This window comes from Acipenser ruthenus, chromosome 7, assembly GCF_902713425.1.
Source record: "Acipenser ruthenus chromosome 7, fAciRut3.2 maternal haplotype, whole genome shotgun sequence".
Taxonomy (NCBI): Eukaryota; Metazoa; Chordata; class Actinopteri; order Acipenseriformes; family Acipenseridae; genus Acipenser; species Acipenser ruthenus.
Genome location: NC_081195.1, coordinates 48,257,421 through 48,385,596, shown reverse-complemented (window position 1 = coordinate 48,385,596; position 128,176 = coordinate 48,257,421). Strand labels below are relative to the sequence as shown.

At 37.1% G+C, this 128,176-nt stretch overlaps 2 protein-coding genes across 7 annotated transcripts in view; one reads left to right on the top strand and one right to left on the bottom strand.

The window, feature by feature from the left end:
- The first annotated feature begins 7,342 nt into the window (after positions 1 to 7,342).
- gramd4a (GRAM domain containing 4a) lies at positions 7,343 to 60,271 on the top strand. Of its 5 annotated transcripts, none has more exons than XM_034026727.3 (20): positions 7,343 to 7,710; positions 14,575 to 14,782; positions 26,069 to 26,189; positions 41,573 to 41,693; positions 42,987 to 43,033; positions 43,756 to 43,888; positions 44,782 to 44,807; positions 45,048 to 45,139; positions 45,640 to 45,731; positions 45,935 to 45,983; positions 46,553 to 46,624; positions 47,275 to 47,318; positions 47,438 to 47,547; positions 47,872 to 48,026; positions 48,914 to 48,931; positions 55,885 to 56,035; positions 56,760 to 56,853; positions 58,451 to 58,535; positions 59,107 to 59,175; positions 59,712 to 60,271. In XM_034026727.3, exons 1-20 carry the CDS (start codon positions 7,682 to 7,684, stop codon positions 59,811 to 59,813), a joined length of 1,818 nt encoding a protein of 605 aa, XP_033882618.1. In that variant the 5' UTR covers positions 7,343 to 7,681; the 3' UTR covers positions 59,814 to 60,271. The 5 variants fall into 5 exon arrangements, with proteins under 5 accessions (XP_033882618.1, XP_033882619.1, XP_058883161.1 ...); XM_059027178.1 differs by lacking the exon at positions 7,343 to 7,710 and adding an exon at positions 8,137 to 8,255; XM_034922171.2 differs by lacking the exon at positions 7,343 to 7,710 and adding an exon at positions 9,167 to 9,186.
- Positions 60,272 to 111,834: 51,563 nt separating this feature from the next.
- cerk (ceramide kinase) overlaps positions 111,835 to 128,176 on the bottom strand; it is a 44,498-nt gene continuing 28,156 nt past the window's right edge. The window contains exons 6-13 of one of the 2 annotated variants that reach the window (XM_034024443.3): positions 126,768 to 126,913; positions 124,083 to 124,157; positions 123,490 to 123,642; positions 121,760 to 121,865; positions 121,299 to 121,375; positions 119,725 to 119,930; positions 117,784 to 117,992; positions 111,835 to 115,124 (exon numbers count right to left, since the gene is read on the bottom strand). In XM_034024443.3, the coding sequence (XP_033880334.3) occupies positions 115,037 to 115,124; positions 117,784 to 117,992; positions 119,725 to 119,930; positions 121,299 to 121,375; positions 121,760 to 121,865; positions 123,490 to 123,642; positions 124,083 to 124,157; positions 126,768 to 126,913 (1,060 nt within the window). In that variant the 3' untranslated portion in view covers positions 111,835 to 115,036. The remainder of the gene's footprint in view (positions 115,125 to 117,783; positions 117,993 to 119,724; positions 119,931 to 121,298; positions 121,376 to 121,759; positions 121,866 to 123,489; positions 123,643 to 124,082; positions 124,158 to 126,767; positions 126,914 to 128,176) is intronic. The other variant, XM_034024444.3, reaches the window with a different exon arrangement.

Below are 128,176 nucleotides of genomic sequence, written 5' to 3'. Positions count from 1 at the left end.
AAATTGGCAAATAACTTTCAGTTGACCTATTTCTCTGGATGTCACGAGTTAGCAACCTACAAAAATACATTTATTAATGCTCTATCTTCCATGAACATATTTATTTTGTTCTAAAATGCGTTCTAATCCATGTTTCTATCTGCCACTGGGACTCTTGCAAGCCATTTGAAATCAGGCTTGTTCATTTCCATCAGCAGGATTTGAGATCAAATCTGTTTCAATTGGGTCAGCCCGGTTGCAAGCTGGCAGAACTCGTGGTCTCCAGCTGCCGCAAATGGTAAAAGTTACCTAATGAGTGTCCAGTGCAAAGGATGTGAGATGCAGGTTTTTAATCTGTGACTGCAACTCTATTGCAATTGTAGGCTGCAGATGGAACCAAGTGCAGAGCCATTTTCATTTGGAACAATATATACTGTACACATAGTATCCATGGGACAGTTATGGGTTCGTCCACAAGAGGGCCCATACTCCAATTACTATAGTAGCTGAAAACCAATCAGAATCTACTTACATCTTTGAAATGCAGGTACTGTATTTGCTTTTTGCCATGGAAGCTGGATGTTGTTTTCTTTGCTTTAGGTCTAGGTCCATATTGTATTATTGTGGTTGTACAGTTTTATTATCTCTGTAAGAAATATCCTGACAACAGCTGTAGTATACTGGAGATGTAAAATATGCATTTCTCCAATTGTGTTGAAACTTGGTATGGACATAATTTATGGAATCAGATATTGCACGATTTTGGTCTCTGATTGGGATAGTATTTTTAGCAGATCTTGCCCAGACTTTGCACAGATGACCAGTTGTGCCACATGCTGGAAATGTAGCTCACAGTCAGTGACTTTTATTATATTTGCAGACGTTTGCATGAATTACAAAATACTGGGAGTGATTTATTCCACCCAGAAATAGAGTAATAAAGTTGATAATTGATAGCGTTTTATATGTAATGTAATACGTATAGACCTGGCATGATCACATTTAGGCACAATATACATATACTTTATTTTTTAAACTATACAAAATATAACTAAATTGAATGTAGAGAGAGTTCTACTAATGTTTTTTTTAAATCGAAAATATTTATATTTTTTAACTTGGTCGCTTTCAGTAACAGTGTTGCATCACAAAGGAACAACAGTAAAGCATTATGATTGCATTATGCAATGACTGCAGAGCCATTATACACGTTTTTTTTATAGGTAACAGTTGGTATCACAGTTGCCATAGTTAATGGCTATTTTTTGTGTTCCAAGGTTATTTTTTATTTTGTATATAATATATCGTTTATTGTACTTAAACAGTTGTCAGCCTGAGCTACCAGATAAAAACAGAGTCATTGTCAAATGCTTTACTAAAGAAGACATTAAATTGTGTTTAGATTATTTGAAGGGCACACGGCAATTGAGATTCTTGTAATTCCAAAGCACCTATTCAGTTTATTGTACAGCATGTCATATTAATTAGTATTTTAATTACGGTAGTATAAATGGGTTCAAGTTTTAATGCTTTTAAATGTTTAGGCAAAGCCTATATTTAACTTTTTTAAAACTGCAATGTACCTATTTTCAGAATATAAATTATGCACAGTTCTTAATTAATATACTGAAATTATTGTAGAATTAAAACCTTAACTGCAATTCAACCTAAGATTGTAATATAGTATGGTGAAGGAACAAAATAATAATAATAATAATAATAATAATAATAATAATAATAATAATAATAATAATGTAGTCAAGGTCAAAACTTGTGAGAAATGAGTGTGTGCGAGGTGGTCATGTGATTTTATATGTCCTTGGTTGAAAGGGACAAAATGAGGATGGAACAGTCATGCAATTTTCTAACAGTACAAGAGCAGGGTCACATTTTTATTCATAGCAGCATTATTGCAGCATTGGTCTCTGATCATAAAATGTTTTTTTTTTTTTTTTTTTTTTTTTAGTGGATGGTTGGCTGTATATCAAAAGGTGAGACATAAATGTAGAAATGTATAATTGTCAAAAGAACAAATGATAATTGAATGATACAGCCTATCTGTCTATATGAGGCATTTGCTGTGAGGTAAATTCTGGACAGAAATGTTCCTCACACCTGATGTCTTCCATTTTGTTTTTTAAATCAATTGTTTTACTGGTTATTACGGAAAATAAAGTTTTTTTGTCTAGTTTTACATGTACTGTACAGTTATTATTTGTTTGAGTATACTGGTAACATCTCATCTTAAGTATAAGAGGAAACATGAACTCTTCAATTTCATATTTGGAATTTGGTAGGAACCGCCTTTTTCAGATTTTCAGATTATATATATATTTTTTCTTATATGCATATGTAAATTATTTGTGTGTAAAATTTCTGCAATTATTAGCTGTAAAATGGGTTCTTAAATTAATAGACTATCACTTTTTACTGTATTTTGCATCATTATACAGTTTCAACAAGACAGTGTCTTCTAGAATTTTGGCCAGACCAAAGACACAATCTTTGTTTTAATTGTATTACTCATTCTGAAAGTGGCTAAAGGCCAGCAAAATTCATTTTTGGTTAACATTTAGAATCTGTAGATGACTCCTCCAAGGATACAATTTCAATTGTGGTGCCGCTCTCTTTAGAGCTGTATGTATTTGAGAAAAATACGATATGTTAATGGACTGCTCTAAAAACACTACTATCTATTTTTAAGAGACCAGTAATAGTTCAATACTGCTTTCAGTTCAGTATGAAACGTATGCCTCTGTACCACTGACACAGGCAGTAGCAGTGCTTATTTGATTGACTAGACTTAACACAGAGGTGTCATGGACAATCCAACCATCTGTGGTGATTTCAGTGGTAGTGTATTGAACTGGCTGATGGATATATGTTGCCCTGCCTGTGTCAATGCATTCCAATTTTTTTTTTTTTACTGCAAGATACTTGTACAGTATTTTGAATATAGTGGTTGCATATATATGAGTTTTGAGTTTCTCAGTTGGGATTACCAGATAGTTCTCACTAACTGACCAGTCCGAGGACTTGTGCACTGATTTTAAGGTTTAACCTCTTATAGCCCAAATTACTTGAATGGTTACATTTCTATTTCAGGGAACCAGGGTTATGGTAATTTTTGTCATTTACTGTACTTGTATCCTATGTGGTATTTACTAAAAGCAGACAACCACTTATTTTAGCTAAACCTACAGACAGGTCTTAGTGTATTTTGATTAACAAACAGTAAACTATACCATGAATTAGAATTCTAGACTAGACTATCTAGTTTAGATTAATTAAATCCCATTAGGTAATGGTTACATTTCATACTTGAAAGGGAAATACCTTGAATAAGCAGACAACTATCCTAAGCTGTGACCAGTTAATGTAATTCAATTTTGCTCAGTAAATCCAGAAAAAATTAACTAAAAATGTAAAGCATATGTAAAAATATAAAAATATGTAGACCACTGGCTACTATCAAGAATAGTTCTATAGAAACCAGTGAGGTCCCTGAAGACTGGAAGCTTGGAAATGTTGTGCCATTATTTAAAAAGGGGGATAAGGCAGACTGAAGTAATTATATACCCATTAGTTTAGCTTCTGTAACATGCAAAATGATGGAAGCAATATTAAGAGTTAATCTTGAAGACTATTTATACAGCAACACTATTATAGGGGATAGCCAGCATAGGTTAAGAAGAGGGATGTCATGTTTAACTAACCTACTTGACTTTTTTGAGGATGTTACAGCTAATGTAGAGGATGGCAATGCTTATGATAGAATGTATCTAGATTTACAAACGCCTTTGACAAAATGCCACATGTATGTAAATTAAAATCACCAGGAATACAGGGGAGGACATGTAATGAGAACAGAACTGGTTAAAAAACAGAAAGCAGAGAGTAATTGAGAGGTACTGTATAAAATCGGATTGGAGGGATGTAGTTAGTGGGGTACCATAAAGGTCTGTACTTGAAGCCTTACTGTTTCTCATTTATATAAATGACTTGGACCAAGATACACACTACAAGACTGTTACATTTACAGATGATATCAAACTTGGGGGAGAAGTGGACTCTGAATCTGCAGCCCAGCTAATTCAAAGGCATTTGGACCTTCTCTGTAACTGGGCAAACTTGTGGCAAAATATTTTTAGCATTAAGAAATGTAAATTATTTAATATTGGGCATAATAATCCAGGTTCTAGGTATAAAATTAACGGGGTGGAAATAGAGGACGAGGACTTTCAAAATGATCTCGGGTTATAGTGAAGTCATCATTAAAAGTATGTTGCCAATGTCGTGAGGCAATTAAAAAGGCAAATGCAATGTTAGGCTATATTTCAAAAAGCATGGAATACAAGTCTAGAGAGGTTACGGTAAGATTATACAATGCCCTAGTTAGATCCCACCTAGAATACGGTGGGCAGTTTTGGTCAACTTACTACAAACAAAAGACATCACTGCACTTGATAAAGTACAGAGAAGGGAAACCAGGCTGATCCCAGGACCTAATGACATGAGCTATGAAGACAGGTTAAAATAATTCAATCTCTTCAGCCTAGCAAAAAGAAGGGAGCGAGGAGACTTGATTGAAGTCTTAAAAATTATAAATGGTATAGATAACGTTAACCCAAAACACAACATTGAATTTAGCACAAAGAGACTAACAAGATGGCATAAATGGAAGTAAAAGTAAGTTTAGAACAGAAGGTAGGAAGCACTTTTTTACACAGAGAGTTATAAATCCATGGAATAGCCTACCAGGTGAAGTAGTAGGATCTAAAACACTGGGAACATTTAAAAAAGTCTCATTCCCAAACTTTTCTTTTGTTTTTATGTTCTTATTTTGTGGAATCGTTTGTTTGTATGAAATGTTGCAACATTTCACATTTTATTTTGATAAATGAATACAGTATAATAAATTAAAATTGAACTGCTACAACTGCATCAGGACATGCCCACCATTTGCTATATAGACAGTGGTCCAGTATGTATGTATGTATGTATTGGTATGACATTTGGATTCATGGCCTTTTGTTTGGTTCTTTCTTAGATCTCTGGGTTGGCAGTTGAAAAGACTGTGAATTTGGTAACAAATTTTATCAAATGTTTTAATTTTTACTTAATAAAATGGAATTTCATTATTAAGAGCTACCGAATTGATTTTAAGGTTGCTGTAACAACTTATAAGATCCTTCATGGATTAGGGCCATGTTATCTACACTAATTCTGTATATTCCCTACTCGTTCTTTGAGATCACAAAATGCAGAACGTTTAGTTGTTCCAAAAAGTCATCTAAAATCAATTGGAGCCAGAGCATTTTGCTGTTGTGTGCCTCGGTTGTGGAACTCTATTCTGGTTACCATTAGGCAGGTTGGAACACTGCCTAATCTAAACTGAAAACATACTTTTTTAATGTGTTTTTATATAATTGGTTGTAACTGGAGTGTATTATATATTGAGTGATTTTGTTTTGTTTTTAACTTTGTACAGCTATATAAAAATAAATTTGTATTGTATTGTATTTTTATTATGTTACCAGGATAAATAGTCAAGGAACCATTCAAGTGCCAAAGCTTATTTATTTATTTATTTATTTTAATTTTTTTATTGTGAAGACCCAAAGCTTCCAAATAGTAGAAGTACACAGAGGGAGTACACAGGATGAGAGTTGAAACCACATTAACCAAACCAAATACAGCTTTATAAAGAACTGGAAACTGTGTTGTATACTAGGATTGTACTATATGCAGACATTGTGGCTGGAAACAGAGACATCTATACACATGCAATGCATCCCCACTGTTTTCCATTCATCTGATATCCTTGGGGCTGGCTTACTACAATAGGGTTCTGATATGATCATTGATCATCTGTTAGATCATCTGTTAAGGTAAAAGGTTAAAATACACACACACACACATAATTATATATGGATGCATAGGGAGGCAGAGTTTTAACCCCTGGACTTTGCATCCCTGTGAATTACCTTAGGCTTAGTTTCTGAGCTTTCAGTCTAAGATAGAAGTTTAAACACTAACTAAATAATTTCCTACTGACATAAATTATTACCATCAGTCACATATAGTAAGAAAATACCTAAAAGGATAATAAGTGCATATTAATAAAATAATATATTTAGCATCTGTACATCCCTCTTACACAGAAAATAGTATTCAGAAGTGTTTTGCTCAGTCTGACTGCAAATATACTGTTTTTAACATGTCTTTTGAGATGTACTAAATAATGTTTCAAACACAAAGGCACAATACCATCATTACACTTCCACAGCACTTTTCACTGCACGTCTGTCCCTGGCTCTTTACAGGCAATAATACAATATCATACACAAAAAAAGATCCAACTATTACAACTTAAAGAAAACAACCCCTAATAAGTGGTTATTTTAGATACTGTATCAGTACCCCTCACGGAGCATTGGAAAGTCCAGGGGTTAAAACCCTGCCTCCCTATGCACCCTAGGTTTTGTCACACAACTCCAGGTCAGAAGACTAAGAGAATTGGTCAAAAGCAGAATCTTAATGGGTGAAATGTGCTGAAGAGGTGGAGTTTTAGTATGTATTTCAGCTGCCATATTCTGAAACAACTGTGAAGGGAATACTTAGGAAGGCTAGCAAATCTAGAGATGACTTCAGCATGGACCAGTTTCTCTACCATGGTTTATAAATACATTAAGAACTCACCCACTGGTTTGACCATGCATATCTAAATGATGGAGACTATTATTATATTATCAAAAATATATCTTATCTTATATTAATATTTTTCTTAAAAACTTTGAATCCACACTGTCCTTGCCCTTACTAGAATTTAGAAAATATCCACTGGGTGAAGAACATCAGAACAAGCATGACATCACCGGAACAGTCTTGTGCAGGCAGTAGATACTCAGGATACACGAGGAATCACCCGACGAGTACAGGTTTTCAGTTTACTGTATTTTCCCAAAATCCAATTTCAGTGCCTTGGATTTAAGGGGTGTACTGGAGCGTTTTGAGCTGAGTGGTTATGTATTGCCTTTGTCCACGCATTTTGGAGAGGAATGTTGATCAGTTGCTTTGCTGAAAAATTACGGGCTGATTAAAATATATTAAAATAACATATAAAATAACATTGTTCTACAGCGATTTGATATTGATAAAGCCTTAGGATTAAAATAAACAATGAGGGCACCGGCTGCTGATGTCTATTTTCTAATAAATTCACACGAATGAAAAATAGCGGTTTACTTTCACTTGTTTTGAAATAGCGGTCACGTAAATGTATTTTACTTACTATATTATTATTATATTTACATGTTTGTAGGCTATTGTTCCTCCTCAGCCTCCGAGACAATCGGTCATTTGTGGTGTTATGGAATCATCACGAACGGACGGCCCCTTTAAGAGTGTAGTCGCTGACACTGACGAAATTTCCTGGTCAGGTCCTCCTGTTGTGTGCTTCACTGAAAATCAACAAGAGAAATTGAGGCAGCCTGTTTTAATGTATATGTACAGCGGGGGCTGGCATTGACACAAAATAACCTGTATCGAAAACTAAGACACCGATTTTCAAGCGGCGATTCAGTAAACGAAAGCAGAAATATATTTCATCATTTTGTTCATCTGGAGGTTTTAAAGATATTCAGTGGGTTCAGCAGGTGTAGAGAAATACACCCCAGAATCACAAGGATCCTCAGTGTTAATGAAACTTTGCTCTGATTTCCGCGCTGGGTAAGTAACTTTGCTTTATTTATTTAATAATACAAAAATAAATAAATCAAAAAATACGAGCAACAGGTTTTGCGCTGTTTGAATGTATAAACCGTGTTGCTTTGTTTGATCAACGCAAATTACAGTTTTGTATATCTGTGAATAAACCGTGTTGTATAATATCAGCACTGACAGTGCCACATAACACAGATCGTGCAATGTAGTTTTGATTATATATGAGTATTAATCGTCAATTGTTTTTTGGTTGCATTTTATAAAATGTGGTAGTTAAATAAATCATTAGGCTGCAGTGTTACAGCCGTAATGCACTCCTTTGATACTTTTGTTGCCACTGTAGACACATTGTATGCTTTCCATCACACCCACCGTTTTGTTAAAATAATCGCCTTTATTCATTCAATATAGATTGTTAGTTCTGACTATAGTTTAGTAAATCGTGTTGCATTCTGAAAATAATGGTACAGGCGACTGTTCCCTGTTAACCTGTTTAATTGCCTGCTGATTATGAAGAAGGAGGAATCGGTTCAGCAGTGAGAAGACATTAGGTAAAGAGCATTAGGCGGATTGACTGTAGTTGTTGTTTTAATCTTGTGCTAGGAAGAAGCGGGTATTTTTTACGCGTCTCGGAAGCTAATCTTAAATGCAATGACTGGCGATTGTGTAAAAAATATGAATCCCCAGTCCTTGAGTATAACGTAGAATAGACGTTTTTCACAAAACTGTAACTACCGAAAAGTATTTGGACAATCTATATTTGGTAAATGTGTACTTGGTGCAATCCCGTTAAATACATGTGTTGTTACATAGGCCTTTTAAGAAAAACGTGTATGTTATTAAAATGGCAATGTTGCTGCACTCAAGTCGCAAGTTTGGTACACTTGCAACGTCCTTCTGAACTTTAACAATGTGCCTTTATAAGTTAATTGATCATCTCCGTATCAGGCAACCTACTGTACACATTTTAGTTTTAATATAATGACATTTATAGCTGGTTATCAAATTGTGGATGATTTTGTCATATCATGCTTATTGGGGTGGAAGGAAGTTGCATTTTATCAAGGCCTACCATTCTGCCAAATTTAATTACGACGAAACATACATTTGTACAGTACGTTTTTGTTTCAATTAATCTAATGGTTAAGTTTGTAGGATCTTGTTTCTTTTTTGACGTGCATGGGCGTTATTTAACAGGGGTTTTAAATACCCTGTCTTCTACTTTTTTTTTTTCCCCGAAGACTTGGCAAACGTCCCAACCTACTCTTTTATAAGGATGTTGAATACATTTAAAATCGGGTAAAAACAACCTCGATAGTGTACGTGAAATATAAGAGCTGTAATGATGTTAATTAAATCCCTACTGTCATTTGCAAATAGTGAGACAATACTTTTTGTAGATAAGTAAACAAAGGCCAAATTAACAGATTGATGTTTCTTTCAGTGCTGCACAACCGATTATTTGGATTGAGCTCTTCACAGGTGAGGGTCATTGGTGTTGCCTGGGCTAATTTACCATTGAAAGTGAAACACAAGTAGAAACATCTGCTTGGATTTGTGATGATCGCTGACGTTCTCAGACTCTGTGGTGAACAGCAATTCACACAAACCAAAGCAGCTGATTTCTATGATTTGAGTTAAATTACAATCATAATAGGTGCAGGACTAGGTTATTTGATATAGGAAAAACTTTTTTGGCTTCATGTACTACTTCAAAAGTAGAATAGGGTGCGATAGATATGGTTTAAGAGGCTTCCCAATATAGTTAACATGGTCAATTGCAGTTTTGTGTGAATAAATACTGCACATTTTAGGGAACTATATTAAATCCTTCTAGTCATATTTTAAGTGTTAATTAGCGTCCTTGAGGTCACAGACAGACAGACAATATAGAAACCTCATATTTTGCATGTGATCCTCCCTATTAACCCCTGAAGGTACACAAGGAATTGAGCAGTTGTTCAAACGGTTTCTTCTTAAAATACATTTGAGAGTGACTCAAGTATCACAAGGAAACGGACAATTTGGATGATGAGATCCAACCTGTCAGTAAATTTGAAGCTCTGTTTCATGCACCTCATTGCAAAAATAAGAATGTTAGCATAATTTTATTTGTGGCAGACGTGTCCCTTGTACCTTAAAGGGTTGGGCTAGGTCCAGCCAGGCAATAAAATGCTTTCCAGCAAATGTTTGTAATCAAGATACTGAAAGAAAATAGCATATGCCAACAGAATAAATTGTACGCTGTACATGGTGCATTACTTTTTCTGGTACATTTCTGAAAGAACCATATTACTGTATGGTTCAGTATGACCTCTGGTACCCTGTACAGGCATACCATCTGACTCATTAGCTGATGTTTCACCACTGCTGTCAGATTGGTCAGTAAAAGACAAATATGTATGCTGTAGGTGAACAGTGAGTTTTGTTGAAGTAGCAATAGAGGCCAAAATGTGCAGTGTTGTTTGTTAAACTTTCAGACACAGGGGAAGATAGACTGTTTGTTTGTTGTTTTATGTGATATTGTTTGTTTTTGCTTTTTTTAATGCATCAATGTAAAGCTAATTATTGTACTAACAACAACACAGTTAATCAAGACTGAGAAACTAGGTTAAAAATAGTACCAGTTCCCTGGTCTGGCAACAGCAAAAGCTTTACAGTATTTGATCTCTTACTAAAGCAGAATATATCAATTTTCTCAAGTGTTGATCGTCATTTGTATTTACAGAACAACAAGAATGTTGTTTTTTTTGTTTAGTTTTTTTTTCCAGCCTGCTATTTGTAAAAGGACTGTTGTGGAGATATTTTTTCTTATTTCTGAGAGAGAGAGAAAAAAGGGTCTCTTGACAGCAGCAGTGGTGTTGTGCTACATATAGTACCCAAAGTGCTCAAACAAGTACAAACATAGATCTTCAAACCACTGAACAATCAGTTTGATATACTAATGTCAATAGAAATGTATCATTTAATAGTCCTGGGCTGGGTCCCTGTAAAATCGAGAAATGTAAAGCCAGTGACTCAGTAGCACTTCTATTTATTTCTGTTTTCCATCTCTCTTTGTACTTCCACAAAGTATCCCTCCTCAGTCCTGTTCAAGTACCAGTATTACAGCCCTGGCTTTGTCACACCACATTCTCCATCTTTAGTGCATTTACTACTTATGTTTATTACTCCTAACACATAATTGGAATTACTGATACATCTTGTAGGTTTGTATTTTTATTTATTTTTTAGTTTTGTTTTTTGGGAAGTATTCTGAGGATAATTGTTTGTTTAGGATTTTAACTGATGATATTAAAAGGGAATCGGTCACACTGATTATGACTACAACATGACTGTTGCCTACCATCAACTGTGCAAGAGCATGCATTTATTAATGTACAGTATAATGCAGTGTAGTTTTCCTTGTTTTTGTAAATATAAAAACATAAACTTAACTAGCATAACTAAATAGTTACCAAAGCCATTCTATATGATAGGCTGAGTGTCCTTTTATTTATTTTATGGTGATATTCCTTGATTTACAGTTAATATTTAACCTTAAAGTAATATTTAACAGTAGTCCTTATTGATACTGAAATGTAACTTGTATGATTTAATAATACACCAGTTTAGTGATTTGTATGTGATTGACAGGTTTTGGATTCGGTGCTTGTTAGACATGATGAGTCACTTTATGAAGGGTAAATAAATCGTGCCTGTTCAGAAAAATACCCTGCAGTGTACTGAGACTCTATGCTGATGAACCGCAGAGCACAGCAAGAGGTGACAGACTTAAGATAACATTGCAGCTATTTTCTAACTGTAGGATAACATAGTTGAAATACAGCTGTGATGCTCCAAATCCTGCCTTTGAGAGTCATAGTGAGTATGTCCTTTATACAAAAACCTACCAAATACTTGGCTAGCAACCTTTTGGCTAGCAGCAACATCCATATTCTGACAAGCAATACAGTTTGTAAGTGAGGACAAACTTTGATGATGCTGTTGTTTAAGAATATATATTTTATATATAAAGTATTTGTTTCTATTGATCAAAGCCAGATCCCTGTATTGTAGTAAACAGATACATGGCACAAACTGGCAGATGTAGTAGGCTTCTCATTTCAGTGATAGTAGATGACTGTGGTTTTAGTGCTTCTTGTAAATGACTTTGGGCTAACATTTCCATTTGTAAAGAGAATTGACTTTACCCCTTTCACACACAAATGCAGCTACTGAGCTGTCTGAAAGACGTTAAAAAAAATTTAAAATACCCTTTCACACAGCATGAAATTGCGCAGTCTATGCCGGTGTAATACCGTCATAACCCTTTCACACAGACAAAGGGATCATGTGAGAAACTTTCAAACCTGTTGGTCAACAAATCGTTTTCATGGCAATGGCAATTTGCCCATAAATTACATCTGTCACCTTCTATTTGTGAATTCACCTCCTTGGCAGCCTGGAAAGTGAACAATTCCTTAACTTCTTCCAGACTCCAGTAACTACTTTGTTCTTTATCTGCCATTGTATTTGAAAAAAAATGAAAGCGTGTAACACCAACAACAAAAAGACCCAACACATCCGGTATAGAGTCACGTGGGATGTTGACTTTCAATCCACGCCCACTATAGTGCTTCAGTGCCAGCATAGCATTTCACACAGGCAGTTAAGACAGTTCAGTGCCATCTCTGAACCACCTCGCGAGGTGGTTCAGAGATGGCATAAAATATGACGGCTCTGTGACGGTATAGGCAATTCACACTGACCAAAATGCCACATCAGTGCCGGTTCTGAGCTGTCATAACTCGTCTGTGTGAAAGGAGGATTGAATGCCAGCTTCAGTTTTAATGTTTGTGCACCTGCTAGAGAGCAGCAGTTAAATCTGAAGCATAACGTACCTCTTCTCCAAGAACAGTGTAAAGTACTTTGGCCCAAAAAAACAAGCACAATGCAGAACCCCCTGAACGTGTGTGTGTGTCCCTTGGATAATGTTTGTCCAAATATTGTCTGTGGGGACATTTGAAGCAAATTAGGCACATTTTCAAAAAGGAATTGCTGTTTTTTCTGTTGATAAATTGTTTCTTTGCCTTTTGAACATGTTTTAAAGTATATTCTGTCGAAACTGGACTAGCGTTATAATTTAAGCATACACAATACTTGTATTTATTTTAACAAGAAGTATTAAGTGTATATTAAATGGATGGCAACTGTCATAACAGGGTCTGAACAGATAGACCTCACACTGCTCAGAAGCTAGCTTACTTGGCGCAATATCTTTTAAAGGCAAGTTTAGTTAAAATTGAACTAAAAATAAGTCTTTTAACATAACTTTTTTTTTTCTTGAGAAAAACTCCAAGGGGATAAATTCCTCTGCCCCTTCGAGTAACATTCATTTGTAATAAACCGCTTATCCCAGAACAGTCAAAGACCATGCGAGTTCCATTTGACCTAGATACAAAACAGGTTCACACTCTGCCCATGGCTTTTTAAGTTCATATTACTCTCTTAATGCGGTATACAAAATAACAATAGTCATTCTAGACTAATGTATTAGTAAAGAGGATACATTTGGTCCGTATCTAAATTATTTAAACTTTACATTCAGGATAAGGCCTATCAGCTGTTTTGGAAAGTGATTTAATAGGTAGCCTGTTTACTTGTTACTGCAATAAAGGCAACTTTCACACTGGCCAGGAATGCCTTGGCTCTGTGTATGGAGCAGAACTGAGACTGTGTTTGAGTTAACTGGGTTTGCAAAATTGTTAGACTGAATGTGGGCTGAAAGAAATGTGTATTAAATGCTGGTCTTTTGGTATACCCAGTATTTCTTCCACATCCATATTCATATTGGTTTTCATAAAAGAAAAAAAAAAGTGATACAGTACAGTCCATGTAGTTTTCTGTCATGTTGCTGTGAAAAAATATAAATGTAATACCTGAAATGTAATAGGTTATTGCTGCTGTTTGTATTAACTGTGATGGGTTTTTAGTGGCTATATCTGGGTTTAAAAAAAAAAAAAAAAAAAATTAAATACTTTTGTCTAGGATAGTGTAGGTAGTTAGAACTTGTGAACAGTATCCTCTGCTCACTCCCTCACCACCACCCACTGCATCCCCTACTATTCTACTATTCCTCCACCTCCGGCAGACTAGCTGTACCCCCCTCCTCTCCCCAGCTTCCGCTACTTCTCCACCCTTGCCACTCAGTGGTGGAATGACCTACCCATGGATATCAGGACTGCTCTGTCCCTGACTGCTTTCCAGCACCTCCTCAAGACACACCTGTTCAGACAGCATCCGTAAACACTACAACTGTGCATTCTATAATTATTTAGTTTTATTTCAGTATGCCACAAAAATTGCAATATTCAGCTGTGTAGTTTCTTCAATAGTTGAATAATGACCTAAGACAGAGGTGGCCAAACCCTGGTCCTGGAGAGCCACAATCCTGTAGGTTTTCTGGGTATATTTAAATCATCAGTGGCTAAAGACCTGGAAAAAAGTGTTAGTGTTGACCAATTTAAGAAAATTAATTGTTTCTATTAAGTAATTGATAACTCAGGTGGAATGAAAACCACAAGATCCTGCGGCTCTCCAGGACCAGAGTTGGCCAACCCTGACCTAAAGTATATGGATTAAAAATAAGTTGTGGGTCCTGCAGAATCTTTTTGATTTGGCCTTAAAGATTGGGCCTTATTCACAAATCTTTTAAAGTTTTGTTATTCATCAAACTGTTCAAAACTCTTCAATAGCAGCTCCTAAAAGAATAATGCATAATCATGTACTCTAAAAATATTGGCTATATCATGGTACCTTGTTTAAAGTGTGAGATGAATACTGCTGTAGTCAGATCCTATTGTTATGTTCATTTTTTTCCCCCTCTAGGGACACCATTCATCATGTTAAGGTAAAGCAGAAGAGCTCTGTGTTGAACATGCTAAAGCGGTTGGACAAAATAAGGTTCAGAGGCCACAAGCGAGATGAGTTCCTTGATTTAGCTGAATCTCCCAACACATCAGACAATGAATGTAGTGATGACATCCCAGTGAAACCCCGTCCATCATTAAAAGAAGCTGAAGACTACAGAGACCCTGTAAGTGCAGTTAAAACCTTCCATGCTTTTAAAAAAATATAATTTATGGGACCTTTCTGAAAATTAGCAAACTTTCTAAACATTTCTGAACCACTGTAATTTGGCTTTGTAGAGTTCATTTTGTCCTTTTGATATCTACTGTTCTTAATTGTCCATAAAGTCCTTATTGGCTTACAGTGTTCTGATGTGTTGCAATCTGTCCTGTTTATCAGAGTTCGGTATATATTTGGAAGGAAAGCTTGCCAACAGTGTACATAGTTTGGGTCAGCAAAGTGGCCTGAATTCCAATGGTGTTTTCATTTGTAAAATAAACATAACAAGGTTTATGCCTATGTTGCATGCCACAAAAACCAAAGCAGCAAAAAGATATAAATGTTATAGAGTGCATATTATACAAAAGCATGTGTTGTGGCTTTAGAATTTACCATTTAAATAGATGGGAAACTAAAACTAAACAACATTGAAGAAAAACTAGTCCAACGTGTGTATTATTCAAATCGACCATAAAACCCTGTGCTTTTGTCTGTCCTGACTAATGATAGTTATCTGTGTATCAATGGGGAGTACAGCGTCAAGGAGATGATTGTATCCTGCTTCTTAGGGTTGTTTAATGTTTGTTGAACCGATCCACTGAGCGCACAGTAATAGCTTGGCATTGGTACATTGATGTGTGCTTAGTCTTGAAAGGCGAGGCTGCTTTCTCAAGTGTCAATCGTGACTTTGGGTTGCTCCTGTATCTTTCCAGTCTGAGCAATTCACTTTAGAATTTCTTTAAAACTGATCTTGCGACAAGATACAAACTACTATGCTAGTCGGTATGTACAATATATTAGAGAATTGAAATACATTCCCCAATCAGAACTGTCATCTCACATGTCTAAAATAGAGCAACTTTGATGATTTCCTTCAAATATAGATATTCTTGTGTAAACCTTTGTCTGGAAGGGATTGGTTGTATAAAGTCTGAACTACTGCATGTGTGGACAGGTGAGGATAAAACACCTGATAATACCTATGTGATGTACAAGACTGAGTCAGACTTTGTGAAGGTGCATGCAGTACGTGTCATTTTAAATGCATTTTCCTATAAGCAAGACTACACAGAAGCACAGTACAGCAGTATACTCCTGTTCACTGATACTGTGCACACTGGTGTTGCAAACTCACACGTCACAAGGGAATTAGGATATGCATTGCTGTGGCTTGAAACATTTCTTGCTTTGTGATTGAGAGGGTGTACTTTTCTTTACCCTGCTGAACTACAGTAATACCTAACAATGATGGACATCGACTTGGGGTAAATTTGTTACTTGGTGACATTTGTTCTCGAAGACTCCTGTAATACAGAAGGAAGTGATCATTACGGTGTTTGGGTATTCTAACAGATTGTATTTGTGTGCTGCTCCTTTTAAATGTAATGCCACTAACCTCGGAGGGTAATGATTTCCATTACATGAGAGTAGATGTTAAAACTTCATGTTGATTTGAACTCGTTTCTCGCCAAGATAAGCACCAACTAAGACGTAGCTTTACAGTAAACTAATGTGATCCATTTGCGTTTCCTTCCATCTGATGATGTAAATATCATTCTGCTTGGTGTAATGCTGGCTCCAGGGATCAGCTTATTTTGCCTCCCCAGCGTATCGCCACAGTGTGGTCTCCCCAGCGCATCAGCATGACAACCGTCTGGACTGAGCTCAGTAGGGTACATCTCTAGGGTCTTCAAGTGGGCACCTCCTATCCTTGGTGTTTCGTCGACTAGCCCACCTCACCACAAGATGGCTCGACGGTGATTCTGGCGTCCCAGCATCACTCCCCTCCGTCCCCCACTCAACTCAACCCAGCTTACTTACACATACATCAGCATTTCTTTATTTTCTATTGTGCTTGAGATCCCCAACCAGAATCTTTCCATCTCAACCACAGGCAGTTGCTGCTCCTCTCTGCTGCTTCAGATAAGTTCTTCACTGTGCGATGCAACTCTTGGCCACTGAATCCGACGTCTCTGAGAAACCGGGTTGTAGAGTGTGCCACATATCCTCGACAACCTACCTCCACTGGGTAAACCCGGACTCTCCATCCTTGCTGTTCCGCTTCAGCAGCTAGTTCAGCATACCTCAGTTTCTTCCTCTCATACGCCTCATATACAGCATCCTCCCATGTCACTGTTAACTCTACCAGGTGAACAAGGCATGTTGATCTAGACCACACGACAATATCTGGTCGAAGTTTAGTGGTGGCAATCTCGGGTGGAAAAATAAGCCATTGACCAACATCTGCCAGCATTTTCTAGTCTCTAGCAGCTTCCAGTTGTTCTGGGCGAGGCTTGGTTTTAACACCTTTTCTTGGCAGTTGCTCTCCTGGATGGAGGAATGGTGCATCCTGACATTATTCCAACTTCTAGGCATTGCCATGTAGTGCTGAATTCTGAAGCTGAAAAACTAAATTGCAGATCTCCAAAGTAGGCTTTCACTAAATTTGTTATTGTCATCGGTACACTGAAAAAATCAAATGCTGCCCAAAGAAGTTCATGTAGCACCGAACCATATGCATTAGTCAAATCCAGGAATGTCACATGGAGCTCCTTCCTCTCCTTTTTGTTGCCAGATCACACTGATGTGTTCTAAGCATCCTGGGAAACCTGGATGCCTGCCTTTTATACTAAAGTGTCAATGAAGCAATTCTTTAATAGGTAAGTTAACAATCTCTGAGCAATAATGCTGAAGAAAATCTTGCCTTCTACGTTTAATAGGGAAATAGGGTGAAACTGACTGATGCTTGCAGAATCTTTTTCTTTTGGTATAAAGACTCCACCTGCTCGACACCATGCTCTTGGTACAGCCTGTTTTTTCCACTTTCATCAGTTTCCACAGGATTCGTAGAACGCCTGCAACACTCTTGTGTACTCTGTATGGAACTCCATTAGGCCCTGGAGATTATGACACCCTTGCTTTTTTCACAGCTTGCTCTACTTTTTTCCACGTAGGTGCATAGTCCTCCATTTGGTATTCTGGTAGATTGATAGGTGGGGTGTCTGAAGGAATTGACATAGGCTCCTGCCTTTTTGAATCTGTATGCGTTTCCTCCAAATATCTCTCCAGCTCAACCTTGGATGCTTTGTGTGCCATTTTTCTCACTGGTGAATAACTTCTTTACAAATTTGAATGGGTCTTTATAAAGGTTAGTTCTTGCATGCTTTTTATAGTGTTTCAGTAGGCACTCAGCTCTACGTAATGTTGCAAGCTTATCTTTTATGACCCTTTGTAACAGATTGAGTCCCTCCTTCTGACTTTGTTCTGCTCTCCTCCATTGCTTCCTCAGCTGTCTCCTTTCTCTAACTAATCTCCTGCTGCCATCTAGACTTTCCAGGAATAGTTTGTACTTTTTCCTTCCTTTTTTCAACTCCAAACCTCTCACTTCCATATGCGTAGATGATGTCCCCAAATTTATCCAGCTTCTTTTCAACTGTTCCACTTAACCTTTCCCATGCAGTTTTCTCACACGCTCTTGGCCATTTAACTCCAGGCTTGTGCCCGTTGAGGTTCTTTTCTCTCTTATGCTGGTTTGTCTGACCGGGTTTACAAGGATCATTAGGTTCATCACTAGCTGTATCCATGGAAGTCCTTCTCACGTCTATGACAGGAGTGCTGATATCTTGTGACCTGTGGTTTGCTTCCTGTCGCTGGATTTCATTTGACTGACTCCGTAAGAAGTACTGATCAATGTGAGGCCCTTGTCTCTTCTCCCTCAAGCATTTCATTCTCCCTTGATGAATCTTCAAACCCCTGACCGTTGTCACCTTGCTCCAGCCGCAGACACAAACCTGGAGTTCCATGTCTTTGCTAACTGCAGATCTTGAACTAGTCTTTTGTGAAGTACTCTCCATTCTCATATCTGTTTCCGTTCCTAAGTCGTCAACCGTGTTGTCCGACGTTGAGTCATCTTCCGCCCCTAAAAGCTGAAGAAGTTCACAGGTCAAGACCACAGGTGGAGCAAAAAGTCTTGTTTGAAAGAAAAAAACTTTAACATCAAGGGTAGCAATAATGACTTATTGGTGTCTTTTATATAATGTTCTATAATTATTGAATACAATACAGTGACTTCTTTGGCAATGTTTTGTGAGCTAAATGAAACTGATCATTTTTATTTTCGTAAACTCAGTATTTGTTTTCAGGTTGTTGGATTCTCCTATGTATTGCATTTTATTGGATTGTTTTTGTGCTATAAAAATTGTATGTGTTGTAAATGGTGTCGCCAGCTGTCAGCCCATTTTTATTCATATGTGTTTTCCTTGTCTCTCTCTCTCTTCTGAATTATTTAATATTTAAAGCCTTTCACCAGCCATTGTGAATGTTGTCTACTTTTCAGTTAGGTACTGTGCCATAGTGGTAACACATTTCATGATAATATGAAAGCCTTAGCAGAATAAAATATATTGAATATTTGTTTGAGAGGTGCACATCACACGTACAATAAGGCAAACTATGTTTTTACTGTGCCTGCATTGTCCAAATCTTTTGATTTCAGAATACATTTTTACAAGATGGGATGTGCGGGAACTGTACACATTCAGATTAGTCCTTCTTTTTCAAAACACTAACATTACACAAGAAACATCCTTTAATCCTCCTTTAATCCAGTTTGAACACAAGACATTGAAAAAGACTCGTAGTCAAAACGTTTGCCATTAAATTTAAGTTTATTTTCGTGTTCTAAATTCAGCACATTGAGTGTTTTTAATATTTATGGATGATGGAAGACAAGACACAAGTTTTTAGTTTTAGTTTTTGTTTGTTTTTGAACCACATCACATTTTTGGAGTACTGCTGCTTTGACTAAATGAAATCTGCTTTAGCGGAGGCACATGTACAGTAGAGCCTTGCTACCCGCCCTGAGCCCGACGGGACACGTCAAAAAGTGAGTATTTTTTCTTCCGCTGTGTGCAAGTGCTTCCTAAAACTCACATCCTGCTTCACGATTTTTGAAAAACCACTCTCCATGCACCATAAGTTATTTTGAGAAATTACCTCTCTTAATATCATCTCACCCGCTTCTTCATTTTGTTCAGCCTGTCAAATGCTGTGTGGCCGGGCTTTACTAAGTAACCACAGGTTATAATTAAATTCCAATGCAACTAACAACCAATATTCATCTTGGCTGATAAACTGACATTTTGTGCAGCCTGTCAAATGCTGCATGGGCGGTCTTAACGGGATAGACTTCAGTTACAAAACATCAACGTCACCAAATTAACAGTCAGCGCCTAATTAGGGGGGTCCTAAATGCCCTTGCACTGTCCAGTATATCCTTGCGCAAAGCTGCCTCGGGTCCCATTCGCCACACTGAATATCTAGCTCATCTCCTTTGACCAAACTTCTGAATGAAGCAGCACTCTGACTTGCTGAATGATATTTTGTCCCAATGTCTTGTTCAGATTCCCAGTGCATCGACACTTACTCAATTGAATACTCTTCATGAGGTGATCATTGGCGAAATCACATGATATTATGTAATGTTGAATGCATGCTGGGTATCGTAGTCCGAACAGTATATATAGTAAAAATATAAACGGATTAAAATCATATACACTTGGGAAATGCAACTTTCAAAAACCTCTCTATGCACTAAAAAGTGCCAGTATGCAAGTCTTTGGAATATGGAAGGACCAGCCCATTTCAAGCACTGACCCAGTGTGCTGTTCAATAAAAAGCATCCTACATAAGGCCTTTAGTTCTACCACCCCTAGTTCAGTACGATAAAATGGGTGGGGTGGGGTGGGGGTGGGGGTGGGGGGGTGGGTGGAGGAGGAGGAGGAGGAGGAGGAGGAGGAGGAGTAACCCACTTTTCACAGCATGATGTTAGAAAATACTAAGAATGTGGTTCATGTACCCAATGAGAGTTCCATTAAAGGTGAAATAACTTCCACAGTAAATACAAAACAAAGAAATACAGTGACTCCTGTCATCGGCATTAAAGGGTTAACCTGAGTCTTAGTGTTCCATATAGTAATGCATTGGCTTTGGCACACAGGTGGGTCCTCAGATTTGAACCTCATCTGAATTTTCCCTAGCAGTTTGAACAAAGTGCAGGTAATCAGTGGATCACCAGAGTTACGTGGGGTATCAAAACATCTGTGTGCTGTTCTTATAGGAGCTGTCTCCTGAAGTATTTGTGTGATCGCTGATACTGATCAGTGGGGACTTCATTTTTTTCTGTTTTAACACGGTTACATTTCCCAAAGTAGTTCTGCACAGTTATTGTGTTTTTAACAAAAGTAGTTAGCAGCTGTGTAGTTTAAGTATATACAGTACATACACACCCAAACCCACACAGTTTCTGTAAACAAAACCATACTGTTCTTCGAATCCAATAAATGTGTTTAATGCAGAATGTTTTGGCTTTTTTGACCTGCACATGTTCTATTAGTGGCTAAGAAGTTATGTTAGCATTAGGAACACACTGTAATCTTAGGTCAAATCTACTGACCTGGTTCAAACAGATTGCTTAGCTGGTCTCTATTGGAATATTTGATCAGAAATGGCACCAGTGCATGGTGGGTAAATTGTTGAATTTACTTTAGAATACTGCAGTTTTATTGCAAAGACTGAAATGTACAAAATTAATAGATTTCATGATGTTAATCAAGAACTTGTCAGCTCAAACACATGTGTTCCTCTAAAGGGTCATTTTATTGTGATATTTCAGACAAAAGAAATAAAAGCCAAAAAGTTCCAGCTGTAGTTAGATAATAAAAATCCTTAATCTAATCTTGAAGAAACATGTGTAACGGACAGTGTTGTCTGATACACTGTCCTTCCTGATTCTGTCCAGTCCCCTGTCAGTGAGTTTAAAAGCTCTGAAATGACAAATGCAGACAAGTCTGGCTGTTTTGTACTGTGGTTTAGAGCTTTTAACCTCCTCTCATCTTGCCGACGGGACTGGACAGAATCCGAAATGGCAGTTTGTCACACAATACTGCCCGTTACACATGGAACGGGCATTCCTTTGCAATTCCACTTTTTCTTGATGATCTCAGGATTGGTGACCCAATTCTGCAAGAGTTCTGGTTCGGTCTTGTGCATTCCAATGATATAGCCTTGTCTGAATTTGATGAAGGTTAGAAGATATTATCGGTACTCGTTCTGTGATAAGGCTTTTTTGAATTACTGACACCAGATTTACATTTTGATAAAACATTGCATCAGAATATTCTTTTGAGAAGTTGACAATTTATTTTTTCACTGCTGAGTGGGTTTGTTCTAACCTTGCCAGTGGTTTATATTAATTGCATGCCTCTATCTTGTTTTACAGAAAAAAAAGATGCTCACTTGAATGCTGGTTAAATTGGTGGTGGCCCTAGAGGTTTTATGTTTTAATAATAATAAAAAAATGCATTTAGATGCATTTTAATTGAAATTGAACTAGGCTATGTGTCCATTTCGTGGGTGCTACAGTGTTCTGAATTTTCATTTAAAAGCAAAGACAAATTGCAAGAAAAATCATGTTCTAAAAACTAATCACACAGCTTTTTTGATAACTGTTTTTGCAGTGCAGACTTTAAAAACAAACAAAGTTCACTTACAATAGTATTTTCAAGTGTATTAAAAACTGTGTTATTCCGTGAGTAAAATAAAAGGGCTAAAATTAGTTTTCCCTGCCACATTATAAGACACACAAACAATACTATTGTGTAACAGTTAACACAGGAAGTATTTATTGTTCTTGTTGTGTCTCTATGTTGTATTTTAGTTTATAACTTTAATTATTCTTGAACTGTAACCTTGTATTACAGTGTAACATGTGTAAGTTGCTTTGGATAAATGCGTCTGCTAAATAAATAAATAAAATAAAAATGGTTACACTTTCAAATTCTAAGCAAGTTACAAGCTTACCAGTGCCATTAATCAGTAAAACACTTTTTTTTTTTTTTTTTTTTAACTTCAAATATTACAAATAGTTCCCTGTTGTAAAATAAATAAATAAAATAAAATATTCATGTTCGTTCAACTCCAAATTAGTCTTCATCATCCGGACGGCTATTGTTAAAATAGAGCTGCAGCATTCCAGCTACAATTGGTCTGACTTTTGGAATGGCAACACCTCCCATGTGCTTGCTGAAAAAATCTCGAACTGCCAGTTGATCCACTTTGTACAGAGGAATGTCGGCTTTTATACAAATTTTAACAAAATCTGAAACAAGAGTTTCACGCTGTTCTTTGGCAGCTGTAAGATGCTGAAATGATCCAAACACAGTGGTCTGTTTCAGTGTTTTCGATGGCCCTGCTGTTTCAGCCTCATCTTGTTTACGTTTCCTTGCGTTGGCGCTTCCCATGTGTTCTACAATGGCCTACCTACGAGTGTAACAGCACATTACCATCTACGTGAAATTCGTCCTTGCCAAACTCGTTGACCTGATCTTTAGGGGTGATTTTTATTGTTTTCGGCATCTTTGAACAGCTCTGAATACTGAAATAAACTGAACTTGAATACCGGAAGCAGTTTTATTAGACAGGTATGTTTTTTGCCCCTCCCCAAGTGTAAAACTAAAAAATCTCCAAAAACATAGAAAATCCTCATTTTCCTGTGTTATTCAGCAGCAAACAGATTACTAGGATCTCTGCTGATAAACATTGAAATTCATATTAATGAGAGTTGACTGTTTATAAATAAATACATGAAATGAAATAAAATGGAAAAGGCTGTTCATAAAGTAATTTGTCCATTTAATATACTGTATAACACAATTTCCTTGCAGACTGTGTCAAATGTTTATTAACAACTTTTATATCAAGATTTAAAAAAAATAATTGTGGTTAATTATATCTGCTGTGAACTAGCTATTGTGAAATGCATGCTGTGGTATTGCTGCATACCGTGTAGAGGATAACTTTGGTGAGGAAATTAATTTTGCTGTTTATATCAAATATACTGTAATAATAAAATGTATGGAAAACCTAAAGCCCCTTTCACACTGGCACTCCTACCCAGGTCTGGACCTGGGTTCTGGCTACCCGGGTCACAATTGCGCAGACTCTGAAACCACGTACCTGGATCGTACCCAGCAACCCATCTCAGATTGCAGCAGGGATGAAGAAACATTTGCTGTAGTCAACATTTGGGCTGACTGTTCAATCCAGAGAAGCTTGGATGGAAGCGTCAGTAACAAGCTGCTTCCGGGGCATTGATACTCGCATTGTGTATTTGCTTCTGTCACCCAGGTCGACCCTGCTTTAGCAAAAGCAGTGTGAAATCACGTACCTGACCCGCATGACACCGGGTCCTGACCCGGGTAGAGCATACCAGTGTGAAAGTTAGTTAAGTGTGCTTTCTCTGATTTGATAAGCTTTCTTCTTACCTCGGACTCGGGACTAACTAACTAACTAACTAACTAACTAGAAAGACTGACTGCAAGAATGGTAGAAGATAAACAGATAGATTGACTTCTGTACTGTAAAGCTAGACTAACAACTGTAAATCGTTGGCCTACTATATCTGGTAATACGGCACCAGAAAAGGCATCGGCAGCTCATATTGTAATGCATTTTTTTTAAAACAAGGCAAACATTTGTGGTGTCAGGTGGCAGGTAAAAGTGCTTTGCAAACAGAACCTACAAGATATAACGATATAGATATTTGCTAGGCTTCTTATACACCATGTTTACAGTAGAAATGAAAAAAACTGGAGTGATGTCACCATTGAAAAAATAAAAACTGAAAGCCTCCACTATAATAATTCCCCAAAACTTGGGAAACCGACAAAAAAAAAAAAACACTGTCACAATATGGCACACATAAATGATACTCATTTACAGAGCATTGGAAAATTGAGGTACAGAACAGAAAGTTTTAATATGATGGGTTTATTGTTGCTCAATTTTAAACTATGATATTACACTCAGAGACAACTGTGAGGGCCCCTAATGACTTCAAGTTACAGTACAGGACAAATCTAAACACAGGGGCGTTAACATACAAATGCCAGTAATTTAATATGTGTGTGTGTGTGTGTGTGTGTGTGTGTGTGTGTGTGTGTGTGTGTATATAATCATATGTGTATATTAGTTTCTCTGCTTCCTGGAAGGCAATTATTTATTAGTGTGCAGTGATAATATGGTACAAAAAATAATTAAAAAAATATTTACTAAAACCATGTGGCAAAACGGAACAAGCTAAGACAACTCAAACAAGATTAATTTCTATATTAAATTGCTGACAAGACATTTTCTTAAGTATGTAATTCATGTCTAATTGCATTACAATATAATTTAGGGTATGTGGTTCAAAATGTCTGAATTTATTTTCATAATATGTAGAGAATAATAACTTTTTATATCGTAGTCCAACAACAAACATTCAGTATAAGCAGTACCTTAATATGGCATGTTTAGAATAAGTCATTCAAAACGCACACAATGTTCAATTCAATCTGATAGGCGTGGATTGCACTGCGTTGGTTCCTTGCTAAAGGATTTGAGAGAATGCAGCTCCCTGCTGGAAGAAACCATGTGATTGGTGCCTAAATTTAAGATGCTATTCCTTCCAACTGCTGTGAAGTGCACCTCCCATTCATTTTACAACAAACCAATTGTAATACAGTAGACCAAACTTGCATTACAGGTTTCAATTAAAGGAAGAAAAATCCTGCCTGGTGAGGTTATTTGTGCTAGAAAGTACCATGTGGTCTATGGTGTGGCCCTACAGTATTTCTATTGGGTTTTTCCCCTGCCTGTCATACAGTATATCCACGGTGCGTTGCATTGCTGTTTCATTCTGAAGCAGCAAGGAGGCATAAAGGGCTGTGCATTATACTGAGAAGTAGCTGGGAGACGCAACAATGGATTCAGTGGTACAACAGTCTTATTAAATGCTACTGGTTTAAAATGATATGCTAAATGTGTTAAAGTGGGGTCTTTTTTGAAGGGGGAATGCATCCTCTCTGATTTCAGAATATTTATAATTCACGCCCTGCCGTCTTTCAAAGGTAACAGTGTGGGATGCAGAGTTTCTTTGTCCTGCAGTCAGCACTTTCCTCAAAGTGTACTGTACATGCGTTGGTTAGTGTACAGTGCTGTCAAGAGAATTTGAATCATGCTTGCTTCTGCACCAACGATTCATTTTATTTGCGATAAGCAGATTACAAAGGTTTTAATTTTTTTGGCCCCCCTGAGGATTTGGGGATGTTTTATCTGGGATGTCTGGAAATCTACGTTCATCTTAAAGTTCAGTTCAAGCATTTGTTTTCCTCATTCTTCCTCCCTGATTTGTAATGTTTTTGTTTGTGTTTAGGCTGGTCCAGGGAATCTGGTGATGGCATCAGCATTACAGGACTTCCAAAGAATGGAATCTGATAGACTAAACGAGATCAAAGGTCATCTGGAAATTGCCTTATTGGAGAAACACTTTTTGCGTAAGTAGTTGATTAATCGCTATTTAAACCATCTTAATGTTTATGAAGCGTGCGTATCCTGCCATACCAGCAAAGTATCAGCAGATCCTGCAGCCTACTGCTAATTCACTTAATCAGCTTAACAAAATGGACTTATCCTTGTTTTTGTTTTCTGTTTTGTTTGTTACTTCCGTTAATGATTCAAAACATCTGATTTGAGCCTTGAAAGCTGCACAGAGACCTATCTAGTTTTAAGTACTGGCAAAATATGAATGCTCTTGCAAAGCACCTAAACTGGTGCAACAATTTTAATGAATAGTTTGTATTAATTGGAATGAGTTTACCAGAGACAGGATAAACTTTTATAGTGCAGTGATTCCCAACCTTTTGCAATGTAGGGACCACCTTGGTGTTTGGATTTTTCCCACAGACTACTTGCCATGCATTTCTTATGTGTATATGTATAAGTACATGTAGAAAGTAAAGTATTTATATAAAGTACCTAACTTAATGAGATTCATGGGCTGGAATCTTCACTACCCGGTCAGCAAGGAATGTTGTCATTTTGCACATTGAAAGTTGCTGATGGAAAAGCTCCTGTTTTCTTTTGTTTAAAGTGGTTTGTTTTATTTTTTCACATTCTGAATGCATTGTAGATTAATGACATCTCAATTTGGCAGGTTTAAGAGTTTTGTTTGACAAAACCTCCGCCTGACAAATAATGCACTGGGGCTTGGGTCATCCTCGGATCCAGTAAATGTAAATATTGGTGCTGGTCCCCTCCACCGTTACCCCGTGTAGCAAATTAATCTATCCAGTGTTGTGTGTTTTTTTATTTTTTTATTTATTTTTTTAAAATTTAGAATGACCCAATTATTATTTTTATTCCCTGAGGATGTGTGAGCATCCTCCGATCTCACAAGCCTAAAGCCAGAATCGCTTTTATACCAAGCAATCCAGAGCAACGGTGGGCGGGCTACCGATCCCGGAGAACAGAGACCAGCCCTGCCTCTTATCCACTCTGAATGTGCTTGGTGTCTGGCCAGGAGGGTACGCTGTTGCACAATGAGGAGAAGCAATCCCTGCCGGTTTCCCATCCCGTCAGAGCCAATGTGACGCCCCCCTCAGGGTCCCCAGCAAAGTTCGGCCTCTTTGCACAGCCTGGATGCGAACTGGTGTCGTCCAAGCTGTGTGACTCATCCTGCGCTGCCCGCACCAGCACTTTAACTGGATGAGCCACTCAGGGACCCTCTAAGCTATCCATTTCTAATGCAATTTATTGCAGTCACTGATCGCCAACTTCACTCGATGTACATATAAAAAAAAACGGAATAAGAAAACGAGGTGGGTGGAAAGCAATTTGAAAAATAAAAAATGATTGGAGAGTGTACAGGATGTTACTTACCACTTCTGGTGGTCTGTAACGGGATTGGTGGCACACAGTTGATAGGCTTTATAGAATTTTGGTTAAACATGACAGCGTCAAGAACAGACTGTACACATTATTTCCAGGAGTAGCGTTAATAGAATTTTCTTTTGGCATGTAGTCTTGTAAGATATTAAACCTAGCTGAATAAACCCATATAATAACATGGAGCTGAAATCAATCATTCACACTACGGTACAGTTCACAAGTCAAGCTACAAATATAGCCTCTTTTTGTTTCACATTAACTTCTGTTACTAAATGCAGCTAACCTATCCAAAAACATATTGAAATAATGGCATATTCCTATATCTCTGGCAACACTAGCACATGCAGTGTGGAGTAGTGGTTAGGGCTCTGGACTCTTGACCGGAGGTTTGAGGGTTCAGTCCCAGGTGGGAGACACTGCTGTTTGTACCCTTGAGCAAGGTACTTTACCTAGATTGCTCCAGTAAAAACCCAACTGTATAATGGGTATGTAAAAAATAATGTGATATCTTGTAACAATTGTAAGTTGCCCTGGATAAGGGCGTCTGCTAAGAAATGAATAAGAAGAAGAAGAATAATAATATATTGTTTAAAATGAAAAGTTAAAACTGTGTTTTTCATGTGTGTGTGTGTTGGTTTTTTTTTTTTTTTTTTTTTATTTTTTTTTATTTAGTTATTCATACCGAGTTAGGAGTATTCACTGCAGTACGCTACTTTTATGCGAGCGAATAGGCTGGGACAGCCAGATTACATTTTTTAGTTCAGTGAACACAAGCAGTAAAATGAGCACAGATTAGAACGCAGTGCATTTACATGAATGCTAGATGTAGATTTGTTGGGGAATGGCATCCTCATATGAGATCATGCATGATTTTTTTTTTTTGATCCGTCCCAATATGTGGTCACTATGCATGAAAGGGTTAAGCAGGCACAAATATCTAGTCACGGTACATGTAGGACCATTTGTGTATATATAATAACCCGTTTTTACAGTCAGTTCTTGATAACGACTTTTAAATAATAATCTCTCTAAATGCATCCACAGAGTTTTATTTTCGCATGTCGTCTTGGGCTCTGTTTTGGAACCGTGGGAACGTTGGCTTTTGGAAGCCTTCTCTTGTTGTTAAACGCCTTGCCCTCTGTTAATTATACACAGGCATATAAATCAGTGTCAGATGTTTTTCAGCTTGAACAAGAGTTTGACAGGAAAAGGAAGCCTCTGGCAACTGGGTTAAGAGCTCAATTGTTCACCAAAGGGCAGGGCAGTGTGCCACACATGGTCTTATATTGTAGGAATAATTACATTCTGAACTGTTTTAATTAAAACAAATAAAACTAATCAATTGTCATTAAGATTGGGTCAAGTACTATAACTGGACTGGGATTTGCTTGAGAAGTCGTCGTTTTTGCTGTCCATGGCAAACCTGGTGTATGGAATTATTCCTCTAACAATGGCCCTCAGGGGCACTGTCCCTATCTAATGAACTGTTTGGAGTAGAATGTTGGTTAATGCCATTTATGGTCAATTTTGATGACATTGGCGGTCACAGTACACATTTTTTGTTTAAGCAAACCCCTGTTGGAAAGCCACAGTTCTATTAAAAAAAAGTATACCGCTTCACATTGCATGATCCATACCCTCTTATAAATGATATAACATTTATGTTCATAGGGAAACAATCGTATTCATAGTGAAACAATACAGCTTTCATCCAGATTCTGCTTAATACATAACACAAAACCACCACAGTTTGCCACTGTTAGAATTAGCCATCATTGCAGGTCTCAAAAAGAGAAGTTATGGATTGGATGGGCCAGGCAGGACATGAATCAAGCCTATGATCTTGCTCTGTAAAAGGGTAGATGTTGGTTAAGCACAGTGGTTAATGTTTCTCATATTTGTTCTTAAAACGTATGTTTTTTCTTGGCCATTACTAATACTGACACCCCTGAAAATAGCTTGACAAGTTATTTAATTTACTCTAATTGGTTTCATTAGCGTAGTGTCCTTAAACACTGGTTTAGGTAAACTGTTCCTCAAAGCAATGTGTTTAAATAATTGTATTTGCTAGTTATTCACTAGTAATACTTTAAACATGATGATCTCTAATTTGAAGCGCAAAGACAGAAGCTAATTTTGTCTTTTCAATGTCTGTTTTACTCACAATGTATAACTAAATTTATGAATTGTTATAGGTGAGTGTTCTTATGTGTGACAAAACTTGCATACCCATTAATTGTTTTTCAAATGAGTGCATGATGCATTGAATGATGATATCTGTACTGCGTGTACGGGCAAGTCCTTTTTGATTTATTTTTTGTAAACTTTTCATTGGTATAGATTCTAGTAAAGAGGCGAGGCAGGAAATGCATGTAGCATTTCATGCTGCTATTTGAGCGCTTGGTGCTAAAAAAGGAACATACAGGATTACATAGATTTTGAGAGAACAATAAAAATGCCCTATATTTTGTACTATTATATGCAGTTTCCTATAAACATCCCTTATATTTTGTTAAGTGGTTAGTTGACTGTCTAATATTAGGTTCATATCCAGTTAATACTGTATTATCAGAACTGTTTTACCAACCTCACAACACTGAATCTGAAACTGCTGTCCTGTTATCAGTGCCATGTCAGGTCAATTTTTATTTATTTTTCTTTCTTCCATATTTGCTAATTTACAATAGTATTACAACATACTTCCCTGTCTGGTATTAAATGTGACATTTTTTTACATCTGGACTTTCACAGCAATATGACCTTCCAAGCTGACCCCCCTGGTTTTTACCTTGATGGAGAACCGAATCCATATCCTTGCAGAGATGCTGCTTTTTAACCCATTGTTTAAAAAAACAACTTCTAAATAGTGCAGGCAAAAAACATTTTGCCATGATTATGTACCGCCAGCATTTTTTTATGGGTCAGAATCTGTATGGTTAAATTAAATTCTCTTTTTGACAGCTTCGCTATAGAAAAGGACAGTTACATAATATACTTATTGCTCTTAAGAAGAAGCCTGGCCTAACATTGTTCCAAAAAGTAACTGCTTTATAATGTCCGATACCTCAGTCGCAGCTATTTCATTTTTCACTTTAACAAATGTGCAATAGGATATTATTTTTCATCCCATTTATAGTAGTGCATTTCTTCCAGCTCCCAGTTGAATGTCAGAAACATGAGCTGTTCTAGCACATAGCAAAAGGCTTTTTTTCAGATGTCATCGTAGATGACTTAACATCACTGCATGCCAAGATGAAAGACATAAGAAGGTTCAAGAAGAAATGTCTTGCAGTAATCTCTGACTTGCACATACTTTATACTCCTGGATAATGATCTCTGGTTAAATTCATAAAAAGGTTAATAAGCCATCGAGACAGAAGCTGACATGCATAGATGTACAAAAATGGTTTTGCTTTAGTTAAGGATTTTTTTTTTAACACATAGTGCTTCCTATAGTCTTTGGAAATGCACACTCTTTCCAATTATAAAGTACACATAATGAAGGATAATCTCCCTGTCTTTCATTCTGGCATGTTATCTCTGTAGTCACCAGTTTGATGCAGCTTAGACAAGCTTGGTTAACCATTCACATAATGTGCAAATGTGTTGTGGCATTATAAAGTAATATGTTAATTGTTTTGATCCATAACTAACAAAATTGATAGAAATTGAGTTTAGAGAAGAAATTACTTTTGTTTGCCTTATCTTTTATAAGCCCAATAGTGTTCAGTTTGGGAGTTGGAAGAGTTTCAGCACAGCCTGTTTATTGTGCTTTCATTGAAGGCACAGAGATATTTTTCCTGAATGGACAGCCTGTTCACAATCCTTTAATGCCGGCTTAAGTATTAGTTTTTCCAAGTATTTTCATCCTACTTTTTACTAGCTTACTGTGTGTGTGTGTGTGTGTGTGTGTGTGTGTGTGTGTCTGTGTGTGTCTGTGTGTCTGTGTGTGTGTATTTATGAATGACCGTGAATGGTAAATTAAGACCCAGCTGGTTTTTAGGCCTAAGAATCACATTTTATTTGTTTTGTACTTGCTGTATGAATGATTTAAAATGCAGGATGTGGTAAACCACACCAGAGATGGGTTGAGATACTGCTACTGATATGCAGAGCAGTGTAATAATTTCACATGCATGCAAAATAATTTGAATACTGAATTAATTTGCTTTAATTGTGCACCACCATCATTTTATATCTTCAACAAAACTGTTCATCTAGTGGTATTACAGGTCTTAGCTGTTGTATTATAAAAAAGTAGAATTTCACAAAAAACCTTTATGTAATCCGCAGGATAGGCAGTATACAAAATCTGCCAATCCTGTAATATTTATTTCATTATTTTATTAGGTATATTTTGTAGACATGTTTCTTTAGGCTGCCAAAAAAAAAAAAGAATGTGTTCATTAAAACAAGGAAAGGAACGTTTTGTATGCCTGCTTGTTACAGCCTGCAGACACACCCTTTTATAAACTAAAGCCAGCGCTCTGTGACATATTGCTGCTCAGGTAACATGCGTAATATATTTTCTTTTAACTGAAGAAATGCTTCTGAGAAGCAACTTGCTTATGCCTTTTTACAGGAAGTGCAGAATGGAAGAGTGCAAAAGGCATTCACCATTTTTTTTTTCTTTTTATAAATGTTGTAAAAAAAAAAATAGTTCAAATGTCAAATACTGTATTGCTTTGAATTGCCTCCGCCCTTGAATAAGCGCCGCACTCAGATATCGGATTAGTAAAAGACGCCGCCCTTGAATAAACAGCACTCTCAATAATGAAACATGTACATTTTTTTCCCTTTCTGATCTGCAAGCTCAACAACTTTCAGTTTAAAAGCTGTTGTAGGACTTCTTTGCCATCCTGATCAAGTTGTATCCGCAGAAATAAACTTCAATATACGCCTCCCTCAAATACTGTAAAAAAGCAATAAAAAATGGCAGTACTTCTAATTACTGCTACCCTTGAATAAGTACCGCAGCTGTTTTTAGCAATTTAAATAAATGCCCATTATTAATTCAAAGTAATACTGTGCTTGTTTAACGTAGTGTGTGTATCTTTCATAGTACAATTTAGTAAAATGTGATATTTATGGGAACTATTTTGTTAGCTCCTTGAGCCCCGCGGCAGTCATTTTGGCAGTTTTTTTGTTTTAAAATGTAATTTTCTCCAGTCGTGTAACACATATGGGGCTGTGCGTTCATGTACCTTTCTGTCCGTATGTATTAAATATTCTCACAAAGCATAAAGGAGATATATTACATTATACCTAAAAGCCCCGGGAGCAGTCGTATTGACGGCCACACAGAAAACAATTGCATTTTCATTATACAGAACGGTATTCTACTTTATTATTTTTATTTACCAGTCCGCAATGTGTTTAGCTGTAATCAGAAGTATTCCGTGAAAGCTGGCTCCCGAAAGTGGTCTGTTCAGGTGTTGAGTCTATCTCCAGTCCTTCTAGTGTTAGTGTTTTTCAATTAATATTTATTGAACTGTTTGTATTCAGAAAGGCTCGGCTTAATTCAAATTCTGTAGACTTGTGTTCTTAATTTTCAAGGACCTGGCTGTGACTTGCACTATTGAATGACATTCCTGTTCACCTTATGTTGTGCCAACCTTTGTGGCAGAACTTTTTAAAACAGGAATAAAGGAAGTTTGTTAGTGTTGAATAACTGGGGGTGGGGGCAGTGGTATTTCAAGTAGATACAAGTGAGTACCACTAGATACATGCTTTAGAAGTAGGTCATAGTGACCTACTTTCACCTGATACTGTCTCTTTTAATGTGTTTTTTTTGTCCTTGGTGGTGGATATGCATTACAGACATACATTGTTTTCTTGTAAATTACACTGGCTCATCAGTGAGCCAGAACAAAACCATTGAAATGTCTTCTTTCCACTGTAGACTGTCACACTGCACAGTTAAATACAGCTGTTCCTGTAGATATCATTTTACAGCTTTGGTGTAACAGGACTTTCAATGCCTTTTGATTGTCCCACTGTAATTTCCTGTCCTCAATAACCTTTTGGAATTGGGCTTCATTCACTACATACAGTATGTAACATTTACTACACAGTCAAGTTAACTGCTGATGTTAACCAGTTTGACACAGTGTGACCTGGATTTACTGATTATGCCAGTCAGTTCAATACCAATTATACAACAGTGTGCTTGATCTGGAGTAATGCGTTGGGGTCAGGAAAGGATTTCATGTGATTAAACTCAGAGTTATAGTATTTGCCTACTAGAATTTCAACCTACTGTGCTTGAAAATCCCATAATGGCCATTAGGTTTTGAAGCAGTCTCCGGCTGAAACATTTAAAACTTTACTAGAAAGTGCCTGTCTTTTGAATAGGTAGATCATTCTACGTTAGTCTTGAATAATTTTCTTGCTTGAATTGCACTAGCTTTATTTTCCTTGTATGTCATGCTACGTAGGTGGTGATCAGGACATAAAAGGCGCGCTAAATAATTAATTTTCAGGGTGTCATGTTCACTTGTTCCTAATTCATGTAACACAATACCATAGCTAACAATAATGAAAAAAGCAAATTGAACTTTATTGAAAGACCGAAAGTTGCAGGCTTGTGTGTACAATGTAGACTACTTAACCACCTAACCTCATTAACTACAATATAGCTTGCCAGCACAGTCATTGTGCTATTTAGAAAGCTAATGGAATAGTCTGTAGAATGCCATGTACTTTGATTAACCCAAATAGAAGCTAAATAGAAGTCTACTGCTGTGCCACAATTACAAAATGGTACCTTTATTGTTATTCTAGTAAAGCCTGTGGCAGCTGGTGAGATTGACTGCAGTGCACCTTGAGTTTTGCATCTTCATTTTTAAAAACACTGCAATTGAGTGCTGTGCTAGAACAGCGAGGAGCATACTTGTAAATTATACATAGGACAGCAGCAGTGTAGTCCTTTTCAAATTTGTATTTTCATAAGCTTTAAACAGGCACGTGTTACAGAATATGGTCATTTTAAAGTCCAGACAAAGGTAAATGGCAAATCACAGTATACTTATTATATTAATTTTGAGGTGTGTCTACTGGTTTTACTAATACCTCCTTGTATTACAGTTCAGTTATCAAAACAACACATTCACATTTCACAGATTGTGATTCTTTTGAACAGTGTACTTTTTATTATCCTATAACATTCAAGACATTGAATCTCGCAAAACATTTACATGCATTACTGTAATTGCTTGCTTAAATGAATATGGAACAATATTTTACCTATGTTTTAGCCTTTACCGGGTGCGCCACGCGGGAGCCCCATCCTTAAAGTGTTAGTAAGGAGTAGAGGTCTTCACAGGTCCAAATTAATTAACCCAACCACAAACTGACAATTATTTACCCGACCCGACCCGATGTAAAATTCTTATTAGACCCAGATCCGACGCGGCCTGAAAAAACAGTGGAATGCTTTGCCTTTCCCCAGCTTAGTATAGGCACTGACTAGAGTAATACTACAGTATTAAAGCAGTGTTTTTTCCAGTCAACTTGGAAATCTGGCTGAACTACAGACAGTGTTTATTCCATCATGAACCTACACAGAGGACTATAAAATTAAATATATAATTTGTTTGTGTAAAAGATACAAAGAAATACATTATCTGATTGCTGCTGTGCTCTGCAAGCCATGTCATGTGCTACTGGGGGAAGCCAATCCACGCAACAGGAATTATAAACAATGATATTTAGTACCAAAGAGAGCCTCTTCAATAGTAATCGACAGTTTGTGTATTACTGAGTAAACAAAATTGGACCCGACCCGAGTGTTGCGTGACAATTTTGCACCCGAAAAAGGTACGGGTCAGGTCTTGGGTCCTCGGGTTCGGGTAGACCCGTGAAGACCTCTAGTAAGGAATACTAAATTACAATACATGTGTTGATAAAGTTACTCCTAATATTGACAAACAAGCTTCCATTATTAAAATTGAATCCTAGCCAGAGACTAAATGCCTTCTGAGGGCTGAATTTGAATCCAGGGGTGAGTTCAATAGGCAGAGCGCTCCAGTGCATTACGTGGCGCTTTCTGTTGAACGACCGGCACGCCAAGAGCGCCTCATAACGTTAGCTAACATTCTGAGGAGCTTACTCGGTGGGCATTTCAAAATGGCGACTGTACAATACCAGTGCGACAACTGTGGTGTAATTTCCCCACATATTTGGATTTTTTGTCCATATCTGTGTACATTCTTTTTCGTAAAAAAATTATTTATTTAAATTAACAGCACAATTATTTTTCCTTTTAAACGAAGTGAATCTGCAGCATCGCACGCAACATTCGAAATGCTCAGCTTGTTATTGTTTGTTAGGTCGGCCTTACATTAAGGAATATTTTCTTAACTGCATTTAAAAATAAAAATAATGGACAAATAGCGCTGTGTTAAAGGTGAACTGCATGTAAAGCTGTTTTTTTTTTTATAGTTTTGCTATTTCTGCGAGATTAGGCTTCACAAACAAGGCTGAAAAAACACAGCAGTATAGGCTACACAGAAAACTTTAAACCTTTTTTTTTTTTCGTGGCAGAAAGGGGACGTTAGAATAAGAACTTAGGTACTTTTGCAGTGTTACATTTCTATCTAACCAAGAGCACATTAAAAATAAAATGATACAATGTACTATAAGACTTAAAACAGTAGTACTTCAATTGTAAGAACAGAAAAAGCAGACGCAGGAGCTCATGGGAATGCAGAAGGTTGCAAAACAAAGAAACTAACTGCTAAAGTCATTCACAGATGTATTTAAAACGTCGAAGAAATAATTTATTTGGAAAGTTTTTATTTATTTGATTTGCTGTAAAAAAAAAAAAAAGGAATTGTTGAAAAAAATTAATTGATTTTTGGAAAGTTTTTTTTTTTTTTTTTTTTTTGCTGTACAACAACACTTGCATACAATAGAAACCTCTTAAGTGCAAGCATAAACTGCACTGTAGCCACCTGTAAATAAAACATGCAACAATCACAGTATTGAGGAACAATGCTCTCAGTGTAGTTTTCAATCTGTACAGGACTCTTTTGCATGTAGTACAGTATAGGCATTAAACAGCAGTTTGTCTGCGCAATCTTCCCTAAATTCATCAAAAAAACCATGCTAGAGCTGTATTTTCTTCCATCTTGAAAGTTCTCTCTCCATAACACATCGTTCAATAAGAGCTAACTTATGTTACGTAGTGCCACAACGCACCACTCTGCCTACTGAATGCAGCCCAGGCCTCCAGAGGTGCAGACCATGGGATAACTGTAAATGCTCCCAGTGTGAAACGTAGTAATTCTTCTTCTGTACTGTTCTGTAAATACTGGTATAGAGTGTCATCGTCGTCAACTTTTTCATCACACCGATAGCTCTAATTTTGAATGTAGAGCCATGGTGGGGATGCATGTTACAGTAATGACAGTCTTTTGCATGTCCTAAATGTTGCTTGAGTGAAGTTGATGCAATTAAATAAGACAGGAATAGCTCCTTGTACCAGATGTATTTTCACACATTTAACTGTACAGTAAGATATTGGTGTCCTGTCCTTGGACCTTGATTGGGCAAACAAGAAATACTGTTTTTCATTTGCTGTTAAAGCAAAGCGCTATCCCACGGGGCCAGATTCATCATTGTTACTCATTGTGAAAAGCCAAGAAAATAAATCACCTTGGTAAATGTCAGTTTTTATAGAAATATTTTATTCTGTTTCTACAATTGTTTCTTTAACAATATGTGCTTACTAATGTTACATTTCACACCTTTTTGAAAGCTGCAATATGTTTATCAAGCATTCCCTTAGCTACCACCGGCCACACTTTTCTTTTTTTAATTTATGGGGTGTAGAGAACAGTCGCGAAGCTTTAAGGACTGTTTCATGGAAAGTTTTGTGAAGGCTTTAACACTCATTACTAAATCAAGCTGGTATTATTATTATTATTATTATTATTATTATTATTATTATTATTATTATTATTATTTTAATTTATTTATTTCTTAGCCGTCACTCTTATTCATGGCGACTTATAATTGTTACAAGATATCACATTATTTGTACATACAATTACCCATTTATACAGTTGGGTTTTTTACTGGAGCAATCTATGTAAAGTACCTTGCTGAAGGGTACACCAGCAGTGTCCCCCACCTGGGATTGAACCCACGACCCTCCGGTCAAGAGTCCAGAGCCCTAATCATTACTCCACACTGCTGGTTTATGAAACCTTTTGTCAACTGTTTTATTGAGGGTTAGCAGCACTTCAACAATAGCATTGTCTTATTAATTAGTACACAGCTCTATGCTATGTTGTTTTTTTTTCAATTAAGTGTGATAACGAGTGTTGGCATGTAAATATTAATCATTTCACTGCCGCATTGTTTTAACATCTAGTCATATCAATGATACAGTCCACATGCTTTGAAATACAATACTGGGCCCAATTCACAAAGCTTTTAAGGACTATAGAGTCCATAGCAAAACAGGAGTTAAAACAGTCCTTGACGTTTTGTGAATAGAGTCCATTGTTTTTAAGCTGGTACATAGCTGTTTTCTATATTCCACTGGCCAAATTAATAATGCAGATCTTTTTCACATCTATTTTATTTCATTAGATATGCCATTCCACTAACATTATACCTCCTGGATATAATGTTCAAAACATTTCTAGTTTCTACTTAATTTAAGTTTCTTTCTGTTTTTTGTAACCTAAGAACTGTGCATGTCACCTGTGGTGAAAACTCTTTTCCCTGGGAAAATACATTTTTGCTGACTGAATCAACTGTGTCTTGTTCACTTTTAACATTGGTTTAGGAGCAGTCAATAACAAGAGTTCATTTCTAGGCCATAAGTCTTAAGCTTGTTAAATCCTCAGTATATGTATTTACCACATTCATTTTGTTTTGGAGGTATTTCAGCAAGTAATTAGGTATGCAATAGCGCATTTTTAATCAACAGTTGTGTTTGTTTTTTTTTGTTTTTTTTCTTATTTAGAAACTTTGCTAACCATTTTATTTCTCATGTTTATTGTATATGCATATGTGACTGATGCGTAAGGTGCTCAGTGAAATAATTGTATCGGATTTCTGATAAAACTCAAACCCAAGATGTTTAGTTGGTATTTTTAATTGCTTTCACAATTTTAATATGAACAGTAGCTGGGGTATAATTGTAACTTGAAACTCTTTTAAATAAACTGAGACCCACATAGCATTTTACAGTAACTATCTACAAAAACCTCCTGCAGGAAATGCCATAATTCTGCTGCTACATTATGCTGAAAAAGCTCTAGGAAAGGTCTCCGAACTAGAAGGACTCAACACTAATAGATTCAGTGATTGTGCAAATCACTGTACGGTCTTGGTCAAGTCAGTTTACCAGTGCTTATGCCCCTCCAGGGACTACTACTCTACTGTAATTACACTGTGTCAAGCCTGAATCACCTTGGGTGCAACACCAGTTCATTCTGGACACGTTTGAAAACATCAGAGAGTCTTTTTGAAGACTAATGAATAAAGGGTGAGCTTGGAATTGTTTGAATTTTTTGCACGTTGCAGTCTTGCTGATTATATAAGTCACCGACAAGTTGAGAGAGGCATTTTGGGTCTTTATTAGCTACAACAAAGGTGGCATAACTTTTAATTTTTAGGATATATCGAGGATGATATTTGAGGACTACTTTTCATTTAGAATTGTTTTTTATGTTACCTTTTTTTTCTGTGCTCCTTCGTGGGTCATATAATTTTATAAATGTATCGCCCCTATTAAAATAACCATCCATTAGGATTCATGGTGGGCACACTATTGCTGTTTTACAGCATGACTAAAGGCGGCTACACCAGACGCAATGCGACAAAATGAATAGAATCTATACTTTTAATAAGTAGCTTTCACACCACAATCGACATCAGAGGCGACACGGGTGCGACAGAAAAAACAAATAATTTGAATCTTACTTTTTGTGATTTTTTGTTGTTCAACAACTAGGGAATTGGCCAATCAGAACAGATTCAAGGCACGTGGTCCAGCAGGGTGAAGCAGGATCCAAAAATACTTTACTGTGAAAAAATACCCAGAGTTTTATGGCAAAGATCATCGCAATTTATAAAAATGACATTGCCTTAAGCCACAGTCACCCAATATTACATTGTTTGTGGTTTCTAATCTATCTATCTATCTGTCTAAATATCTATCTGTCTATCTATCTCTATCTATCTCATCATCATCATCATCATCATCATCAGCCTTTTTCAATCCACTGCTGGATGAAGGCCTCCCCAAGATTCTTCCACAAAAGTCTGTCTGCTGTGTCCCTCATCCACGTTGCTCCGGCGTGTTTTTCCTAATTTCATCTTGCCATCTTCTGGAGGTAGTCTTCTTGGTTGCTTTATATCTCTTGGGATCCAGTCTAGTATCTATACTTCTGTTTGTGTTCTTATCCATTCCTCCCTTTTCCTGTCTCCTCTTGTTATTCCCAGCATGCATCATTCCTGTCGCCATATCCAAATTTGCTGACCGAATTCTCAATTTCTGGCTGGGCTCCTATTTTGTCATTTGAAGTCACCGATGATAAACTTACAGTGGCTCTTCCGATTCTCATGTAGTTCTTGTACTTCTTCATAAAAATCTTCGACTTCTTCATCCAAATAGCTTGTTGTTAGTGCATATACTTGGATGCCCTGAAGTTCATACTTCCTTGAAACTTTCACTATCAGTCTTGCAGACCTCTCTGACACGCTGTCAATCTCTACTACGTTATTCTTGATTCTCTTGTTGACAATGAATCCAACGCCTCCTGTTTGTCCCTCTGTAGTGCCTCGATAGAAGAGAAGATGTCCACTCTTGAATTCTAGTAGTCCCTCATCTTTTAGTCCTACGATGTCCCACTTGATTCTTCCAAGTTCTTCTTCCAACTCATTGAAGTCTTGCATCACCTGAAAGAGATCTGCAGTTGTATGTGGCTAGGGTCAGTGTTCTGTGGCAGCCTAAAATCATAACGCGGTGATTCTACAGGGAATGAGGGCCATGTTTTGTTCTGTGCTTTCATCATGGGGGGGTTTGGCCATAACTCACCACTATGGCCAGGCGGATTGGTGAGTGCCCCTTACACTTTGGCCAAGTATGTTACTCAAGCGTTCACAGCATGATTGAACCTGCCAGAGTCAGGGGACCCCGCTGTCACCCTCCTGCCACTTTGAGGCAGTGGAAGATGGACGTAAGGAGGGATTATATATATATATATATATATATATATATATATATATTATATATATATATATATATATATATATATATATATATATATATATATATATATATATATATATATGTATGAATATATATATATATATATATATATATATATATATATATATATATATATATATATATATATATATATATATATATATATGAATGATTTTGATAAATAATAATGAATAAATATAAACCATATTATTACCAATATTATTACTAATGATTTAATGAACACCTTAGCAATACATAACAACTAGATTTATCTTTTTAAAGTAATCACCAGAATTAACTTGAGACAACCCACTTTTGTCAACATAACTTTGTCAATCCTGTGAATATGAAGTAATACTCATTGGAGCAGAGCGATATTTGATTTTGTTTCAAGAATTGAATAATGTGTAGATTTGAAACATGGTTGTGTACATCTGTTACCTCTGGGGTCCATTTAAACAATACATGTGATGATCCAAATTCACTGGTTTATCCCAGAATTAAATTGAATAGGATACTGAAAAATGCAGTTTAGTTTGCAAGATTCGGTAAGGATTTATGCTTTTTAATTCTGAGAGAAAATGATGTATTACTTTCGATAGCTAATCAAAAAATATTTACAAACTGTTGATGCCACTGTGTTAATTGAGCAATTACTTCAGTTTTTTGTAGATAATGTATTACAGTATGCAAGTCTTTGTTGTATAGGTTGTTTGTGCATCAGACATTTTACAAATTATTTTTTTGTTGTTGTTGCAGAGGAAGAATTAAGAAAACTGCGAGAAGAAACAAATGTTGAAACATTAAAGCAGGAACTTGATAAAGAGAGAATAAAAAGAATAGAACTGGAACAAAAAGTCAACGAACTTCTGAAAACAAGGTAGGAGTTCACAATACTGATCACTTTGAACTTTTACACAGTTCAGTCTTCACAACTGTTAAACTTGCTTTTTTACATGCTCAATGTTTGCTTAACAACTCTGAGTAAGCTTACGCTGTTAACCAGCATTTTCCATTTACGTTATATAACAGCGGGCGCTGTGAAATACGATTACTGTTATTAGCCCTATGGGACTGTATCTCGCCCCCGTGACAGGGATATAGTGTAGACTCATACTTACATTTCTGATCATGAGCGCTCTTCATCCAAGTGTGGCTATTCCCTTAGCATAAGTTATTGGGGGTTTTAGAACTGAGGTCACAGGGACTTTTTCAGGAGTCTTATTGGTTGAGCTAAGAATGGCTACGTTTTCAGAACCACTTTCCCAAATCTCATTATTTTGCATTGATAAAACAAGTTCTATTGACTGTACTGTAAATGTTTTCACAATACTAACACTGGATTAAGTCTATTTCCTAGGAATGACTTATACTGTTTGCATTACCATTTGCTATGATAATACTGAACCTTGCAACGTAGTGTTTTTGCACTTATGTAGGATGTTATTGACAGGCCTAAAATTGTACAGAAAAGAATATGATAAACATTGGTGGTTTTCTAGTACCAAACTTAAAATAAATCAATAAAAAATACATCCATTACTTTTAACATTTAAAACACTGCAACTGTTAACAGTATCCCATGCAGTCAAGAACACATTTTTAAAAATAGAATTGCTTACTAACAACTTGGCAAGCGACCTTAATTTTTTTCAAGGAGCAGTTCTGCATGCCAGTGGCTAAACTTATGTCAGTATACTTATGCAAAATATGTGCTACTGACACCAACAATCCAACATGTACTATGAGGTACAAATCAATATGGAAAAGTTTCCTGCTGGTAGTAGTTTACTGTTGGACTATACTTTTTAGTGTTTTTATTTATTTCAATAAGTAAAGTATCTAAAACATAGCAAGTTTTAATATTCTAAACCATGGAAGACCCCTACAATTTATAACCATGACTTCACCCCACCTCCCCCCCACCACAAGACCTTATTTCACTGCATTTCTATTGTATGTAATACTTAAGATCATTAAGATCCACCATTGTTTAGATCATTAAAACTGACCACAACATCTATGTAATGTTGGTTAGTTCACACATCCTATTTATTTTTTATTTTTTTTATTAATATGCATGGAGTAACGCAACCATACGTAAAATGTCTTGCCATTTTAAACAAACCTGTGTTGTACATGATCATATTTGTCTTTTTTTCCCTCCATGCAGAGCAGAAGAATCTGCAGTACAGCAGCCTACGAAAGTCAATGGAACAGGTAACAAAACATATAACAACCCTGTTTGAATATGGCTGATACTTTGCATGTACATGTACCTCTTGATGTGGAAAGTATATCATGTTTACTCATTCAGCAGTGTGTGCTGGGTTTGAGGAGATGTCTGTGTTCCTCACACCTGCTCAGTTTACCTGTAGTAGTTTTACTTGTCTGTGCACTCCGAAACCATGCAATAACTTCACCTTATTGTTATCCTATTTGATTACATGCCCTTAAGGTAATTTAAGATCCAGTATTGTGTCATGGACATCCTCTTGCTATTACTTGCAGTGGCATAAGCACAGCAGTTTTAAATGCTATCTCTGTTATAGTTAAGGAAGCAACGCTAACATAAAAAATAATATTCTGTTGTTCCTCACATTTGTATTTTTGTCCATTTTAATATTGGCTCGGGAGGAGATGCACCATCTGCAAAACTATTTTAATATTGTATAGGTCAGTTATCCATTAAGTCTGACCCCCTCCCCCCCACACACCTCCATTAGGGAATATGTGAACCACCAAACTAATGTAAAGTGTGAGAATTCTGCATCCTTTCTTTGTGAATTACTTCCTACTGGGACCTAAAGTACAAAGGATTGACGCATTAAAGATTGCTTTTTTAAATGAGTTTCTTGTCATGTCAACACCCTCTCAAAAGCGACACATTGGATGGAGGGAGGGGGGATGAATACAATATTTAATCTAGCTTTTTTTTATAGAGAAAAGGGTTGAAACAGTTTATTCAAGATTTCAGAAGTGGCTTTATGATAAGTTTGGGGTGTACATTGAGGACTTCCGATTTCAGCCAGAAGAAAACACTGTGGAGACAGAAGAACCACTAAGTGCTAAACGGTAAGCTGGCCTCCAGGCTAAACGTTATATAATAAAGAAAATACAGATTGCAACCTACTCTATCTAATTGATTATCTCATGCCCAATGGTTGTGCTTTATTCAGGTTGTACACATTAGTATCCCCAATGGAGGTTGCATACATACTGTATAGAGAACGGGTAATCCAATTGTAATGAAATTTGTTGTGGACGTTTTACCATTACAGTATCATAATCAGTCCTGGTGACCTACATATTAATTGATTCAGGCTGGTGATTGTAACTGCAAAACTATGGGTAGACTTTTGACTACCTGCATACTGAATCACCAGTGGGTGAAGACCAGGTGTTTCTTGGGCTCTTTACTCTGCTGTTCCTAACTTAACTCTTCCCCTATATCTTTTTGTCTTTACCATTGTTGGTCACACTATGCTATAGAGGTCAGGAATCTATTTTCTCTGTATCACAAGCTTAAACCTCACTCCTGGTTTCACAATTGTAGCACTAGAGTATGGTACACATATTAAAGCATTGCCTGATGCACTGAAAACTATGCTTTCAGGTTTCTCCTGAGCTCTTTATAGCTTCCTACAAAAATTGGAATGTGGGTGTTTGGTACTAACACTATTGAATATTTAAGCATTAACATTCCCTAAACTCACAGCGTTCTGATGAGAGGCTGACTTTTGGAGTGATGTTCTATCGCTGTGGGTTATTTTAATGTGAAATGACCCATACTGAACTTGTGGAAGGTCTGCTGTCTTTTACAGCAAACACATACAATTGAGATGTGGCCAATGGCGCTGTACTATATATTGAGATATGCTGCTGTCGGGTGAACCAAAAAAGCTCCTGCCTGTGTACGTACAAGCAATATGTATTTAATGACTCGACTGGTTTATTTTGTTTTCTAGGTTGACAGAAAACATGAGGAGATTAAGTAAGTAAACAGAACTCACCAGTTGCTTTTTAAAGATTAACTTATAAAATATATTTTTTAAATGACTTAAAGACTTATAGCCAGATGCATCTTTGTAAGAAGTTAAGGGGCATATTTCTAGTCTTTTCTGACAATGTAATTCCGGGCCTTGGAGAACATTAGCAGTCTGACAGGTTTTATTGTGGAGCGTGCTACTAAAGGTTTCGTGAGTAAAAGGGAAAATAATTCTTTTAATTTCAGAGCGAGGTGCCAAACCTGTCACTAACTTTTTAAGGAACCTCTCAGCCTTATCAAATTGGCACTCTGTATACACTTCAGCAATTGCCTTCATTGTAAGTATTAATCAGACTTGAATGATTTGAAATTTAGTTCAGTATACAGTGTTATTTATTTTCTTGGCATTAAGCCTAAAACAATAGAGACTTGCTGAGTTTTTTTTTTTTTATTTTCTGGACATGTTTTAATATTTGTATTGCATTATGTCTGTTATCTTTGAGTAAATGTTGAATGTTGGCTTGGATTTGGGTTTGGTTGCATAGCATAGATCTTACTAAACACTGGGGAGGACAGGCTGCCCAATAAATGGGTAAACCAGACTAAGTTCTGTTGCAATATTTCCCACTGGCAGTATTAAAATATGCTGCTGTTTTACAGCGCTAAAATTTAAGTCAATGAGTGCTACAAAAATTAAGCATATTGGAATGTGCTTGCAGTTCAGTCCAAAACTCAGACTTTGCCATTCAATTACGCTGTAATTAATATATTGGTTAACTTTTTTAGTTTTTTCTTTTTATATCAGTGCAACAGTGTGTTGTTTTTGTCATTTTTGTAGATTTACATGAATGCTGCGTGGCATGGCTGGGCCATCCCTATGTTCCTCTTTTTAGCCATTTTGAGGTTATCCTTAAATTACCTCATTGCAAGGTAAGCAGTCTCACTTTAATCATGTTTTGGTTCTTCTCAGAAACTGATATACTAAGCACAAAAGTATACTATAGTAGGATGTACTGTAGTATAATCCAGCTAAGGATTAATTCACTGAGTGCGAATTACAATTCATGTCTAGTTACATTTGTTGTGCAAAATTAAGTTCTATTACTGTTTTTTTTTTGTGTTCCTGTTTGCAGGGGTTGGAGGATACAATGGAGTATTGTGCCTGAAGTTTCAGAACCTGTGGTAATGCCTGCTTTATTATTATTATTATTATTATTGTTATTATTATTTATTTCTTAGCAGACACCCTTATCCAGGGCGACTTACAATTGTTACAAGATATCACATTATTTTTACATACAATTACCCATTTATACAGTTGGGTTTTTACTGGAGCAATCTAGGTAAAGTACCTTGCTCAAGGGTACAGCAGCAGTGTCTCCCACCTGGGATTGAACCCATGACCCTCCGGTCAAGAGTCCAGAGCCCTAACCACTACTCCACACTGCTGCCCCATATGAGACACAGGAAGTTGTGACTTGTTACATGTCACGAGAGCTACTTTACTCCTGGCTTGTTGCAACTCTAAATCTAAAGTACAACTGTTCTTTCAGTATTTCATTTAGCATGTAAGATTTAAAATTTTCTGAAAAATACAACACACAATTGATGTCCGACAACTGTGTTATTTTTGTTAACTGTTTAACATTAGTCTGTATAATATTGCAACACAGCTTTTATTCCACCACAAAATGATAAAAATAGCTTTTTACATGCAATAATTTTGCTAAATGCACTTTTTCATACTTTAGGAACCTCCAAAAGAAGACCTTACCGTATCAGAAAAGTTTCAGCTTGTTCTTGATGTTGCACAGAAAGCACAGGTACTCTTAAATACTTGTTTATGCTTGTCTTTTGTGATTTTATATATAAACATAAATGGTCAAGCTCACAAGCTTTTTTGGTATTGGGACACAAACTGGTAGCCAGTTACATCTGTGTATTTGAGAGCTGTTTGTTAGGTTTGGAACGTTGTGCTACAGCACTGTTCTTGCTCTCAAAAGCAGCAACAGCTGTGATCGGATGCATTAAAATAATGGAGTTCAAAGTCAAAGCACAGTCCTGCACTGCTACTGTGTTTATGTCTGACCTTCAGTGGCCTCTGCAACACTGTCTACATTAGTCCAGGGCATCAGAATCAATAGGGTAGTTCATCTTCTTTAAGATGTATTACGTGCTCTCTAATATCCAGCAAGTAGGGAAGAGACCTCATGACTCACACACACACACACACACACACACACATGCATACTCACAGACAACTCTCTGGGTGGAGTTATTAGTATTGTAGCTGGCAGACGTCCAGGTCATGCCTGAGAGAGTTGTAAATTCTCATTGGCCCAGCAGTGAGAATGTAACAACTTTTATCTTTTGTTGTTGTTGTTGTTGTTGTTGTTGTTGTTGTTGTTACTAAACCTCTGCATATGTTTGTATTTTAATTGTTATAACTGACATTCACCTTTCCTAAATACAGAATTTGTTTGGCAAGATGGCGGATGTGTTGGAAAAAATTAAAAAGTAAGTAGATTGACCTCCTAAAATACCAGTTCTTAATTTAATATAGTTTCCAGTAGTACTTAGGTGTACGTGTTTCCTGATTGCCTTTAATCAAATGTTTGTTACTTCTGTTCTTGCAGCTTATTTATGTGGGTCCAGCCTGAAATAACACAGAAGTTATATATAGGGCTCTGGGTTGCATTTATTGCATCTAGTTTCCTTCCCTTCAAGCTGGTGGGCTTTCTCATGGGTATGAAACTTCTTTTTTTTTGGGGGGGGGGGGGGGGGGTTATGCCATATTGTTACATATATTATGATAGATACATTATGAGGATCTGATTTTAAGCCTTGCTGTAAACGTTAGATCTAAAATAATCATTGCTACGAGATAAAAGGGATTCTTATTAATATCTCTAGAGAGGTGTTTGCCCTTTTTCAAAAACTCTCAATATATTTATTTCTCTGAATATGATTAGGGATCGATGTACCTACCAGTAAACATTTATTGAACATTTTGTTGTCCTTTTTTTATATATTGTTAAACGGTGTCCTTCATTTTTTATTTTCTGAAAAGGAGTGTATGCTGGAATCAAGTTTTTCATAATCGATTTCATCTTCAAACGTTGCCCAAAGCTCCGAGACAAGTATGATACTCCTTACATTGTGTGGACGAACCTGCCTACAGACCCGCAGCTCAAAGAAAGGACAAATGCAACAGTATCGAGACGGGTAACTAATCCCCTTTCCTCTACTCTTCCACTGAACTGCTGGGTGGTTAGAACTCATGTCATTTTGACTGAATACTTTTCAGTACTTAACCCTTTTACATCCTTTAGATTTTCATGTCTCCAGGTAGCCATTCATAATCCAGTTTACAATGTATTATTCACTCTGAAACAAACAGCTGCAGGGTCTACCAAGCAGCTAATATTGTTGTCTCTGCTGTTTAATTGCTTCCTATAGTTTTTTTATGTGTGTTTTACATTTTGCTGGGTTTATTATACTCTCCTGCATTGTTCTTTTTATTCTCTGCTCTGTGTTCATTTTCTTTTTGATTATGATTCATAGAGCTTTCAATTTTGAAGCTTACTTGGAAACAAGGGGGTGTATAAACTGAATGCAGCCATGACCAAATTAATGGAGTGAAATGGAGAATAAAAATATCCGTGCACTAGAGCAGGAAAGGGGCTTGAGGGGAAAATATTGGCTCAAAGGGTTATTACAATTTATATGAACTGTTTGTGTTAGAAAAATACTTCCCAATTAATATACTGTTCTAGTATCACGTTAAATGTAGCATTTTATATCTGCATGCTAAATTATATTCTATTCACACAGATAAACAATGGTTGGATTTTAAAACTATTTAAATATTTCTGAAGTATGTTTCATGAAGTGTATTACTTTTAAGGAACAGCCTGTTATTGCAGTGGCATCTGAGGAAGGGGAGGGGGTTAAAGAATATTGAAGACTTCTTGACCTATATTCCCTTTTCTTTTAACACTGTTTGTGCTGTTAGTGTATGGTTCTTGTTTCATTTCTTCTACTGTAACCTAGCCATGGCATTTATTTTGTCACTGTCACATTGGTGTTCTGTTATTTTTTTTTCCTGCCAGCTGTCAGGGCATGAAAAGGTATGGGACTTTCATGTGTGCGACAGTTTACTAGTTTGAAAGTGCTTGTGTGCAAGATAAGCTGACATGCTGTGTGTGTATATTAGACACATGCCTGGTTAACACAGTCTAGTGTGTGTATTTATGGAGTAAAATGTGTGCCATATGTTTTCATATATCACACTAACTGCATACACTACAGTGTGTACTGTATACACAAATCATGATTGGTACAAATTAGTCCAAATGCAAAATGAGCCTAGTTGACCTCCTTGCTGCCATTTGAGAAACATTACTGTGCTGTACAGCCTGGGGATCATCATATGTATATTCTTGGTTTGATTTATGTATTTTAATCATCCCATAATTTATCTGATGTTTTTATTTAACTATGTGGCAACATTTTCATCCATAGTTCTGGCGTGTGTAATAGAAATAGCAGGAACCTTCTTCTGATGGAGCTGTCTCCTGTGTTTGTGGTGTGTGCTCTGAGAGTGTGTCTTCAAAACAGAGGCAGGCAAAGAGGAAGAGGATTTAGCAACATGAATAAACGTTACTTCTTTTTAATATTAATTTCATCCATGGTGGCAATAGAGGTTGTTATAAGGTAACTATCTGAAACAGTTAAACAAGGGTTTGAAAGAAAACCAAACGATGGCGCACAAATCCATAATCCATAGGGTTCTTTGTTTTTTTTAATTTGATTTTTAATTTTTTTTCCTAAATTTAACCATGCTTAATCTTGGTCCTCCAGACACTTGAAACTGCTAGTGGTGCCATTCATTATAGATGCGTGTTTGATAACCAATACTGGTTTGAGTGAAAAGCTGCTCAGAATTTTTTTTTTTTTTTTGGTATGAAGCAAAACAGTATTGAGTAGTGACATTATTCTGTATTTTAAAATATTTGGAACTGTTTATTTTTTTTTTTTAATGGGACTGTAATTTGTGTGTGAAGGCTTCCTGCACTTATTTTCGGTCTACTTTATGCAAGGGTATTTTTTGTATACAACGTATTAAGCAGTTATAAGCACATTTAGCAGAATATTGTGTTAATACTATTCTGTATAATTTTGATCGCTTCATCATTGCAATATGGTTGTGGCATGATTCTGTGTTTTGCTTAAAGATACAATTCATTTCATGCATCTGTTTTTTATAATGGCTAAAGTTGCTTAAATTTCAGTTCATATTACGCCTATGTATGAAAAGGCTTGGTGACTATGGTGATAATGTGATTTAAAACTACAAAAAAAAAAAGAACTTTTTTTTCCCCCTTGTTCAGACCTGTACACCCTCAAGTGTACCTACAGTCTACTTCAGCTTGCAGGTAGTCTAACATAGACAACGCAACTGTTCTGTAACATTTCAAACCATTCATGCTCAGATTTGTTCCCATCTTTTTATGTTAGACCAACAAAAATTTTCAAGAATATATACCTTTTTCAAAATTGATAACATTTTGTACAAAACTGCTTTCTCAATATTAAAAATATGGCATGTTTCCTCCATACATTTTTTTCACCATTACTAATACTTTAAATAGGTACAAGTTTTAAATTATGGTTCCAGTGTTTGACTAGTTTGTATCTGGAACTTGTGCACTGCTTTTCACAGTTTTTATTATTATTATTATTATTATTATTATTATTATTATTATTATTATTATTATTATTACTATTACTACTACTACTACTACTACTACTACTACTACTACGACTACTACTGCTATTGGCAGGGCTGGATTGATCCATCACTGGGCTGGGCCCTAGGCAAACATACACTTTTGGGCCCCTATCTTCTTATATGAATAACAACAAATATATGATTTTATATATATATATATATATATATATATATATATATATATATATATATATATATATATATATATAATCTGTCTATCTGTCTATCTATCTGTCTGTCTATTTGTCTATCTATCTGTCTCTATCTCTATCTATCTATCTATCTATCTATCTATCTATCTACAGTACTGTGCAAAAGTTTTAGGCAGGTGTGAAAAAATGCTGTAAAGTAAGAATGCTTTCAAAAATAGATGTTAATAGATTATATTTATCAATTAACTAAATGCAAAGTGAGTGAACAGAAGAAAAATCTAAATCAAATCCATATTTGGTGTGACCACCCTTTGCCTTCAAAACAGCATCAATTCTTCTAGGTACACTTGCACAAAGTCAGGGATTTTGTAGGCATATAGTCAGGTGTATGATTAAACAATTATACCAAACAGGTGCTAATGATCATCAATTCAATATGTAGGTTGAAACACAATCATTAACAGAAACAGCTGTGTAGGAGGAATAAAACTGGGTGAGGAACAGCCAAACTCAGCTAACAAGGTGAGGTTGCTGAAGACAGTTTACTGTCAAAAGTCATACACCATGGCAAGACTGAGCACAGCAACAAGACACAAGGTAGTTATACTGCATCAGCAAGGTCTCTCCCAGGCAGAAATGTCAAGGCAGACAGGGGTTTCCAGATGTGCTGTCCAAGCTCTTTTGAAGAAGCACAAAGAAACTGGCAACGTTGAGGACCGTAGACGCAGTGGTCGGCCAAGGAAACTTACTGCAGCAGATGAAAGACACATCATGCTTACTTCCCTTCGCAATCGGAAGATGTCCAGCAGTGCCATCAGCTCAGAATTGGCAGAAAACAGTGGGACCCTGGTACACCCATCTACTGTCCGGAGAAGTCTGGTCAGAAGTGGCCTTCATGGAAGACTTGCGGCCAAAAAGCCATACCTCCGACATGGAAACAAGGCCAAGCGACTCAACTATGCACGAAAACACAGGAACTGGGGTGCGGAAAAATGGCAGCAGGTGCTCTGGACTGAGGACTCAAAATTTGAAATATTTGGCTGAAGCAGAAGGCAGTTTGTTCGCCGAAGGGCTGGACAGCGGTACATGAATGAGTGTCTGCAGGCAACAGTGAAGCATGGTGGAGGTTCCTTGCAAGTTTGGGGCTGCATTTCTGCAAATGGAGTTGGGGATTTGGTCAGAATTAATGGTCTCCTCAATGCTGAGAAGTACAGGCAGATACTTATCCATCATGCAATACCATCAGGGAGGCATCTGATTGGCCCCAAATTTATTCTGCAGCATGACAACGACCCCAAACATACAGCGAAAGTCATTAAGAAAGTCTTCAGCGTAAAGAAGAACAAGGAGTCCTGGAAGTGATGGTATGGCCCCCACAGAGCCCTGATCTCAACATCATCGAGTCTGCCTGGGATTACATGGAGAAGCAACTGAGGCTGCCTAAATCCACAGAAGAACTATGGTTAGTTCTCCAAGATGTTTGGGCCAACCTACCTGCCGAGTTCCTTCAAAAACTGTGTGCAAGTGTACCTAGAAGAATTGATGCTGTTTTGAAGGCAAAGGGTGGTCACACCAAATATTGATTTGATGTAGATTTTTCTTCTGTTCACTCACTTTGCATTTAGTTAATTGATAAATATAATCTATTAACATGTCTATATTTGAAAGCATTCTTACTTTACAGCATTTTTTCACACCTGCCTAAAACTTTTGCACAGTACTGTGTGTATATACTATATATATATATATATATAATGTATGTATATATTTGCTTAACTCATGCTCCACCAATTTGCAAAAGGTATCATTATTTGTTTGTTTTTTTTTAAGAAAATTTGGAATCGCCGATTATTTTTCTGATTTTCTTCCCAATTTCAAATGCCCAATTTATTTTTATTTCAACCCGGCCCAACGCTGCCACCCCTGCGCTGACTCGGGAGAGACTAAGACGGACACACGCGTCCTCCAAAACATGCGCCTCAGCTTTCTGCTTCTTTTCACTCTGCAGGCCCGCCATGCAGCCACCTCGGAGCTACAGCGTTAGAGGACCAAGCAGCTCTGGGTAGCTTACAGGCAGGCCCGCAGGCACCCGTCCAGTCCACAGGGGTCGCTGGTGCGCAGTGAACAGAGGACACGCTGGCCAACCTAAGCCCTCCCCCACCTAGATGGCACGTGGCCAATTGTGCGCTGCCACCTGGGAGTTCTGTCCACGTTCAGCAGTGGAATAGCCTGGACTTGAACCGGCGACCTCCAGGGAGCCCACCCGTTTTTAAGCTATTATACATGGTTTTGATCAGAAACGGTCAATTATGGTTATTATTTATGACACAAATTTCTCACACTGCTCTGAACTGAATGACTGACCGCATCTGCCAGAAACAGTTCAATTGAAGGCGGTGTGCTAAATACATTTCAAAATAAATTCGGAAAAACCTGAAGCCTACGTCAGATCCCATAGATCCCATTCACGATTTACTGAATAAAAATACAACAGTTCAAATATGGACAAGAGTACCATGTTGATTGTTATCTAATTTAAAAAAAACCAAAAAAAAAAAACATGATACTTCTATATATGAGGGTGCTCACATTTTTGTCCACTAACTGTAGGTCCCCCATAGTCCACAAAATATATATTAAATGCACAAACACACCTGCACATTGCCGTGTCATCAAATCAGGGAGCCAACCTTGTCATTTTGTTTTTACTGACATAAAGATTTACAGTGGCATTTTTTTTTTTTTTAAATGACACTTTTTTTTTTACTGACATTTAAAAAACAAATAGCAACAATAAATCAAAATACATTATAAAATAGTCTAGTTTTGTGTACTTGCATTTCTTTAGGTCTTACTTATGTCTTGTGGTCATACATGGACACATTTGTAGAATAGATCGTTGGTCTGAAGCTGGTGCTGTTTTTAACAGCAGTTTTGATTGTCAGAATTCCATTCAGAATGTCTGTAGACAATTGATTTCTTACATCTGTTTTTACAAGTTTCATCTGTGTGGCAAAGTCAACATATTAATGGCAACCTTTGCAAGTGTAGGAACGTGGCTCTCCGCTAGGTATATACAAGAGTGCAGTTTTGTGCCAGTTTTCTTCAGCTGCCAGATCACGTCTAAGATCCGTCAAGTCAGTCAGTCACTTGTTATTGCATAAATTCCATCGAGGCTATCCAGCATATTTCCAATAACAAAATAGCATTGCAAATTGGACGAGCTCACTGTGCTTTTGTTTACTTACTTGGTTGAAGAACGCGTATACTAATTTCAGCACAGTGTTGTTAATTGGCATTCTTCTTTTGATACTTTTCACTGCCATCACATAAGGTGCAGGTATATGTCATTCGAGCTGATTGGGAATGCCGCAAGCAATACCAAATATACCAGATTTATTTTTATTCAAAATAACAGACTTTTTTTTTTTTTTATTTATTTTACGTTTTAGTGTTAATGTGTTTTTTTTTTTTGTTTTTTTTTACTGACTGGCCTTAATGGACAGTTGGCAACCTTAAGCCAAATGCAGTTTAACATGGCTTACTTCTTTCTCAATCTTCAATACAGCAAAGGCAGTCAGCTTTCCTTGCTGTACTGTTGCTCAGAGGTGTTTTTTGACACGCTTCGTTAAAGAAAATGCTCTTTCTCCAGGGTCGGGGATAATGTTTTCAGCAGTTCGGGGCTTTCAGCACAGATTTGTAAAAATATTTCTAATGCCCCCCTTTGCTGCTTGCATTCTAGTTCTTCCCGTTTCTTGTGTTTATGCTTTGCTTCCCATGAAAGAGACATTGTTTGCTGTATTCAAGCAAAATCAAACTTACTGATCTGGAATTTACTTGTGTTGCCTCGCGAAAGTGAGCAAGACAGTAAGCTCCGGGTCAGCAAGTTTGATTTTGCGTGAACACAAGTGAGATACACGGCCTCAGTTGAAATGTCAGTCAGTTCTTCCAGTTTGTGCGCAATTCTGTATCTGTTTTAAAAATAAAAAAAAACTTTTTAGTTTTGGGGCCCCCCCATGACTTTGGGCCCTAGGCAGGTGCCTAGTTTGCCTGTGCGTTAATCCGGCCCTGACTATAGAAGCACACATTTTTGTTGGATTAAAGGTACCCTGTCATTTTCATCTGCTTTTAAAGGCTTACTGTAAATTAAAAAAAAAAAAACCATGAAATAGTTGCAACCTCTACTTATGTTTTTAATTTGTCAGATCAAATGAAAATATGTCAAAGCTCCCAATGATACCTGAATACCAACGTTTTTTGTGTCCAGCGATATGACAAAACACAATATTACAGTTGCGGTAACAAAATGGGCCCCGAGAGACCTTTATTTCATATTAAATAGTAAGACAAAAATATTTCAGGCATTGTTTTAGATTTTTTAAAATTACTATTAGTAGTAGTAGTAGTAGTATTTTAATATAGAGGTAATCGGGTTCATCTCCAACGGGTACATACCTGTTTATTTAATTTTAGAATTGTAATAGATTAAATGAAAAATGTTTGTTTGTTTTAGTTTTTATAACTATAAACAATGAAAGAGTTGATAAAATGTGACAGTCCAACTTTATGATTTCATAGGGTATTGCTCATATCTTAATCCAGCATGTGTTTTTTTTTTGGGTGAACTATGAATCTAGTTTAGTTGTGTTTTGCTTTTGATTTTGTGTTTTGCTTTAATAGGCTGCCCAGGGTTGCTTTTTGTTAACACTGAAAGAAATTGAGGGAGGAGTAGGTTTGTCATCACTTCAGCTTGCAGTATGCTTTGCATGAGATTGAAAAAAGCAAAAGCGCACTTTCTTTTAAGACATTCAAGCTTAGTAAAGTCTTTGCCTGCCCTGCGTGCCAGAAAATGTTTAAAATTGGGATCATTTTAAATACATCTTTGGTAGATTTATTTAGCATTTTTTTGAAAGGCTGTGCATTTGGTTTGCTGATTTATGTGATTTTATATAAAGCAGTTATGCCTATACAGTAGGTTTAAGTGCTGAACCAATGCTGGAGAATGCAACAGAAAAATCCTCCATTGTTGCATAAAACAGAAGTGGTCTTTTGAGTTGGTATTCAGTTAGAAGAACCCCCCTGTGTTATTAGGAATTAAAAAAAATAAATAAATAAAAAAATGTTTCTCCATTTATAGGTTCAACCAGTTACATCATCCCGAAGCATCCTTGGGACAAATATCCCTTCAGTGATCAATAGGGAAGATGAAGGCGGGCGATCTCACAGCACCAAAAAAGGCAGTTTCCATGAAATCTTCAACTTATCAGAGACTGAGCGCCCTCTAGCTGGTATGTATTGTAACATACAATGCAGAGATATTTTTGGGATTTCCAGTATTTTCACACTAAATTAGGCATGATTTAACTAGATAAGTATAATAAAGAACATTCTTTTTCGTTTTTTTTCTGTGTGTGTCTTCTGTATCTGATTATTTACAAGATCGCTTTGTCGAGGTTAACCTCCTTTAGGCTGAGCCACTGGCTCTTGTTCTTTCTTCTTTCCACTGGATCAATGTGCCCAGCAGGAGAATGTCGTATTGACATGGTAATTTCAAAACTAAAATCCCACCTTTGCTTTAAATATTGGTACATGCTGTAATTACAAGAGTAGAGTAATAATGACTCTATCTGTTTCTCTATTACTTAATGTATGTGGGTTTATTTGATGGGCCTGCTTCTGTTTATTATCTTAAAAGATGACATGCTTTATGTAATGGCATGGCTGACTTCATCCTTTGTAAAAACACTATTAACAGTGTGTTTATCTGTCTCCCATTTAACGTTAAAGCAGCTGTGTCCCACAATCCAGCTCGGTTATTAAACTATAATTCCTTGTTATCTGTTTTAAACTACATCCTTCCACAAACTTTACTTTATCAGCAAGCAGACTATCTTGACAGTCCGACGCAATGGTAAACATTCCCCAAAGGTAGTAGATTTTTTTCCACTTGCTGTTTTACACCTGACGCATGTAAACCTGATGTAGGATAACTTTTTAAAATATATTTTGCAGCCTGTGAAAATGGATGGCGTTGCTGCTTGATAAATAGAGACAGAAAGATGCCAACTGACTACATTCGTAATGGAGTCCTTTATGTAACAGAAAAGTAAGCAAGACTTTTAGCATCCTATAGGTTCAAGTTCTTTGGTCAGTATTGGAATATGACTTGCATACAAGCTGTTTGATTCTGTAGTAATAAAGTATGACATTTATTTTTATTTATTTATTTTATTTATGTATTCGGTGTATATTTATAAAGATAGATGCAGCCTCTTTTTGACAAGGTAAAGTAGAATAATCTTAACATGCAATGTTTTAAATGCTGACATTTTGTTTAGTTTTTGATTATCTCTTTGCTTTAAATTAATTACTGCTACTTCATTTCTCCCATGCTTTCTTTGCATTATTTCTATGTTTTGGTTCCTGCAATGAATAACTAATAATACTTAATACATAAATCCAATGTAAGGCATAATAGTAAAGCAGCAGCACAGAACCCCAGCCTGCTAGACATCGTGTTTATTGATGCACTATTTAAAGGTCAGCAGTTGGCATCTTGCACCGTTTGGTCACAGTCCAGACACTTGAGGGCAAGAGCCACACCCCTCTGGTCTTGGTGAGAGCCAGCAATGGAAATGTATATCATTTATAGTAAGGCCTGGAAACCCCTCGGCTGTCACCACCAGGGAAGTCTTAAGCTGTGACACCGAAACACTCATAGTAGTAATAGGGTTAATTCATAGGGGAAATTTGTCATAAAATAAATGCAAAAAAATTCCAGTTTCTTGACCAATATGAACACAATTAAACTGTTTAATAATTAGACTGGCAGCCAAATAATTTGAAACTGGAAGTACAATTGGACAATCTCCTTGTCGTAAATGTATGCATATCCACGCGGTTAAATGCCATGTGGGCCACTACACATACAGTATAAACAACTGTGTGAGTTGCATGCAATACTAACTGGTGCTTTGAAAAGAGTGTCAGATACACCATTAGGACCTAATATGGAGTTTGGCCACCATTTGCCTTGATCACAGATCACACATAAGATGGTATAGACTCCACAGGGTGCTCTTGAGGGATCCAGTCAGTCATTCATTTTTGTCATGTCGAATGTGTCTTTCAAATTCATGCTCAATTCGATTGAGACCCAGGGATTGTGGTGGCTATGAAAGATGCCAGAAGTCTGTCTTGATCTTCAAACAATGCACACGCAGTTCCTGCACAGTGGATAGGTGCAATATCATATTAAATGAAGCCTTCACCATCATGGGAACAAATTGGGTTGGGTTGACTTGATCCACAGCAGTGCTTAAGTAAACTACAGTAGCTTTATGGTGCAGTAGGGAATTACATGTCACATCACATCATCAATCTAATTTGCATCAGAGGGAGCTGCCAAATCTAATCAGGTAGACTAGCAAAAGTGGTGCTAGGCAGTTTGTATAGATGGAGGAGACTATCAAAGTGACTTAATAATTACAACAGAACTTATTTTGTAAATTGTCTGTTCAACTTTGTAAACTATTTTTATTGTCTGTATTATAGCTAGACAGAATTGTATGTGTGTGTATTTCGATATTTAGCATATAATGATAATTACAAAAGCTTCCAAATGCATTCCTTTAGTTATTGTTATAAAGATAAGAAGATACTGTACATTGAAAAAACAACTTTTTATTGTTTTTCTTCTCCAGTTATTTATGCTTTGAAAGCTCCAAGTCTGGATCATCCAAGAAAAATAAAGTCATAAAACTAACAGACATAACAGATATTCAGAAGGTATGTTCTCAATGTGTGTGCTTGTTTTCTGTTCGCTTTCATCTGGCCATTGCTTTGCAATTTGTCAAAGTTAACATTTGTAATTGTGTGCCTTGCTGTTTTGCTTCCATTTAATGTTATTACATCTGTCATTTTGTTCTGCCTTTTCATTGGAAAAACATTATGGAATAAAAAAAAAACTGTTAGAGGTTCAGTTTTGCTGTTGGTAATACTACATTAATTAATCTGTGTTCCAGTTTGTGGATAATTGACATGATTTCATTAAAATGTTCAGTATGGTACTCAGAGGCCGGAGGTATAAGCAGTCTCTGAATGTAATGTTATATGCAGCCTCTTGAGTTAAATGTTTGGATGTTTTTGTTCAAGTTAGGTAAACATATTTGCGGGATTACAAGTAACATCCCCCAAGAAATCAGATGTCTTTTATACATGGTTAAACAAATTATACATTTTGGAAAATCATCAGAAATACTTTTAGCCTTTTACAATTACTATGAAAATATTGGCTAATGAATAATAATAAAGCATGACAGGACCTGTTCAGTTTAAAAGCTTGTGTATTTTTTTCCAGTACAAAGTGCTGTCTGTCCTGCCAGGATCAGGCATGGGCATTTCAATAGCAACACCGTCTACACAGAAGGTGAGTTAACCATACACAAAGGGCCCATATACAAATGGGTTAATGCGTGAGTAAGCGGTGTACTCATTCGTGGAGACAGGTGCCTTTTAGTATGAATGAAGGAGCTCCCAGGCACTTGCAGTTTATTGTCATCTTTCTGTTTTAATGGATGCACAGCCAGTTCAGTGAACTAAGACAGCCCCACTTGTGATTTGGAAAGCATTTACACATCTGGTGTTGGGCTGTTCTACATTTAGTGGTTACACCTGTTTCCACCTGGTGTAAATGTAGTCTCTATTACTTAACACCTGCTTTTAATTAAATGAGCGGAAAGCTACATTGCCAATTTTCTGTATATCTGAAAAATTAGAAGTTAAAAAAAAAAAATTGGAAGCCATAAGTGTATATTGTAATAATATAACTGTTTTTCTTTTAACAAAGGCAAAAGTCTCCTGCAGTTTAGAGAGGGGGGTAATGTAATGCGTATCATCTCCGCTTGATTTAAGTAGACAAATAAATAACCAAAAATGGGTCTTCTGTTTCTTTACTGTTTTTAGCCACTAGTGTTTGGTGCCATGATACACAGAGACGAGGCCTTTGAGATGATCTTCACTCAGTACATGAAAATAATGTCTGCAGCTTCCATCAGTGAAACCTAGCAGCAAGGAAATTGTCGCCTCGTCTTTTTTGTTCTCGGTGGCGGGTGGGCCAGGGACTGCTTTACCTGCTTCGCAATACTTTTTTCATGTCATGGGAATTTGTATTGTACAGTTTGTGTTTTTTGTATTTGTCCGATTTTTTTTTTTTTCACATTTACTGTAAGCCTTGCACAGTAAGCACTTGTTGCATTTGTTTCCAAGTGCTTTGAAAGTGTGCGAAAATAGAAGTTGAGACTGACCTGGAGAAAGACAAATCAAAGCCTTTTTCAATTCCATAAATTCCATGTATAAAACAAACCTTACTCTAAACGGAATGGACTGGATAGTGCAAATGCCTGCCAATATTTTACCTTTTAAAATGAATTAATTTAGTTAAACAAAGGATTTTAAAAATATGTGGTGAAAGGAGTAGTCTATAATAAACTGTGAGATTATCACCAGTTTTGACCTCCTAGAAATGTTTTTTTTTTTTTTGTACAACGCTTCAAGAAACATATTGCATAGTAATTGCTAAGTAATTATTTGGTAACTACAGTACTGGTATAAAAACTACTGGGTAACTAATTTAGTGTTACCATGTAAGTAAGGAGTTACAAAGAGTGCATTTTCATACATTAGAGTAGTAGTAACCATGTAATTACTACATTTTAACAGATTGTTAGTTCACATTTAAAATTGAATTTTATACCACAATTAGATTATTACATTATACATGGCAGTAATAACCACATAGTTTACTGTTATTGCTAAAATAATGACAACATTATTTACACTATACTGTACTTCCAGAACATTTACTCAGTCAGTTATATGTAATACCATATATGCCCTACAGTATAACTAAAAGTGTTTATTAAAGTGCTTTAAGGCCAGAGGTGACTCTCTAATTTTAGGCTATTTACATTTCACTAGATTATCATTGATAGGGTTTCTGTGTAGTTTTCCTAGCAGATTTGTTATCCATTCCAGGATGAGTGCACACTAACACCTCAGTGAAATTGCCTCCCCTCACCTGCCTTTAGCCAGCTAATGCATAGACCTACACCATACGCATGTTCTATATGTAGTTGTTGTATATCTAAAAAAGGTGAAATCCTTCAAAGGAGAGAGGTGCCTGTAATAAACTTCCTTGTTTTTACAAAAGGCTTCTATTCACAACTGGAAGAAGACAATAGAAAGTATTGCTGGGTTTCAGCTCTACTGTATAGACTGCACTGAAGTTTGTCTTTGTTTTTAACCACAAAGCTTATTGCACCCTTATACTGTACAAAAACTCAAGAAGTAAATCTTTCATAAAACTGATTAGTAGCCCCGACCAGAAAGTGTTTAAGAAAAGGAATTAAGACACAAGATACAGAATGACCAATACCGTTTCTACTATTCAATACAAGTTACACAGTTCATGTGAACACGGCACAAACCATTTCCCAATCATAATACCAAAGCACTTGCTTAAAGGCACTCTGTGGAAGGGCAGTGATGGTAATGGCCAGGTAGTGTAAGTATCTATACTTGGTCAGCATTTTGGGTTTGTAGCGGTGGTTCATCCAAACTAATTGCTTAATGAATTCTGGTTTAACTTTGGCATCAATGACAGACCAGGCTTTTTCTTTTCTTTTCATTTAATTTCTTTTTTAAACAGTATTCTGGTCTGTTACGTGCTTTTTTTTTTTTTTTTTTTTTTTTTTAGCTTTTTGATAGAATTCTAATACATTGTTTACTTTTTAACCAGGTTTAATTTTCAAACCATGTTTGTGAGCAGTGCTGGAGGAACAAAGTAAAACATAATAGGTGATAGGGCCAATTTTGAATGAATTGCCATATTGTAGTTCAGGCCACCACCTCCCAAGAATTCAGTGTATTAACTCTGGCTTTAAATAATTGTGTCCAAATGTTTTTAGATACTAAGCAGACCATCAAGAAGCAGTGAAACATGTCACTGTTAATTAGCCTTTTCCTGTTGTACCATTTCCTGTTGTACCATTTTGTTACCAGAGAATTGCTTAATGCTTTTTATTTTAATTTTTTTTGTATGTATTTGTTTTTAAACAGTATGACAACATTTTTGTAATTCAGATTCCTAAACCTTAGAAAAACTGTCCACTATCCTGTTTTAAGCTCAGAACTGAAACATTAACAATACCACTATGGTTGATTTTTGTCACATGAATACCAGAACAGCCAAGTGTGTGGCATACTGCCTTTGTATTAATAGAATGCAAACAGTGTACATGAAAATACTAAAGAAGCACAGAATGTATTATAAAAGTCTTTGCTGCCAAATGTGAAATGCTCTATTTTAGTTTACAGTTAAGAGCTGAAATGTTTGCAGAAGGCTGGTTGAAGCTCCATGATGTTCCACTTCTGAAAAATGGAAGTGAAGAAGCCAGTTTGAATCCCTTTTGTGGAATGGGATATGAGAACTAGCGATATATCTTGTAATGAAACCATACGTTTGAACATTGGTGCCCCATCTGAATGGTCACATGACAACCCACGGATATGTCTTAAGAATGTATAATGGTACAAATATATACATTTTGAAGATAGATTAACCCACCACAACCACATATCCACAACTGTTTTAAGCAGTATTGACAGAGACTGAGAAACATGCGAATTGCCTTTGAGCAGGTCTTCTGCAGCAGATCTTGTGGTTTCTGTGAGTGAAAGGGTTTGGTTTAAATTTAAGGAAGAATTAGTTCAGTTCAGTTGATACTGAGATGTTCACATTTATATTTTTTTTGCACAACAGTGGATGCATACTGTATATATTTTCTCCACAGTTCTACAGCACGAGTAGAAGGCAGCTTACTAATTATGACTGTAATTCTAAAACTTGGAGATGAGAAAAAGTGTCATTTCCATACAGAAAGAAGGTGTCTCATTTTACTGCAATGTTTTTAAATAAAGAAAAAATCAATTAAAATAAAATCAAGCTGTTGGTGTTCAAATGTATTAGTTCTTTGTGTGTAAATGTTTGCTAACTATTTTTGTAAAATTCCCAATTGGTATATAAGAACGGAAGGAAACGTTTCTATCAGTCATTTGAAGGAGTTGCGAGTACGTGTTTGTAATCTGTGTAGCTGGTGTGAAGTTAAAATTTATATTGAAAAATGTACAAATTTCCCCTGTAAAGTTTTTAAAGAGAATGATTTATATCATAAAAACTGTGCTGTACATTTTTTTTTTTTTAATTTAAGTAAATGAATTTAAAGTTAAACCAGTGTGATATTTTGTTATTAGGGGTCCAAAGCCGTTTTAGTTGCATGATTTTGATTGCTACACATTCTTCAATATAGTATACACCTGTGGAACAGGTAAATAATGCGTGTACTAGTAATGGTGTAGAAATAGTAGGGGAAAAGCAGTTTTAAGCATTTCAGATTGAATTACATATTTATATTTGATAATACAGAAACCTTCATGGGCTTCTAGAAACTATTGTATGGACTCTACGTACTTATACTAATCGTGTAGTAGTCATTTTAATTGCCAGACAGGAAACCCGTCGCGAATAACGTTTTCTCTGAGTACCCCCAGAATGGCAACATTGTCCCTCTGTTAGTCTTCCCTCGCTCACTGACTATTTTTGCATTGCCCACTTAGAAACAATGCTGATCCTCTCTTGTAGGTACAAGCCTACCACTGTCTTGTGACTGCGCCTCCTAAAGGCTTGTTCCACACCAGTGATTTAAAATGCACTTAATCAATAGTTCAGGAGACTGGAGTGGCTAGTCCATATGCAGGAATATAATATCAAAAAACTATTTTATATGTGCAGTATCCCGAAAGACACCATCATCTTGGGGATAGTTAGAACATGGCCAAAATTATTTTTGTCTCCTGTATGTACGAGGTGGACCCTGTGCATGCTTGCCTACAGAATGCCGTCTTCAACCATAATGATTAGAGATTCAGCAGGTAATGGACATGCACACACCTGGAAGAATATAAATTTGGGATTTGTCAGAACATACAAACTACTGCCAGTTATCAGTGGTCTGTGTCTACTGTTGTTTGCACCAGTGATGTTGGCATCTGAAATCAACAGCTTGTGAACAGCAGGTTGGGGTATAAATTCCCACTGAATACATTCACAAGCTGTTTATACTGATCACATATGCAAAAACAAGCAAGTCAGAATAAAAGGACAGCCTTTCAAAGATCGGATGCAAAAGTTAAGAGGCACTGCTTGGCATAAATTGTTCTGACAAGTACAGTACAAATCTAATCTTTAAAATTGTATAACACCATATCAGCATTTTCTTCCAAGAAATGTAAATTGGTGAAGGGCAATGTGTTTACAATTTAAAGCCTATACTCTTAAAGCCTTTACTGTACAACCAGAAATGGTATCCAGTAATGCAAGTATCTACAGTTTTTGGCAGTGATTATCTTAAAGGAATGTTTTTGTGATGATATATCAGTGTAAAACAATCGATGTACACATTTACACATTTAAACTAATGAGAATGGTGTTTGGGGGGGGGGGCGGTATTTAAAATTCAAACAATGAGCAGATCAAATGAGGCAACAGCAGTAAGTATAGAGAATGTTGGTGTAAACATTAGTTATATGACACTTCTCAATGTAAATAGCAGTACATGTAAAAGATTTTTTAATTTGTTTTTAATGCATGATGTAAACTAAGTAATGCCGTCTCTGAAAACATATTCATTATTGCATTGGTACATGAGATTACCGCCTAAGAACTGCTGGAATAAATTATTGCTGGTCTTGAGTGCTAAAAAGTTTAAGAGCCATCAACTTTCAATAGTAGAGCAATGTGAAGATTTTGTCATACAACATATTTAATCCTAGTAAATGTAAGTGATTCACACATTGATTAAGTAATGATGTATTGTATAACTGGAAATAACTGGGAACATTTGCCTAGTTGGTGAGATACCAGTAAATGTATTTAAATGCTGTCATTATTAAATGTAATCTAATTATATAGACTGAACCTAAATGATTGTCCATGGCAATAATACAAGTTAAAGTGCTGGAATCATAGATATATTACAGTTAACATTTAGCAATCCACATATCCATGTACTACCTTAATTAAGACAGCATATTAGTTTCACTTGGTATTTCTCCATTTAGCATGTCAACACCTGCAGGTAGAAGGTACTGTACCTTGTTCTTGTATGTCTGGCAATCCCTGAGCACCCAACAGAAATCCTTTGCAAAATCAGTTCTGGCTTTTGCTGCATAACCTCAACATACAGAGCACTATAAATATCCACCAAAAGCATTTTTAAATTTTAAAACAGCACAGCAATGAGAGGTTTATGCTAAATGAACAGAGAAGTTCTGTAATGTTGGTGATTTTCTGCAACCATATTCACCCCAAAATGCACACTGTAGTTACTGTTTTTTTTTAAGATAACATTTTATATATAGTAAGTAAATATAACGCACCACTAGAGCCAGACTGTCATATAAATATTACATGCCACAAAACTAGACTACGGCTCCCCCCATTGGGTTATACGTACAGTACAGTATACTGTGTAGGGCAGGTTCTTCCAGTGAATCTATTATCACTGTAATGCAGATGTACCTACATTTTGTTGACCAGAATATTTATTAACCTTTTTTTTCAAGAAGGATATATGACACTGCAAACATTTGGAAATGTAGGAGTTTCTGACTAATCAAAACATAGCCGCCTGGTTCCTTTCAACTGCTTTACAAAGCTCTGAAAACCAATCCAATCTGCCTCAAGCACTTGCTGTTCATTTTGCAGATGATCCTAGTGGTGTTTGGTCCTCTCTGAAGGTTACGTGGGGTGGTTTGAGGTTGTCATGATCCAGGCTGTGCTCTAACAATCAATTCCAGGAATGCATGAAGGAGGAGATATATCAAATATAATATATATATATATATATATATATATATATATATATATATACTGTGTATGTATATATATGTATGTATGTGTGTGTATATATATATATATGTATGTATATATACAGTATGTACTATATATACACTACCAGTCAAAAGTTTTAGAACACCCCCATTTTTCCAGTTTTTATTGAAATTTAAGCAGTTCAAGTCCAGTGAATAACCTGAAATGGTACAAAGGTAAGCGGTAAACTGCCAGAGGTTAAAAAAAAGTTTAGGTTACCAAAAACTGAAAAATAATGTACATTTCAGAGTTATACAAAAAGGCCTTTTTCAGGGAACAAGTAATGGGTTAACAACTTACAGCTGTTCTGCAGCAATGGAAGTAAATTAAGCCTTGAAAGTTGATGCTAAAAATTCCTACAGGTGTCCCAACTTTTGTTGATTACTTACAAACCCTCTGTCTGTATAAAAGCAGTGTTGGAACAGACTGTGTTACTACACCCTCTTAAGCATTATTTGGACAGTATTGTACTGCAGGAAGTAGTATATTGCTCTCATAATGGTGAGAAAAAGGCAATTAACAAAGGAAGACAGACAGACCATTATAACCCTTAAAAGTGTAGGTCTTTCCTTTAGAGAAATTGCAAAGAAAGCCAAGGTGTCAGTGAGTACAGTTTCCTACACCATCAAAAGGCACTTGGAAACTGGAGGAAACTCTGACAGGAAGAGGTCTGGCAGACCCAAAGCCACAACAGAATCAGAAGACAAGTTTCTGAGAGTCAACAGCTTGCGTGATAGGCGGCTCACAGGACAACAGCTTCAAGCACAGCTTAACACAGGTCGAAGTAAGCAAGTCTCAGTTTCAACTGTGAAGAGAAGACGTCGAGCTGCAGGTTTGACAGGTCGAGTGGCAGTAAGAAAGCCATTGCTAAGATAGCAAAATAAGAAAAAGAGGCTTGCCTGGGCCATGAAGCACCGCCAGTGGACTACTGAAGACTGGAAGAAGGTCTTATGGACCGATGAATCAAAATTTGAAATCTTTGGTTCATCACGCAGGGTTTTTGTATGCCGTCGAGTAGGCGAAAGGATGGTTCCTCGGTGTGTGACACCAACTGTCAAACATGGAGGAGGAAGCGTGGTGGTCTGGGGCTCTTTTGCTGGACCCAGAGTCGGCGACTTGCACAGAGTGAGTGGCACCCTGAACCAAAACTGCTACCACAGCATTTTGCAGCGCCACGCAATACCCTCTGGTATACGCCTAGTCAGGGGTTCATCCTACAGCAAGATAATGACCCAAAACATACCTCCAGGCTGTGTCAGAACTACCTTAGAAGAAAAGAACAAGACGGTAGGCTTCAAATCATGGAATGGCCAGCACAGTCTCCAGACTTAAACCCCATCGAGCTGGTTTGGGATGAACTGGACAGAAGGGTGAAAGCAAAGCAACCTACAAGTGCAACACATTTGTGGGAACTTCTGCAACAGTGTTGGGAAGAACTTTCCGAACAATATTTGATTTCCATTGTAGAAAGAATGCCACGAGTGTGTTCAGCTGTTATATCTGCAAAAGGTGACTACTTTGATGAGTCAAAAATTTAGATTAAATTTTGTTAAACAAAACGATTCCATGATTTCTTTTTTATCTCTAATTGTTTATTTGTTCTATGCTTTAATTTCAGAGTACATTGAGACATTAAACTGCGTAAATTTCAATAAAAACTGGAAAAATTGAGGTGTTCTAAAACTTTTGACTGGTAGTGTATATGTATGTGTATGTAATTAATTGGACATAGCTGGGATTTATGGTATGGTATGATATATATTTTCAATCACTAATGGATAACACATAGAATAATGCTAATAATATACTTGTCTCTTGAAATGCTGAGGGGAACATGCATGTGAACATGGTCTTATTTTGTAACCTGTGTTTCATATTAAACTGAGAAAACGTATTTTTACAGGTGGTTTACTGTAGGAAATATATATGATGTTACAATTCATGCTTCACCTTTTTGGTGATTTTTTTATTTATTTATTTTTGTTTCACATATTAAATGATTCAACATGACTATGCAGAAAACAATTTTTTTTACAGAAGTACCAGAGCTTAACACACAAATTAAAAAATATCTATCCAAAAATGTATTCATAAACAAACAAAAAAAAAAAAAAAAAAGTTTTATGCCCTTTTTCGTGGGCTGCTTATTGTTTCAAGTAACAAGCTCCACATTACTTCTGTTTTCTAAATGTAGCTTCTTACATTTAAGACCCTTCATAGTCTTGCCACACAATACCCTTTTTCCCCCTCAGGATGCCAACTTCTCCAACCACCAGAGCAACTTTGGTATCAGATCACAGACTTCAATACATTCCCAGTTAATAAAGATTAGCAGCAAAGTAGTATAAATAGATTTATCAAGTTTGATTGTACTTAATTATGCACTATAATAATTGTGTGATGTTGTAGGTGTAAAAAAAGAAATTAATATATGATGAGATTATGCCATGTAAAACATGATAGAGTAATATCCTTCACTGAATTTTATATATATACTGTATATAACATATATATATATATATATAGAGAGAGAGAGAGAGAGAGAGAGAGAGAGATAGGGCAATTTTCATAACTACTAGTAAACCAATAATTATACTGCTGCCCTGTTCATTTGTCATTTGTAATTTTACAAATGACCACTGGGTGTCAGTCTATGTAAAGATACAAAAAAAGGATTTGCAGAGTACTGTAGACAGCGATTCATTTTTAAAGCTTAGATAATATATATACACAGGAAAATAAGCAATGTCTCCCATAAGTGAAAGTAATTTATCAATAAGAAGACAGGTTAGGAAGCCAATTGAACCAAAGATAAAAATGTCTCTGATACAACCTAATAAATGCAGCTCCTGCTGTAGCCTTTGGCAGCAATGCAATAATGTCTTGTTGACCTTGATATAGTTTAAGGTTTTTATATAAGCGACATAGTAACAGTAACATGATTGATAATTTAGTCATTCTTCGAGGACATCTATCTTACCAATACATTATGTTGTATGTAATGTAACATGTTGGGTGTGCACCCCCACCAATCTGAATCATTTACACCCTCATCCCATTGTCCATTGTCCATCATACTAAGAAAAAACGTATAATTATATAAAACGAATTTGCTTTAACTCTGTTTCATTGTTATAATTGACTTGAAATTGATCATTCTAAAGTGACATTGAGAATAACGTGTAATTAAAGTTTCTACATATACTACCATTGGTTGTTTAGTAGTTGTGTATGAATTAGTTAACAAATAGGGCACTATTAAAAAAAATCACAGTATTTGTTGACATGTTAGTTAGTGGTTAATTAAAAATGCCCCTTAAAATATAGTGTGATCACCAGCCACTGATTAACTGAGTTAAATCCATTATAAAACATCAATTGATCTTGCCGATTTTTCTGATGGGTAGATTATCAATGAAGTGACATGTAACCACCTTATTTAAAACCACCTCATATGGTAGTTTTACATTGTCACATACAGTAGCATCCCCTCAGCTCCACTGGAGTTTCCATGTACACTGAAAAATAACATTTACTATTGTGACATGGTACTATGTTATTGTTTCATATTGTTGCTTAAAAGCTTCCTCAACAAACATTATGTCTCCTGAGCAGGAGGCAAGCCTTGGCGCCACAAGCATTATAAATCGTTTTGGATCTCAACAGGAGAACTTCACTGCTCTGAGCCTATGCTGCTGAATGGTACTGAAATCACTCATTTTATTGAACATGATACCAGGCATGTGCTACATGTGCATTTACATATAGACAGATTATTACAATGCAAGTAAACATCTTCAGAATTCCCTGCTTTGCCTCAGAATGAATCTGGAAAACAATCTCTGCAAATCACTCATCTTCAAAGTGCTTTGCAGAGATTGTGCTACTAAACACATGCAGTGGCAATGCATATTTCTTAAATGCTCTAAAGGGCCATTTCTTAGGAAATTTCTTAGGCACCCCACGGGAGCTTCCAACAGAGAATTTTCTATAAGGAATTTGCACAGTAGGAGCTGTACATTTCAAGCTTCCACAGCAGTGTGGTTTAGTAATGGATGTAAAGTGCACGTAAAGAGTATTGCAGTAAAATTAAACATCTGATGGATTAGCAGTATTGCTCTTTCAATGTGTACCTGCTTAAGTAAGGTTAGGGTATATATGTAAACTGCTGAAGAGCTCTGTTAAGTTCACCACTGTTTGTGTGAAGCATTACAACAAGGTGCTCAGTATACTCAGACAATAGTATAGGGTTATAGGATGGTGAACATCTGTGTATGTGGGTAAGGAGAAATGAATGGACCGAGGCTGAAAACTGAAGTCTGTTTTACATGCTGAGAGTGTTGCTATAACCCATACACAGATGCTCTGACCTATAACTAGCCCTATAAATCCAGATGTATTGTTTTATAATCATTAAGAACTTCTGTTTAGTCTATTGTCATTTTCATTGAAAAGAATGAAAAGTTGAGCAAGAGAAAATAACTGGGGTTGGTGGCAGTTTGTGATGTCATCGTTTTGAATTGACTTTGCAGTTGAATAGAATTCTGAGGAGCCTCAGGTATAATTTTTTTAACCAGATGACGTCAATCATGCAGCTATGGAAAAAACTTATGGTTGACTTCATGAACAGGGTTTATCCGTGATGTGTTGTGGAATATTGAAGGCTGAAAGACCCTGAGCAGTCTATAATGTACATTACATTACATTTATGTAAATTAAGCACATAAAGCACATCGATACAGATACAGACATAATACAACCAATGGGAACTAACACACGAGGGGTCACCTTGGTATACTCAAGGCCAGGGACATCCGCTGCAGCGTCCGGGGGGACGGTCGAACAGCAGCCCAGCTGGGGTCCGGAGTTCCTGGCTAAGCATCAGGAGTGCGCGGCGGTGGCGAGCTGGGTGGAGAGGGTTCTAGTAAATCTTTCCACCAGCCTGTTGCTCTGAGGGTGGAGAAGTGTGGTGCGGGTCTTTTTGATCCCTAGCTGGCAGCACAACCCTGAGTACAGTTCCTGAGGGGCCCCAAACCATCTGGAGTTATCTGGCCCCCCACCGCCACACAGGTCCTGGGCAACTCTCAGCTCCTGCTCCCTGACCTCCTGCCACTGGCAGGACTGCAGCAGCTCGATTCGATGCACCACCACCATCATGGAAGCTCAGCAGCCACTGGAGTGCGGCGTGGAGGGTGAAGTGTAACCCACAGAGATTAGGGATAGAAATAGTAGTGTTGAAGGTGCTGTTGCAGGCCTCCCTTCAACAGCAGCCATTGGAGCGGGTTGGCGATGTCAGCGAACCCAAGCCACAAAGTGGCAGTAGTATGAAGCGAGGTCCAGGAACCTCAGCTTGGAGAGGCCAGTCCTGGATGGCGGCAATCTTCTCTGTGTCGGTGAGGATCCCCTCGCTGCCCATCTGGTGGCCCAAAGTAAACTATACAAAGTAATACATTTATGTATATTAAGCACAGAAAACACACCCAATGGGAACTAACACACTCAGTCCACATTCCAGGGGCCACGACCCCTGCTCCTCCTGCAGCTGCTGTCTCTGACTGCACTGCCCTAAACGGTGCTAGCGCCACTCTGTTGCAATACTCTTTATAGCCTGCTGTAGTATGCTATGGATTTTGATACACTAATATACAAGAGGTGCATGTTACACAGGAGGTAAATGCTCTACAAGCCCACGGCTGCTCAGTCATGCACATTATACACAGGCTGTCCATTTTATTACAAAAACGATTGTAAGTACATAGAAGCAACAATCATTTTAAATTCTAAAACACAAGATATTCAATTATGTAAGAAATATCAGTGATACAGTTGCTAGTGCTAAAAAGAGGCAAGAACATGAATTTTAAAATATTGGTTATGCAAAAGAATTTATTAAAACCTTGTAAGATGTAATATTTGTCTTTGTAGCTGAAAGCCTTTTTCTGACAAACTGGTTGCCTTTTTCTTGTATTGAAGATATTTCAATGCAACTCCATTATATGGAGGCAGCTGGTGGCTTTTTAATGACCTTTCTTTCACAGACATTCAAAAGAACAGGCTGGCATGGCGTTTTGAAAAAAAAAAAGATTTCCGATTTCAGGAGATCATAATCATAACGCTTTGTTCATTCACCGTTATTATTCAGTTCTTAATGTACATTTTGTACATTCTGCAGTAAAAGCATATGTTTTAACCTGAAATTCTACTGAGTATTCAGATTATTCTGTTTGAATAATTGTCCAAATGCAGAGAAGGTTGAACGTTTTCATCAAAAATATATAGCTGCTGAGTTGTGTTAAATATTTTTTTTTAAAGAAGTAAATATTAATATAAAAAGTAAAGTCTGCAAGCAAGTAGCATAAGGGAATAAGCAGGTGATGAGTTAAAAGGCCAAGAAAAGCAAACATAATAAATAAAAGATGTTAAGCCTTTAGGGTTACTTTAGGGCTTTAACTTTAGCTGTTAAAAGACATCTCTGGGAGGAATTCTCCTCCAAATAAAAGGGCTATTAGTGCAATATACAGTGGATTATCAGGGGCTATAAAATACAGTGTACAGACGCATCACAAGAAGGAAAAAACTAGACATTGAAGAAGAAAATTGTCAAAGTTTTCTTAATGACCTGTGTTAATTCTTTTTTATGACACATTTCAATCAAAATTCCAGACATTTCACAGACATGTGGCTGCATTAGCACCAAAATAACACTTTACTTTGTGTTGTGGGCACTTGCATTTGTTTATGTTTTAAAATGGTTTACAATCCTGGCAATGCACTTGTATATGTATTACTGCTACCAGTGCTGTTTCCTCAGTGTTGACAGTTCCATGTTTCTGCAGACTCAAAAGACAAATCCTGGAGAAAACATTGATATTTCCTCATTTCAAGGTGTTGAAGATATTCTGGTACTTATTATAACTGTGTATTTGCAGCCTTTATATAGAGTATTTGTGTTTTTGAAAATTACACTTCCGTGCACTTCTGCACAATCTGAAGTTGTATCTACTTACAGGATACTTGAAAGCTTATTGAATCATTAGCTGAGATTCTAGCAAACAGATGCAGCTGTGTTGAATAACATGCTGATGGGAACACTGAAAAGGGAAAGAACACAATCTTGGCAGGCATTTTAGAATTTTTATGTGAGAATTAAAGATGCTGTAAATTTCAGTAAACATGTTTTACTATGTTTTATAATGCTTTAAGTGCCTCCTTTATCATACTTCCTTATCCTTACCCCACCTTGCAGCAGGATCATCCAGTGGCAACCAGCCTGCTGAAATGGTATTTATATATTTATATTAATTGTTAATTTTGTTATCTGTTTTTATTTTATACCAGTGGAGAGGTGGCACTGCTGTTATGGTCCGAAGGATGTGGCCGTGGACCATACTAAATAAAAATAAATAAATAAATAATTTACAAAAAAATAAAAAAATGATATGTTAAATGTGTGTTAAATCTCTGTTTCCATGGAATACTGTAGTGGTATTGCACATTTTACAAACCAATCTGTTTGTTTATTTGAACAAATACAGAAATAGGTTGTCATAAAGCAATTGAGTATTTCAATTTTCAATGTATATTTTTTAGAGGAACTACAAATCCTTTGGAGTACCACTGGAGGGCCCCAGAGTTTCATTGGTTTCTTTGTGCAGCAACAAATCAATGCAGGTGTAAACTTTCCAACTGATTTACAACAACCATATATATATATATATATATATATATATATATATATATATATATATATAGCTGTTTAATAAAGAGACACTTGTTGAATTTATATATTTTTTATTTTTATTATTATTATTTTTTTTATAAAAGGAGTTTAGCAAATGAAAAAATAAAAAATACAGTTTGCTAGAGAATATTGTGTTTAAAGAATGCTACATGATCAGGGTCCTATTTAGACAGGATTAACATTTACTACAGCAAATCCATGTATAAAAAATAGCCTGCTGAAAAAAAAATAATTGGTTGCTACCTAGAAGTCAAATCAATATGAACAGTCAGGATTTTATTATACATCTAATGAATTTGAATGTAGATGGGCAGGGTTTCAGTTAGCATTACATTAACATCTCCAAATCTATCAAATCACCAATCCCCAATGCAGCACCACAGAAAAAAATATAAAAGATAGAAGCGTGTCTAAGAACATCAATTGGGACTCAAGACCGTGATATCTTTTGTAATAGTAGAAAGCCTGTTTTAATACCTTGTCAGTCACAGTGATAACCTTAAATAAACAGATCTCTTGTATTTACTTTGTAATATCAGTGCTTTTACAAGATTGACTGCTTGGTGGGATTGTCTGTTTAAATTTCACATCTGTCCCTAGGCAGTTTTCCAAAGAGGACAATGCTTTATAGCGAGAGGCCTTCAGTTATGCAGTTATGCCTTATGAATAAATTATGGATTCCCCAGGGGGTGAAACAGGATAATCATAGACAAGCTCTGTGGAAGAGACTTGGAGAGTTCCAATATGCTAGCTCAGCATTTGGCCACTTTGTTCAGTGAGGAGCAGTTATACAAAATAGCCATCTGCCTGCTAAAAGAGGTAATTTTGGGCCTATGGCGGTCAGATCTGATCAAATAAGACATGTAAACATGAGTACTGTATATGCCTTTATACAAATGTTTATATTGCATATATTGTAAGACAATATACAGTATACAGTGCAGTTCTTTATATTTCAGCACTTTTTATATACCATACAGAATTATTTCGACCTTTTCTGTAACTCACACTTTTTGTAATTGTACACCTCAAATATATGAACTTACTGCAGGAAATTAAATTTTCCTCTTAATATAGCCTTTAATGGTGTGTAATTTTCAGTAATAGGAGACTATTTCATTTTTGAGTTTATATAGGCCATGTCAAGGCTTATGTTACAAACTAACATTTTCAATTTCATTTCTATTCTATATTCTTTGGAAATCCCTAATGAAAATGTTAGGGGAGAGAAAGTGAATCCAAAAAGCAGATTCAATGCTGTCATCATTTGCATGAAGTGAGAGTTGTGAAGTAGCATACAAGGATATGGAAATTCTAAAAAATCAAATTTCTCTTAAGGTGTTTAAACGGTAAACTTAAATGGCCTAGCAGGATATTTAGCTTCCTTTTTGGGCTGAGACAGCTTCCTTGCTGTTTAAACGTTGTCTTGTCTCATAATAATTGATGTCCAGAATAAACTTAATGTATTTTCTGTTTCTTTTTAAATACTGATATATTTAAAACATGTAACTCTCTCACTGACCCAAGATTGTTTTTTTTTTCTGGAGTTACACATGCAAATATTAATGAAACCCTGGAGAGTTCTGCTTAGAGTTCTGCTCATGAGTGGCTAACTGGCTAGGGATAAGAAACTGCGTCATGGTTCTGGAGGTACAGATAATCGAATGTATGATGACAGAGAAATAAAAATAATATAGATGCTTCCTTGTAATAGTTGTCTGGGAGTCTTGTTGAACCCCATCCACTATTTTAAAGATCTAGATACCGCTGGTTCTCAAAAAGAAGTCTAAATAGAGTTTTAGGAAAACTTTATTTCAGTCAGCCACTATTTAGATCATTTAAAAAGACAGTGTTTTTTTGTTTACTTAATAAGATGCAAGTAAATGAGTCTCAATAGCTAAAATATACAAATGGACAGTTTATTAATGGAAGGAAGTACTGTTTACCAGTAAATTTACACTTACCACCCATAGCAAATGTGTCAATAAGCAAGACAACCAAGGTCATTGAGTTATTTTTGTGGACATTGGGTGTTTTTTTTTGTTTTTTATTTTTTAAGGGAATTGGTTTACTAGTGCCCTCTGGCTTTCTAGATAGTGAAGACATTTGTAAAGAAATTGTATTCTTTACGTCTTGTCAAAATGTTTTATTTATTTATTTATTTATTTATTTATTATTTATTTATTTAAAAGCTTTACAGACAGCTTTTATTAAACCTTTGTATCTTGTTGTTTTATCAACTCCAGTTTTACTGACAGCAACACTTTATTTGACAAAGATAAATGACACAGTGTAACGAACAGTTTGCCAGCTGCATTTTAATGTTTTATGATGCTGAATCAAGAAAATGAGAAGACACTGAGGCCCAAATTTATAAAGGGGAAAAACCGACTGCAAAAAGCCACGTAATGTGTGTCTTCAGTACGGCCGCACTCAGCGTCAAAATAACAACCTATTTTATAAGACTAATTAGGTGAAGCACATGATTCCGCAATCAAACAATTTAAATACCCCTCACCGCAATTAGCGGTGGAGAATTACACACCTCTCACAATAAATAGCGGGTTTGGGTCAACCCTGCGTGTGTAGGCTACACATTCCAAAAGAAAATGAATGGCACACAAAGACCTCAGCCTGGTACTAGCCATGGTGATGAGGATGCTCAGAAGTGAAAACTGAAATTTACCAATATGGAAGTGGAGATACAAGCAGTACTTGTAACACATGAAGATGTGTTACAAGCTCAAGCTCAAAATACATCACCAGGACAAATGAATAAAATATGGAATGTGTGATTGCTTCTTAATAAACAAATGTACCACTTCAGAGTTTGTAGTCTAGGTTGCTTATAAATTACTACGCATCATCCAGTTACTGTGCTTCGCATATTAGTTAAACTTCTTATTTCGTATAGAATAATTCCATGTGTATAGACTTTTCAAACTTCAGAAACAATACATTTTATTTACTTACATCCATGGTTGTCAAACAGGTGGAAAACCCTTCCATTGTACAGCAATATGTTCAACAACAATAACTCCATACAGCTTCATACGAACAGTCTTAGGTTTAACTACGACTTATATCTTCTTTAATTCTTATGCAGTTACAACTCTCTTATTTTTTATGTATGTCTGTATTTCTGACTCTATGTATGATGTTAAAGCATATCTGTACACTCTATAATATAGCTACATTATTCAGATGTGCCTACAACCAGCTGTACTGTATTTGCTCTAGCTACAAACTAACTGTGTCAACTGTCTCTCTGTCCTTTTTTTTTGTTTTGTTTTACCGTTTTCTTTCAAACTCGAATTTAACAATACTGCCTGAACCACTATTGTTAAATACCAGAATGCCATATCACAAAACATACATTCTGTAGGCATTACTAAAATAACGGTGGAGGATGAGCCCTCATTGTATTATATGAGACTTTTTCTTTTGTGCGCCTCGGAATATTGTTCCATCTTTTCTTAATCTCCTCCACCATTCTTATAATAATGCCTACACTCTAGAAGTAAAGGCTCTTGTTAGTTGCCACTGTGGGAAGACCTTTTTAGGTGCTTCTAACAAACTTTTTTCTTTTTACATGGATTCTATATTCTTTATTTGCAACTTTCTGTTTTGTCATGTAAGCTATGAAACATGTATTGAAAATTGGAGTTTGCAAAACAATACGGTATTATAAACTGCAATTTAAAAACTGACTTGATCAGAAGGGTTAAAAAATTAGCAAAATGTTTCTTTGTCCTTGAAAACGATGTCTCCTTGCTGCAGAGTGATCTCCCACATCACCTTACCTTTTATATAGCCTACTGTCTGACTGCGGCAAATTAAGGCCTGCTTTTCAGAGTTCTTAAAATAATCAAGCAAATATGAGGCCCACAATTACCAGCAGCTTTAATAAATTAGATGGAATATTTAATAGACCTCATTTGCAAAATCCCCTCCCAATTTTAGCGGTTTCGTTCAGAAATGCCCCAGAATTACATATGCATATACAGAATTACATATGCATCAAGGGCTAAAGCACACAGCGACATTGCCCCGCAAATCATGTGTTAATTGCGTGTTTATGCCATTGTGTGTGTTTTATAAATCCCATCCAACAATTCAGAACCCTCAGCGCATGTTTTATGGTCGTAAAACATGCGTAATCCTTTTATAAATCTGGGCCTGAGTATGGGTTTCAAACAATGGCCTTAATGATGCAAAGCATTTTTCAAACCTTCTCATAGGTTTCTTGTTTTGTGAGAAGCTTTATTATATGTTTACAATTTAGTCATGGATTTTGCACCAAAGTGTGATAACCTTTATAAATATTTTAAATTAATAAAATTGTTATTTCTTGGCATTCTGTATGGCCTTTGGAATTTGAAGTCTGTCTACACCAGAGTTTTTGTGGCTGCAATTTTATAAGGCTTGTAAATGTCTACCAAGATAAAAATGACACAAATGCCTTTTTATTTTAAATGTACAGCACTTTTGCATAACCCACATTTGCCTAGTTGCATCACAAAGCAATCAGGCCTCAGTGATCCCATCTCCTTACTGCTGGTGACAGCAGATAATAAACAAGGATAAATGAAGATAGCTGCAATAAACATTCTAGGGCTTTTCCCCCTTTATTTATTTGTATTTGTTTGTTGAATATAAGCAATAATTCAACCCCAGCTTTTAGTAAAACTCACCTTTAAGCCTAGTATCATACCCAATACTATAAGGGGGTCTAAATATAATTTATATTCAAAACTAATCAGGCTGCAATATAAAAAAAATACTTATCTGTGCTTGGGTTTACCATTTAGGCTATATTGTCCTTCAATACAATTCACTGATTACCACATTTTCAAATTTGAACATTTAAACTATAATGTTTAATGGTCTTAGTTTGATTAGTGAATGGCTGGTTCAAAACTGTACAGTATATGGTCCAAAGCATAGCATATAACAGATTAATAAAGATTAAAATAAATTGTCCTTTTCTTGCATGTTAAGGATTAATGAATATATTTTGTTGACTAATTTAAAAGTAAATGCATTATGTCCTGTATTCTTAACAATAAACAAATATTAATGTGACTCTACTAGAAAAATAAAGACATTACACACATCATGATATTCTGTTGCTAATTAAAAGACATTAACCTAATGGAAGGTACTACCATTAACTGGTATGTAAATGAGGAGGATGGTGATTAAACTCACTAGTGGTTCAGGAAGCCAACATATGCTGATGATTAAAATGTTATAGTGTTATGCAGGGACGGTTTCATACTTTTAGTAGTTACCAGAGAATACACACATCTTTATTCACTTGGTTTTGTGTCCATTTTGTTTGTGATTTCTCTCTTTTCTAGGACATTTTTTTCACTTTCTTTCTCACATTATGGTTTTCATTAGGGTCAAAAAGTACTGCCTTCGTGAGATACCCAAGATACATGTTCTGCCTACATGGAAGGTTAAGATGGCATTTGCCCATTACAAGTCTTATCCAGTGGCCAAATCCAAAACAGATAGTGTTTCATTGGGGAATTGAGACTAAAAACAAACAGGAGGGTCATTCAAGTTCAAGCGGACGGAATTCTGGTTTTCTGTCTCCTCCATTTGTGGTTGATGACACACAAACCACATGAGGGAGAAAATGATTGAGTAGGTGTCATGTGCATTCAAAAGCTGTGCAACTCCCACGTGGTAAAACTTGAAGTTTGCAAAAAAAAACACATTCTGATGACTACCATCTCCATGTCGGAGATGACGTTGACAGATAATATTTGTAATTATACACCAATGGTTTACCTGCTAGCTCTCTAAAGAACAGGTTACAGGTTTTAGAACTCATCAAGGCACTCTTTAAATTTTCAAACATTGAACTGATTTATTTCTAAATGTAAATGCATGGATAAACTTACTAAAATTCACATAAACATTATGGTCCCAAAGTTGTAATGTATTTCTGTATTTGGTAAGTTATCATGGATGCAGTCATTTGTAACAGAAACATGCTGCCTGAGAAGTCCCTCGTGTCCCAGTCCCTATAGGTCCAGAGCTGTACAATTGATGCTGCATATGGACCTGCTCTGGGAATGTTTTGTTCACTTGCGACACTTTCCTACAGCTTTGATGTAGCAGAATACATCCCCTTGTAGCCATGTAACCACACGGCTTCTCCCTGGCTGATAAATTCTCATGATTGCTCTCATTCAGTTTGGTTATGCGAGGGGACATTTAAATATTGCCTTCTCATCAATCAACCCTCTCCCTCATCACTCAGTATTTCCAGTGGGCCCTGAGCAAGCGTCACAGAGGGAAATGATTTCTAGACTCTGTCACTTTCCAAAGGTGAGAGGTAGAATATTCACAGGAACATCATAGCTATTGTAGGGCTTCTTAAATCTAAGATTCTGATTTGCTATTTAGAAGGTCTCATTGAGGGTTCCTGAATTCTGTTGAATATTATTCTCTGGAGCCTAGAACAGGGCTGAAATTCATTTTTGCCAATGAGTGCTGCACTGATGTTCACTGTTTCTATAATGAGAATATTGAGAAAAGGCCTGGGAGGCTGTCCTAACATGTTTTGTAATCACACAGAGAACTGCTATGCTGTAAAAAAGAAATGTGGAGAAATTGAAGCCTTATATATTGAATTTTAAACACTATAAAAACAGCATTGGATAATACAAAGAATGAAGTAATGTCTATTTAGTTTCTTGCTTAATGCTCTGCGGTGGCAGGATCAATAAGTTAAGTTTATGAGATCATTTCTTTCTGTTTACAAAGATTTTTCAAACTGTGAATACACTCAGGATTTGGAGACACATGTTATGCAGTAAGGCAGCAGCACTTGTGAGGCTTGATGTGAGCCAACCGTCAAAGATATCTGCAGGAATTCTGATTGCACCAAGATCAATTAGGTATTCCAATTACTCGGTTAACAAGCACATTCCAATATTTAGTTCATTTCAATTCTCTAGAGTCGTGCTTCTGCATTTGAAACCTGTGTTTGTTTTTTTTGCTACATTGTAAGGTTTTATTTTTCTGCATTCTAGTACATATTGATTATTTCTGTGCATATTATGGAACATTATAATGGATTCTTTACTATGCCATTATATTGCGACAACACGCAAGAGGTTGAATGGATACAACATAAAATCCATTAGATACAATAAAGTAATGTAATATCAACTTGTTATACAAATTGGTATTACATTACTTTATTGGGGGGAGCTTATTACATTTTGCATTAAGATACCGACATGTTAAACACATCAAAGAGAACAGCATATACCATTAGTAATTAAACTAGGGGTTTAAATGCCTTTTCCATCTTGAAGTCCAGCTAGATTCTATACTAATTTGCATGCTGATCATCTAGCGCCTTCTAGCTTAGGATCAAACTGTCAAAATAGTAGAAAATATGCTCTGTTTGTTATGTCGATGCACACCCAACAGGTTTGTTTGTGCATTCATGTTTTAATAGTCTTGCTGTTTTCACAATGCACCAGAGTGTGGATTCATTAAGTGCCAGATGTTGAAGTGTTATCAAAGCTTCAGTGCAGATGTGTGCAGTGTACCATAAAGTCTTAATTTCTTGTCAAAAATCTGAACAGGTCTTGCCCCTTGTTCAGCAAGTATGCAAACATGGTAGGTGGAACAATTTTTAATGACGTATTTTTTTTTTCTCTTGTATGCATATCTTTCGTCAGTTCTGACAATTTCCCCGGAGGTTTTGAATCCTTGTGTTTCAGTTCTTTATTTATGCCCACCCTTCTAAGATTTTCTTTTCTTCATTTCTTACAAACTGATTGATTGTTTTTTTTGTTTTTTTTTACATTGCTAAATATGACCTAGGTGCTCAGTTACTTGATAAGGAAGTGTAATGTTTTAGTATTCCATGCTTCTACCACCAAGAATATATTTTTTCTTTCCAGTTCAAGAAGCAAAAGAAATTGAATCACATTTGAATTCTATCTAGTTCCTTGATATAGGTACTTGAAGAAGAAGTTGTCAATTTATGCAAATGCTTGATGAAGGCTGGGAACATTTCCATCAAATCTCTACTGAATACTAAAAGTAACACAGCAGGTATAGGTGTCAATTTGGTCTTGTTATTTTTTGCATTTGAGTTTTTTTTCTCTTGATTACAAAATCCAATGGAACAGATTAGTCAAACTACTTTTGAAATGCAAGATAGTTTAGTTCAGTGTCGGCAAAGTCAAAGCCAAGTTGAAATGTTATACAAAGGTTGATTGGTTCCATCCATGAGGCCCACTTATGTTGCTTTATCGATACTGACTTTATACTATTCTGTGCTGATGGAATTTGAAATGGGGGGGGGGGGGGAGTAAGTAAACACTGAAATTCTCAAACTAATTCTTAAAAATTGATTGTGAATATTTATAGGTCTGACAATTTTACAGGTGAAAGAATGATTATGTCTCTCCCTGTTCTTGCAAAGTAAGCAGCCCTCAGCCTTAGAAACGTGGAGGACTAAATGGGTGTCAGACTCGTCCATACCCAGTATAAAGTATTAGAATACAGTATATTTTACTGTTATAAATGTTAACTTAAAAGTTGTTGTCCTTCAAGTTCATCAATGCTTTTACAGCCAGTGCAATAACTGTCTATGCTCGTCTGGCCCTAGTAGCTGATTGATCTCAAAAAGTGGGGTCTTAAAGGATCTCAGCATCAGCAACATAATTTGGTAATCCATTTCATACTCTCACCAATCTCCATCCCTGGTTTGTGTGTTGCACTTAAAGTATTGGTTTGAGTTAATATTGTCAACTCCTTTTACAATTTTAAAGACTTCCATCATGTCCCCACTAATTATTCTTTGTTGTAGGCTAAACAGATTCAGTTCTGTCTTCATAGCTCACTCCTTTAAGTCCTGGTCGGGTTGCTCTTCATTGGACTTTCTCCAGGACCACATTGTCCTTTTGTACTTTAAATGCAGTCTCACGAGTGCATTATATAGTCTTATCATAACCTGCTTTGGTTTGTACTCTACACTTTTGGCTTATATATCCAAGCATTCGGTTTGCCATTTTGATTGCTTCACCATACAGCCTGTTCTGGTTCTGCACCATCCATTTGCTATTAACATGCTACATTTGTATAACTTTACATTTGTTGACATTCAGTTTTATTTGCCACATTTCTGCCCAGTTCTGTATGCAGTCTAAATCTTTTTGGATTCCCTGGGTGGCTGAAAGCATGTCAACAGCTCCCCCAAGCTTTGCTTCATCTGTATATTTTCCAACCTTGTTAATAACCCCCCCCCCCCCCCAACTTGCACAAAACAAAGCAAAACTTTCATGTCATTCAGTATTTACTTTAAAGTATAATGATTAAAAAGAGGTTTTCGTTTTTGTTGCATTATGAATACATAATAGAAATAACCGGTATGCTACAAAGTTTTGCTGATCACTGTACATGTTGGTTAGGTTCCCAATTTGAACTATGACCCCATTGGCTTTGTCATTCAAATGCCCCAATTGCAATTAGTTCACCAAAGTATGCCACATAACAATGACCTTTGTATGTAAATAGAAAATACCTTTAGCAATTTAAAAAGTACATCAAATAACCACAATGTATATAAAAAGGAAGCATTATGTAGCTATAGAAAAAACTATAAAAGATCTGATAAATTAGAGAGTAGTGAAAATTGCTGAAAACAGCACAATACCACAGAACCCTTGTCATTTAGAAACTCTGTGAAATATATCTTCTAAATGAAGGCAAGATGATTGCATCTTAATACGAATTGCTTTGTTATCAGCGGGACTCATTGTGTTTATTAATAAGAACTATTTAAAAGAATGGAAATGCTGCTTTTAAAATCCTCATATTTCATCACCATGAGAGTGTGACTAACAATTTTTTTTTGTGTCCCCTAAGAACTAAATCCCTCTACTAACACCCCCAATAAGCTGTATGTGGGTTTGTCTTGGTCAACTCTTTAGGGATTGTGGCAAAGTGGCTGAGTGGATGCAGGTGAAGGAGTGATGCAGTGCAGTAATGAAACACACAGAGATTTATAATCCAGTTTGGAAACAGTTTTTATTTATATCCATGTCTGGTGACCAAATAATAATCCCCGGCAATACACAACAATGTGTAGTGCAAGGAGTATATAACAACAGGGTTGCAGTTCCAAACAATAAACACAAATATCCGTAGTGATGTTCCGGTTTAGTGCTGGCTGACAGCTCCGGAAACGTGTTTAGCCGTCTAGCAGTGTACAAGACAAGACAAGACAATTACAAACAAACAAAACACAACACTCACGATTTCAGTTTGCGTAATAATATTCACTGTCCTTCTCGGTTTTTACTCACATTTAAACCAAAGCGAAAGAACAGATTGTGATTCTCTGCCCCCTTTTATGCCGTCACACAATCTGCAGCTGCCACGTCGTTTCCCTTCCGGGTCAATGCATTCTTGCAACGGAGTCTTGCCTTCATCCAGACTGACCGACTTCCCGACCCTGGGAAAGAACTGTCAGACCAGCCCGTCCAAAGAACTCTGTTCTCGCTGTTTAGTGCCCTCACCGGTCGGGAGGGAGATTTACAACCAAGAATCATTGTATTTCTGTCACAGAGATATACACATTTCAAAATATCACAACCCACAATCAAAATTCATGAAACCACCTAATACAATTACAAGTACAGTATGTCTTTAATCATGGAGGAGCAAAATTGAGGTATATCGTATTCTTACAATTGGCCCAGATGAATGCATTTACGAAAAAAATGGGAAACTGCTACAGTATTCAGAAATAACAATTCATTCATGTAATCTGTTGCCAATATTATATTATTCAGTGGCTTGTAGGGTTAACACATTGGGCTCTATTTAGCTAACACAATACATTTTCACTGCTGTGCACAACCATTCATTATATAGGTCTCATACATGATCTCTAGAATAAAGAAACCTCTTTTTGCAAGCCTTGCTATCAGATTGTCTTGCACTTTCTGGGTCATTTAACCTGAAGAGTGAATTTGTCACCACCCCCTTCAGGGCCTTTCTTTCCTGTCAGTAAGCAATCAGCTGCTTCCTCTAATGACTGGCATGCTTTGCTATCCCAAAGACACTGCTGGGATGAAATGACCTAGGAAGTAAAGCAGTAACAGACTTCCTGGAAGATAAGGCAGACAGACTGAGAACTGTCTTTAACCTAGTATGACAGATATCGCAAAGCAGCCTATAGAATATTCTATTTGTATCAGGTGGAAATGACATCACATTAAGATACATTTTACTGTTTGAATTGTCCTTATTTAACTATATATTATAAAAAATATATAGTACAGGGTGTTATAAGATACAAGCTGATTTTCATATCACTGAAGCTCAGAGAAGCCAGAAAGACCTCTCAGGAAGGTTCATAACAGCTTGTATAAAACAGCATATGAATGTAGATCATGATATTCTACATTCATTTATATATTTATTTGTTTTTATTCATGTTTACATTTTCCGTAGCCTTAAAAATACCCCTTGGCCTGTTAAACCCCTGTTTCAGTCCAGACATCTTGTTATTTTCTCGAGTGCAATGACCCATTTGAAAGTGTAATCCCTCTGCCCTTCATGTTTTTTTTTCAAGCTCCAAGCTGAACAACATGTTTTTTTGAGGTCCTGCATCCTTTCATTTTAAGGACAGCCTTAAGATTCCTGGAATGCAATTGCGGCAGATTCAATTACACAGATTTCCATCTGTGAAGGTTTTGTGCATCAGCGTGTAATCCACGGGAGTAACTAATCATATCATATTGATTTAGATGCTGCTTGAATGGGAAATCTAATTGTAATACTGTGAAAGCTTCTCTGGTATTCTGCACTAATGTTAGGCATTGTAATCCCATTTGCAGGTGAAAGTTTTGAAAATCTCTTTGTACAGTGAATGATGAATTCTTTGTGTTGGAGACTGTGTTATGCTGCTATCCAGGGGCAGATGTTTAGAGGCTGCCGATAGATGCTTGGATGAACCAACAGTGTCCCAGGATTCAGTGACTGCTACTGATATTTCCAGTGAATAGAAAAAGGAATGTGAGGCTATGAAACTTTAATTTGTGCTGCTACTTCTGTTTTTGAATAATTGCTTGCTGTCAAGGAGTGGCTACATGGTGGTTCTGCTTATCTTCAATCCAAGTCTTTTGTTGAGATCCCTAAGGAGGCTGACTTTTCAAGCTATGTGCTGCTGGAGGCAGTTGACTGTCCTGTCTTTTCACAAACTTGGAGGTTTTTAAAATCTGAATAATTACACAACCTTAAAACATGCATCACTTTAAGGAATATATTTAGATGAAAGGTTTATGAAATCTGACCTGGATGTTTGCACTTGGTTCCCTTCGCTAAATTAAGTTCAAACAGAAAAAAAAACACAAACAAACAAACAAAAAAAGGTGAGTGGCTGTCACTGTGCTCTGAATCATGTTTAAACAGCAGCAAAATGCCTGAGACGTGAATGTCTCTGCCCCTTTAACATATATTGGCTCCGATTTTTTTTTTTTTTTAAAGACTGCTTAAATTATCTTCCAGATAGTGGGGTAGTACCATCTGGCCAATGTGGGAGGCATGAGATGAAATAAAATGAACCATGTCTTCAAAAAGAATATTTTTTGAATAAATAGAGCTTTTTTTTCTCCTACTGCTCCCAGATACTTCAAGTTAAGTAAACGTGAAAGGCATATTGTGGGTCTTTCTCTGAATGTGAGGCAGCTAGCTATGAAACATAATCATTTACAACATGAAAAGGATGAGAAATATATGAGATATGTAATTCCCTTTAAACGATCTGCATTTGGAGACTATCATTACTTTTTTTCCCTATTTGTGACACATCTTTCAACAACTGGGCCTTGGGCACTATTGAAGGTCTTAAAAGAAGACTACTTTGAGTATATGTGGGGCTGAAATGAATGCTGTGCCCTTTGTTTCACACTGAGTAGTATTGTTCTAATGGGAGAAAGGGGGATTCATTTAACATAGTAACATTAAGACCAAATAAACTCAGGAATAAATCTCATAAATGTATAAATCCCTGCTCATAATGTTTCCATGTATTAATATGTTTTAATGTCACGATAACAACATTTGTTGCTGGAAAGCAATGCAGTCTCTATAACACCCTGAGTGCATGTTGCAACATATCTGTTTGATTTATGGGCTGGTTGTTATACATTAGGCCACCACAAAGTGGCACCATTTGAACAAAAACAGTTGATCTGAAAATGAAAGTGAATGATTGCAGCCAGCATCACAGAAAGATATCATTTAATGCCAAATAGCAATAAAGGATTTTGTTTATTTTACCTACAGTTCATACACTGGTAGAATACCAATTTGATGGAAACACAGGCAGTGAAATAGCTATGTTACAGCATATTCTTGCCAAAGTGCTTTGTGTACTTTAATGCACTTTTTTAAAAACTCCCAAAAGACACAGAGGCTGATTAAGTTGTAATCATTGGAAGTCTATCCTTATAGAAGATTTAAAGTATCAAATAACAAAATAAGAAATCACTGTGAGAAATATAGTTTATGTTTTTGGTGACTTTTGCAGATTTAGCGTAATTGTCATTATCTTTATCACTATTTTATGTACATATTTAAAGCTGCATCTTTAGCAGCTTAATCCTTAATCAATTTTCTGCAGTCTGTAACTCTTTCTTTATATATGTTTTGGTATTCTTGAAACTTGTGCTTGAACAAACTTTCTAACCTGAAAGAAATTTTACAAACACTCTAAAATAAAGAAAAAGTTAACATTTTATCAACTGGTCCTTTGCATTCTTTATTTAAAATCTGTGCAAACAGAGACTGTCGAAAGGCTTACCAAACATTAGAATTCTCTGTTGTGGTGCTAATAATAATGATATAAGCACAGTATAACAGATCATGTACACTCAATATGTGTAACAAGTCTGTAATACCACAGAGGGGGAATGGTGACACGAAAACGACTGAGACCCTGTGTTAGGGCATAAATTCTAATGAAGATTTAATGTAGTGTGCTTTAGCCAGAGTTAACATAATCTAAAACCCTTCTGTTCAACATACACACTGTTAATCGCAGATGATTTAGCATACTGCTCTTACAATAATAATGTAATACTCCCTACCCAATTGAGGTCTGATCATCTCTTAAAATAACTGTTACTACTATCTTACCTAGGGATTACATGAAGAGGTGTGGGCTGCTTAATTAAGATGATTCGTCTATACGCATGAAAATCTCTTGAGGGGAATTAAAGATACTTAAATCTAATGAGAAGTCTGTAAGTGATTTGGCATTTCAGCAGCATTTACATATAAAAAATAAAGAGATCACCCCACATTCTACCTTTTTTTTTGCATTTGCATGCTGTGTGATTTAATTGTACAGTACAGCTGAGTGTAACGCTAACTATACGGAAGTATCTTGCAAATTTTGAATGAGATAGTTTTATAGCTACTGTCATAGAACATTTAGCATTGCATATTTAAGATTTGTGAAACTAAACCAATCTTCATGGTTTATACAATCAAGATATATCAACTACATGTTGCCAGCCACCATTCTTAAAAAATGCATCCCCAAAGCAAATTCATTGAGCAGCGATGTATGCAATACATAAACCAATATATTCTCATTAGACATGTTTATTGGATTAATAATAGGGAGGTGCAGCCTAGAACATCCATTATTTTTATGTGCACATTTTCGAGATGAGAAATATATTTCATAGCATTGTGTATTTTCAATATGAAACCTGACTTCAGAAATAAATGACTAGTAACGTGTAATATTTACCGTCAGAATGGCTGGCAACAAATACATTAGCCCTTTGACATTTCACTCTGGTGAGGAGTAATATACAGCAGGTTCTGGACATTGTTTTCCTGTTGTTGTCTATGAAAGTTTCATGAATATCAAACTGTATTAATTCATCAAAACAAATGCTATTTAAATAACTCACCAGTTATGTTTATAAGCATTACCTATATTTTTCCTTTGGGTATCATCTGTGTTCTTTTCTATCAAATCCTAGCATCATAATACAATAAACCTGCATAATATTTTTTACTTTTTTTTATAAATTTGGAATCGCTAATTATTTTTCTTGTTTTCTCCCCAATTTGAAATGGCCAATTACTTTTATTTCAACCTGGCCCACCGCTGCCACCCCCGACTCGGGAGAGACGAAGACGGACACACGCGTCCTCCGAAACGTGTGCTGTCAACCGTCTGCTTCTTTTCACTCTGCATTGCTCGCCATGCAGCCACCTCAGAGCTACAGAGTCGGAGGACCACGCAGCTCTGGGTAGGTTAAAGGGAGGCCCGCAGGCGCCCGGCCAGTCTACAGGGGTTGCTGGTGCGTGGTGAGCCGAGGACACCTTGGTCGATCTAGGCCCTTCCCCACCCCCGGGCGGCGCTCGGCCAATTGTGCGCCACCCCCTGGGAACTCCCGTCCACGGTCGGCAGTGGAATAGCCTGGACTCGAACCGGTGACCTCCAGGCTATGGGGCACATCCTGCACTCCACGCGGAGCGCCTTTACTGGATGCACCACTTGGGAGCCCCATAATATGTTTTATAGATTACGAACAGTCTATTTTTTCATCCACTGATTTCTGTATTTTACCTACATTTATAAAGCACTATTAAGTTACTGCAGCATATTCCAGACACCTTAACAACACTTGAGTTTTAATAATAAAGTCACAAACCACAAGCAAAGTAACCTATATATCATGAAATTGTTTTACCATCCAATGGCAAGTATCATATGCAGATTAGGAGGTCTTACGTCCTGTTCCAGGCTCACTTAGCCTAGATGAAAGCATAAAATGGCTAGCTGTCTGCTTATATGAATCCTGTTTACTGTCTAGTAGATAGAAACAAAATCGATGATGTTCCCATTGAAAGACAGGTGTGTGCCCTATGAAAATTAGCTCAAGGAGTATTGGAGCCCTTATCAAACATAAAGGGAGAAGGGTTTTTTTTTTCCTTCAAGAGTTTCATATTTGTACCTTCTTTTTCTGCAACAGAACTCATAGTAATATATTTTCCATTAAGACAAAATGATTTTATCAAGAGGAAAATGGGCACCAGAGAGATTACTGCCCATGTGGCCTACTGCAATCACCACCTTTAATGTTTTTGCATCTCACAGCCTTTGCAGCCTCTTAAATTGAATTCACACTGTGTTTTGTTTTGATTGTTTTATAGCAGCATTGCCCTTCCTTTCTTTACAGGTTAAAAGCTCTTTAGCACAAAGTTGAGATGAATCTAAAGCTCAAGCCTTTCACTCAGCAGCAAATGGAAATTGAAAGTGGTATCAGGGTTCAAACTAATGAAGCTGTTACACAAACATGATGAATGGTGCAGATAAATGGGCATACATAGTCATCAATACAGGTTAATAATTTGACACATGCCATACCACACCATGCAGCTTCACGAGGTTGGGAATTATACTGTAAGTAGTATCCCAAACATGTTACACGTGTTTACTGACATTTATGAATAAAGTATGATAAATCTTTTTTGGAATAGTTTTTGGAACTATTCAAGTACCCAGTCTATTAACTTATCTATGCAATGTCTATCTATGCAATTATCTATGCAATTGTATTGTATTTCTTGCTCTTATTGTATTACTTGTATTGTAACACTTGAAATGTATTTGCTTACGATTGTAAGTCGCCCTGGATAAGGGCGTCTGCTAAGAAATAAATAATAATAATAATAATAATAATAATAATAATAATAATAATAATAATAATGTCAAGTTCAATATGAAGACTAGGGTCTGTTTTATTATTCTACCTTTTAACCCTATAATAACCCCTCTGGAATATCCCCCAGCTGTGGGTGATTTATTGCCACCCTTATTACTATTTGCACTACAAAAAGTGGAAAAATGACTAAAAAAAGAGAGCTTGGTTACAAGTTTTCTAGTAATATTCAAGTAGTATTCACCTCACGTACGCACTTACGACTTCAGTGGCCTCCTATAAAAGAAATATAAAAGCACATTCATTGTCTGTGTGAAAATACACTACATCAAATACTTCAATGCTAAGAACAAGCATAAGTGCAAATATCAATCATTTCATTTATACATGCTATTCATACAAACTAATAGCAGTGTGAAATATAGTAAACAGTGCAGAAATGCTGAACATTTTGTTAACTACAAAAAAATCACGGTAAATCAACCTACATGGTTTTAATCAATTTGATAGCAAACTTTAATAGTAAAACACATTCAAAGTTAAAAAGAATGTACCCTGATAGGCTGCACTCAGGTCACAAGTGTGCTGTCTCTAGCAGGCCTCTGCAGGGAATACATTTATACAATTTGGAAAGGTTGTGTGCAGTGTCACTTTCAGCAGTCTACCCCCCTGCTGGACAAATATCCAAATAGTACCTGGCTATTAGAATGTTATAATATTATGTCATTTGTTTATGTTTATGAAAAACAATTGATTGGGTTCGGTTGGAAGTGATCGCACAGTTCATGGGGCGTGAGCTGGGGTGTAAGGATAGGGCAGAAGAAGCAGAAAGGAGCGATTAGTAGGACAGGGTGCTGGCTAGAAAGGACCGGACTTAGGATAGAGGAATGGACTGAAGCCCTGACTAGTTGCAGACCGGTGGGTCCAGACTTGGAAATTAGTATAGAAAGTAGTCGCTGACTGAGGGCGATGATGCCGACACATCCCAGGGGCAAAGGACCCAGCAACTGGAAACAGGATAGAAGGTGAGGTAAGATAAGCGCAGGAGCTGCGAAAGGACAGTGTGGCTGGGGGTCCTCTCTGGCTCATATGGTGAGAACCCCCCTGAAGGTAAGGGAGGCGGACGTCTAGCCCTGAGGTCGTGGGAAAGTGAGACTCACTTGCTCACTTGGTGTGTTCAGGGTGATGAGCTGTGTTGCTTTTACGCCAAACATAAAGTTTTGCATTGTTGCCAAAAAGTTCGATTTTGGTTTCATCTGACCAGAGCACCTTCTTCCACATGTTTGGTGTGTCTCCCAGGTGGCTTGTGGCAAACTGTAAACGACACTTTTTATGGATATCTTTAAGAAATGGCTTTCTTCTTGCCACTCTTCCATAAAGGCCAGATTTGTGCAGTATACGACTGATTGTTGTCCTATGGACAGAGTCTCCCACCTCAGCTGTAGATCTCTGCAGTTCATCCAGAGTGATCATGGGCCTCTTGGCTGCATCTCTGATCAGTCTTCTCCTTGTATGAGCTGAAAGTTTAGAGGGACGGCCAGGTCTTGGTAGATTTGCAGTGGTCTGATACTCCTTCCATTTCAATATTATCGCTTGCACAGTGCTCCTTGGGATGTTTAATGCTTGGGAAATCTTTTTGTATCCAAATCCGGCTTTAAACTTCTCCACAACAGTATCTCGGACCTGCCTGGTGTGTTCCTTGTTCTTCATGATGCTCTCTGCGCTTTAAACGGACCTCTGAGACTATCACAGTGCAGGTGCATTTATACAGAGACTTGATTACTGTATGAACAGGCATGCAAGCGATTTTCCAAGTTAAAGCATGAGTTTTAGTCATGGAAAAAATTGAGCTCCATGCTGTGATTACTAACTAGGCCATGGTGCACATCAATCACATGATGTACTTTAAAAATGTTGCTTATACAGTATTATTATTTTGTATTATGCGCTTTGTTTCATTTATCTTTACATACAGTACTTTGTATAATTACAAATTGACAACATTTTGACGTGTAAAATCATTTAATATATAAATAAATCTCCGCAATCACACATAAACTACATCTGATTGAAACTATGTTATAGAAACATAAAGACAGGGGTTTAAAACAATTTACCATGTAAAGAGTCGATCACACATTTTAAAGTTCAAACGAAAAGACAGTGGCACGAACACGCACCAACATACAGTCTTATAAAAACGGTCAGATAAAAATAAAAAGCCATACAGTGAACCTCCCTTTTAATCAAACTGTTGCCCTGCCTTACTTTTGCCTACTTGCATTACTGTGCTTGCGCGATCAACTTGAGAAAATAATTGATAATATCTCGCCAGCGTTGCGCAGAGAAGTGACCTGCAGTGAAAGGAGCGAGGCAACAAAGTTTAGATGTAGCGGTGAAGCACGAAATGACGGCGTCTGAACGTTTGTTACAAAACAAGACACTAGACAGCGAAGGTGCAAGTGATCAGGGCTTACATAGAAAATAGTTACTAATTGACAGGAAATTAGAGGCCCCCAGCTCCACGCCCCCCGAACTGCACAAACTAACATTTATTTCACAGGAGCATTAATCACTCACTGTTTATATTTGGACATGTATATGTGTACTATATGGGGAGTTTGAGGTTGATTTTTTCACTAGACCATGGATATTGAGCTTGCATTAAGATAGCCCTGTTTTTGGTGGCAGTCAGATGCACTTTGTAAGGCAGCGAGTGGGCAGGAGAATAAAGATGAAAGGCTCATCTGTGCTGTAATCAGATTGTCTCCTGGCATTGGAATGTATATTTATCTTCCTGTGTGAATAGCTCTTACCTTAACACCGCACTCGTTGAGCCATTAATCACAATAGGAGATGTAGTCAGCTCCCATTCCAGAAGAAACAGTGAACAAAAACTTTGCACCTTGGCTTTAAATTGCACATAAGAACGGTCTCTGTTATTTACAACAATTACAACATTGTGTTGGTACAGAGCAAACATGAATGAAGATTGATTCATGGCAAAGAAAGAGATGCTTTGGTTTCTTGTGAGAAAGAAGAAGCATTTCAAAAACATTTAAAATTGCTCAGCAGCTTTTTTTTTTTTTTTTACTTGTTTTTATTTTATTGTATCCACTTGCCTAGTAGATGCTCCATATGTGTTTGCCTACATTAGCTAAGCAGATATTTTAAAGACTACTGCTGTCTTATGTTGCTGGGATTGGTTATAGAAAGTCCAGCACACAATGCAGTTCATTTGTAAAACCTGGTCTATAGATAATTGAGTTTTAGACTAGAAGTTCTAAGAGTCGTGAATTAAGTGATTTGTACTACTACTACTAACCATAATAATAATAATAATAATAATATTATTATTATTATTATTATTATTATTATTATTAATAATAATAATAATAATAATAATAATAATAATAATAATAATAATAATAATAATAATAACAATAATAATAATAATAATAATTATTATAATAATAATAATAATAATAATAATAATAATAATAATTTGTCGCAGTAGTAGTCGTAGTAGTATTATTAGTATGAGTTAGCAATGCCACCAAAAGGTGGAATTACAGTCATAAATGTACAGGGTTTATTTTATTAGTAATCCGTTTTACATGATTTCATGAAATTCAATTTAAGAGGGTTTGAGATGTAGTGATTTCAGAAGGTTGCGCTTGCGCCACACAGAACAATGACTTCTCTAGGGCCCATTTTTTTCTTTTGATAAAATCATTTTGTCTCCAGGTATCACACGCAATCTTATTATCTTACAGGGTTTGCTCAGCTGTAAATAATGAGGCTGTAAACTCCTGTCATTTATACAGATGTACCACTGCTATTGCTACTATGAATAATAATAACAACAATAATAATAAATAATAATAATGATAATTAATAATTTAATAATATTTTAGAGACAGTGTCACAGCGTCTGAAAAATATAATCCAATTGCCAAAAGAATAGAACAGTATTAGAACCAGTTTTTTTCCATTCAAAACATTTCCACACCCATAACTCACTCAATTCTGCTATATTTCAGTATGTAACAGGGGAAATCTGTGCTGACTATCTGGCGCATGCGTAGTACTGCAGGAAGGGGGCAGCAGCCTGTCAGTCATGGCAGTGACACGGAGAGGTGGGGAAGAGGGTTTGTTGGCTTTCCCTCTCTCTGAGTGGCTGAGAGGTGGGCCTTGGGAGATTGCTCGGCCCATAAGTACTGCGCTTGGTTATGCATTCGGGTGGCTGTGATTGGGAATACACAGTGACGCTGGCAGAAGACAAAGACAAAGCCAGGCAAGCACGGCTGAGGGAGACAGCCTGCCTTAAAATAAACGAAAAAAGTAAAATAAATAATTACGTACCCGAGGGGGGCATGTGTAGTTATACGGGTGTGGTTAGGACTCTGGACTCTTGACCTGAGATATCAATCGTAACAATTGTAAGTCGCCCTGGATAAGGGCGTCTGCTATGAAATAAATAAAAAATAATAATAACTCTTGCCACCCCAGTGTATAGAAACAAATAGCTGAGCGTAGGTCGGAGGCCCGTACTGACCGGCTTAGTGGCAGTGGGGGCACTGCGTAAGCAGCACTTTTTGTTTTGTAGTTTTATTACTGTGTTTTATTTTCCTTTTTCTTCTTTGTGCCTTTTGTTTTCACTACTATTTTGAGCACCTGTGTGTGCTCTACGACCTGCCAACCTTTTTACCATTGCTGGTATTAGGTTGTGCTTTGCAGCAGTACCACAGTGCCACCTTGTGGCTAAAATAAATCAGTGTACCAAGCGGCGTTTCAAATAAAACGTGGTTACCGTGTGTGTCAGTAAATTGCCCACCACCCTTCCACACAGTATTAAAAACATTAATTGTTAGTTGTGTAGTATGGTGTTCTTTCAGTTGTTCTGCAAAAAAAGTAGTCTGTGAAATTTCAAAGCAAGGGTATTTTTCAATATACAAAGTTGTTGTGAGTCAAACATCCTTGCAGCTTTCAAAAACAGATGGGCTGGTTGATTAAAGCAGGCTTTGAATCCACATTGATCAGGATTGTAATTAGTTATCAGTTTTGCACCAGTGCTGTATATTTGACTTTAATTAACACTCATTTTACAGCTTTCAATCCCTGTATCTTCTGCATTGCAAAGAGGCAGAGTTGTGGCTTTAAATGGTGTACATTGCAGAGCCCCTTTTTGGAGCCTCTTAGAAATAAAGCAATATACAGAGGATGATATTAAGAAACTCCATACCAGCTGCCTAAAATGTTTGCTTGGTTCAGGAGTCTACTTTATTGGTGAAGTAGGCGTTTAATCCCTTTTTAGATTGCGCTTTTAATGTTTGTATAAAATCTTCGGTGAATTTCCCCAGGTCCTATGTATGATAAATTCCTGCAATTAGTAATGCAGGTTTTATTCCAGTTTAAAGTACCTAGAATAGCTCATGCATTAAAGAATGAGATTTTCCTCAAAGCTGAAAATACTGTATGAGAGAAGGACAAGATCATGTAAAGCATAGAACGTTTTTTTTGTACACTGTGCCTTTAAAAACCTGTGAAGGCTTTGTTGTATTGGCTTTATTTCAATACCATTCACACTGCAGAGGAAGAATGGTCTGACATGTTATTGCCAATTACAGGTATTAACCTGAATAAGCTGCTTTTCTTCTAAGTCGATAATGGAAGGCTTTAAGATAAAGAACTTTAATGAATGTGAAAATGGCTTGTTTTGAAATTAACTGAGGATCTGAGCTCAGCCAAATTGTGCTCATGTGTAGATAAACTCCCTTTTAAATGTTAGTTAAGAGACAGCATACCTGTAACAGAGATTTGTTAATGTGACACATAACTGAAGCTATGATGTTGACAACAGAATGAAGTACTTTAATGTGCTTCATAAAAACATTTTATTTCATAATAATCTGCTTCCTTGCAGATTATTGAAGTTCCTTGAAGTTTATCAATCACTGCTTATTTTTCTACAGCCCACAGATTGAATGTGCTTTTTGAGGTAAAGGGGCATAATTTTCAAAGCATTACTTCAAAGTCTTTAATTACCTACTACTTTATTTACCTTCTAATTTAATTGGAAGGAGAAAAAAAACTGTTATTTTATAAAACTAGGGCAAAACAACAATGTGCAACTGTATAATCTTCAGCACTAACGTTGACAGCTTTGTAACACTGGGTCCTAGTCACAAAATCTTAAAGGCTGTTTAAAGGATTTTTTTTTTTGAGAATACGTTTATAACATTCTTGCCTAGGCTTTGTTCATACATTTTTGATAATTGAAAAAGTATACACTCATTTATATACTGAACTCAGGGCACAAATCAATGTTTAACATAATACCCCAATCGCCAAAGATATCTAGTTATCTTCGTTTATTCTGGAAATCAGGAAACACCCTCTGATGAGTTGACACTTCCCACACCTAATTAGGTACAGTCTTGGTTGTCAATTTTAGGTTGTCTGTGCTTCAAAATGCCTCCTGGCATATGGAGATGGACTACTTTGAATATTATTGTTAAATACCTTTACATATTGTTGTAATAATTAGAATTACAAACATATTTGTTTGTATTCTGGTTGTTTTAGCTTCCCAGCACACACATGCCATGATCTTCTCGCAGCTCCATGTGCTTTTCTCCCTCAGTTCCTGTCTGTCAAGTCAATGAATAGATCACACCTCATGGTACACCACAGTAAACATGCAAAAGTGTCAACTTAAAAGTGAACATTTTGAAAAGAAAATAATTTGGGTAGTCTAAATAGACACAGAAGTATGTGATGTGATGAATATAAATGACAGAAAAAGTAGGTTATGAAATGCAAGGTGCAAACAAAAACAAGGGTAAAGAGCAATGTTTAAGCAGATAGGCGCCTCTCAGGAGATATCTGGGGGAGAGCAGAGGAGATCATTTGAAAAAACAGCAACTGGAAAGATATTCGTGTGAGGAGATGAAAGTAAGCTGTGAAGAAAAGGTTGCAAAAGGTGAGATGAGCGGGTGGATTAGACTAGAAAACGTGTGAATGCAGGAAAGAGTGTTAATCACAGCAGTGACTGCTGATAATAAATAACTAAAGGATGCACAGTATAGAGCTTCGGCTAGGCAGTAAGATAACAGTTCTGCACATGTTGATTTCTGCATTAAGTTCAGTGTGTAGCTTGGTTACCCCATCCAAATCATCAGTCTAGTACACCTTTGTTTTCAAAATGGCCATCAATAACATCATGATATATATATACTGTATATTGGTATATGGGTTATGTTTTTTCTACAGGACAAAAAAAATTATTATTACAGCGATTTAAGTCGATGTTCAGGTAATTAGGCCTTATGGTCCAGTGGTTAAAGAAAAGGGCTTGTAACCAGGAGGGCCCCAGTTCAAATCCCACCTCAGCCACTGACTCATTGTGTGACCCTGAGCAAGTCACTTAACCTCCTTGTGCTCTGTCTTTTGGGTGAGACGTAGTTGTAAGTGAATCTGCAGCTGATGCATAGTTCACACACCCTAGTCTCTGTAAGTCGCCTTGGATAAAGGTGTCTGCTAAATAAACAAATAATAATATGTGTTTTGTAGTGTAAAATCGGTTATTGTAATAACTTCAGTTATATGAGATATAAGGCCCTATTCACAAAGATTCAATTACAAAGTATTCATGAAACTTTACTTCAATTATTGTATTACCAACAACCCAAGTTTGTTTACTTTCGTTTGTTTAATTATTTCTCCCTACACCCCCTCTTGCCCCCTCAGGTGCTCTGCCACCAGAAGCTTAGCTGTACCCCCCCTCCACTCCCCTGCTTCCAGATCCCGCTCCTTCTCCTTTCTTGCCCCTCAGTGGTGGAATGATCTACCCATCAGGACTGATCAGTCCCTGACCACCACTTATTTGGCAGTCTCTGGTCTATGAGACTATAGGACTTTGAGATTGGAGAATGAAATTACTCTGGCTGTTCTGGGGCAGATTCTGTTTCAGAGGCTAAAGTGCCATCAAAAGAAATATAGTCTACAACTAGACTACACCTCTCCTAAAACATCTTCAGTTTTGAGCCTGTTCATTTTAATTATAAAAGTATGCTGGGAACTGCTTTTATGATAGATTTGCTATTTGCAGATTTGACCTTGAAGAGGAAAAAACATTACATCATTCTGCCTTGGAGTGTCATAGCACAACAGCAATCAGATCATCTTGCCAGTTGCAGCTACCTAATCAAGCATCAGCCAATCAAACCACTGGGGTGATTCAGGCAGATCAGTGACTCGATCTTTAAAAGACAACCATCGACAATACATTTTTGACATTGATGCTTTCCAATAAATTGGAAAAGCTTGTCCTGAGAACTGCCCACGCCGTGGATGTCATCCACAGACAACCGCCGCCTCAGCCACAGTGTAATTTGAGCTGTGAGAGGTAGTTGGCAGTGACAGAAAGAGAATGTTACTGATGCACTTCTGTCTCTCAGAGTTATGCTTTTACACAGATCACTAGCTGCTTCGCACGTCATAACTGACAGCCACATGTCCAAGCCAGACGATACCAGCGAGCAGTCTTCTTTTAAATAAACCTCGCTGTATGTGTCAAACTACATTAACAGTTCTCGGTCGCCACTTCATGTAGCAAGGCACAGACACAGTATGTAGAAAGACAAGAATACATTCAAAATTCAAAGGCTAACTTTAGGCTATATAGGCTATCAGTATTATAAAGTCACTGTAAGACATACATTCAATAGCCTGTTATTTTGTATAGGCTAACGGCTTATTGAAATTGTATCAGTTTTAGGCCTCTTTAAGATAGCATAAGGGTTATTTATTATTTCTGCATATGTAGTGCTGGCAAAAGAGGTGTGTCATCTTGCCTCTCACTGCATGCATTACATGCTCCATCCATGTCAGGTTTTCCTTTTGTCTGAGACTGATGTAATTAGTTAGCTAATTGATTGCTCCTGTGTTTAAGCCTTTATAAACCTGGCAGAAAGCAATGGAAGCCGGAGGAGAATGGGAAAGTAACCAGGAGGAAGCATGAAGATGCAGTATTGTTTTGTCAGGTTTCTTTCAGGATTTATTTGCTGAGAAACCGTGATCCTGCAGAATAATGTTTGCTTAGTGCGATATAGAGTAACACATTTGTGTTCTATGACACGCATTTTTCTGTGTTGGATTCTGGCCAAATCCGCTTGCTGTGTTATAGTGAATCTGAACGTGCTCCGTACCTCCTTCTCAGTTGTGGTAAATGGTTTTATTATTTTGTATTTATTTTGTTGTTATTCTTGGTATTTTAATGGGTTGTATTAGTATTTTAATATCTCTTATTAAAGGTGTTTTTAGATCTATTAAAATTATTGTTTGTTTATCTATTGTAATCCCATTTTCCCTTTCTCCCTCCAGTTCCTAGTCTGGCATATTAAGTCTGTGACAGCCTCCTCCTCTGTTTGAATGTGTTTAATTATTGGTTTATTGATTTATTTATGTATTGCATTGTTTAATTGCACAAGTTTGTTTCCCTTTTTCAATAGTTAGATATATTAAAAGGTACTGCCCCACACGGTCCCCCATTTCAAAAAGAAGAGTTTAGACAAAGTGCAGGTTCACTAATATTTTAATGCTGTAGTTTGTGATGGATTCCTGAGAGAAAGGGAGTCCCGCTCCAGGCCTAATCAGCCAGCTTTGGTACAGGTGTTGGCTTCTAAGGAGCTCTGAGATTGGAGGAGTGGATATTTGAATGAGCCAATGGGGAGAGAGGATGAACAGAGGGTGTTTGCAAGGAACTGTGGGAAATGAAGTTTTAACCTGACCAGGCTAATGACCCTAATTAAACGGACAGGTGGGTGAGACTTACACCCACATTATGTAGCATGTAGAATTGCTACAAGGTTAGTTCCCAGTTCCTGTCGAGAGGCAAAAGGAAGACTGTTGTTGTGCGCATTGGAGGGTCCTGTACTGAGAATGGTGGGATTACTGGCAGCATCAGAAGGTGTTTCAACTGGTCCTTTTGGAAACGTAAGAATACTGTTCAGCTTTGTCATGATCAGATGGGACACTTTGTGGTGGAGAAAACCATGGAGACCTTGCGGCAGAGGTTTTACTGGCCTGTCACTGGAACCGCCAGTAGGTGTCTATCAAAATGTCCTAGTGATCAGTGACCTTTTCTCAAAGTATGTCTGGGCTATACCTACGAGAGATCAAACTGCAAGGACTACAGCATGCATTCTATGGCAGTATGTGATCCAGCCTTTCGGATGCCCAATGAAGTTCTACTCCGATGCACATTTTGAGTCTTTATTAAGGGCAAGTTCTATGGAGTAGTAAAGAGCCACACTGCCCCTTATCATCCTGAGGGGAACAGACTTTATGAGAGGTTCAACAGAACTTTACTGAATATGTTGGGCATCCTGGAACAGGACAAAAAGAGTCGTTGGGCAGAGTACTTACAGAACTTGTGCACGCTTATAATAGCTCAGCTCAGAGTTCCACTAGCTACCCCCGTTCTTCTTAATGTTTGGTCGTCATGCCAGAACCCCTGTAGATGATGGGACAGCCACTTTCTGAGGAGAAATGCTCTCAGATTAATGGGTTCAGGATCATCAAAGGCAGTTGCAGTATGCCTACTGGCAGTAGGGCACCAGAAAACTGCATGATCAAATGGAACCACTCAGGGCATGCCCCTTGTGAGGTATAGGGAGGGAACGTTCTAGTAATTTTGGCAGTATGACCATGAGGACACGCTCACCAAAAATTAAGGGGGGGGGGGGGGGGGGGGTAGTACTGGCAAAAGAGGTGTGTCTTCTTGTCTTGCATTACATGCTCCATGCCAGGTTCATGTGGGTTAGGCTGATTAGCGAATTGATTGTTCCTGTGTTTCAGCCTTTATAAACCTGGCAGAAAGCAATGGAAGCCAGGGCAGGAATGGGACAGTAACCAAGGAGGAAGAAGCACGGAGACGCAGTATTGTTTTGTCAGTTTTCTTTCAGCTTATAAGTATAATTTTATCATTTTGGATTTTACTGAGAAACCATGATCCTCAAAAATGTGTTTGCTTGGTGCGATATAGAGTAACATATTTGTGTTCTATGATACTGTGACAGAGACAGAATGATTCTTGGTGATAAATCTCCCTCCCGACCTGTGAGGGCGCTGTGTAAAGGGAACAGAGTGGATGACCAGACAATTCATTCCCAGGGATAGGTGGAAGTTGGCCATCTAGAAAGGGGCCGGAGCTATGGTACACTAAATCATCAACCTGTAAGGGAAACGATGTGGCATCCGCGGATTGGAGGAGCGGTTGCAATCGTTAACCAAGGGGGCGTGATTGACGATATATAAGGGGATGTAGCGAAGTGATCTGTTCCTTTGTTATGGTTAATGGTGAACCCGAAAGGAGAAAATGTATTGTTATCATGTTTTATTTGTTTTGTCATGTCTAAAATACTTGTTTGTTGTTATTAGACAGCTAACACGATCCGGACTTGTGATCATGTTTGTGTTTATTGTTGGTGATTATATATTGGGACTATTATTTCAGGACTGAGCCCGTGGATTAAACAGAGCAATAATGTTATCACTTATTATTTACTGTTGTCATCAGACTGTGGGTTACAAATAAATCAACCGTTATTTCACCAGTACTTTGTTGTTTGTCCTTGTCTTGAGCACTGCATCACCACTTTGCCAGATGTGGTATCAGAAATAAGGGATAGATCACGCTTCATTGTCGGCATTGTTGGAGGCGCTGGATGGCAGACAGTAGATCGAGGAGAGACAAAGAGAGGAAAGGTACACTGCACTGATCGAGAGGTTTGGTCTGGCGATACCGCCCCATGTATCAACTGGACCCATGATGATGGCGCCAAAGGCAATGGCACAGAAAATGACGGCGGAGGATTACCCAGAAGCTTACCGGGTCGCCTTTGAGCGGCTGGCTACCACTGCATCATGATGTTGCCTGATCGGGGAGGCTCAGGCAGCCTACCAGGCCATCATGGATGCTGAAGCCACCCAGTACGACCTGGTAAAGCAAGCCATTCTGCGCCATCTGAACATCATGGGGGAAACACTCCGGGTACGGTTCTGGGAGTACCAGAGATCCCCGGATACACGCCCCAGGGTGGTCGTGCAGAAATTGTGTGACCACATGGTGCACTGGCTAAGCCCCTCCAAGAAGACAAGCTTACAAATGGGCGAGGTGATAGTAGTGGAGCAGTTCTGCCATGTGGTCAGCACCGAAACACAAGTGTGGATACGGCGCCACAACCCCGACACCCTGGAAGACGCTGTGAAACTGGCTGAAGATTTGGAAGACTCCCTGGACTCTGCCAACACCAGCCTACTCACTGCTCCAGTTCAACGGAGCAGATGAGCACCACCTCCTCTCTCCACGCCACCCACAACACCGGGAACGAGACCTCCCAGACCGCTGACCCCAATGGGCAACCTTGCCTCCCCTTCATGGAGGCCAAGGTTGGCCCCCAGCTGGGGTAGATTTGCTGTCCCTTCCCCGTTGCCATACCAGGAATGGGACAGATATTTAACCACTGCTCCCTCTGTCCCCCCTACCTGTTTTAGATGCCACCAACTTGGCGACTTGCAATTGGGCATCAGAAGCGGGTAAGCAAGGGGAAAATGGTTAGGAGGGGCCTTGTATTGTTAATGTTGTTTTGGGAAACGTGAAAACCCACGCATTAGTGGACACAGGGTGGGGGCAGACATTAATTAAAGCAGCTCTCTTGGGCGGTGTGTTGTGGCAGCCACAAGGTCAGGTGGCTATCTCCCGTATCCATGGTGACACGGCGACATACCCCACCGTAAAATGTCACCTAGTAGTTGGTGTGGCGGAAAAGCTACAACACAATTGTAAGTCGCCCTGGATAAGGGCGCCTGCTAAGAAATAAATAAATTAATTAATTAATTAAAAACACCCAGTAATTCTGGGCCGAGACTGGCCAAACTACAAAGAACTGGTCATATTAATGTCTCGACCGCACACGTAAATGTGGCAGAAAAACAAAAAAGGGAAACGATTGGTGATGTTTTTCCCTTTCAAACTGAAATGTTTTCCCCTCTTTATCATCCCAGAAAAACTAACAAAGAAAGACGGATAGAAAAATGGGAGGGATCATTAATGACAAAAGGCTGGGATCTGGTAGGAAAATGCTCTGAGAGTAACAAACGCCAGTCAAAGGGGGTCAGAACACAGTGTGATCGAGAAGGTGAGGTTACTGGGCCATCTAGGGCGAAGACTACCTCAGCCCCTCTCAATATACCAGACATGTGGCACTGAAGCACATACATAGTGTGGGGCCAAACCAACGACCCCTCACTACTGTGCACTTGGGGACAGGTCTGGTCTATTGAAGGTAAGGATGTTGAAGGCGCTGGGGCGCTAGTATTTCTACACTTCATTATTAACCCTTTGCGGTCCATTTATTAAATGCGCGTCAGGCACACCAGGTCTAATTTATTTTCACACGCGCAGTTAATTTTAGACGCGCTGTTTAAAAGTATTTTTTTTCACAGTCAAACGGGTTTAAAAGGCCCTGCATAACAACAAAGCACTCACTAGGCATCTCCAGCCCCGCCCCACCCTTTCGTTCGCTATAGCTTTCACCTATGTAAGAAATAAATAATAATAATAATAATAGTCGTACATACCGATCAATCATCTCCTGATCACTCGTTTTATCACCAAACATCTCAAAAAAGCTCTGCAAATGTCTGTGTTCTCTGTGCACTGACCAGCTTGTTTACTTATGACCGCCCCATTATCTGATACCAGGGCCATGTATGACTAATCATGAGATATGCCTTTTTTTTTTTTTTCGACTTGTCTCGGCTCCTGTCGTTCCCACTCGGCCATTGAATGGTTTTCTCAACTTTTTCCGGAAAAAAAACCTGACTAAAACACGTTTTTTGCGTTTCTATAATGATGTCTGACAGGGTCCGACAATGGACCTGATAGGAATAATTGCAATGTCGGACCAGGTCCGACAATGGACCGCAAAGGGTTAAGGGGCAATTATTGTATAGGGTAAACCTTGCCATTGGCACAGGACTGCCTGTAACACAATTGATGGTTCCCCCTTGTTGGCTCCAGGTAATGAGGCTGGCGCATGATATCCGTTTTGCGGGGCACCTTGGAGCTTATAAAACAAGGGAATTGATATTGGCTTGATTTTATTGGGTAGGGCTTCTTAATGAAGTGACAAAATATGTAGCCACATGCCCAGACTTCCAGAGAGTAGCACCGGGTCAAGTGCGCCCCGCCCCTTTGGTCCCACTACCGATTATTTCCACCCCATTGAGGTCCACTAGTGCAGCTGCAATAGCCAAAGAACTAGTGCAGATTATGGCTATAGGGATCCACAAGGAAATCTTGACTGATCATGGAACTAACTTTCTGTCTTACACATTACAGCAAGTTAACAAGATAGAAAAAATACGTCCCATCAGAACATCTGTTTATCATCCAAAGACAGATGATTTGGATGATTTGTGAACCAAGAGCAAAAACATTGGGCATCGCTTCTCCCCTACCTCCTTTTTGCAGTGAGAGAGAGGTGCTGCAGGGTTCTCTCCCTTCGAGCTCTTGTATGGCAGACAGCCTTGCGGCATCCTCGATCTGTTGAGAGAGGGGTGGGAAGAGCACAAAGGCTTGTCAAAAAATGTAGTGCAGCATGTGCTTCTACTTAGAGATCACCTGGATTTGGTCTGTCGTTTGGCCCAGGACAATCTCAAATCGGCTCAGCACTGGCAACAGCAGCATTACAACGAAAATGCAAGAATTCAAACCTTTCGACCAGGAGACAAAGTAATGCTGCTTCTTCCCTCGTTGAAAACTATGTGGTAAATGGCAGGGCCATATGAGGTGATTTGGGCTATAGGAAAGGTGAATTATGAAATTAGACAGCCCGATCACTGTAATGAACTGGAAATGTATTGCGTAAATTTATTAAAGCCCTGACAGGCAAGGGAGGCCTTATTTATAGCCCCAGGCGAAGTAGAGGATGATTTAGGCCCCTGTCTAGAGACCCCTAGCACTAAAGACATTTCGATGGGGGAACAGTTACTTCCAGATCAGCAACGAGAACTGTATAAGTTCATTGAGGAGTTAAATTATGTTTTTTCTGACTTGCCTGGTAGAACTAACCTTGTTGAGTGGTGTTAGCAAAGAGGTATGGGCGATGCTCGAACTTGGGGTGATTGAGCCTTCCAGGAGCGAGTAGTGCAGTCCGATTATAATAGTAGCCAAAAAGGACAGCACCAACCACTTTGGCGTTGATTTCCGTAAGGTAAACGCTATTGCCAAGTTCGATGCCTACCCCATGCCTAGGGTTGACAAGCTTCTCAATAGATTAGGAACAGCTAGCTTTATCTCTACTCTGGACCTGTCGAAGGGATACTGGCAGATCCCCTTAACCTGCAGTTCTAGAGAGAAAAACGCATTTTCAACTCCTGAAGGGCTGTTCCATTTTACAACCATGCTGTATGGGCTACATGGTGCGCCCGCTGCCTTTCAGTGCGTTTGCCAAAACAGAGACTCAATATTTTAGATTTATAATGAGTTACTCTCCCATCCTAATGTGGATTTTGATGAGTTTTTGATGTTTTTTTTTTTTAGCATCCATGAGCTTGACTCCCATCCTCTGCTCTGTGAGGTCATTACACCTCCTGTGTGATGTACAGGATTTCAAAATTCAATCTCCACAAATTTCAGGGAAAGAGAAAAGGTAGACAGACACATGGATTCCACAATGCCAGAAGCAAGTACACATTGAATGCGTGTATACGGGATACTTTTTAAAGAACTGCTTGAAGGGAAGGAAACCTGAAATGGATTTGGTAAAATCATCTTAAGAAAGATTAAAGACAGAGCCGTAAGCTTGGGATATGAACAAATACCTGAGGGAGAAACAAATACAACATCCATGAAGGATTGAAAACAAACAGAAGTACTACAAGTAGTAATCCCCCCTAAAGGGGAGCACCAAAATATCTCATTACGTGGCTAACCACAAAGATTCACTTACGAGTATGCCTGTACACAGTCATCCTCCGAGACATCTGAGCTACTGAACCTCCAGACTGATGTCTCAGCAGCTTATTGATTTATTTGTACATTTTTGTAAAGAATTGGGAGGTGCCCCAACCCTCACTCTGTAAACTCATTGTAATTTCAGTAGATAGATGGAACTCGTGGAGAACAATCCCATTCAGGGTCCAAAATGAACAATTGAAAACAGCCCAAGGTAAAGGAAATCTATCCTTTTGTCCCATGGAAACTGGAGCAACACAAAACAAGAATAATAGCAGTGAGCCATTCAAGAGCTATCTTTGTGGATTTATCTGTAGAGGTGTCAACATTATTTTCTTAGAGCTGTACATGCCTCTCATTAGTGTTAGCATTATAGTTTCTTATATGTTTTTAAAGTTATCTCTTTTTTCTCGTGGGGGGGGGGGGGGGGGGGGGGTCAATCTGAATTTAGTGCTCATGAAAGGTGAGATAATGACAAGGTGCCATTGACCTGAATACCCCCTTGCAATCTGTCCTCATTTCCAAATCAAAGACTTCAAATCCAGAGGCGGCAGACATGAAATCAAATTAGTCACCTTTTTCTGTGGCTCAAGGAAGTGTGCAGCCTTCTGCGAATATGAGAGCTAGATATTAACAGCCTCCTGCTACACTAACTCCTTGATTGAGGTTTAAAAGCAATAGCTATATTAAACTGAGAATGGCATTGGCTGAAATGTTTGCCCACTTGACTTAGTTTCTTATAGTTATAAATGGTTGCGCATGGAAAATTCTTTAAAAAAGTTTTCCGTAAATGATCGATGCTTTTTTGTCACTAGAGTATGCTACAGCTGTCAGATCTCATGATCCTAGCGAAAAAAGGGGGACAAGGAATGCAGTTTTCTTACACAAATCCATATTAGAATTAATAAGCTAACTTTTCATCCAAAAAATAACAGAACTCTGTGTGCAGCAATCAGTCTAGAAAGGTGGCATTAATTTCACAAAAATCAAATTCAGAAACTGCAATCTCAAAGGGGGTTTAATGCTGGTATTATCATAATTATACCATGCTTGCCAGTATACAGGTGGAGAGTAAAACAAAAAACAAGCTTACAGTGGCTCAAAAGTATTCACCCCCCTTGGACTTTTCCACATTTTATTGTTACAACATGGAATCAAAATGGATTTAATTAGGAGTTTTTGCCACTGATCAACACAAAAAAATCCATAATGTCAAAGTGAAAAATAAAATCTACAAATTGGTTTATACCTTACAGCTTGAGTGTGTCTGTATATAGACACACACACACACACACGCACTTTGAATAACTGTATTGTCAGCTGCTTTAGATGCTATATAAAAAAGGATAGACTCAGGTGCTGAATCTGCTGACAGTTAATATAGCCACTATTTTAAGATGTTTAAAAAGAAATAAAAAAAGAATTACATTTACAAACATTCTGTTGCTGTCAGTGGTGCCTGAAGCTTTACATATACACAATTGGCAGGTGGATTGGAGCTTTGCAGAAAGACTGGGCAGAATGCATTATTCAGATTTGTAAATGTTAGTGTTACTTATGCAGCCGTCTTCCCCTTCAAATCTGACAAGGAAAATAATTTGCAAAACAAAAAAACAGAACAAATCTGTGTATTTAACTGACAGTCAAAATAAAACAGTACGATTTAGTGTCATAGCTTTCAAAGCAGATCACTATTTTATGTATTTTTATACCTCTGTGTCCCTAGAATGAGAAATGCCCATGTCAATGTTTGAATTCAGCACACGCAATAATAGTGTGTGCAGAAAAAATGTTGTTCACTTGTTGTGGGGTAAAAACTCAACAAAACTGATTAAATGTTAGGTGTGTAAGCTGAAATCCCATAAGTACATCATCATCAAGATCTTATGAATCATTTGTAACTCAATACATCTGAAATGTAATGTAAACAGTTACGTTAAGTGGTTTAACAAGTAAACATTTAAACATTCCAAGAATAAAAGGTAGAATAAGAGATGGAGTTGGATTGTGATTCAATGAATATACACTATATTAAAATAATACACTTATTTCTTCTGTCCACGAGTGACAAGAGGAATGTGTTCAATTAATGTGAAAGCTATTATGATATGGTGTGTACTGTGTTTTAATGACCTGTGCCCTTGGAAGATAAAGCAGAAAGCAGAATGTGTTGCCAGGTGCAATGAGTAACCAATTTATTGATAGAATTAACACGGTCCCTGTTTGGGCCAAGACCACGCCACAAAAACATGAAATGTTTCCTCAGGCCCTCGCTCTCTCTTAGGCTGTTGCTATATGTCACTCCGCAGCTTCAATCTCTCTCAGTCTCTCACAGGCCTAATTTCACTCACTGTTTCTCACTGGAGTTCTGACTGCTTGGTTCCTTCAGCATTCGAACCTTCCACTCTCTAACCCACACTCTCCCACGCAGGTGGTACTTTTACCCTTCCCCCCCACCCCCGCTGCTCCCACCCACTCTACCCGGACCGACCAACCGGATCCATCCCTCGCTCCTCTCCCCATTCTAGGTGGCATGGTGGCACCCTTACAATACATGCAACACATACACAGGACAAGACAGACGAGACAAACAAACAGGACAACATACAAGTCCAGCAGACAGAGAACGGTGCCCGGGTCGCTACAGTATTAAAACAAGGAATAGCACAATCACATTAAAAATAAAGTTAACATAGGAATAATTTGAACCGCCAGTACTGATCCTAACCCTAACCTTATTTGTTAGTTGGCACCCAGAATGTATTCTATTTTGATTGGCCCTGGTGTAAAATAAACTAATCATGTTGTGTTTGTATTCAATGGTTAACAAAGAGTGGGGAGTGGTTACAAAGAATATGACTTAATTCCTGGAGTAAAATGCATTTTTAATTTTAATATGCTGATGGGTGGATGGAGACTAAAGGTTGCATTGTTCATCCTTGAAGACTGTTAATAGATGACTAACAAATAATGATTAGTGCTCATTACTGCCTAGAACTTGTTCAGGGTAGTTGATTCTGAATTGTACAGGGGCTCTCAAAAGTATTCACTAAAATCTACAAATTATTTTCTGTTTTGTATTTGTAATTATTTTAGAACATTTATTTTTCACTTTGACATTATGGACTTTTTTGTGTTGATCAGTGGCAAAAACGCCTAATTAAATCCATTTTGATTCCATGTTGTAACACAATAAAATGTGGAAAAGTCCAAGGGGGGGGGGAGGGAGGAATACTTTTGAGAGCCACTGTATCTTTATAAAATGAATAAGGGAGGGATTTAAATTCATTATGTTGTCCTGTCTGCTTTTCTCACTTGTTAAGGAGTCATGGAAACGAAGGGACACTAGGTATCAATTTACTTCTGTGTACAATTTGCACAGTTCTTGAAAAGGAAATAAACCTGTTACAAAATCAATGAGAAATACTAAAGATTGCTTTTTTAAAATAGCTTTGAAACATTACTGGTGTGTTTTTTCAAATGAAAAAATAAACAGTTTTGAGAAATATCAAGATCTATGTGGTACTATAATTGCTATGGAAAAGATTTTACACTGGAGCTATCAGCTAAACACATTTCTCATGTGTGTTAAAATTGATCCATCTAGTTTTGTGTATTGGCACTGTTGTGAGCCAAATATTTCAAAGTTACATTGCTGAATCAGTGTATGTTAATTATCTTTTACTTGACGATCATCGCTAGTCTTGTGACTTTATAAATACAGGCCCAAATAATAATACAAAAAATGTAAAAAAAAAAAAAAAAAACTTTGGCTATTCAAGAAAACAGAACTATGACAGGGAGGCACAGTGGCGTAGTGGTTAGCGCTGCTGCCTCACAGAGCCAGGGTCCTAGGTTCGAATCTGGCCTAGGGTACTGTCTGTGTGGAGTGTGCATGTTCTCCCCGTGTTTGCATGGGTTTTCTCTGGGTACTCCAGTTTCCTCCTACACTCCAAAGACATGCTGTGCAAGTTGATTGGTCACTCTAAATTGCCCTCTTTGTGAGTGTGTGTTGCCCTGCGATGGACTGGCATCCTGTCCAGGGTGTAGTCTCGCCTTGCGCCCTGTGTATGCCGGGTTAGACTCTGGCTCACCGCGACCCTGTAAAGGTGTAAGCAGTTAATGATAATGGATGGAAAACTATGACAACCAGCACTAAATGGGAAGGTAAATGGCTCTGGTAAGAAAAGTGTAAAAACCACTAGATTCACACAGTGAACATACACATTTCAGCAAAGGCCAGCTTCTAAGCTTTAGCAAATGAGAGGGGTCTGTTATATTACATACATGTTCCCAAGTATGTTTTTTGGGGGCTTTCTCTTCCTTTAGCAAACACTGTTTGTTTGTAATAAGTAAGCACCTCATTATAATACCTTCTGATGTGACCATCCATCTCTGTGACTGACACAAGACCTGTGGTGGACTGAACTAACTGCATCTGCATTACAGCCAGAAAGGGAGATAATTATTCCTATAAAAAAAAACATCAGTTTCTACTGACATGTAGAAAATAACGGCCCTCTGTGTTGTGATGGCAAAGGCAACTTGCTAAATTTTATAGTATTAACCCTTCCATGCATGAACTTGAAAATAGCATTGCACAGTTTTGGACAAAACATTTCATGAAAATGTTTTCATTTTCTTTCCATTGCTTTATATGGGGAAAAATGGCATCCTCATATGAGGTCATCATGCATTTGCATCTTCCATATGTCCCCACATAAAGACTTATCTTGTATTCACTCATTTAACTTGTTTATCTAGAATATGTAACTCTTGATTCTTCCTCAAGCATTACAGACCTCGCTACGTTATGAATATAAGTCCAATCATCTTCCAGGCTTCTGCAGCACTGCCAGTATTGATATTCCCCTTGCAAACCCCTCCCCCATCTCATCAGGTTCTTACTACAATGATTGCAGCGTCAGGAATAGTAGTGAGTTAAGGCCGTCATGAGGCCTTTGGAGAGCTGGTGATAGTGATTTTGATTGCTTGGCCAAAATATAGGCATATTTAAAGCTTGGATGTATTGTGTGTGGTTTCAGTAACTTGAATGTTCAGATGCAGCTGCTTGTTTTGTATTGCCCCCTGGGACACTCTTGAAATGAGACAGGAAGACTCAATGAGATTTTACCTGGGAGGGAAAAAAGAAATCAATAAATAAATACTGAAGTGTCTACAAGGGAGCAGGAGGAAATGGGATTTACTTCACAGACTGGGTATAATAAAATGGTGTGTCTTCATTGCCATGCAGGTCTGGAGTCTGGAATGATTATATACAGGATCTATAAAAATGAGGCACTGTTTTTCCAAGGATGTATGTGGTAGTCAAACACATACATGCACAGTGACATGACTCAAATACTTGGTTTTACTCTGCCCTTGACATTATTTTATTGATATTAAAATAACAGTGGCAAGTGCAGAGAAGCAATACAATATAATGCACCACATTTAATAACATATTGTACATTTCATGTCAAGCATTTAGTCATGTGGCTGGGTGTAATTTTCAAAATGTTATATTATAGTTATGCAAGTGGGGACGCTCTAGAACTTTGCTTTACAGTATACACAATTACACAATTACACACAAAATGTTTGACATCTAACATGCAGTATATGATTCATAAGCCACACATATTGTCCATTGTTTTTTCACAATTTTATACTTGTGCAAACTGATGACCAGAACCACTCAAACTTAACTGATCTGGAGTTCTGCAATATTCTATCAATTTCATTTCAAAGAACTGTCTATGCTTCCATCCATCAAGTGTATAAAAAGCAGGTAATTTAACTATAAAAACCTTAAAAAGTGAAACTTGACAGCACGAAAGCATAGCATTGCAGAAGAACACAGCCTTGCTTGCTACCACTTTATTAGTACTTGGCAAATATCTATTTGCATTATAACTCCATACACACAGCTCTGGTCACTAGTTTGCACACTACCTGCAGTCTGCCCGTATGAGTCATTGTGCGTATTGATTAACCGGTCAGAAGCAGCGATGCTGCCATTTTGTTCCTCTATCTCAGCCACCAGTCAATTCTGATCACACATAGACCAATCAGTAGTTGCCATTCAGGATGTTAAAGATCTATGACAGAGTGGTCCTTTTCAAACGTGTCGTTTCTATCCAACTAACATGTAGATCTTATGAAGTACAGTTAAATGTTGTTCAGCTCTTTGCATAACACAATTGCCCACTCTATTTCAAGATGCACTAAATAAAGTGGCCACACCCAATATTTTACAGTAGTTGTCATTGTGGAGAATAAAGGGCATCCCAGAAAAACCAGCCAAACAACAACGGACTGGTAAACTAGGGAACGATGAACATATACTTATTTAACAACATGGTTTGGGAGAAATCCTCCACAAGACTAAACGTCTAATCCTTTTACTAGCTATTACATTAATCCAAAAGAAACAGGACAGTACATCTTTATAGGAGGAAACTTGTACAAACAGATGGGGCACCTTATATGTTCCTCGGAAAGATGGGATATGACAAGACGGTTATTCTGTCTTCTAATGTAATTATTATCTTTTGAAAATCACACGTCTTGCCATGTTGCTCCGAATGTATTTCTTGATAACATCAGACAACACAATTGAAGCATTCGTGTTAGCTTTTACACATCATGTGGCTTTTCACAGTCCCTTTTACCTCTGTAGTAAGTCCAACAAGCAGTAGAGCTGATTTCCTTTGGGAACAAGATAGAGACCAAGAGTCTGACTTGAGATTGACTTTAGTGCTATTGTGACACATACTGTAATACTATTAGTTCTGCATTAAACCGAGGCTTTATGCTTTATAAACTGCATCAACCAAATTAACATTATCAGCAGAGCAGAAACTATAAATATGAATTACTGACTAGATTTTAATGCAGGGGCGAATACAAATTTGATGTACTGCTGAAAATGCACTGCTTGAGACTTATTAAATGAGGAACAAATACGGAAGTTACAGTGATTAGACATGTTACTACTTAAAGGCATTATTTGAGTCGCATTTACATTTTAAACATTTAAAACACATCATTAAAACAAGATACATTTTCTGTGTTCTACTCATTTTATTATCATTATATTATTCAATGTCACAATATTCAAACACAATAGTCAAATGGATATAATTCAATTGTCATCTTGAAGCCTGCAAGATCACAAAGGAATCAAGTCAAGTTGCTCACATACTGTTACATGGGCAGATTTTAGGGATCATCAGTTTTACGTTGCAGTGTCACCTTTGGCCTGATAGGCACTACTTAGCGCATCACAGTGCTAGCTCTTCAATAAAACACAACCCAGCATTTGAAGAATGACTTTGACAAGCAGCAGAGACAATTGATAGGTAAAGGTACAGATTATGTACTGGTTGCTGAACCTACGACATACTACTGGGGGGGGGGGTGGGGGGTCAGACTTTTCTCAAATGACTCTAGCACATGCAGAATAATCAGGCTCAATACACAACATAAATACACCGGGGTTTTTCAATGGCAGTCAGCAGCTTTTCTGTCTGTGTTGCTAAGCATAAATCAGTGTTAACAGCTACATCAAGAATATGGAAATGGATTGCTATGTCATAGTGCTCAAGCATGGGACAGGTTTGAAATGATATTGGTCAGAAAACATGTAAGCTATGGAGAATTGAATACATGTGGACTTGTCTTCTCAAATGCATACTGCGTTTGAATGAGGCTGTAGTAAAAAATACAATGTATATTCATTTTACTTTCCAATTCTGAAGCAGTTCACCTGATCAGTCATCTCTGAATATAAATGCTGGTCATATTCAGAACTAAACTCTGCAATGCATTTGAAGAAATGTGTGTATGTGTTTCTGGGACGTGTAGTTTATATATATATATATATATATATATATATATATATATATATATATATATATATATATATATATATATAGCCTGCTTCCTTACATATCCCCAGGCTCCGCCCCTTCCTGACTGACACTGAGCTTTCTGGGACGTGTAGTTTTTTTTCTGTCTGGAGCTGTTTTCTTAAAGGGCCATCGCCCTTTTCCTTCACAATACAAACACACACACACACAGAATGCTTAAGTATACATAACTTGTTTCTTTAAACTTATCTACTAAAATACTGTTTTTTAAAACTATTATTACTCCAAATAAAAAATATTACCATTTATTATAGAAATGCCAAAATCCAAAAATGTTCATATATATTTATATATTTTTTAGTTACACGTGCTATAGGATTATTGGCAGTTCTGTTTTTATTTTTGCTATGGTATGATAATGAAATTGACTATTTTTCCACACTTGGAATGTTGTCATTGAATTTGCATTGGTATGTTGCAAAATGTAATGCTAAACTACAGAATAATTACATTTTGTGCCAGAAGTTAAGACCATGGTGAAGCAAGTGGTTCATTTTCTTAAATGCAAGAAAAAGTTCCACAATTGCAGTCGCTGTTCAAGATGCTAGAAACTGAAACTGAAAAAGTCATTGAAAAACTGAATACTGATCCATTTCTTATAGTTATTTCATTATAAAAGCGACAACAGTTACACCATTTGGCATAATACACTCAAAATAATGTCTTAACTAATATTTTAATAGTGCTCTCTGGTTTATATACATTCAGGAGATGTATATAAACCTGGAACATTTGCCTTTTGATACATATAATATAGTATTTTATTTTAACAACAATAATTATAGATATACTTTTCTATAGCAACATAAAAATAAATAAGGAGACTTCTTCAGCCAATTGTTGGGTCCTTGATAACAGTCTAAACAGCAGAGGGACTAACATCTTCTTCAAATGGTGGATTTTCTTCTATTCCTCTTGCAAAAAGCTTTATCAACTGGCAGTGAACCCTGAAGAAACAAAATTATTATTATTATTATTTACTCATTTGGCAGACGCCTTCATCCAAGGTGGTTTACAGGTGTTACAATGTAAAATGAATATTGAAATACAGTATCGTTTACAGTGCAAATAATACTACTAAAATACAATAAGAAACAGGATGCAACTAAATGAATATCAAGTTCACAATGAATAACATTTTGGCTTAAATTAAATGGGTATAAAAATATATAGCAAAATTATTTAAAATTTGCTATGTACTTTAAATTATTTAAAAGGGTAAAGACAATTGCCTTCATCAATATTACTTTATTTGGCAATTAATAACTCCTGATTCAGTTGATGGAATGGAATGTGGACATGCATTCAGGTGGAGGACTTGGCACACAAGATACCTGTAGGATTTTGAGGGTGATAGCCCAAGCGGAAGTTTTAGGATAGGGTTGTAAAATTGTTACTAAGGTACAGAACGTGATGCTGCTATACGACACCAAGAAGTGACGCCGCTCTCTCACTGCTCAAGCTGTCCGAGGACGGAGACAACATTTCTACTTTCTAATTTGTATTTATTGTATGTAAATTTGTTAGGAATTGGTAGTTTTAGGGTTTTAAAATGACAGTTTAATATAATAATTACAGCATTCTGGTTGTTCCATATTTTTTTTGTCAATAATATACCTATTGCATTAGTCCCTTGGCAGGTTTTATTGCTTAGATTTCTACCTGAAACTCCCAATGAATGTCTTAACAATTTAAATATTGACTAAGTTTTTTTTGTGCCCCACAATCTCCCACACCATCACTGAGTTAATTTGCTGACTTATTACAAGATCAATTACTGAAATGCAGAATACAAAAAATAAATGGTTTTACACTTAATTAAAATGCAGTAAACTTTTAAAAGTGGAATAGCTGCAGTGTAAAATGAAGTACATTACACAGCTATGTATCATTGATTAGATACAATAATTAAATTAATAATACATTTTAGATTGATTGCTTTGTAAGAAAAACCTTTTCACCTATAAATACTAAACGTTAGGTTATTATCATAAACCTGGCTCCCTGAAATAGAAATGTATCCATTACATAAATCGGTTAATTTTGTTTATCTGAAAATTCTGAGACTTCCCAAAGCTGTCACGCAGTGACTGGCAACGTCATCACTCCAGTCTGACAGAGACTAAGCTCTGTGATGACAGTTGAACATCGGCAGTTAATTTTTTTCTTACTCAGTCTGCTGTGTGTAACGTATGCAACGTCAGAAGATTGTAATGGATACATTTCTATTTCAGGGAACCAGGGTTATGATAATAACCTAACATTCCCTTTCAAGTACAGAATGTATGCATTACATAATGGGTAATTATACCCAAGCCATTGCAAAGTGCATTACCTGCAGAATAAATTAAATCTGAGAGGGTCAGATGGTAAGGCACCACAATATAGATTATTTATTTATTTATTATTTTAGTACATAGCACAAATGCAGGTGCTTCTGGTCTTGACATAGAAGCCGCCGTTATTACTCTGGTCCCAAAGCCAGGGTTTTGAGGATCCAGCACATTTAGTCTGTAAATTCTTATGAAAGTATGGGGCTTGGCCCATACTGCAGCATTGCAAATGTCAGTGACAGATGCACCCTGGAACAACACCAAAGAGGTAGACATACTTCTTGTGGAGTGACCAGTGACCTTCAGTTGGCTTGTTTATAAGCAATCTTGACTCTGTCTGCTATCCAACCAGACAGCATCTGCTTTCGACAGGGCTTTATCATGGGCCTTAGCTCTGTGTGTTATCAAAACTACTGAACTTTAGCAGGATTGAAAGAGAACAAGGAAGCTCCAGTGATTCTGGGTTTGTGAGCTTTGTCCAAAGATTTAAAAAAATCATGCTGTCACTTTGCTGCAATACCACTGACAGTGGCCAGATGGCACTGTTGTACAAGAAACACTCATCACCAATATTCTAGTTTGTATGACAATCATGTGCACACAGATGTGCAGTTCTTTAATATGCAATTTACTGGTTAAACAAATGTTGATTATTGCATATATGATTTAAAGAATAATAATAATTATCAAAGAAACAAATACTTACTACAGTCCACAAAAGATTAGCAGGCAAGAATAATAATACTTGTAAGTTATAAAGCCTATGATTACAGTATGTTAGAAGTGCATGTTTTTATTTTGGTTTATTAAATCCCCGGTTTTTAATTTTTATTACTTCCTCATTTTACCCAAACACTACGAAGTGATGCTTCATTACATTCTTTAACAAAGTAGATAGATATTAGAAACACTAGTGCATTGCCTGACACGACTCCCAAACATGTTCATGTTTTACAGCACAGAGTATTAATATTGCAGAAGCTGTTTTTCATTAGCATTTTAATACAATAGTCGCAGACACTATGCACAGAAATATGACTGAGAAAACGAGATGGAGACTGCAGTAAAATAAAGAACAGTAGTGTTGTTCTTTTTCTAAAAGGTACTTCCCCCATTATCTTTAATCTCATTTATTCTTTATTCTAAATTGAACCCCACCCCCTTATCTGACAACCTTGTGACGTATGAAAGCCTACAGAAAGGACTTTCAGATATATCTTACAAAACAAAGAATTCTTATTAAATTTACTTCACAAAAAAATAAATACCATACCCGACTTCAATTGCAGCATGTTCCAAAATTTCTCCATCACAGTTCCAGTTGCTATTGATAGGAGTACAGTCACATGATGGGTGATCCCTGCAGATTTGACCAAAGGCGTTTTCCCTGACATCTCTGATGTCAGATAACTCACTGTCACAGTGCTTTGGTGTAAACTTGAACTTTTTTACGCGATAGACCTCAACAAAAGTAAGGTCAAACTGCAAAGAAGATGAAAGAATGTGAAGAGAGTTTAGGATCTTCTTTTTTTGTTTAAATTCTTTCTTCAGATGAAGACCCTTAAGGTATGGTCTTGATAACAGACAGCTAAAACACAATTTCAATAAATCATTGGAGATTAGAGCATGAAGAGCTGGTAAAAGCCAAAAGGGCATAATGTAGCAATTTCTTTCTTTTATAGAAATTCAAAATTCCTCTCTCCATTGTTATGAGAATGTGACGCAGCACGCACACGCCACACACTATACGAAGTGCGCAGCAAAACCATGGAAAGGCTTAAAAGGGTGAGCAAATCGCTTTCTCACACTAAAAAGCTGTGCAAATCGAAAAAAAAAATGCATGGAAACATGTCTGAAAGCTATACCTTACGTTAACTCGACTTCAGCAGTGAATATCCCCTTTGTGACGTAACCTCACGCAACTTTCTACTATAACTAAAGGTCACACCAAGCAATCCTTTATTATCTGAGATTTGCTGGAAGTAGTAGCCATGGCAAGCACCTTTGTGTTTGGTCAGTGGATAGCTGATTGCTTTTAGACTTTTCTGTCCCTTAGCATTAAGATGCAATTCATTGTACACTAGTCTTAAGTAGCATCTATCACGCATACCTACCAAGGACAAAAAAAAGGTTTGTTCCACAAGATGTATTAAATTACCACAGCATTTTTTTATATACTGATGCACAATGAAAACGCAACAGTCTAGGTTTTACATCCATAATGCACATACATAATGTTATTTACATTTTAAATAGTGAACAGATAGGTTTGTTGATTGTTTGAGTAGTATTGTTCCTTGGGATAACAAAACACTGAGCTCAAGTCATGTGATTGCATAAAATTGCCAGGTGCTCAGTGTTTGGTATTTGAGTTGAGTTAAAATTGCCAAAATGAGTTAATTAAGAATCTGTATACATAGCCAATCGAAAATACATGATTTTAATTCAATTCAATTCAAATTCAATTCAAACATATATTTAAACAGGTAAAGACATTGAGAACAAGTTCTCATTCAAAATAACGACCTGGCCAAGAGGCAACATAAATACAACAAACAACAATACACAGACAGTTAGAGACATGACAGCAATACGAAATAAAAAATAAAAAAATAAAAAAATAATAAAATGAACGCAAGAACAGCGAAAGATACGACCATGACCCGTTTGCGTAATAAAGATCGCCTGGTTGCTATATTTTTGTTCACATTTTCTGTGATTTTGTTTGATATCTATGTTTAACATATTTGATTAAATCCATTAGACCAGAGTGTTGCGTTTCTTTTGTGCATCAGTATATATATATATATATATTTTTTTTTTTTCATGTCCTTGGTCCAGTTTCGTTTCACATCAGGGTCTTGCCATGAAAAAGTCTTGTGAGTGACCTGGCACAAGTTTGTATGGATCCTAGTAAAGATGGCAGACAGGTGATCCAATCAATCTGTTAGAGGAGTCAGGAGCCAATGGCATGTTTCTGACAACAGCAAATGCTGTGTCGCATCAAGACATTTTCATGTCAACACCCTGATGTGTAACAAAATAAAGGGTTCAGAGTGATTTATGACCAAGGACATAATAAAAATGCATGTTGAAAAAAGATATTGCAGGAACACTTACAACACAGCAGACATCAGTGGTAAGTACTGTGTTAACTGTGTTAATTGTTCGCAGCATTTGATTTTGAATTGTTACTTTAGTAATATGGCTCTACCTGATCGTCTTTGCTGGTGTGACGAAGGAGATGTCTAAGGAAGTTCAGCCTTGAACATTTGCGGACAAGAATGATATCTGTTGTTCCATCTGCCAGGTGTGCTGCTGGGGACAAGCCTTTGGGGCTGCGTGGACAGGCACAGCTCATACTGGCAGCATTGATGGCCAGAAACTTCCCTTTGATAACTTTCCACTCGCCTTCAAACTCTGCAATACACCATTACAATTGAATGAATTCTTACCTTATTCCACACTGCTTTATTGCTGTAGTGGATTAATAGTTAACAAGACTTGATAGAGGATAAAGCACACAAACAGAACAGACATGGTCGAATGGGGAAGTGACTTAGCATAGGAATTTGTGCTTCCTTGATACAGGTGCATTTACCGTAATGCTTTTGACAAAAAAGATTGTGATACTGGGTTATGAACATATTCCTTATTTTTAATGGCTACAGGAAAATTCCATCACGTTAATACAATAGCATGTTTGGCTGCAAGTGTATGTGATTTATTTAAAATCCCAATAAATTAATTGCTTGAAGGACCAATTAAGCTCCTAAAATTAGAACACCTGACAACCAATCAGGAAATGATAATAAACTTCTGTGGTTTTACTTCACCTCAACACGAACCCTGAGCCCAATCACAGACTTTGTGTTTTTTTTATTTTTATTGTCACCAACAAACAGGGTCCCTCTGTGAATGACATATGTTGTTTGTCCTCTACATAACAAACAAACAGATCTGTTTTCCCCATTGGACTACATTTGCATAAACAGCAAGCTATTTATATACCAGTACTGTGAGCATTCTGCTCTGCAGCTTGTCATGTTATGTATTATTTCCACTATACAGATGCACCACTGATGGAAATACAGAGTCTGAATACCAAGGAAGGGTTAAAACTGCAACCATTTTAGCAATGATTAAATCTGTGTTCAGTTAGGCACTCTGCATGGAACATCCCCCCATTGGTTAAGAAAAATGACACCATAAAATGGATTCTCCCTTTAATAAAAGTATGAGAACAATCTGTAGTTCACACAAAAAAGTACTGATCTGGTTAATATTAGTTGTTGTGGTTACACAGCGATCCTGGGAACCCAGCAGTATTGACTGTCATTGCACTAATCTGTAGCAAGCAGCTACAGGCTGAAACATCCCCTCAGGGTTTTCACTCTCTTTTCAAATCCACACTCTTTGGCTGCAGCTTTTTCCATTTTTTTGCACTTAATAAAGTTTGTTAAGATTTTAAGATCAAACATAGATGTCAGAGAGATGCATTGTACTTGAATCTTCTTAAGCATATTCTTAATACTGCTAGGGAAATTCTGATGAAGCTCTGTAACTCTCTGACCTCCCCCAGATTTGAATATAACTATTTGCCTCTGTGACCTCTCTGTTAGTTACAAGCTTTTAATGTAACTAAACCTCTGTATTAAGCATGTTAAAAAAGAAATAAAATTAAGAAAATATAACTTGAAAGTGACAGTAAAGTAGAATTTATAGTGTGGATGATGTACCACAAACAATCAATGTTTACACATACTGTGAAGAAAATTAATTTCTTACCGTTCTCACTTACATCACCACCTTCTCCCCATTTTATTGGGGATATGTCCTTTACACGATGCTGGCAGACATAGCACCTAACAGGAAAAATCATACACCATTTGAGTGCATTAAACACACTGCTGGCAGATAATTATTCTGTTAATTAAACTGCTGAAAGGATTCTTCACTGTTGGTCTTTTGTAAAGATCAAAGTATTTGCGGCTTTTTCTTATTGCTGGACTTTAATTTGTTATACCGTATGAAGAAATATTGAAAGATGTGATTTTACAACCAGTAATATAAGGCTATTCAAAACTGTTAATATAACCCCCTGTTAAATATGTTATTGTCTTGAGAATAACCATTCCCACTTCCTAGGGTATATACACTTCTCGAATCATCAGAATAACAATGGTAGTAGATCAACACTTTTATTGTGTAGTAGCAGCTCCTAAATAACATAACAAAAGAACACTCACCCTGATCTACATCTGCTGCTATCTCTTGGACTCCCCAAGGTGTTAGTTGCTGGTAAAAAGGATATTGTTCCCTCGTAGTAGTGATGTGATAGAAATGTTTTGAAACCTACATGACAAAGCAATTATTATACAAAGGGGGCAAACCAGACAAACACACAAGGGTATAGAATATAGAAGCTGATTAAGGTCTTTGCACAGCATTACATAATTTCCATTACATGACAGTAGGTGTTAAAACTTCATGCTGATATTGGACTCGGCTCTCGCCAAGATAAGCACCAACTAAGACATAGCTTCTTTTACTGTAAACTAATGTGATCCATCTGCATTTCCTTCCATCTGATGTTGTAGATATCCTTCTGCCTGGTGTTGATGGCTGAAGTGTAATGCTGGCTCAGGGATCAGCCTATTTTATTGCCACAAATGCCACAATTCTATACAGTGAAATATATCAACAACAGGGTTTTTGTTAGAATAATATATATATATATATATATAGCAACTTCTCTTTTGAATTTAAGACACAGCCCAAATTCCCCACCCTCAATTTGAGGAAAAAATACAAAAGAAAATCTATTCTCAGTTCTTGTGCATTATATTTTGCTATTAAACTCTTTAATGTATTGATATTCTGTGAAAAGTTTATACATTTACTAAAATAAAAATAAAAATGCTTTTACATAGACCAAATTCCCATTGGGCTTTTTTTTTTTTTTAATTCTATTGATTTACTATTACTATGCAAGACAGCCGCTATAAGACCATTACCTTTATCAAAAATGTGCACGGATTAATCTACCGGTTAATCAACTAATGCCCATAAATGATCCAATCCAATTTTTTTAATCGAGTGACAGCCCTAATTATTTATATATATATATATATATATATATATATATATATATATATATATATATATATATATATATTGTGAGATAGCGGTTTGTGAGAGACAGCAGGGAGGGGGTTAAAACCTCCCTGCGAGAGAATGCACCTTTTGGTTAATTGTTTGGATTGGTTGCGTTATTGTTTCATTTAATTTGCTAATTGTTTTGTTAATTGTTTTATTGTTTAGTTTAATTGTTTTATTATTAATTATCATCCGCACCTGGGCGTTATTGGAAAATTAGATCCAGGTGCGGGGTTTAAAAGGAGAGCAGTCAGTCTGCTTGAGGCTGTTGAGTAGAAGGAGGCAGAAGGAAGGTGCTCTGCTTCCGAGCAGTCCTGAGAGTAAGTGCTTTGCTAAGCGTGTTAGTGTTTGTTCTGTGGTGACAGATAAACGGCATAGCCGTCCTGCAAGTTAGTCAGGGAAATTACCTAAAATTAGTAAGTGCTCCAAAACGGAGTTAGGTTTTGTTTTGTATTTTGTTTATTTTTGTGTTTATTAAAAGTAGCGCGTCAGCGTGGAAAAACTCAATTTCATTGTTCTGGGTCGAAATTTTAAAGGGGCACGAACCCGAGTGAGTGCAGCTGGTTCACAATATATATATATATATATATATATATGATAGGTGGACATGTTAGATATATTATACATACATACATCTATATATATATATATATATATATACATACACACATACACACACATAACAAAACATGAATCAAAACATACTGTTTACGTTATTTTAAATAACACAATTTTTTCAACTAAATCATTACCATAAGATACTCTCAAGTAACAATAATGAATATTGTTTTGGCTAAAATGCAAATTACCTAATATATACCTGAAAAGTCATATCTGGCTGGGCCCATCCATCGATTCTTTTCACTGTCCGTCAACACATCTCCATAGAAACCGTATCCGAGCAGGGACACAGAGTACTTCAGAAATGTATTATGATGATGAACTGAGCATACATCCATGGGCTGTGAGTCACCTAACGGGACATTTTTGGAAACAGATTTTCAAAACTACTAAACAGAATGGTAACCAGCTTGTAAACATATTTGCATAAGATGATCTTATCCATGTTTTCTATTACTATGCAAGACAGTAATTATATATATATATATATATATATATATATATATATATATATAATATATATATATGGCATGACAATGTTAGCAACTTTTGTCCAAAAAGCACATCATATACATATTTTGTTATGCTTCACTGGAATCATTGACATTTTAAAAAAAATGTATAGCCAACAAAGGTACACAGTGCTTCACAGTTTATGTTTGTCTCGTGTTTCTCATTTTATTTTTAATGCAATACAAACAAGCCTAAAGGAAGACTAATTTTTTTTCATGCTATGTTTATACAATAGAGCAGAAACATATTCAACTACTGTACTGTGTTATACTTACTTACCCACAATGATATGTAAGGCTGATGTCACAGGGTCATTGACCCCAACCGTTGCATAGCAAATGCAGTCTGTTGAACCTAAAAGAAAAAAAAAGTTTCCTGATTATTATATGAAAGCATACACGACACTGGGACATAGTTTATACAGTACCAGACAACATTTGGACAAGACTAAATTGCAGTCACATGCCGTCCTATATATTTTTCTCTCTAGTAAAGTCTAGATGATAAAAATATTTCAACATAAACATTGAAATACATGTTATGTTATACAATTTGACAACTTTCATACTGTTCATATCGGTGGCCCACAACATTTCCTCAGCTTAGCACTTGCCACTCACATTTGATAAAAAAAAAAGTTTTAAAAAGCCTATGTGGTAATATATATATTTTATCTTCCAAGAAAAATAAGTTTAACATTGTAGAAAATATTTGAAATTACTGAATATACATTTTAATATGTTATGTACTCGTGAACACAAGAATAAGACTTTGCTTGCAAGAGTGAATGTACAGGGGTTGAAACAATGTAGCGGTGGAACAGTTCATTTTTACTGGACAATACCGGTGACTGAACTGTCTGAAAGAATCATAGAAAGAAGCTGTGTACTGTATGAAATGTAAAGACTGTATTTGAATGCGGCCTGTATCACTGATGTGGACAGCGATTTAAAACAAAAGACACCACCAGTAATGGAACTATGAGAAAAAAACAAACAAACATAGAACTCAACTGTGTACCAAATATTAAGACAACAATTTTAAAGTGTTCTGTCTCTATACCTCCAATCTTACCTCTTTTTTGCATCCATATTTAATTAGATAGTCAAGGTCAGCTTCACATTTTGTATGAAGTGTTTATATAACTGTAACAGGGGACTCTTTACATTCGTTCAAGGGTGACAGATTAGATGACGTGGATGTGTGTTCGCTGCTTGAGTGACAGGAGGTCGAGATTGGAAGTTTGGGATTGACACGCCCTGCTGGCACGCAGGTTTATTTACATAAGGACATACAGGAATCATACGCGATGCTACCAGCAATGGTAGCTCATGTGGGACATATGGCAGCAGTGTGGAGTAGTGGTTAGGGCTCTGGACTCTTGACCTGAGGGTCGTGGGTTCAATCAGGAGGCTGGGTGGTCCAGTGGTTAAAGAAAAGGGCGTGTAACCAGGAGGTCCCCGGTTCAAATCCCACCTCAGCCACTGACTCAGTGTGACCCTGAGCAAGTCACTTAACCTCCTTGTGCTCCGTCTTTCGGGTGAGACGTAGTTGTAAGTGACTCTGCAGCTGATGTATAGTTGTGTAAGTTGCCTTGGATAAAGGCGTCTGCTAAATAAACAAATAATAATAATAATAATAATAATAATAATACCAGGTGGGGGACATTGCTGCTGTACCCTTGAGCAAGGTACTTTACCTAGATTGCTCCAGCAACTGTATAAATGGGTAATTGTATGTAAAAATAATGTGTAAAAAATAATGTGACATCTTGTAACAATTATAAGTCACCTAAGAAATAAATAATAATAATAATAATAATAATAATAATAATAATAATAATAATAATAATAATAATAAGGCCCAGCATACAAAAGGCAAAATAAACACTGTACAAAAACTACAAACAGAAGGTGCTGTGAAGACGGCTCACACTCCTCCACTAACAAATGGAGGTCCTGCTTCCACACCTGTCTGCTACACTGGGTGGGATCTACTATCCAAAACAAACTCCGTCTCACAGGCACCCAACTCCAACCTCAGATATGCACACGATCGGTGGTGCATTGCAGCTTCGTTCTCCTAAATAAAAACCCCAACCCCCTCCCGACCAGGGAATATACACATGATCGCCGTTAGCGGTGGTCACTTAGTTTCCTGAACCCAGTTGTTCAGCAGCACAGACCCCCATGGCTTTACAGCAGCAGTGATCTGTGCAATCTAGACCCTTTTATTCCTGGCACTCTGCTGCACCACACCTACCTGCTGATTAGGAGCTCGCGGCTGGTAAACACACACATGCTGATCGTTCCTGCAACTAAACACATCAGGCAGGCTGCTACACACAGGGCATCAGGTTCCCCTTTAAACTAACCCTGTTCTTATTTATACAACCACTGCACTCCAGCCTTGCTACAATAACCCTGAAAAAGTCACCTCAATGGCCTGTGAGTTATGGCTTTCACACTTGATTTCTGCATTACTGACAGGGTTACAATACCCATGGTAGAAACTGACCTAGAGAATCATAGAATACAGTTGTGTACCAAGAAGCCAGTACCTTGAAGCATTAAATCTTTATCATCCAGAACTCCAAAACTCACATAACTACCATATGTAACAGGTCAAATTGAAGGGTAGTGTAGATTATGCGCAAGGAGTTTCCAAAACACTGAAAATATGAAGTCAGCATCTCAAATGGTGTGTGAGATATTAGCAGTTTAAACAGCGGTGGCGATGGACTGACAGATACCCTCCTCGCGGGGGTGTTTAAATAAATAAGGTTACAAAATATTTTAAAAAGTGAAAAAGAAAACGTAATTAAAATATTAGTATAGAATAGAAAATGGTTAAGCAGATGCCAAAATTACAGCAAAGGGATTTGGACAGACAGATTTATGCCAGCTCACAATCCCTAATGATGCTAACAAAGTCCCAATTCAAATCATAAAGCCAGAATCTTACCTGCTGGAATAATACCAATCCTGAGATTGCACTGAGCCAGTTTTGCCTGGGAATCGTTCAGGTCTACTCCAGAATCGCTCTGTGTCCGTGCAATTAGACCATGAACGACCTCACTAAACATCCCGTCTCCACCAACACAAACAATACTATCAATTTAAAAAAAAAAAAAGAGAGAAGTCAGCTGTTTACCATATCAAGGTAAAGTATCTTAAAAACAGAATTTAATTACATTTATGGCATGGTTTTATATCTTTGAGGTTTATGATTAACTCAAATTGCATACACAGTGCAATGGCTTCTGCCCTGCATTACACTATGTAACACAATTTTTGTTCCTTTTTTATTTCCTAATTGCTTATGCCTCAAAAGTATAGAAAATGGCTATTATTCCCCACAAACTTTGCTTTTGTGACCAGGACAGTGATATTTTGAAATTTACCTATTTCCAATAAAGTCAGAAAAAAACAACATATGAATCCAAATTAACATGTATTTATACTAAAGTAATACAAAAATGACTACAAAAGATTTAGAAGTGAGTAGTTTTTCGGGATTTACGATTATACTGTAAATCACTTTTACGAATCAGCCCCCAAATGTAGTCTCCCATCATGTTCTCGTTATACTGTCCTTGGTAACGGCGTTCAAAGTCCAGTATATCCTGGTGGAAGCGCTCGCCTTGCTCCTCCGAGTATGCTCCCATGTTCTCCTTGAATTTATCAAGATGAGCATCAAGGATATGGACTTTGAGGGACATCCTACAGTCCATTGTGCCGTAGTTCTTCACCAGAGTCTCAACCAGCTCCACATGGTTTTCGGCCTTGTGATTGCCCAGGAAGCCCCGAACCACTGCGACAAAGCTGTTCCAAGCCGCTTTCTCCTTACTAGTGAGCTTCTTGGGGAATTCATTGCACTCCAGGATCTTCTTTATCTGTGGTCCGACGAAGACACCGGCTTTGACCTTTGCCTCAGACAGCTTCGGGAAGAAGTCTTGAAGGTACTTGAAGGCTGCCGACTCCTTATCTAGAGCTCTGACAAATTGTTTCATAAGGCCCAATTTGATGTGCAGTGGTGGCATCAGCACCTTCCGGGGGTCCACCAGTGGCTCCCACTTGACGTTGTTCCTCCCCACAGAGAACTCGGTCCGCTGTGGCCAGTCCCACCTGTGGTAGTGTGCCTTGGTGTCCCTGCTGTCCCAAAGGCAAAGATAGCAGGGAAACTTGGTAAAACCGCCTTGGATCTCTAATCAAGTCGTTGTGGTCTTTTTGGTTGTGGTAGTATGGGTTTCTCTCCTCAGCTCCACCTCTGAAATTGTCATCTGGATCTAGAACGTCTTCCTCGCTCTCTGACTTGCTGCTCTCTTCTAAAGACGGCTGCTCTCTCTCCGGAGGAGTGGGTATGGGGAGCTC

Excerpts from the sequence above, each read along its gene's own strand:
- gramd4a (XM_034026727.3), top strand. The coding sequence starts at position 7,682 with ATGAAACTTTGCTCTGATTTCCGCGCTGG. Across the intron at positions 43,034-43,755 it reads TACGAAAGTCAATGGAACAG|AGAAAAGGGTTGAAACAGTT; the intron begins GTAACAAAACAT and ends TTTTTTTTATAG. Across the intron at positions 47,319-47,437 it reads GTGTTGGAAAAAATTAAAAA|CTTATTTATGTGGGTCCAGC; the intron begins GTAAGTAGATTG and ends CTGTTCTTGCAG.